At 43.4% G+C, this 137195-nt stretch overlaps 1 protein-coding gene across 1 annotated transcript; it reads left to right on the plus strand.

Annotated features, from left to right (window-relative positions):
• Nucleotides 1–8143: 8143 nt before the first annotated feature.
• MACO1 (macoilin 1) lies at nt 8144–92784 on the plus strand. Its single transcript, XM_036745466.1, has 11 exons — nt 8144–8261; nt 31367–31508; nt 32717–32843; nt 37200–37323; nt 40034–40212; nt 42482–42980; nt 78374–78532; nt 80743–80925; nt 83954–84074; nt 86985–87159; nt 90775–92784. Exons 1-11 carry the CDS (start codon nt 8182–8184, stop codon nt 90975–90977), a joined length of 1992 nt encoding a protein of 663 aa, XP_036601361.1. The 5' UTR covers nt 8144–8181; the 3' UTR covers nt 90978–92784.
• Nucleotides 92785–137195: the final 44411 nt, after the last annotated feature.

Consider the following 137195-nt stretch of genomic DNA (forward strand, 5'->3'; position numbering starts at 1 on the left):
GCCTGTTGTGTTGGGTTGAATCTGAGTGGAAGGGGTTGGGGAATGGAAAAAAGAGGAGGGGCAAAGTGAGAAAGGAGTGTCTTCAGGTTCTACTGGGCTCTTGGCAAGGTGGCCAGTCAATCCAATCAGTAAGATTTTATTAATCACTGTGATAAGCACGGGGGATACAAAGAAAGGCAAAAGACAGTTCCTGCCCTCAAGGAATTTACAATGTCACGAGAGGACATACCTACAAACAAAATATAGACAGGATAAATTGGAGATAATTAAGAGAGGGAAGGCACCAGCATTAAGGAGGTTAGGGAGAGGCCTCTTGCGGAAGCTGGGATTTTAGCTGGGATTTGAAGGAAGCCAGGGAAGTCAGGAGATGAGGGATGAGAGTGTTCCAGGCATTGGGTGATGGCCAGTAAACATTCCCAGAGTCTGGAGATGGAATGTCTTATTCAAGGAATAGCAGTGAGGAGAGTGTCACTAGACTGCAAAGTACATGGCAGGGAGAGGGGGTAATAAGACTAGAGACCAGGTTACAAAAGGCTTTGAATGCCAAACAGAGGAATTTAATGCAGGAGGTCATAGGGAGCCACCAGAGTTTATTGAATGGGGAAGGTTACATGCTCAGATCTGGATTTTAGGAAGATTAATTTGATAGGTGGCTGGAGAACAAACTGGAGTGAAAAAAGATTTAGAGCAGATAGATCCTCACTAGGTATGAGGTGATGAAGATGTGTGGATATGGCGGGTGCTGTGTCAGAGAAGTAGAAATAGGATTTGGAAGCAGATTAGATATGAAGGGTAAGAGAGAGTGAGAAGTCGAGTATGACCCCTAGATTTCAAGCCTGGAGGACTGGGAGGTTGGCAGTGCTCTCCACAGTCTAAGGGAAGGGTGGGGAGAGTCTTGGAGAGGAAAAATGATGAAGTCAGTTTCGAACATGTTGAGTTTGAGATGTCTCTGGAACAGCCAGTTTGAAATGTCTAGTGGGCTGCTGGAGGGGAGAAGGTTGGAGCAGAGCACTTGCTCTGGCCGTCCCCCATGCCTGGAATGCTTTCCCTCTCGGACTCTGCCTCCTGGCCTTCCTGGTTTTCTTTAAATCCCACCTAAAATCCCATCTTTTACTGGAAGCCTCCCCCACACCCTCCTAATTTAGTGCCTTTCCTCTGTTAATTATTTCCTATTTATCCTGTATGTAGCTTGCTTCACATATATTTGTTTCATACTTTCTCCTCCATCAGATTGCAAGCTCCTTTGCCTCTTTTTGTATTGCCAGGGCTTGGAACAGACCGGCACATAGTATGTACTTAATAAATATTGATGAACTGATCAACAGATCTGAGAATCATCAGCTTAGAGATGATCATTGAAACCACGGCAGCTGATGAGATCATCAGGTGAAATAGTATGGCAGACGAAGAAGACTGACGACAAAGTCCTGGGAGACACTTCCCTTTAGTGGCTATGACGCGGATGAAGATCCAACAAAGGAGACTGAGCCATCAGCCAGGCAGGGGAAGAACCAAGACAGAGCAGTGTCATGAAAACCTACAGAAAAGAAGGTACCAAGGAGACAAAGGCGATTGTCACTGAGGTCAAAAAGGATGAAGACTGAAAAAAAAGGTCATCTGATTTGGCAACTGAGTTCATTCATTCATTCATTTACTGGAACGAATAAACTGTGCAAATGTGAGCAAAGTGACTCACAGAACATCTGAGCTGGGAGGTACCTTACAAATCATCTCATCTTACCCACCTCACCTCACTCCCGGTTTGTAGATGAGGCTTGGGGGCGTGGCATAATTTACCAGTGGTTATGCTGCTATTAGTGAAGCTAGGATTCAAGCCAAGTGGAATCTCCTGACCACCTTTACCTATACCGCACTTCCCAGTTGAATGTCTTTTTTTTTCTTGGTAAGGTAATAGGAGTTAAATGACTTGCCCAAGGTCACACAGCTGATAAGCATCAAGCATCTGAGGCCAAATTTGAACTCAGGTCCTCTTGACTCCAGGTCCTTTGTTCTATCCACTTTACCACCTGGCTGCCTCCTTGAATATTATCTCTACTGTTGTTGAGCAGCTTTTCAGTCTGACACTCAGTTGCATCTGACTCTTCATCACCTCATTTAGGGTTTTCTTGGCAAAGATACTGGAGTGGTTTGTCATTTTCTTCCCCAGCTCATTTTATAGATGAGGAAACTGAGGCAAACAGGGTTAAGTGATTTGCCCAGGGTCACACAGCTAGCTGGGAAGTGTCTGAGGCCAGATCAGAACTCACATTGATGAGTGTTCCTGACTCCAGCTGGGCACTCTATCCACCGTGCCACCTAGCTGCCCTGTCATTTCTACTGCCCAGCACACCTCCATCCCAGCACACCTCAGAAAGGGAGTGGAGAGAGTGTCTGATGAGTTCTATCTCTGTTCCCTGCAGGAGACCAACATAGGACAGTGATTAGGGAAATCCCTAGCTCTTAGGGGTGAAGATGATTCTCTTCCTGGGGAAAGATAGGTGGGAACCAAATGGGGATCATCCAAGCCAGCATCCAAGCCAAGTGGAGAACTTGGGACTCTCTAGAGAGATAAAATCCAAGTGACTAGGATCAGCAGAAATCTAGGTACAGGAGTAAATTCAAGCTGGGGAGTCAGTCTTGGATCAGAAGGAAGCATACAGGGAGTGTTAGCAAGCCAGCTCTTGGTCTGACTCAACCTTCCTCCCCAGAGCTTTGGCTTTTAGAGGTTACTGTGTGTTCCCCACCCCCGCCCTGTGCTGATGTGTTAACATAGCCATTGGCCAGCTCTGTGCTTCCCCTCAGGGATTCGGCCCTGTCTAGGAAGGTTCGGAGGCAACCTACTTTGGAGATCTAACAGGTAGTGTTAAGATATACACACAGATCCCAATCTACTTACTGGAGGCCCCACCTTAAAGTTTTTCCACTCTCTGAGAGACTGCCATTTTAACTGGCATTAAAACCCAGTGCATTTTGCTGTGTGGTAGGGGTAGATTTTTTGGCCTAAGAAGTTTTCCTGGTTCACAGAAATCTCATCATTAGCTAGACTGTTTCACCTACAAGACCAGCCTGCCTGGCTAGATTTGATTTGTCTTTTTTGCAATGACCTCTGCTTGCCAGGGCTGACTTTGCTCTAAAATTATCTCCATTTTATCCTGTCTATATTTTGTTTGTACCTGGTTGTTTGTATGTTGTCTCCTCCATTAACTTGTAAGCTTCTTGAGAGTGGGGACTCGGTTAGGTAGGGAGTTTTCCCCTTTTTTTTACTATCTCCAGCACTTAACACAGGGCAGGGTTGGCACACAGTAGGTGCCTGTAGCTAATAAATGCTTGGTGGCACATAGTAGGTGCTAATAAATACTTGGTGTTCCCAACACTTAACACATTGCAGGTAGTAGGTGCTAATAAATGCTTGTTGGCTTGACTTGACAGATTCTGTGTCTGGCTGGTCTGCTTCCTTGTGATAGGAAAGGACAGTGGAATGAAGATGGCATTTTTCCCTGTTCAAATGACTGGGGCCAAGGGATACATAGTTTCTTTTCCTTTTTGCTGGTAAACTCTATAAGGGTAGGAGCTGTGTGACTTTCATCTTTGTATTGTGAGTTCAAGCCTTATACACCCTAGATGTTTAACAAATGTTTGCTGGGTTTGATTTTTAAAGAGTGTGCCATTACTAGGGTATTAAGGAACTTGAGGCCAGTGAAGACAGGGAAGCCTCAACCAACCCATGCTGGAATTTTTACAATTGGCAGGAGAGTAACCAGTCCCCTCCCTTGAGAACTGGCTGGGTGGCCAGAACTTAATTTGTAATTGGAAGGATTTAAGTTGGATTTCCGTACTTCCTACAGAATGGATAATGGACTCTCTGATTTATCCAGGGGTCGGCCAGGTTTGTCTACTTCCCCAAAGCAGGCTATACTGCTCCGACTCCTCCTTCTCTGCTAATCAAAATTTATAATAGGACTGGGAGCTGGGGAGATGAGAGCTCATGTGGTTCTATAACTCATCATTTCTCACCTGGTCCATTATAACAGTTTCCAAAATGCTTTTCTGTCTCCCATATTACCCATCTTCAGTCTATCCTTCACAGGAGATGCCCTAATAATTATTCCTCCTAAAGCACAGTTCAGACCACATAATTCACTCATTCAAGAATCCCCAATAATTCCCTTATTAGCCTCTAGAATAAACTACCCACCCCTGTAGCTTTTTCCAATCCATGATCCTGTGATCTTAGCGTAGTGGCTCCTGCCTACCTTTCCAGACTCACATGACTTCCACTGGCAAAATCCATGGCCATTCCATAGAGACAGATCGCCTTCTATCTCCCACCTCCATGTATTTGCACAGGACATCCCCCACACGTGCCGTGGTTCTCCCACCCCCTTCCACTTCTTAGAATCTCTCTAGCTTCCCTGAAGGCTCAGCTCAGGTGCCACCTCACTAAAGAAGGTTCTCCTTACCCCATTATTTTGGATTTACTTGGCATACATTTTGTAGCTGCTCATTTGTGTACACACTGGGTTTGCTGAATTGTGTATCTACCCAGGAGAGTGCCAGCACCTTGAAGCACGGATTTTCATTACTGTCTTCCTACCACCACTGGTTAGCAGAGTCTTGCCGCAGAGGAGCTCCTTAATCAAAGTTCGTTAAATTGACTTGACTGGAATGAATCTGCCAGGCCCACTGAGTCAACAGTGGTGTGACCTGACAGCTAGAAAAGCTGTTGAGGGTAGATTGGTTGCATTTAGCCAGAGCTAGAAGGGCTCTTAGACACCATCCTTTGGTGGTGGGGGAAAGGGGGTGGGCCGGGACGGGGAGAAGGGTGTGATGGGTTCCTCCTAAGCTCGGTCCTGGTCACATCACAAAGCTGAAGTTTTACATCAAATTCTAGCGTCATATTTTAGGAAAGGCTTCGTTGATGAGAAAAAGAGAGAGAGGAAGGGAGCAGATCTAGAGGGCTGCCAGGATGGTGAGAGAACCGGACACCACGACCCCAAATTGTGGGTGGTGTGCTTGGGGGGAGGGGCATAGTCGAAGGCGGGATCATTCCTGGAGAATGCTGCAGAGTGGCTTCAGAGCGAGTCCGGGACCGAGAAAAAGAGCGCTGCAGATGACTGCAATTAGGCTTTTCCAATCGGATTGGAAGATTTGGGTTCCAGTCCTAATTCGACCAGTGGATAGCTGTGTGACCTTGGACAAGTCCTTCTCTTTTCTGTCTGGTGTCAATGTCCTCTTCTGTAAAATTAGGGAGTTGCATTAGATGCTCTTTCAAGTCCCTTACACTTCTAACATTGTATGAAAATGTTCTTTTTAGGGCGACACGAAAATCTCTGCCTCTCACAGAAGGGTACCTGACTGGGCTGGTGATGATGTCAGTGCAGCTTGAAGGGAGAGGGGAGGGGGGAGAGGAATGGTAGGCTGGTGACTAAGGGAAGCTAGAGCCGGCTTTCCCTCGCCCCAAAATGGGATTGCTAAACCTTGCCCCGCCTCCAGCATCCCTGCAGGCTTTATGGGGCCCGGCCTGCTCTGCTCTTACGGGCCTGAGTGCCGGCAGGGCCCTTGAGCCACTGCCTGAAGCAAGCCTGGAGGTCTTGATGTTGTACCCTCTAGACGAAGGGCCGTGACCAGGCCCTATCACCCTCTCCCGTCAGCCAAAAGACACTTCGGGTCATAGAAATTAATTCGAGCTGCGGAACTCCAGGGAACATGCCAACTCATACCTCGAGACGCAGATGCTCGCTAGCATTCAGAAAGCCAGAACTGGGCGGGCTCTTAGAGATCTTAGAGAGGCCAACCACTTATTTTATGGAGGTGACAGCTAAAGTCCAGAGAGAGGAAGCGATTTGCCAAAGAGTGAGATCACTGGTCTAGGGTTCAGAGTCTCGGACTGCAAGGCGGGAGACCAGTCAGGCTCTAAGCTAGGCACCCAAGTTACAAAGACAAAAAGAAAACCATACTTGCCTTCAAGGAACTTAGGCGGGGAGGGGATGAGAAAGAACAATATGCACATATAATGACCCTTTTTGCCCCAGAGGCCATCCAATCCAACCTCTTTTTACAGTGACTGCCCTAAGGTCATCCCCAGGTTCTCTGACTCTGATGGTCTAACTCCCAAGCTCTATTTCCAATATAAAAACATATAAGAAATGTAAACAAAACAAATCCAAGATTATTCTGGGGACAATAGGAGGGGGGAGGGGGAAGGATTTTTATGTAGCTGTGTGACCATGGGCAAGTTCTTTCCTGTTTCTGGGCCTCAGTTTCCCTATCTGTAAAACAAGAGGGATAGAAGGGAATTCAAATTCAGAAGTTCACACACATACAGACAGTCGCTTTGCATTTATGGAGCGCCTACTATTTATCAGGCTCTGTGCTAAGTGCTGGGAATATATTGTCACAACCCCACGAAGAACAACTCGAATCTATGTAGCCCTTTAAGGTTTGCAAAGCATTTTTTAAATGTGATCTCATTAGATCCATGACAAATCTAGACAGGCCACCCGTCTGCTGGATCTCAAGGTCTCCTGCAAAACGTGTGTGTGTGTGTGTGTGTGTGTGTGTGTGTGTGTGTGTGTGAGCACCGAGGTTCTTTCCATACAGATCACATACATTCAGAGTTGGAAGGGATTTTGGAGATCAAAGGATAAATGCTTATGGAATTTAAAAGGGTACAGCCTCTCATTTTAGGGAAAGAAACCGAGGCTCACCGACTTGTCCAAGGTCACAAGTAGTAAGTGACAAAAATGGGCTTTGAGCCCGGCTTCCAAATGCTCCGGCCCCTCCTCCCACTGTATATGAGGAGGGGTGGGTGTCACACAGGCACCCATATTCAGATAGAGAGGTGAAGCCCTCTGGGCCTCAGTTTCCCCATCTGTAAGACGAAGCGGCTGGACTAGACGCTCTCCCGACACGGATAGCACCGCACTCCCGCGCCCCGCAGGGCTCACGCAGACACACAACCTGCCCGGCAGAGGCGCACACGCCGCAGGTCCCGTCAGCTTCCAACCCCCCACCCCCACCCCAGCTCCCCTGGCCCAACCTGTAGACGTGGAGCCCAGGTCTGGGTCTGGCCCCGCCCCGCCGCGCAAGTACCGCTCCCCGCCTCCTGCCCGGCCCCGCCCCACCCCGCCCCGCCCTCTACCGGCCTGAGGACGCCAGCTCCGAGCAGGGGCGCCCGGTGGCTCCGCCCCCGCCTCCCATTGGCCTACGGGCTGTCACCCTGTCGCGGGAGGCGGGGGCGGGGCGGGTGATTTCGAGGGCAGGCTTTGCTTTGTCATTCGTCCCCGGTACTGACGCTGACGCTGCCGGCGCGGCCTGGCGCTCTGGGGGCTGCGGTCCGGGTGTTCCCCGCGGAGGGGTGGATGGGTGGGGGAAGGAGGGCCAGAATGCGAGCCCCTTATATAATGAGGCGGCTGCGGCGAGCGCGGCGAGTGATCAACATGCATGGGGCCCTTGGCACATGCTGCTCTGTGCGGAATGCTAGATTGCAGAAGCTTCCCAATACGATATACAGTGCAACATGACAAATATAATATGATGATATAGTATAATGTAATAATTTAATATAATAAAGCGTAATACACCATCACAACAAAGCATCATATAAGATGTTATATTTATAGGGCCTATTTATAAGCCCCTATTTAAACTCTGGCTGATTGGCCTAGGCGCTGCTCCAGGCCCCGTTGTGATTGGTGCGTTCTTCCGTCCGTCAAGGAGGCGGGTTTTAGGCTCGGCTGGGCCCCAGCGAGCTCTAGGATTGGCCGGGGTGGCGGTAGCCGTGTCTCCGATTGGTCGGTCATACCGTCGGTCGGGGCGGGGGAGGCGGGGCCGGAGGGCGGCTGGCCGTGGGGCGGGCGGGCCCCGGAATTGTCATTTCTTTGTTTCCGAAGGCGGAGGAGGCTCCGCGGCCCCCCCTCCCCGGCCCCCGCCCCCGGCCCCGTCCCCACCCCCTCCCCCCGGGGGCTGGCTCCGCAGCAGTGACCGGCCCCAGGGTAGAGTCCAGGCCCGGAGCGCCGGGAGCGGCGGCGGAGGAGGCGGCGGCGGCGGCGGCGGCGGCGCGGGGCGGGCGGGCGCCGGGAGCGGCGGCTCGGGCTCGGCTCGGGTGGCAGAGGCGGCGGCGGAGGAGGAGGCGGCGGCGGCGGCGGCGGCTCGGGCTCCCGGCCCCCCAGCGGGAGGAGGATGAAGCGGCGGAACGCGGACTGCAGCAAACTCCGCCGCCCCCTAAAGCGGAACCGGATCACCGAGGGCATCTACGGCAGGTGAGGCCCCGGCCCGCCCCGGCCCCGTTATGTAAGCCCGGCCCCACTAGGCCGCACGCCCGCCGCTCGCCGCCCGCAGGGGGCTTTCCGGACGGCCCAGGGCCGCTCGCCGCCCGGCCTGGTCTGTGGAGGCGGGGCGGGGCCGGCCGGGCCGGGTGGCCAGCGGGGCTAATGCTGCCGCCGCCGCCGCCGCTTCTGCTGCCGCCGCTGACTGCAGCCTAGAGGTGGGGGGGCGCCAGGAGGGGAGCCACGCACAGACCCCCCCCCCCCTTTCCCCGACACACGGGCGGGGAAGCCACGCACAGACACCTCCCCAGACACAGGGGCAGGGAACCCACTCACATATACCCTCCCCAGACACATGTGGGGGACCCACTCCACACAAGCCCCGTAGACACATACACATGGGCAAGGGAGACCACTCACTACTCTCACAGACTTTTACCTCCCAGACACATGGGCGGGGGACCCACTCACAGATACCCTCCCCACACACACACGTGGGGGACCCACTCAGAGGCAAGCCCTCCAGACACACATACACACACACACACACACACACATGAATGGGGGAGATCCACTCACAGATGCCCCGCCCCATACACACATGGGTGGGGGGACCCACTCAGAGACCACCCCATCCCAGATACACAGGGGAGGAGGGACCTACTCACAGACAACCCCCATCCTCCTTCCGGACATATACATATGGTCAAGGGAGACCCATTCACAGACATCTCCCTACACGTACACACAGACCAGGACTCACTCACAGACACATGGACCAGGCACCCCATTCTCACAAGACACCTGTCTCTAAAGGTAGCCCTCACATGCAGATACCACCATCCTCACAACAGACCTCCCCCAAAAGATTCCCTCAACATATGGACACACCTGTCCTAATAAAGAGACCCCCCCCATGATACCCCCTACATACAGACAGCTGCCCACATAGAGATACTCCCATCCTCACAGGAGATACCCCTGCCCCAGAAGACAAACCTCCCCACATAGTAGAAATCCCCATCCTTGCAGGAGATTGCCCAAAGATACTTTCCTCATCACAAGAGATTCCCCCCACCCCACCCCTGCAAAAACAAAACAAAACAAAAAAAAACCTTATACACACATCCCATCGTCCCCCCCTCCCAAAAAAAAAATCACCTATGAGACCACCTTCCAAACACAGATACCCCTTTCATCACAGGATATATACCACACAGAATAGTCCATATACAGTCATCCCCTTGTTCCCTGGAGGTGCCCCCTAAAAACACCCTCATAAAAAGACATCCACTTTTTCACAGGATGCCCCTGAATAAGATAGCTTTACACACTTCCCCTTGCTTACATGAGAGGGCCCCCCACAAGACAACCCCCACAACAACACCACACTTGGATATTTCCTTCCTCACAGGGACACCCACAAAAGACATCCTCTATGCACCTGGATGTCTCCTTCCCCATAGGAGAGGCCCCTCTGCATCAGACAGACTCCACAAATCTGGATACTCCCTTCCTCACAGAGGAATGGACCCACAAGACAACCTCCTCTACCTATAGGCACCCTATCTCTCGCTGGAGGCCTCCCCTATAACCCTCCCTTCTTTCTCACAGGGGGATCCTCCACAAATAACTCCTTCTCCTGGACCTCCCCTTGTGCACTTGGGGTGCCTCCATGGCACAACCTCCCTCTGCACAGATCCCAGCTTTCTCAAAGGAGGCCTCCTACACACAGCTTCCCCAGTACTTGGCCATCCCCTTCCTCATAGGGGAGGACCTACACACCTAGAACTTTCTTCCTTAAAGGTCCACTTCAAGACAGCACCCTTTATATATAAACATCATTATAACAGGAGATTCCTCTGGAAGGCAACCTACCTGGATACCCCCTTCCACAAAGAGAGCCCCCACTCAGATATTTCTTTTTATAATAGGAACTCCTTCCATACTCCCATCCTCTCAGGAGATGCCCCTCACAAGATAATAGCCCTTTTCTCACAGGAGGCCCCACACCTAAAGACACTTCCTTTCTCATAGCTTCCCAGACATTCCCATCCTCTAAGGAAAGCTGCCACCAAGGTAACACCCCTTCTTCATAGGAGGCCTCCATCCAGGGCCACTCGCTTCTACGTAGCCTTCCAGATACTTCCTTACTCAAGATACCTCTACACTTAGGACAACCTAAACACAAGGTACCCCTTTTCTCCCTTTTTCAGGAGGCCCCCAAAAGAGAACTCTCCTCTAGATACCCTTTTTTCCTCCAGATCATCTTCCCCGTAGACTCACCCTTCCTTCCAGGGGAAGTTCCTCCACAAGACATCCCTTTTCTCACAGAGTAGGTCTGCACACAGACACCAGGAAAGAGTCTCCCTGCATCATCTTCCCCCTCCTTTCCCCACAGAGCTCCCCATTCCCCCCATATCCCTTTACAGACAGATACATCCTTTCTTCACTAGGAATCTTCCGCCTCTATACAGAGATAGTGTCTTCCTAATAGAGGGAGTCTTCCCTTCTCACTTGAAATCCCCTTCACACACATCTATACACACACTTTTAGGAGCTGAGGCAGGGAGGGAAAGGAAAGCCTTTTTTGGAAGGGCATTTCTAGATGGTCTAGGATGTCTGATTTCTCAGGAGTATAAGTGGATAAGTTTTTCATTGTGGAGAAAAGATGGTGTGAGCAGTGTGGCAGGCACCTTTAGTCTTTCCTGGCCTAGTTCAGAGGGGCCAAGGCTCCTCAGCCCCTCAGCAGTTCTCTGGGTTGGGCGGGGGGGGGGGGGGGGGGGGGGTGTTACCAGTCCATTTTTTCCTTCTGTTCCACTCAGGTACTGAGGGAAAAACTACAAAAGTCAGGCACCCTGGACCTGATCCAGGCTCTTAGGGGCTACTGTTAGTCTGTGCTTCGCTCACTGTAGACACTTTCTTGTTTGAATTTAATTAGGAAAACGATTTTAACATTACAAAGAAAGTTTTTTTTGAAATCTTGTGCCAGGGAAAAAACCCTTATTGGAGCCATTTGCCCCTAAATCTTGTGTCTTCTTTTGTCCTTCCACCCCTCCTTCCCCCATTCCAAGCAACAGTAGCTTAAAGGTCTTTCTGGGCTCAGAGGAGAGCTACAGGTTCATGTCTGTTTCAGTGTTCATCATTTAAGGCCCTCAGCAGGATTCATACACAATAGTCATTTTTGTTCTTCTCACAGTGTTAGTTCTAAATGGTATTTGTTTTGGTCAAGGAACCTATTGGGAAAGTAACTGGAGAATTTCCAGGGAGTAAAATTTTACTGAAGTCGTCCTCAATGTGTTTTAAATATTTGTTTGTCTAGACAGGGGCCTTATAGGAATATGTGAGGTGAGTAAGATACCTGGGATGTCTTAGCATCACTGTACACCTTTATACATGTTCTCGTTCACACATATGGAATGACTGTTTTCTTAAGTAGCTGACGTTACCTGCATCATTTTTTAAAAACCATATCTATAAGAGCATAATTAAAGCCAGGGGTTCTAGAGTATGTTGTTGGGCGATGACTAACCAAGACCATTTCAACCAAAACCATAAAAAAGAAAAAAAATTTTCTCTTCATCATTTAATGGTTGGTAAAACTAAGTGTATATATTCAACTTAAGTTGAAAACCACAATTCTTGAATAAAAAGCAGATTCCTTTGTTATTGAGAAATATATGAAAAACTTAGCCGGCGGTAAGTGAGTTGAGACTAAAGTGTACTAGAGTAAACAATCCATGAATAACTGTGGAATTTGATTATCTGGTATATACAGTGACGTGACATTGGTCTTCCATTAATAGGAAGAGTCCCAGGTTGTTTCTATGTGCTCAATTGTGTTTCAAGTTGTACATGCATTTTGTTCAAGGTCCATTGTGGTGTTACTATGTTGCTGATGGTCCTTTTGACTTTGAATTCTCTTCCTTGTACAGCTGATGCTAAAGCCCTTAGGGAAACTAATGAGCCTCAACTCATCAATTTTTGAAACTTCCCCAGAAACATTTAATTATATCTGTCATTTATTCCCTTCGTATGTGTTCTGGCACCTTAGTTGGGCCTCATGAGATAGCACATAAAAATGAATTTATATATTTCTTCTAGGAGATATCAAGTGAGATCCTCCAGTTATTCTTTGTGTTTCTGAGTGTATTGAGGAGTAGTAGGATTCAGAGCTTCAGTGAGCCTCTTCTAGATCAATACTAGTTTCTAAAGGGAGATTTATAGTGAAGTCCAAATGCTTCAGTTCTAAGCTGAAGGAGTAAGCTAATTGTAAGTCAAGGGCTCTTAACCTGGGCACTCTGTGAACTTGTTTTTAAAAAATTGTTCGGTAACTTTATTTCAGCATAATTGGTTCCCTTTGCAGTCCTATGCATTTTAAAAACATTCATTCTGACAAGTCCATAGGCTTCACCAGATTGTCCAGTGACTCCACAGGACACACAAAAATGTTAAGAATTGCTATTGTAAATAATGTTCAGAAGTTCGTGAATATCAGTAATAGGCATCAGCATTTCTATTTAATATAAAATTTCATATGAAATGTTTGGCCTCCCCCTTTCCTGTTGCCCATTTGGTTCTCCACCGTTGGTTAACTTTTATTTCATTCACCAGAAAGCTGCTTACATCTGACCCTGACCACTATCCTAACCAACAAGGGGCACACTTCCCAATTACTGTATCCTCTTTCTATCTTACATGGAGTCAGTGAGGGGGTGGTGCAAGGTCCAGATTAGTTGATGTAGGAATTCAGAACTCACAGTGTTGACAGAGGAGCCTCATCTGTTGTCTTAAAAGGGGTTCCTAGCAGAGTGTCAATAATCTCATGATATAACAAGCTGTGGAAACTTTATTTTGTATTATAAACTAACAAATGTAGGCTTCAGTGCCACAGCAACAGGCTAGTAATGTATAGCTTTAACTTTCAGAGCTTCCTACAAGCCTGTTTGGCTTAGTCTTTAAGAAAGGTGGATGCCATTGTAAGCTTTGGCACACCTGTAATCAAAACTTGTAGGTTCTTCTCTCGCTTAACAATCCATTTGGTGGTAAAATGGTCTTTTGAGTAGCTTTTGCCACTGCTCTCCTTTCTAGCAACTGTTAATAAACTGTCTCTTGATTCAGATATAGCTCATAGTCAATTTAGAGAGAATGCTAGGAGTTTGCTTCAAACTCGGAAATATATTTTTTAAAGGAAGCCAATTTTATATGTCAATTTAAAATTGAAGAACTGAGAGAATTGAAAGGAGATAACATGATGTGGAAGAAATCACCAGTTTGGAATCAGTGGGCACCTGTCCTTCCTTCCTAGCTCTTCTGCTTACTATTCATGTGGCTTGCTCTCTCTCAGTTTACTCGTCTGCAAAATGAGGGGGTTAGGATAGATGACTTTGAAGGTCTTTTCCAGTGCTGATCCTGTAATCCATCTATTTTTATTGATATGTTTTGTTCTTGTTTACCAAACCTATGATTTCATCAGTGTAGGGAACTCTACTTACATTGATAATGTAAAGACCTTTCTCTACCAGTGCAGATTGACACGTGTAATTTATAGGGAGGGAGGAGAGGATAGAGGTTAAGCTACTTGCCCAGGGTCACTCTGCTCTTTCCTGGGCCATTTCTCTTTCCCCTCTTCCAGGCTGTTTCTCATAGATTTACATGTTTATCTATCTTATCAATTGTGTGTATGGGTGCGTGTGTGCATGTGTATGTATGTAATGGGTTCAGATCCCTTTTCAGACACTGTTACGTGACCTTGGGCAAGTCACTTAACCAGTCCATCAGTTTCCTTGTATAGGGGTTGGGGGGGGTTGGACTTAATGTCTTGTGAGGTCTTTTCAGCTCTCAATCTGTATAAAGTGAGAAGGATGGAGTAGATCATCTCTGAGGTTTGTGGTAGTACCCAATTTCTTTAATCCAATGATTTTGTTTTTAAAACACGGGAGCATTTGTGCTGGTTAAAGGTCCTCATCACAGAACTTTGGGGTTGGAAGAGATCTTGGAGGCCTCCTAGTTCAGCATGGAGCAGACAAGAATCCCCCCAGCAACACACCTGACAAGTGCTCCTTCCACCTTGGCTTGATGACTTTGACCTAGAAGGAGCCCACTGCTCCATTCCACTTTTGGAGGCCCTGGTGGTCACAAAGCTTTCTATTACATTAAAGCTTAAATTTGCTTATCTTCAGTTTGCACCCATTGCTTCTAGGTTTGCCTCAGGGTGACTGCCCTTCAGATACTTAAGAGGTGGCTGTATTGCCCTTCTTCTCTCTTCCTGTTCTCTGGGCTGAACATTCCTGCTTCCTTCTCCTGAACCTCCTAAGGCATGATCTTGAGATCTTTCCCCAGTTTGGTTACACTTCTTTAGTTAAATGCCCTTTCTGAACTGTTGTGGCATGCAGAACTGAATACAGCACTCTGGACATGTTCTGCCCAGGGCACAATAGAACGTCATCATCACCTGGGCACAACCTGTCTCAAAGTTGCTTAAGGCTACCTGGCCATTCTTGGCTGCCGTCAAGTCACTGTCCCACTGCTGATTCCTTTTGAGTTTGCAGTACTCTTTCTCCACATCTTTTTCAAACAAACTCCCCCCATCTTATACTTGTGTATTGAATTTCTTGGGGAACCCAAGGATAAGAGTTCATCCCCATTAAATTTCATCATCTAGGATTCGGCCTAGCATTCTAGTCTGCCACGATCTTTTTGAATCTCAACTCTCTTATGCAGTGAATTTGTGAGAGAATTTAACATGTTTAGTAGAGAAATTCAGTCAGTGTTCTGGCCTGTGTATGGGTCCATATAACTATGTTAGAGCTAGAAGAAATATGAGTCTAGGCCAGTTCCCCTTCATTTAATGGTTGAGGAAATGGAAGCAGCTTTTTCTCTCCTAAGGAAGGAGGTCACACAGCTACTTGTAGGGACAGAATTGGTTCTTGACTCCAAGTCTTTCTACTCCAAGTCCAGTCTTCTTTCTGTAATTCCACAAAACCTATTTTGCTTTTCTTTCAGACACCCAAGTCTTTCCAGAGACTTAAATGCTACTTCTAGTTCTAAAGCCCAGCTTTAGTCTCCTCTGGGCTTCCATTTTTCGCAACAGCAGGAAGATAGCCTGTTACCATTGGCCTTGATAGTTCATGTGTTCTGTAGCTGAAACCCTAGATGCCAATGTTGCAGCCTCACCACCTAAAAAGAGCAGTACTCTGCTCTCCAACCTCAAAAAATATTCAATTAATGAAGAGAGACTTTAACTACAAGAACACTAACCTAGAGTTGAGTGATGATGTTGGTATTATTGCATTGGTTTATTTGGGAAAGATTGGAATAGAACAGAGAAATTGAAACGTGGCTTCTGGCTTGATCTGTCTCTGGGTTCCCAGTTTGATATGTTTGGAAAAACTGCCAGATACAATTTTGACACTATTTTATCCCCAGTTTTAAAAAGGCTTGCTCTCCCCTGTACTCCTTAGGGGTCCACCTGCCGTTGCTGTTTATAGATTCTTTTAAGCTACTGTTACAGGATTGAGAGAGTATGTCAGTTTTTTAAAAAAAGGATCTGTTCCAAATTGTTTGCTTAAAAGCTTCCTATTTTTTTTTCACAATGTAATATATTATTACCTTTTTTTCCACATTTTCCTAATTTTCCTAATACCTCATTATATCTGGAGATGAATTTTAACACTAAGCTTTATAACTTTCTAAGTATTTCCATTTTCATGCTTGTGATATTATTATGTATCATCGAATGTACTCTGAGTTCCCTAAACCCAGAGAGACTTCCTCCTCCCTCCTTTTTTGCCTGGAACTCCTCTCAGCCCTGAAGATCTTCCTGTTGATATTAACCCCTTGATTTTTGTCACTTTCTAGGCCTACAGCCAAATAAATAATACTTAAGCACACTTTGACATACATCTGCAGGCTTCCGAGAGGGAGAGTAAAAGTTTCACAAACATAGTTAAGAGCCACAAAGTAAAATATTGTATTGAGTTATTTTTCTAGATAAAAGTGCATGCACTTTAGATCAAGTGATTGCTCCGTCCTCTCTTTCCTCACTTTAGCTTACTTATTGTATTTGGCTTGTTTTCAAGGATTAAGTCCAGAAGATCTATGAGTTAGCTTTTCCACAAGCTAGAGAAAGAAAATGGTACATACCAACAGTAGGAAAATATCCTTTTGAAGGTGGTTTTTCCCCATCAAGAGTATCTTAAAATACCTAAGAAATGATCGTTACCTTAAAATCTCAGCTTCAGGTGCCCACCATCTAATTCTGGAACTTTAAAAAAATCCTTAAAGGCTACTATATTTTAATTTGACTTTAACTTAATTAAAATCAACTCAGACTCAATATAGAATCTCTTTATCATCCTCTTTGAAGTCACTGAGCCCGTTTGTGGCTCTGGTGCTTATATCTTCTTCTCCTACCCTATAACCTCATGGATTGGCACTCACTATTGAGTCGTGGGATTGTGACATCAGAGGTAAGTTTTTCCACCCTCATCAGCTCTGTTGTCTTTCCCCATCCCACCCCCACCCCCACCCCCTTTTTAAGGGGTTTGGCATTTAGTTGCCTGAAATGGGGCAGTCCCATCACTGCATCCTGGGATCCATTTCCTGTCCATCGTAGGGGAGGTGGCCAGAAATAATCTTTCGTTATCATTACTGTTACCTTGTTCATCTTCAAAACACTTTCGAACGCCAAATAAACCTCCCAATGCCACTGTAAGTACTTTGCCTATGTCAACAATGAAACAGTTGAAGATTCTCTGGAGAGAATCAGAGATCTGTCCACCGCTGTTGCAGAAACTCTTGTCAGGGCTAAGATGTACACTCTGGCTTGAGTCTTCTGCATGTGACAGATTTTTCAGGAGCAGATTTTTTCTTGTACCTTTCTTGAACTGACCGTCTAGACTTCATGTGTCATCTTATTATCTTTTTTTTTTTGCACTCTCTTTGTTGCCATGTTATATAGTGGAAATAGTTCTGGGTATGGAGCTAGGAGGCTTAGGTTTGAATTCTAGCTCTGCTGTCCAGAAAATTGTGGACAAGTTACTTAATTGCCCCCCCCCCCACATCACTTTCTTCATTTGTAGAAATGAAGGGGCTAGCAAGATCTCTAAAGTATCTTCCAGCTCCAGATCTCATGATGCTATTTTTCATCTGTATGATGTAACTATTTTACAGTAGTTACTCCAGGATGATGTTTATTGTTAGTGGTTTTTTAAGGGTAAACTGGAAACTGACCAAAAATCAGGTGGCTAACCAGTGAGAAGACTTTCAGATGATTAAGGTTGTCTATACTTTTGTTATCTGGTTTTTGGAATTCCTGTCTTCTTAGCCTTGTGTTTGTATCATACAAGTAAAGATACTGAAAAGTATTCTTTCTTGAATTCTTAAAGCCCATTGCTTGTTCGTGGCTTTTTATGTCTTTGGCTTGGAGATGGGATGTATTTATAAGGGGCTCTATATTTTGCAAAGTTGGTTCATGCTTGTTATCTGGTTTGATTCTCACACACTTGTGAAGTCAGTAGACTTCACAAAGTTGGTGAGGAACAAATGTGATAACTTACCTACATTACTTGCAAATCTTAAATTCTATTTAGTATTTTATTTTTCCCCAGTTACATGTAAAAACAATCTTTAACATTCGTTTTTAAAACTTGGAGTTCCAAATTTTTTCCCTTCCTCCCTCCTCACGCTCCTCTCTCTATTGAGAAGGCAAGCAGTTTGATCTAGCTAACCTTAAATTCTATAAAAATGCTAGCTAGCATTAGCTGTTATTATCTCCACTTCCCAGATGAGGAAACTGAGACACCAGGAGGTTGTGACTTGCTCTCGCCTAGGTCGTGGGTCAAGGGGTGACGCTCCTGGTCTCCTCATTCTTAATCTAGTGTATTTTTTCAACTCTGCAAGGAAATGGTTATCATCTCTTCTGCATCCTATGTGCCCAACCCAGCTCGCAGAGTTGTTGAGAATAACTGATATTGGTATAGAGGTTCATAGTTGTTCACAACAGCCCCGTGAGGTGAGTGGCACAAGTGTGAGGAAATGAGGGCCTGGAGGTCTTCAATGATCTCCCACAGGCATGGCAGCAAGCAGCACAGCTGCACCTTCGCACTCAGGTTTTCTAACTCTCAGGCTAGTAGCTTCCTGCACCCCAGTGTTATTATGAGGGGGAAATGAGGTATGAGATGTGAAAATAGCTTTGGAAAATTAACTAACTAGACAGAAGATAAATTTTATTATTATTTTACACATAATAAACAACAGTATTCTTAGCCCTCACGAAGACCCTGCCCTGTCCCCTCATGTCATTATGGTAGCCTGGAGTTTTTGAAGAGAGGCAACATTGCATAGTGGATAGAATGCTGGCCTTGGATTCAGAAAGACTTGGGGTCACATCCTGCTTCTCACACTTAACTGTGGGACCATGGGCAAATCACTTAACCTCTCCAAGCCTCAGTTTTTCCATCTGTAAAATTACTGAAGGCTCTGCCAGTGTAGCATAAGCTGAGACAAATCTTACCAAGCTGGAATGGCATCAAATATAGGTTCAGTGGCAAGTCGTGTATCTCTTGTTGGGGTGGGGGTTTAGCCTAACATTCAGAAAAGGTCATTATGGCTTGACTACCAGTAAGTGATGAGTATTTTTTGACTACAGCAACTCATGAAGCCTTAAAACATAGAGGGATAGAAATTTGCATTGGTGGAGGGAGGAGTACCTTTAGTGATTAAATCACTTGCCCTTTAAATAGCTGTATTGGGTATATCCTCCACCTACCTTCCACTGCCTAGTGCTTCAGGATACAGTAGAGCTCAATCATTCTCAGCAACTATGTGATGTTGGGCTAGTCACATCACGCCTCTGAGACCTCATGCTCTTCATCTGTAAGATGGGAGGGGAAGTGGAGAGTACTATTAAGTGATTTCTAATGCCCTAGCTTTTGTAACTCAGATTCTATAAATTCCTTTTACATAAGAAATGTATGTGGATTTCCTAGCCTTTTAAAATATACTTTATAGTTGCGAGATTGCAATTCTCTGTGTTGTTGGGGTAATGTTTACCACTAAAAGAGTAGTAATGATGATTCTATACTATGTATCTAAAATTCTAAACTTTAAATTTGCCCCACTTGACCAAACCTGAAATTCCTTCTTTTCTTTTTTGTATGAGCTTGTGTAAGAGTACCACACCCAATGTTTTTTTCCTAAAGTCTTCTTACCAAGTTTCTGAGCTAGGCATTTTCCATCAGGGCATTTCACATTATACTGTAAAACAGTAGCTGTTGTTACCTACAGATCTTTGATTCTGGGTAGGCTAATTAAGTGACTAAGACATTATCAAGGAGTATAGTTGAACAAAGTCTTTAATTGCCCTTGTGTCTTTTTTTGGAGGGGGGAAGAAGGGTGATGGGGGTGTTCTGCACATAAAGGTGAGGCTAATCAGAGAAATCCTTGTCGTCTCCAGCCCATTTCAGCAGATAACTTGACAGAGCCTGCATATTGTAGGAATTTAGGTAAGGGAAAGAGAGACAGAGATATGTGCAAGGAGGCAAAGTGTCATGGTGGACTGGTCCCAAAATCCCAGAGTGAATCACTTCAAAAAGGAGAAACATAGTCAATGAGAACAGTTTGGAAATATCTGCAGTATCCTTTTTTTTTTCTGGGTAAACCTAATAATTGTGTGTTTCTGTGTTGGTGTTGCAGCATTCAGCTGCCATCCTTAATTGCCTGGCGAAATTTTGTGGTCATTTAAATATCCCTTTTGGTTATTGCCGAACTCTCTTCTTTTTTGCAAACAGGTTATTTTAAGTGTTTTCGTTTCAGTTGTAATTAGATAATGACTTTGTCCTTGGCTCAGAAAGAATTTTAGAAAATGAAAGTTAGGACCCTGGAACAATCCGAATGTTTCTAATTTGAGGATAGGGCAGCTGACAATGTAGAGATGATTAGTAATGGTATTTATGAGGAGGCGGGGGAGGGGGCATCCTGGAAAGTGCGTTGGATCAGGAATCCAAGAGAGTTGGCTTCTCCTCCCAGCTCTGCCACTCTCACCTGGGCTAAGTCATTTAGCCACAAGACTTGAGGTTTGGCCTCTGTAGAATGTGGAGATTTGACTGGATAACTTCCATGTCCCTTCCAGCCCTGATTCCATGAGCAATCTGTCTAATTTCTGAGGTGCTCATGGAAAAAGTAGATTTTGAGACTGATGAGAGTAGATATCCTGTCTTCACTGGAGATCTGTAAGCAAAGTCTGGATGATCATTTGTCTGGTGTGTTGGAGCTGCGATTCTTGGCCAAGTCTGATTGGACTCTATGGCCCCTGAGGTTCCTTCCAACTCTGACATTCCCTGAGAAAGCCTTGAAAACAGACTCAGTGAATATGAGACTCTCATAGACAACCAATAGTCACTTGTGAGAGACCAGGGCAAGGGCAGCATGACTACCTTGTAAAAGCTGAAGAGGGGAGATACAAGGGAGAAAAAGCAGCTGAACCAAGGGAGTATCAGGAGCCGAAAAGCATAAACGATAAGTTAGAACCAACGTTAAAAGTGCCAAGCAAAGAAAGGAAGGCACATGTTGAGATCTGTGGCTCTTAGACTCAGGCACTGAAGTTTTTCACATGTAGCTTTTTCTGTCATATAAGGACCAGGTAATCTAAATGACCATTAGTCTTCCTGTAGAAAAGGTCAGGTATTGAGGATTAATGGCCATACTGTGGTGATTATGTGGGCTAAAGGCAGTGGAAGCAACACACCTCTCATGATGCAGAAAAGGAAGTGTCCTTTACTTGGAAATGGAATTAAAGTATAGTATTCAATACTTTTCTTCCCATTAATCCAATGTAGAGAATTATTGCCAAACACACAAGGAAAACCAGTCCTGGATGGCAAAGATAGGAATAGTACCATGGGAAAAATCAGCCACATTTGACAAGAGATGGGAAGAGAGCTCCATCAGGAAAGAAGAGCAGGTCAGGGAACCTAGTCCCCAGTCCTTACTTTGAGACGGTTACTTCCCCTTGTTCTTCATTTTGTTCATCCATACAAGAAAAAGGGGAGGAACCAGGTGACCTCTAAGGCCCTTTGAACTAGGTTAGAAGGTCTAGGAAAATTGATTTTGGGTAGCAGGAACATAATGGCAAAAGGGTAGGAAGAGAGTATTTAGGGTGGGGAGACAAAAAAAAAATTACTGCCCTTTTAAAATTAGTGTTCAGCGGAGTTCAATTTAAAATTTAAAATTCCAATTGCATATTTTTTTCTTCATTTCATTGACTCTAAGAATAGTAACCTACAGTAATAGGAGATTTCAGCTTTCTGCCCTTGTTTTTAATGCAGAATGATTAAAAATGCCTTGTAGTAAAACATTTTACTAATCAGGGTTTTCCCCCCTCCAACTTTCTAAAACATTTGAAAGAAAAAACCAAGAATCCTAAACTGTTTTAGCGATTTCCAGTCTTCTCCTCCCTCTTGGATATGGCAGAATCTTGGTTAGTTGATATTTAAAGCATGAGGCAAGATATATTCTTTAGAATTGATGTCTATCCTGAAGTGTTAACTTTCTGATTAATAATCTTAGATTATTTGGTATTTTAGCCTTTGTAGATACACTTCTAAACTTTCGAATATTGATATGTATGTAAGTATGCTGACATGACAAAATGAATTATTATATCTTATAAGGTTATCTTCTTTCATAAAATTTCCCAGACTTTTCAGTTCTGTGAGAGGGCCCCTTTGGCTAAAACAAAGAACAAATATGGGAATAAAAAACAACCTTCCTCCTTAGATTCTGCTCTTGGTTTTTAGAGTAGGGTCAGTCTGAAAGGTGAGCCTTGGGGAACAAGTTGTAGGGCAGAAGTGGCAAACACATGCATGCGACCCGTAATGCTCCCAAGGGCAGTTGAACTAGATCGAAATGTAATTGGAAAATATTTAACAAAATAAATAAAAATACAGTAAAACATAGATAATATTAATGTTACTTTCTGGGTCAATATGTGGCCCACAAGCCTCCTTTTCTATTTGTGTTTAACATCTGTTATAGGTTGTAGGGCACTGCTTTGTTGTAGGGCACTGCTTTGTCAAAGACAGTCTTTCATCCTCATGGTGGCACCGCCATGCTCAGAAATCTCTCTGAGCTGGCATTGCCTCCAGATAAAATCTAAACTCTGTAGACTGTCATTTAAGGCCCTCCACAACCGCATCCTACGGTTCCAGCCTTGTCTCCTACTGGTCCCCTCACAAACTCTGTGCTTCTGTCACATTGGCTTATTTTTCCATTTCCAGGCCTATTCCCCATCCATCTCTCTTTTCCCAATCCCCTAACCCTGGAATGCTCTACTTCCCCAACTCTTGTCTTGTTGAAATCCTATCCATCCTTTGAGACTCTACTGAAAGGCTATCTTCTTCATAAAAACTTTCCTGACACCCACCCTATTTTACACGATTGGCCTTCATAGATCTTTATATTGCAGCCAAACTGGACCGCTCAGCCATTTCCTGGTCCTCTCCACTCCCCCTCATGCCCTACATGCTGGCTTGTACTTCTCATTTTTCTTCAGCTCTTTGAATATTATTCCTTTAAGACCTAGATTAAGTTCCCTTTCTTTAAACAAACCTTTTCTGATTTCCCAAGCTGAAAGTAATGTCTGCCTTTTTAAAAGTTCCTGGGTCCCTGCCTCAAGTGCATTTTGCCTTATGTTACATTTGGTTTTGCACACTTATATCCTCTCTTATGAGACTGTAAAACGAGGGCAGAGACAGTTATTTTTTAATCTTTGCATTCCTAGTACCAAGCACAGGCTCTTGCGTATAGCACCTAGTAAATAAATGCTAACTTGCATGACAACACTTCTTTCCCTGACTAATAAGATCCCTCTTAAGAGGAAGGATCAAGGTCAGGGTCCATTTTTGTATACTCCCCAAGCCAGTCTGGACCCTTATGGATGGTTGGGATACAGTAAATAGCTGTGTAATTCAGTGAAAGAACTGCATTTCTAAACTGTGCCAAAAGAGACTGGTTATCCCTAAGACATTAAAGTTGTGAAGTTAGTTGAAGAAAATATGAAGTAAGTGAATGGTACCCACCAGCAAGTGGTTGAGCCAGGGCAGAAGAATCCATGGTATTTGGCAAATATATGGTCATTTCTTCTTGTTCCTTTCTAAGTGTAACGCTGAATTTTTTCTTATTCCCTTCTAATCCCGACACACTGTCATCATTTCAATGGTTGTCTTTATTTTTTTTTATTAGTTTATTTTTAGTTTTCTTTTGTTTTTTTTTGGGGGGGGGCAGGGCAATTGGAGTTAAGTGACTCGCCCAAGGTCACACAGCTAGTACATGTGTCAAGTGTCTGAGGCTGGATTTGAACTCAGGTCCTCCTGACTCCGGGGTCAGTGCTCTACTCACTGCACCACCTAGCTGCCCCTGTTTTTAGTTTTCAATATTCACTTCCATAAGTTTTAAATTTTCTCCCCCTCCTTCCCCAAGACGGCCTGTAATCTGATATAGGCTCTACATGTACATTCCTATTAAACATATTTTCACATTAGTCATAGAAGAATTATAACGAATTGGAGATACCATGAGAAAGAAAAAACAAAACAACACAAAAGAAGATAGTCTGTTTCGCTCTTTTTTCAGACTCCATAGTTCTTTCTCTGGATGTGGATGGCATTTGCCATCAGGAGTCCTTTGGAATTGTTTTAGGTCCTTGCATTGCTGAGAAGGGCTAAGTCTTTCAAAATCAGTCTTCCTTCGTACACTGTGGCTGTTGCTATGTACAATGTTCTCCTGGTTCTGCTCCCCTCACTCAGCATCAGTTCATATAAGTCTTTCCAGGCTTTTCTGAAGTCGGCCTGCTCAGCATTCCTTATAGCAGTATAACAATATTCCATTTCATTCACATACCACAACTTGTTCAGCCATTCCCCAATTGATGGACATCCCTTCAACTTCCAGTTCTTGGCCACCACAAAGAGAGCTGCTGTAAATATTTTTGTACATGTAAGTCCTTTTCACATTTTTATGGTCTCTTTGGGATACAGCCCTAAAAGTGGTATTGCTGGGTCAAAGGGTATGCACTTTTTTATAGCCCTTTGGGCCTAGTTCCAAATTGCTCCCCAGAATGATTGGATCAGCTCACAGCTCCACCAACAATGAATTAGTGTTTCAACTTTCCCACATATTCTCCAACATTTATCATTTTCCTGTTTTGTCATGTTAGCCAATCTGATAGGTGTGATGTGGTACCTCAGAGTTGTTTTGATTTGCATCTCTCTAATCAGTAGTGATTTAGAGCATTTTTTCATATTAATTTCTTCCTCTGAAAACTTCCTGTTCACATCCTTTGACCATTTATCAATTGGGGAATGATTTCTATTCTTGTAAATTTGACTCGGTTCTCTATATATTTGAAGAAATGAGGCCTTTATTAGAGACACTAGTTGTAAAAATTCTTTCCTAGTTTTCAGCTTCTCTTCTAATCTTGGTTGCATTGACTTAGCGCAGAAGCTTTTCAATTTAATGTAATCAAAATTATCCATTTTGAATTTCATAACATACTCTGTCTCTTGTTTGGTCATAAATTCCTCCATTCTCCATAAATCTGACAGATAAACTATTCCTTGCTCCCCTAATTTGTTTATAGTATCAAACTTTATATCTAAATTATGTACCCATTTGGACTTTTATTTTGGTATGTGGTGTCAGACATTGGTCTATGCCCAGTTTTTGCCATACTGTTTTCCAGTTTTCCCAGCAGTTTTTGTCAAATAGTGAGTTCTTATCCTAGAAGCTAGAGGCTTTGGGTTTATCAAACAGTAGATTGCTATAATCATTGACTACTGTGTCTTATGTACCTTACCTTTTCCAGTGATCTACCCGTCTATTTCTTAGCCAGTACCAAATAGTTTTGATGATAGCTGCTTTATAATACAATTTAAGATCTGGTATGACGAATGATGAAACAAGATGCTGCATGCTACATTGGCATCCTGCCATGCCTCAGAGTGGCTGGGGCAGAAAGCAGGGGGAATTTTTCCTTTCCACCTGGGCAGTGGTAGATAACTAAGGCACACCTATTTATTCATTCCAGAGCTGGTCCCCCCAAATCCTGGAAATAAATACCTTTCCATTCTATTTTTAAAATTTCTTTAGGAATCCTTCAGTAAGGACGTTAATTCCTCTTCAAAACAAACTTCTTGAAATGGAGGAAAAATATTTCAGTGAGAAGTGGTCTTTCAAATCAAGTCCGCATAGGGATCAGTGTTTCCTATCTCAGTTCATGAAGAATCTTGCCTGTTTAACCTGTTAAACTTTTCCTTCCAATGAATTGCATATTGTTTTTCTGCCACCTTGCTAGATTTAATAATGCCCTTTAGTGAGAATGAGGACACAGTATTCATGTGGACAATAAGAAGAGCAAAATGAAACTGAAAGGTGACTAGAGTTTATGAATGTCATTTTCTGGTTGGCATGGATCTCTTGGTTACACGGCATTCCACCCCGTCCCTCCCCATCTCAGCCAACAGAAGCTTATCATGCTGCCAGAATATGTTCTTAGTGAAAGTGTCGCTTAGAAATTAACAGTATTTGACGAGTAACTGATGTACTACTGTGGATGCACTTAAGTGCATTGAATGTGCTTGATTATTTTTCAGGCTCTTCAGCACCTGATCTCTTTCACCTATATAGTCTGAATCTCTATTAAAAATCCTTGTCCATTGCAACATTATGGTCTGGAGGGTGATCTCTGGCTGAGTCAACAGTAGAACCCAAGCTCCAGTGGGTCTTCTTGTGCTGGAAAGGCTTCCATGGAGGCCTGGTGATAATTCAGTACCTCTCATTCAAAGTTCCCTTCATCTTAGGCTTTTTTCTGTGGTGTACCTTTATCTCCTGTCACTCAGAGACAGCTAATTCCCCAGGAGATACTGCAGCCCGACCTGTCCTCTCTAGTATGGCACCTTCCTTCATGCCACGAGGCACTGGACCAAAAGGAGACAGAGGCAGCACACTCCTTGAAGTCCATGGCCACTTTCAGTCTCTCCTTCTGCTGCCTCTCTTCCTTGGACGGTCACTCCAATCATATTGATACTTTGTACAGATCCTGATGGCAGCTATCTACCGGCTCCCAGGACATTCTTCCTCTACTTTCAAAGAATTCAAACCTAGTCTTCCACTTCACTTGACACCTGCTGTTATGCTGGGAAACTTCAGGATACATATTCATGTTCCTAAGATAGCCTCCCCACTCTATGACGTACACCTTTTCTCCACCTCAGCCATCCATAGGGATAATCACTTCATCACTTCCTACAAGAAATTCCATGGAACCATTTGAAATTCCTCCCATTTCCACCTTTCCCTGTGCCTCATTCTTTGCTCTCTCCATGATCTTCAGTCTGGCCTTCTGTGCTCTTCCAAGCTTGTTCATTTCACTTTCTTCCTTTTCTAATCTTACCCTTATCTTTAACCAGTTCAGCTTTCCACTGCCCTCCATTCTTGAATTCCTCGACTTGGGTCCTTTCTCATGCCTTGCCAAGCCCCAGACATAGATTGCCCTCCACCATCTACCTCCTGCACTCTAGTGAGAGGAAGTTGTACCGAGTGGATCATTTATAGATTTGTGATGTAGTTTCAACTGAGCCCTAACTGCCATAAGCCAATCCTTTTACTGTCCCCCAATTGACTCTCTTATATTTCCCACAATAACATTCCAAACCTCCTCTCAAGTCCTTTCCGTGTCTGTTCTCAATAGAAGGACTCACTTCATACATTCTTACATAACTATAGACCATTCACCCTGAGCACTCTTCCTCTCCTCTGCTTTAGGTCCCCAAACCCCTCATCATCTCCATTGCCCCCATTAGTCTCTCACTACAAGTTGACCAGTCTCTTTGCCAGAGCCTTGTCTTGTGCCTAAGACGCTGTCCTCTTCCAACTTGTAAATTTTTCCCTGTAATCATTCTTCCCACTCTCCCCACCCAGCCCACCTTCAGACTCTTCTTATCTACTGATTCCTTCCCTGCTCCCTATGGACATACTCAGGACCTCCTCTTTACCTTCACTTAACAATAACATCCCCTAAAGCTAGTATACTATTTTCCCCTTATGTTGTAGCATTCATAGAAAAAGATGTTTGCTCTTATTGCCTTTGCTGTTTCTCCACTCAACCCCCAACTCTTTGCCGCCAACCTTATTATGCAACTGATACTATTCTCTGATGATATTCTAATTGTCAAATTCGCCAACTTTTTGTCACTCTTCAGTCTTCATGATCTCTTGAAAGCGTTTTACAGTATTGACCACGCTTTTTTTCTCAGACAGTATTCTCTGGGTTTTCATGATGCTTCTCAGTCTTATTACTGATTCAGTTCTTTCTCTACACATGTATATCAAATCTATTTATCCAACCCTAACATCTCAAAGTCTTTGTGTCCTGTAGACATATTAAACTCAACATGTCTAAAATTGAATTCCACATCTTTCACCCAGATCCTTTCCGCTTCTGATGTTGTGGAAGGTACCACCAGCCTCCGAGTTACCCAAGTTCACAACTTGAGTGTCGTCCTAGACTCTTCATTCTCTCTTACTCCTATATCCAATCTGTTGCCATGGTGTGTGCTTCTACCTTTGATATATCATATCTCTCCTATATGCTCCCCTATTTCCTCTGGCACCGTTACCTTCCTGGTGCAGACCCTCATCACCTCATGCCTGGACTATTAAAATAGCCTTGCTAGTTGGCTTCCCTGCCTCAAATCTTTCCCACACTCCAGTTTATCCACTATTCACCTATTAAAGTGATCTTCCTCAAGTGTAGTTCTGACCATGTCACCACCCTTTACCAGCCCCCTCCTCTACAATTCAGTAAGTTCCACTGGTTCCCTATTACCTCCTAGGTCAAATAGAGAATTCTCTGGCTTTAAAAGGCTTCTATAACCTGTTTCCTTCTACCTTCACAGTTTTGTTAACACCTTATTCCCCTTTACAGTGACCCTGGTCTCCTTGCTATTTCTTGAACAAGATACTCTCCTTTTCCCTGACTTTCCCCCATGCTTGGGCTGTTTTCCCTCCTCACCTCTGCTTCCTGGCTTCATGTCTTAACTAAAATCCTACCTCCTGCAAGAAGCTTTCCCTAGTACTCCCTTAATGGGAGTGCCTTCCTTCTGAGATTACCTCCAATTTATCCTGTCTATATTTTGTTTGTTCATAGTTGTTTGCATGTTGTCTCCTCCGTTAGAATGTGACCCTCTTAAGGAGAGGGTCAGTTTTTGCCTTTCTTTGTATCCCTTACAGTGCCTGGCACATGGCAGCTGCTTAATAAATGCTCATTGATTGATGGATGAATGGATCACTCATGTTTTGCTACCTGTCAGTGTACATTAAAGCTCCTTGATCTCATTAGCTCTCATGGGTTCAGTAACCATTTTTATGAAGATAACTCACTGATCTAATATCTGACCCTGGCCTCTTTCCTAAATTCTAGTCCAACATTACCAATTGCCTATTGGATTTTTCAAACTCATTGTACCCCAACCTAAACTCATTATCTAAATCCACCCCTTTTCCAAACTTCTCTGTTTCTTTCAAGAATCATCCTTCTAGTCATTTTACAGCCTTTGTCACTCTTACCCACCATGTCTAATCCCTCGCCAGTCTTGGCAGTTCTGCCTCCATGGCATCTTCTGTACTTCTCAATTTCCTTCCACCCCCAACACCATCACCTGATTCAGGCTTATCACTTCTCACCTGGATCATTATGGGAGTCTCTGTTGGTTTCATGGCATCTCGGCTTTCTCTTTTCTATCATCTGCACAGCTACTAAAGTGATCACTCCCCTCCTCAAGCGACTCTGGTGGCTCCCTATTGGCTCTAGGGTAAAATACAATCTCCTTTGTGTGTCTTCAAGCCCTTTCTCCTTTGGCCCCAGCCTGTCTCTTCAGATTTCGTGCTTAGTACTCACTCCCCTTCAGGCACCTTGCATTGTGACCAAACTGGCCCGTTTGGTGGTGTTGTATACAGCATTCTGTTCCTACCTCTGTGAGCAGCACCCCATGCCAGTAAAGCTTTCCCTGATCACTTACACCTCTTGGAACCCAGAGCTTTGGTCAAGGTGCTCAGGTGTCATCTCCTTCAGAAGACCTTTTCTGATCTTCCTTTCCCATTTTTGGTGCCTACCACCAAATTGCTTGGCTCTTATTTTGTGTTTATCTTATATATTTGCATAATCGTGGATATATTTATATCCCCCAGGTAGAATACTAATTACTTGAAGTCTGGGAGCTTTTATATTTATAATTCTTACACTTAACACAGTATTTGGCACATAGTAGGTGCTTAATAAATACTTGTTGATTTTTTTTTGTGCATATATTCCCCCACAAGGCTATTAGGCACTTTAATAAATGTTTGATGAATGAATAATTTCCTTCAGCTAATTGGATTTATTCTCTATTATTTCAGCATTGAAATGTATATTAAAACTCAAGGCAAAATTATTTTGTACATCTCAGGCACATTTTTAAAAACCTGAATTTCATCTATTACAGAACTGACAGGGGTAGGAAGATAGACTTGGGGGTGTGTTACTGAATACACTCTAAAGGTTTACTTATCGTAGGACTGTGTGAGTGACCAGAGGAATCAACAACACTGGGCTTGCTTGAAAAATACTGTCCTTTCCCTAGTCTTATGCATTTTGAGATAATAAATAAGAAGTATGTATACTAACTTCAGGATCTTAAAAATATTTGAATGAATGAATCTTAGAACTACAAGGAACCTTGGCTTTCTAGCACCTAGTTCACCCTTCTGGAGGAAACAGCTAAGAGACTTGCCAAACTGAACTGCTGATTTTTTTAACAAGCATTCCTTTGCCCATACATACCTGACCTTGGGATCTTTCTAAGTAACAGAGCCAGTCTGAATTGGAACCTAAGTCTCCTGATTCCTAGTTCTGATCCCATGGCACTTTCTCTTACACCTCTCCACCTCTCTTATTTCTGCGTTTATTTAATCTATGCCCTCTTTTTAGTTCTCGGCAAACCACTTCCCAACTCTAGGCTTTCTCTATGTAGTAAAATGAGGGAGTTTGGTCTCTTAAGACTCCTTCCAGTTCTATCCTTCTATTATTCTATTTTATCTCCTAAGAGAATTAGGAGAGAAGAGGATCATAGAGCTGCAAGGAGGAGAATTAGCAAGGAACATGGCCAAATGCTATGTGATTTTTGCAAATGTACCGCATTTTTTTAATAACGTCTTGAATCTCTAGGAAGCTTGTAATTGACATCTGGTCCCTAAGTTACTTTCACTACCCATGGCTATTTTGGAGGGCTGTTTGGTTTTTATTTGCGTGCAGATTAGCATTGAGTGGCCAGAGGAGAAAAGGAAAAACAGACTGAACTCTTGAAGCGTACACGGATATGCATCAAGAACTTCATGGACTCTGCAAACAGATGTAAAAGGGGTGGGGAAACAGCAAATTTGAGGCCTTTCAACCATGACATTTTCCTCTAATGAAGAACAGCTTGCAAGCTATAATTTTGAGAGTGTTGCAGTATTTTGAAGCCAGACAAATAACACGTTTTTAAATAGTGGTGAAATTTAAATGTTTTTGCCACCCTAAATGTAGTTAAGTACTTTTGGTCATTGCCAGACTTGGCACAGAAGTATCTGTCTTGTCTTGATAATAAATGGGACTTTAAGTGAGAAGTAGCTTTTAAAAAACTGAGTTAGGTGGGTTATAATAGCATCTCCTTTTATCCTTTACCTTCTTTATTTTTATGATGTACACCAGAGGTATCAAACATGCAACCCATAGGCCTCATGTGGCCCACAACATTCTCAAGTGTGGCATCCTGAGCCAGTTTAGAATCTAATTGGGACATGTCTAACAAAATAAATAAAAATACAACAGAACATAGAGAATGTTAACGTGTGGTTTTTAAAGTCAGTATGCAGCTTGCAGGGATCCTCATATGGACATCCTGAGTTGTCACCCCTGGTGAGCACGGTTATTTAGATTTTTCTCTTGATCAGGATTTTCTTCTTCCAGCTCTTCACAACTGCCATTGAATTAACACTTGTATTTTTATTTTCTTTTGCAGTACATTTTTATACCTGAAATTCCTGGTAGTGTGGGCGCTTGTGTTGCTGGCGGATTTTGTCCTGGAGTTCAGATTTGAATACCTGTGGCCATTCTGGCTTTTCATCCGAAGTGTTTATGATTCCTTCAGATATCAGGGCTTGGTATGTTTACTAAAAATGATCTCCAACTATAATGTACATAATATATAATAAATTTCATTTCATAGTCATTTCAGGGAAGCCTCTAATGGCTATAATGGAAATGTTTCAGGTAGATTTCGGTAGATGGGCACAAATTGAGTTTCATTACTTTAGTCTTTGGCCCCAACATAGCTCCAAATGGCATTTTGCCTCATTCCATTAGGCAAAACCAAAACTCCTTTAGGAGTTCAGAGAAATGAAGGAACTAGATGATCGTTTCTAAAGGCTTTTCTAGCTCCAAGAATCTTAGGACGCTCTGATAGAAGGAATTTGAGGGGCAGAATTGGGTCTGAGGAGTTGGGTCTAATGATTATCTTGCTAGAGTCTGAAGTATTGATTCAGATCAGATGAGATAATGAATTTGTAAGGTGTACCACTATAAACCTGTTATTATCAGCATTCTCATTATATAATTACATATATGTTGTCATTGCTGTTTTATTTTGTTTTTTGCTATAATACCTATGGCTGTTTAGTTCATTGGATCAAAGTAGAGCCAAGGTCAGAAGTTTGGTTTCTGCTATGGGCCAGTTAATATTGTTCCAGAGCACGCTCACAAGTAGAACCTCCCTGACTTCCTCCTGCCCTCACCTCTCCCCTGGTACCTTAGTTACAAAAGGAGCCTACTGAAAGATTGCAAATGGATCTGTGCAAATCGACGGCTTGAAAAGACCGTCACATCTTAGGTCCTGCTGATGGTGGGACAGTATCATAAAACAACTAGCAACTTTAACCTTATTGTTAACTTGCTGCCTCTGCTCCTCCTTTGGAGACAGACACAAGTCTCCCATGAAACCTTGTAGTAGCAAAGTTGGGTGAAAAGAGATCATCCTTTTTTGTGTTAAAACTCAAAAGTCTTTCAGGGTTAAAACCTGTGGTGTTTGTGTGAAGTCAGTGCTGGCTAATCTTGCTTTGTCCAGACCCCTTTCTCCTTAGTGAATTAAATGTTATAAATAGCAGTAATCTTTGATGTAGAGACATAACCTTATGCTTAATCAACTACCGCTTATTTAAATATTCACATTGAATTTAAGTGTTGTTAACCTACTCTATAGTTACCTGTATTCAGGCCTTTTAGAAATTTACTTCCAGATGTTTAGCAAATATAACAAGCTGTTTGATGGAAAGTAATTCATGTTCTGATATTTTGTTTTGCTTTCTTCCTTCAGGCCTTCTCTGTATTTTTTGTTTGTGTAGCATTCACCTCAAATATCATATGTCTCCTGTTCATCCCTATACAATGGCTGTTCTTTGCTGCCAGCACCTATGTATGGGTACAGTATGTCTGGCACACAGGTGAGTCTTTGGGATTTTTAAATGAACTGGAACTTTTAATAGTTCTGAATTCCAAAACAGGAGAAAAAAACACTTTGGGCATAAAATGTGATAGAGTGAGGATGAATGTGTGCATTTGAAAGCTGTCTTCCACGTTATGATTAGAGTCAGTCTGGGGATCATGGAAGAGCATTGGCCTGGGCATCGGGAGACCTGGATTCTAGACCTGTCTCTGCACTCAACAACTGTGGGTTAAAATCTCCACAGATTTTAACTGTGATCTTGATTAAGTCACCCTCTGCAAGCTTTAGCTTTCTTGTCTGTAAAAAAAAAAATGATAGTCTGGTATTCTGTGACCCACATCTCTATATAGATTGCTTTCATCAAGGGATTGGCCTTCAGCTTGTCTTGTTAGTTATTTGGTTAAAACTTTTTGGTACTTTTTAATCCAGCATCTTGTGTAATTTGCCAGTTAAGTTGCACATACTTTAATGTGTGAAACTTTGTTGCAACAATTCGGCTAGCAGCTGCTGTAGGGGTGAAAAACCAACACAAACCCGACAACAAGAACGCTGAAAGCATTTGATCTTTTGATCTTTTTATCTTTTGATCTTTTGATCTGCTTTACTAAGGAAAGCAACATTAACAATCTTACTTTAATCCAACATACAAATATCATTCACTCAGCTCAGGGGGAAAAACCAGCACCCTGAGCTTCAGAGCAAATACAAACAGAGCAAATAAACACGAATCAACAGACAGATTTCTGTCTGACAAAATCACAATATGCAATTACCAGAGAAGCATCAACATCTGGGTTTTCTCCAAAGTCGGGGAGCTCATAACAACGGCTGGCCCAGAGTCACGTGCTACTCCTGCTATGGCTCAGAGCTCCAAGGGAGAAAGCCAACCTCTGGGTTTATATATCTTGTTAAGGGTCAAAGGTGAGTCACACATGCGACTCACCTACATGACCTAAAAGCGTCACAAAAATGCTACTTAAAACCCACGTGGCCTAAAAGCCTCTGATATCACAAACATGTCACTCAAACCCATGTAAACTAGGCTTTCCTTTGAGGCAAGGAGGTCATCAAGGACTCCTAATTTAATCCAGGAATATAAAGGCCAAACTCTTCAAGGGCACTTGGTTGAATAAATGCTAAGAGCCCATCTTGATTCCTAATACAAACTTCAGTGCAAAACTTTTGATGAAATAATTAGAAATTCATTTTTAATATAGTCTTAAAGTCTACTGCATATGCACAACCACTCATTTTTCATAGCTGGCCATTAGCAAAGGATGTTTGGCTTATTTGTTTAGTGACATAGGAACCAGATACTGTGTGTTTTAAATGAAAAGAGTGGGCTGGTATAATTTTTGTCTTTTCTTCAAAGGCCAAGGAAAACCTGACTCTTGGACCAATTTTGAATCTGTAGGATTTCATCAATGATGAAATACAAACAAATAATGATAAATCTGTCACAGAATGACAAAGCTGAAAATAACTTAGAAATAATCTAGTCCAACCCATCATTCTTTAGATGAGGACATTGAGGCCTTTTTTGTTGTTGTTTTGTTTTGTTTGTTTTGGGGAGGCAGTTGGAATTAAGTGACTTGCCCAAGGTGACACAGCTAGTGTCTGAGGCTGGATTTGAGCTTAAGTCCTCCCGACTTGCGGACTGGTGCTATATTTAGTGCACCACCTCGCTGCTCCAAATTTGAGACCTTATAGAGCAACTTCTATTCATATTCTTATATAGGCCTAACAAAAGTATGATACTTAAATACTTTAAGGAGCCATGATTTTATGACTGTGAGTACTCCTTCCAGTAGTGGAGATTATAGGGCCTAGAGGCTCTGACTAATAAAGTTATCCTACAGAAGCCCACATGGTGATGAGCTTCTCAAACTTGTGGGATCTTAGCATCAGCATCTGAGAGCTGGACGGGACCTCAGAGGCTGGCTAGTCACATATGGCCTGACCAGTAAGCCTTCCTGCAACCCTCCTAGCAAGCAGGCCTTAGCCTTTTCTGGGAGACCTCTGCTTAGCTAGGCTGGTCCTGAGATGGCAGACCAAGGCCATTGCCTGCTAGTACCCAATGAGAAACCTGTGATCAGTACAGCTTGTCTGGACTTGGACTCCGCCAGAATAATCCACCATCAACATACGTTTATTGAGAACCTGCTCTGCTCTGTACTGTGATATCATGCTAGTCACTGGGGTACAAAGAAAAAACAAAATTGTGTATTGTCGTCCCCCGCACCTGACACACACACAGAGTGTGCTTGTTTTATGAGGTGACCCAAGGTTTCTTCCATTAAACAGAGAGGCATCATGACAGTCACCCATAAGTGAGTCCTTGCTCTCTTAAGGTCTCTGTTGTCAGTGTTTTCTCAGTGTTTACCGGATAGCGATACCTGCTTTGCATTATCCCTCAGGATGAAGCTTGCATGGTCACTCTCCCATCTTGTGATGCTTTCCATACGCTTCTCTTTACTCACTCTTCCTGTTCACTTGGAGATAGGTACCATCTGTAAAGCACCACCAGCCTGCTCTAGTCCTCATATCAGCACATAGAGCAGGATGAACCACCATTTATGGGTATCGTTCTTAATAATGAGGCAGAATTCCTCTTCCTAGCTCTTCTACCGGGTCATCGTAGGGTCTTAGGCAAGTCACCTCACCTTTTCAGTCCTCAGTCTTCTCATTTCTCAAATAGAGTGCTGATCTGGGGCTTGGCACGTAGCAAGTGTTTCTTGACCTGACTCTACTGGAAGGACTTGAAGGTTGAATGAGTTGGTCTCTAAGGCCCCTTCCGGCTGTCATGTGCTGAGTCTGACTGTTTTAGCACCCATTTTTATTAGAGTTGTTTGGAAATGGCTTTCTGGTATTATTCACAGGGTCTGAGCAATGTGAGTGTCGCAAATGATGCCTCTGTTTGTGATAGCACATTCTGGAGTTCTGTACTCCAAAATGGTATTTGGAATAAGCTAACAGGTTAATATGGTTTTCATTCATGATGCCAAATGCTTCTTAACCTTTGAGCTCACAGCTTGCTGTGCTGCACAAAATCGAATGTGATTTAATACATCTGGGATTTGTTTATCTTTCTGTTGCTCATGAGAAGTTTTCTTTGGTGGGAAAATTACAGTGGAAGGGGAGGGGCATCATAAAAGGTGTTTCCAGAAGGTACTGGGGAAATGGGGAAGGTTAATTTGGTCACTTAGAAAATGGAAAAGTTCTCTGAGAGAGAGAAGGGCTTAGAACTGAATTATGAAAGGCCACTATCCTGAGAATGGCTTGGTTTGGGTATGTTTTTACACACATACACATGAAGCATTCCTGCTTTTTTGGTCTGGGGGAAGCCAATTTCTACAGTTGTGTGCTGGATCTCCAATAATGCTGTCAGTAGTGATCCCTGTCTTCAGATAACTGACTGTGTCATTACAGCACTGTGGTGTGAGGGGAAAGCATTGCAGTCGATGGGTAGGAGACCTGGGTGGTAGAGGTGGGCCCAGCTCCACCACAAACCTCCTTAGTGACTGATCTTGGGCAAAGCATTCCACTTCTGGGCCTCCTCTGTGAAATGAGAGGCTTAGAACTGATGGCACAGAATATCCTTTCCAAATCCTGTGGTTCTAGGCTTATCCCAGTTACCCTTAGGTAAAGGATCTCGAGTATTTGCGAGTTACTGATACCACTTTTTCTGTCTTTTCTTACGTACTCTTCTGTAGTTACTATTTTTTCCCATCTGAGTAATCCCTCAGGCCTTCTCTAACAAAGTTAGTGCATATGTTCTCCCTCCCCTCACTATCTTCTCTTTCCTCTCTCCATTTCCTCCCCTCTCTCCCTTTCCCTCTACTTCCCCTCCCCTTCTCCCTCTCCCTTTCCCTTCCTCTCTTCATCTCCTTCTCCCTTTCCTTCTCTCTTTTTCCTTGTCCCTTCCCTCTCTCTCCCTCTCCCTCTTTCTCTTTAATCTCTAGAGAGCACCTATGTTGAATCAGAAGTATTCATCCTTGTCTTTTTTGCCTGCATACACCTTCCACTCTAGTTCTTACCTTCCTCTCTGTGAAATAGAGCAGGCTGGACTAGATGGTCTCAAAAGTCCTTTCCAGCTCTAAATTCTATGATGCTATGAGTCAGGTCTGTAATATGTTTCCATAGTTTAGGCTTTTAGAAAACTGACATAAATCCTCCTTTTATCTGGAAGACGTTTTACTTGGTTCTTTGGAAGGGTGAATGGCTTTTTAATTCTCAGCAAGTTGAAAGTTTTAATGAAAATCATGGGAATTGAGTCAAGAGCTGCCTCAGGGTTGTTTCAGTTAATGTATTGCTGATATCTGTTTCTGTGGTGCTTTTTTTTTCTTTTTTGCAGAAAGGGGAGTGTGTTTGCCCACAGTGTCCCTATGGATACTCTTTGTTTATATTGAAGCAGCAATTAGATTTAAAGATCTCAAAAACTTTCATGTAGACCTCTGTCGTCCATTTGCTGCTCACTGGTGAGTATTGTGTGTGTTATTAAGCTGTCTTTAAATGCCTTTTTAGCTTTTTTATTACATATTTTAAGCATTGCCAGTGTTATAAATTCCTCATTTTGCCTACATCAGGTGTTTGTACCGAAGAATATCTTGATGAGAGAATCATTTTCATAAAGAGTTAACTTGACATTTCCACGATACTTTGTATTTATTTCTCTCTGGACAGACTGTCAGCTGTTTGAGGGCAAACCTGTTTCATTTTTATTTTTGTCAGTACCTAAAACAGGGCTTGGCCCAGAGAGTATCCTCAGCAAATCCTTGTTGGCTCAAATCAGATCGTAGTGTAGAGAAGGGAGCCCTGAATTGAGAGTCAGCCTCTGGGCTCTTGTTCCTCTTCTCCCAGAACTGTCTATTTGTGAAACTCTGAATGAGTGGTTTACCCTCTTGGAACCTCCATTTCTTTAGCTGTGCGGTAGAGACAATAGGAGTCATGCTGCCTACTTCACAGGACTGTTAGGAGATGAGATGAAAGAGGGCCTAAAATCCTTTATTAGCCTTAAAGTGCTGAGTAAACATAAGGTTTCATTATTATTCACAGTTCAGCGGGGGAGTGTCATTCCATCCAATGAAATAAAGCTCATTGTAAACCTTACACGCCATCTCCCTTCCCTCGTCATTGAAGTTTGGAGACTGGCTGTGGAACACTGCCAAGAGAACCAGCCTTTGGCAGTGTATGAGTTAATTTCGCTGAACTGTTTTCTCTTTTTTATTCTTTGCTATAAGGCACAGCTTTTTGAGAGGGAAGGCTATATTGAGAAATTTTGTAATGATAAATTTATTTTAAAATTATAGTTGATACTCAGAGTGTGACAAGTGTTTCTGAGGAGAAACTAATAAATACTTGTATTTTAGGCAAAAAAAAGCTTTAAAATATTGGTATTTAGATGTGTACACAAATTACCAATTATCAAGAAAATAGTTTTTCTTCCTTTGAAACGTGCAAATAATGATCTTTTAAAATCAGGCTAATTGCCATTTGTTCCCATTGCTAAAAACTATTTACCTAATGTAATTTCTCCCAAACATATCAATGTTTGCTAATATTTAATGCATAGATTAAAATTAACTTCTATCTTAAGCCAAAAATGTAGATCCATTCTTTTGTACTTTTAGCACAGTTGTATGAGTAAAATAAACCCAATATAACCTATTACTTTAATTTTTATAATATACCCACATTTGGACTCATTGATAGAGTTTAGATGCCAACAAAGTTTATTCCCAGGTTATGAAAGTGTTTGTTTTCTCAGGCTGTGAAATGAGATCAAGTTGGCTGATGAGTTGCCTGAAAACATTTCAACTTGTCATCTTCCCAAAGGCTGGGACAGTTAATTCTAGCCCGCTTCCTAATGTGATACCAACTAGGTGTTGGTGTTGATACCATTATATGTTTATCTGGATCAGTGGTGTCAAACCCAGATAGAAACAGGAGCCACTGAATTGTACATAAGGATCTCTGTGGGTGCATATTGACGTAGAAAACCACATAGTAACGTTATGTTTTATTGAATTTTTATTTACTTTGTTAAGTATTTCCCAATTACATTTTAGTATGGTTGGGACCTCGCTCTCAAGAGTGTATTTTGCTGGGCTACGTGTTTGACATCTCTGATCTAGATGAAGATTCTATTGAGGTTATGGTATTGTGTTTGCAGAACAGTTTTCCAGAAATAGGTGATGGTGGTACCCTTCTGGCAACAAGAAGATTAAAAAGCTAAAGCATTCGCCTGAATTTGAACCCTGCCTTCTGGTACTCAGGAGTCTCCGATGATGGCCTATTGGATTTGTTTTTCTAACTTTGAGATCAGTTTTTATTCACACAAAGGAAGGAGGTCCAGTACTTTTCACACAATATTTATAAAAGACAATCTTTGTACAGAACCAATACTGAATAGTTGATGAATGAATGAATGAATGAATGAAAGTATAAAGACCCATCTTGCCAAATATTAAGGGAAGCAGTACCCTAGGACCTAGTCACTTCCACTCTTGCAATGGCAGTTGACCAAATAGTGTTACAGTGAGATTCTGGGACATAGGCAGTAGCATATAGTTATAATAGCTAATGACATTAATGTGGCATTGTTATTCAGAGTATGCCTGTGCTCTCGAAGTGCTTATAAGAAAGCTGAATATTCCTTTTTTAATGCATGTTCTAGTGCAAGGCTATTTGATTACTTTTATAAGAAAATCAAGTTTCTCTAAAGGTGATAAAGACCATGTCAGGTCATTGGTGATTGAAGTCACAGAGAGCTTCAGACACCTGCCTGAGGCTCAGTCTCGTTGGTCTATTATGAAGAAGCTTCTTTAGCACGTTGACAGTGTTTCATTTCCCTTTCTGTGTTCTCATAGCACTCTGTACTCATCATATTATGATCTATATTTATTCAGATGTAAATGATGTAATTCATATTACATTTCTTTTTCATTTCTATTAGTGATCTGTTTGAGGCCAAGGACCTCATCATATGTACCTTTGTATCTTCTCTGAACCCCAGCACAGTGCTTTGCCTTGAATGAATGAATGATTTCCTATAGTAGATGTCATCATCACAATCAACTAGAATTTCTTCATAGTTCTAGTTGTAGGTACACTTACAGGTACATGAAACACATGGTCTCTCTGTTGTATCTTAACTTACTTTTATTGACTGACCTGTCTTCTTTCTAGTATTGGGTACCCTGTGGTGACCTTGGGCTTTGGCTTCAAAAGTTACGTAAGCTATAAGATGCGGTTAAGAAAACAAAAAGAGGTGCAGAAAGAGAATGAATTTTACATGCAGCTTCTTCAACAGGCTCTCCCTCCAGAGCAACAGATGCTGCAGAGGCAAGAGAGGGAGGCGGAGGAAGGTAGGTCTGAAAGCTCTGTGTCTGCTGCCTTCCCCTTTAGTGTACCTGAATGCGATGGATGCTGAACCTGGCCTCCAGAGACCTGGTTCAGATGTGGGCTGCCCCACCCACTGGCCATATGACCACACACAAGTGGCTGTGGAAATATTTGTCCTCCCAGCGTCGGCAGGGTTTGTGAGGAAAGTGCTTTCTGAACTCTCAAGTGGTCTAGAAATGGGAGTCATTGTGTGAGGAACGTTCTTAGCCATCCTTAGTAGAGTGTGTACCAGAAGGGTTGTTCAGCTATTTATTCTGAGTATCAAAACAGGCACTTCGAACGAACAATTATTAGTTCAGTTCAAGAACCAAAGTATTACTGAGGTTGGGATGCTGAGATGTGTATGTGTATGGAGATGCATTTTTATACACACACATCCACATACATACATATATGTGTGCATATATGCATTTACCCAGCATGAAGATGAGAGGGAAATATATAGTAGGGCCCAATTCAGATTGGTCTTACTCAGTATACTTGAAATGAGGCTTTGAAGTGGGGCTTTTCCTAATGAGACCCAGCCACTGGGAACCCTTAGCTAACAAATGGAAGAACCAACAGTGGCCTCTGGTGTCTCTGGTTCAGGAACAAGATGATAATGTGTATTCCATGAACCTGGCTACATTCTGGCTGCCTGGCTCATATGACTATAGGAAAGAGTGTAAGAAAAGTAACTTAAGCCACTCCCCAAATTAAATTCAGTTCATTAAACATTCATTAAGCACCTACTTGTACTGAGCGAGTATTGTGCTAGTTAGTCTCTGGAGAAAGGACAGAACTTAGATAAGTCAGAGTCCCTACCCTCATGGAGCTTCATACTAGCTATGGACACACATAGCTACATACTCAAATAATTCTAACACACAGTGATGCTCTGTGAATTACTGGGGAAGGTTTCTTTTGCTAGGCGTGGGAAGAGTCAGGAAGGGCTTCATGAGGTGGTGGTTGTAGTCAAGCTGTAAAGGAAGAATAGGGACTTGGGGCCGGAAGATAGGGAGGAGGGAGGAGGAACATCATGGACGAGGGCATGGAGGTAGAAAATATACAATTTGAGAGCAGTGTATGTATGTGTGGCAGAGAATAGTTTGAATCTATTTCCTTCCCTGGCAGATATAATTAGAATTTCTGTATGAAGGCAAATAAGGAAATTCCTTCTGAGTCTCCCAATAAAGTGATACTGACTACCTGTGTAAATTCTAGAGTCTTCCATTTCACTAGCAATCACATTTTAGAATTTGTTTATAATTAGAATAATAGTTCACATGAATACAGTTCTTTATTGCTTTTAAGCAGAGCTGTAGTGGCTAGAGAGCTGCCCTTGGAACCAAAAGGACCTTGGTTCAAATCTTGCCTCTGATACATATTGTGACCCCGGACAAGTAACTGAATCACCCAGTACCCCGTCACTTGTCTTGTGGAACAGTCGCCCAGTTGTCTTAGTAGAGGAAGTTTCTTTACTGTGGGTTCTCAACACTGATGAAATCATAAGCCTGGACAAAAAAAGAATTTTTAAGTATTTTTCTTGGAGAAGCAGTGTGCTCAGTTGGAAAAAAAAAACAAAAAACCAAAACCTCAAAACTGGAAGTCAGGAGACCTGGGTGCTGGATCCAGTTGTGCTGCTTATCTTGCGTTACCTTGCAAATCACTTAACGTCGTTGGACCTTAGTTTCTTCATCTATAAAATGGGGATACAATATTTGAGGTGCCTGTTTCACAACGTGCTCATGAATATTCGCTCACATTTTTATAGCACTCTATGGTTACAAAGCATTTTCCTCAACAGTCCTATGGAACAAGTTTATTATAATACTCTATTTTTCAGATGAGGAAACTGAGATTCTGAATGAGGGTAAAGGTGAATGCCACGCCTGGGTCTTCTGACAACAGGTCTGGTGTTTTTCCCACTATGCTGTGCTGTTGCTTACCTTTCAGTAAATGTCTTCCTGGAGCTATTTGTTTAACCAGGATATCATCTTAAGGACAGCTTCCTAATCCTGATCTTGACACTTCCTAAGAACCTATCACACTTTTCATGAAAGTGGTTTTTCCAAGTGTTCAGCTCCTCAAGCCTACTTAGATTTGCTTTTCAAAGCTGTATAATGTACTGTAGTTATTGCTTCCAAACGAGGATGCAAATTGTGTAGGGAGTGTCCCAGTCATTGATAATGTAATCTGTTCTTTGTTTGTAGAAAGCTAAGCCCTGCTATGTGTTTGTTTTTGATCTTCTAGCAGCCAAAGGATTGTCTGATGTGGATTCCTCAATGCTGTTACACCACAACGGAGGCATTCCAACCAGCAAAAAGTTATCCACAACTTTGCCAGAGCTAGAATACAGAGAAAAGGGGAAAGAAAAGGAAAAAGATGCCAAGAAACACAATCTTGGAATAAATAACAATATTTTACAGCCTGTAGACTCTAAAATACAAGAAATTGAATATATGGAAAACCATATTAATAGTAAAAGATTGAATAATGACCTGGTGGGAAGTACAGAAAACCTCTTAAAGGAGGACTCATGCACTGCCTCGTCCAAAAATTACAAAAATGCCAGTGGTGTTGTGAACTCCTCCCCTCGAAGTCACAGTACCACGAATGGGAGCATCCCTTCCTCATCCAGTAAAAATGAGAAAAAGCAGAAGTGCACCAGCAAAAGTCCGAGTGTGCACAAGGACTTAATGGAAAACTGTATTCCTAACAACCAGCTCAGCAAACCAGATGCCCTGGTAAGGTAAGTGTGCGGCATGCTGCCTGGGCAATGATTGGTGCGTTCAGTCAGCTCAGTGTTTGCCTTGGATGATAGGCATTCCCATGTGAGCTTGCTGAGGAGCTGTTTATTGAACAGATATTAACAGTTCTCAGTGTCTAGGATCCTCTCAGCCTGTGGACAAGACACAGCAGCCCCGAATCTTGCAGTGGTTGAGACTTTTTCATTTTACAGAGTTCTGTGTAGCACTAGGTCAGGGAACTGTTTGTTTGTTCTTTTTTCCAGGAGTGTGCCATTGTAGCAAAGACTGGCCTGGGAACATGGGCTGCGGAAATTTGGGGGGTTTGTGGTCATGAATTAAAGAAGAAGGAATAGTTATTCCCTTGCCCATTGGATCAGCATTCAAAGAATAGGATTCTTTTATAGGTATCCTATTTATTATAGGATGTTCTTTACTCTTGGCCATTTTCATTTGTTTGTCCAAAGTTCCCTTGGCACACTTTCCCCAAAAGAAGAGCTCAGGTTCTGTTCTTTCAGATGATGGTGTTTGTCAGACAGCTTCTAAGAGGAAAAATAGTTGTTGTCATTTCCCTTTGGGGCTTGTTTCTACCTTTAGCTTGTGTTCTCTGTCACTTCATTGTCTTGGGGTTACCTTCTAAGTAGAGTATTGGGTTGGGAGATTTAAGAGAGAAGCTGTCCATAGGCAAGTCCAATGTTAGAAGAATGTTGGTCCTGAGGTTTTGATTTGATGGTCACATTTCTAAGAAAAGAGGCTTGGTAATTTTGTTGTGTTGTCCTGCCTGAATTAAGACCACATTATGTTTGAAGACACATTTACATATTCCTAGTTCGGGGTCACAGAATGTTAGAGCTTGCACAGGCCTTAGAGATCATCTCATCGTCGGAGGTTCTTAACCTGGAGTCTGTAAGCTTGTTTCTTTTAATATTTTGATAACTATGTTTCAATATAATTGATTTCCTTTGTAATCTTATGTACTTTATGCATTTAAAAACATTCTTCTGGAAAGGAAAGGCATAATGGAGAAAATTATTTCTCATGAAGAGGTGAGAAAGACCTATTACAGTGAAAGGGAAGATGGGAGGGTGGGTGATGGGCATTGCTTGAACCTTACTCTCATCAATTGGCTCAAAGAGGGAATAATATACACAGTCAGTTGAATGTAAAACATTCTTCTGAGAAGAGGTCTTCACAGACTACTGAAGGGGACCTATCACACAGAAAAGATTAAGACCTCCTGTTCTAATCCAACCCTTCCTTTTTACAGAAGAAGAAATTGAGGGTCAGAGATGAGAAGAGACTCGACCACTGTCACACAAGCAGTCTGTTCCAGAGTCAGGACTCATCCACAGCTTTGTTGACTACCAGACCAGTGTTTTTTTCTGTTGCAATGTAATAGTTCATAATTCTGAAGCTTTGATTTATTGGTATACGTGACAAACTGAAGTTGGTCTATTTTTACGTCCCTCAAAACGAAGGTATAGGAGAGGTCAATCTCAGAGTATGTAGTTGGACAAGTATTGGATTGGTAGTCAGGTGGTTTGGGTGCCAGCTCTGCCATTTCTTAGGGCCTTGGGGTCCTTATATATAAAAGCAAGTTTTTGCATTAGATGAGTCATAAGTTCTTTGGATATTAGGGCTAACATTCTAGCCGATCTAGATGGGAACTTTTCTCTTTATTTTTATTTTTTAAAATTGTAAAGAAAAATATTGTTTATGCTTCCATTTTTTTTTTGGTTTTAGTAAAAAATGGAAATTCTAGAGGGAATTTTATTTTTCCTCTCATAAGCTGTAACATCCAAGTGATTGATTTGTTTGATTTTTTATTTTGTTTTGTTCTCATCTGAGAGAATATTGTTCTGAGTCTTCTCCTTATACCTATTACTGTGTGTTTATTAGGTGTATCCATTGAAAAATATGTCCAATGGTAATGACTAAACTGTCTCTATGGGTGCCATAGCTAAAGACTCAGCAGATTCTGTATCCCCCAAATCGTTACTGGATTGTACCTGTTGCTGTTGATACCAGTTACATAACCATGGCCATTCTTTTATGGTGGATCCTCCATCTCCATGTCACAGGGAGAACTGAAAGGTACCATGTTTGTCAGGGTTGTGAAGGACCTGTTCGCCACCCTTTCACTTTTGATATGATATGATAGGACCCAAACTAACCAGACTTGCAATAAACAAAGTGCCACCCTGCCCCAAGTTATTGAGCTTTTAGTGTGTAGGAGTTGGCTTTTACAGTAGCCTTACAGACACAACAGACCGAGTTCTGTCCTGTAAAAGGCGAGAACAGTGTATCTTGTTGGAGTGCTTGACATGATGTTCTGAAGTAAAGGATTTGCCTCACCTGACTTGTTTTTTTTTTGTTACTAAAGCTTAAGGACAATCAAAACAGCTTCAGGGGCTTGATCCTAGGCCATCCTAGAAGTCCTTTGTCCAGTAGAAGCGATGGGACAGTCCTGCTGCCTTCTGTGCTGGAGTGTAGCACTTCTGAGCACCACTGAAAAGCTGGTGAGGGGGACTTAGAATTGGCATCTAAGGATCAGGTTGGCCACACTCAGCAGAAATGTTTCACTTGGAAGAAGAAGGCTTTGAGGTGGGGCAGGTCTTCATAATGATGCTTTGTATATTTGAGAGACCTGTCATGTCGAAGGAGTAGCTTTATTGTCGTTGGTACTGGACAGCATAACTCCCAATGGACCAGAGTGTCAGAAAGGTATATAGATAGTTTGGCTCATCGTGAGGCATGATTTCCTAACAATTAGAACTAATTGAAAGTGCATTTAATGTTTTCCCCACTGGGGATGATCCTCAAGTAGAGTTTGGATGAGTGATTGTCCGGGGTGGTGTAGAGGGGCCCTCGTGCTTCAAGGTGGGGTACACTTAGATGTGTCCTTTGGGGTGCCCTCTTGGTGAGAAGATTTGATGATTGTAGCCCAGGTGGCTCAGGGGTCTGGTCCCCCAGGGAGGACATTCTCCAGCTAGGCTGTGTTTGCTAGTGCTTTCATGGCCAGCTCCATGAGAAGATTAGCTTAGGGAGATCGTGTTGTGGGATCCAGGAAGAGTCCCCAGTGCCACTGACTGAACTGAGAATGTTATGTTTTAAGCAGTTATCCATATAATTGCTGGAGGCTATAGCATTCAATTTAATTGTAATAGAAAATGGGCTTCCATCTGTAGCTCACCTCCTCAGGCTCATTTCCTCTTGCTCTGACCTTTCTCCCTCCTCATATTGACTGTGTTAGGGAGTTGTACTGAATGACCTCATATAGCACTTTGTTTTGTAACTCTGTAATGCACTTACTGTGCCATGTTGTGTGGTATAGCTGTGTTTCTGTCCCAGTCCATTTCTGTGGGACTTAAAGGAGGCTTTCACAAGAGTCAGACAGGCCAGTAATGCTTAAAAAGCAGTAGGCCTTTTATTATAGCGCGTCTCTTAATTCATACTAGAGAAAGCTTGAGGTGTAACATGAGACATCCTTGGGTGGAGGCATAAGCCAGGGGGCAACAAAAGAAAGCTGCAGCCCAGCAGGTCATCAGAGCCTTTGGCCCAGGGCTCTTCAGACTGTGGGAGGAGGCATAAAGGGCATCAGTGGTGGTTCAGCAGAGGGACTGCCCTAGGCCTTTCAGGACAACCCACTCTGCCTAGTCAGCGTGGCAGACGCCTTTTTCCTCCTGCCACAGCTCTCTTCCAGCACAGCTCCATGATGTAGAGGCAAGGACCACAGAGTGCTGTCCTTTTTGCAGGGTATGGGGGTGGCTGGAGCATGTCTGATTGGTTTCTCATCCTTGATGTGATAAGCAGAGAGATGCTAGGGATTAGCTAGAGGAGGACCCTGGCTCTATAGGCATAAGGCACCAGAGTTTCCAGCTTAGATTAAGGAGGCTTGCAGAAAGGGAAGGAAGGAGTTGTCCCATTGTAAATAAGCTCAGAGAGGCCTAAAAAATGAGGCTTTTTGGATGATCATATTTCTCTAGAAGGGGAGAAGCCGTGTCTCAAGGGGCAGGTGGAGTGGGATAGTATGGAGCATTGGCCTCTGAATCAGAGACCTGGCTTCACATCCTGGCTTCTCATTGTTTTAAGCTGTGGTACCATGGGTACCACATGTTATAGTAAATGCTGCTGGTGAGACCCTGACTTGTCTATGCCTGACAAATCTGATACTGACTTGGGAGATGAGGTTTACTTTTTTCCAGATCAGATTTTAGAGGAATCAGTTAAATGACTTTAGAAAAAACCCAAAATATACCCTTCTGACCACTTCCAACTTAATCCTTTTTGGCCAATTACTAGAAATTAAATTTGTTGGCCCTGGGATTAACATGAAAACTTTCAAGGCTTAGAAACTCTGTAGGCAGTAGAGAAGTTAAAGAAGAGTTAGAGGAGTAGAAGAATAAGCATTTATTAAGTACCTGCTGTGTGCCATACATTGTGCTAAGTGTTTTATGTTTATTATTTCATTTGATTTCCTCCATTTGAAAATTGTAGGCACAGGATCTGGTGCTGCTTAGGGAGGAAGGAGAGAAGAGGGGGTCTTATATAAGTATTGTAAAGGTAAAGATAGACTGTTTAGAGGCCACGCAGGGATCTATAAGAAAAATTTGACAACTCTTGAAAAGAACATTGTAAACCTTATCAGCACAATAGAAATGTAAGTTATTGTCATCTAATCTGAACTATATCCAACAGCCAAATGAACCCCCTATTTTGTTCTTCCAAAATACATGCCATAAAAGTGTGTGTGATATAGTGGCCCCTGGGCTTGAGTCAGTCGATTTGAATGTAAGTTCTAGCCTTCTCACCTCACGGTGTGACTGTGGGGACTTCTAACCCTGGGCCTGCTTCCTCATCTGTGAAATGGAGAGAAGAATCTCTGTTGCCTACCTGGAGACCAAAGAAGAAGATGCTTTGTAACCAGAAAGTGGTCTGCCGTTATTGCGTGGCTCATCACTGATTTTGTTGCGGTCCTTTTCAGCTCTCTTTTTATCTCTGTTTGAAGTAGTGTGGGTCATTGAATATGCCTTAATTTTTTTATTTGGGAAGATATTCTAGCTAAGAATAGAATGATCCTGAGAAGTCAGGTGCTTCAACTGACCACTGAGGGAAGGTGGGAAGAAAACAGTGGAAAGGGCTCCATGTAGGTTTTTTTCTGGAGTGTTCGTTCACTTGTTAGCACGAGAATTGATTAAGGTTGTGATTGAAACTCAACAAACATTTGTTAAAAATAGCTTCTGTGTGCAGACCACACTGTGCTAAATACTGGGGAGTACAGAGTCCAGACAAGACAGTCCTTGCCTTTCTGGGGCCTAAAGTTGAATGGAGAATAAGACACACATGCAGAGAGCGTGAAAGAGACCTTCCTCAGTTCAGTTCCACATTCATGAAGCACCACCACGGGCTAGGGCAAGGCCCTGGGCTGAGACGAAAAGAAACATTCAGAAGAAGCTCCCGCTTTGTTGCTGGGCTCTCTGCTGGGAGCTAGGAGAGGTGCAAATGAGAGACATAGGCATGGTTCGAGGCCTCAGGGTGTTGGCAGAATAGTGGGGAAAAGGCACATTTCCACAGAATAGAAAATGAAATTAGAATGTGTAAAATTCAAAAGAGGATGCCAAGCAAAGTGCTAGTGAAAAATTCAAGGGGAGAGAGAGAGTAGAGGAAGACTTGGTGAAGAATTTAGCAGTTGGTCTTGTCTTTAGTGAATGGGATGGGTTTCAACAGGCAGATGAGAATCAGAGAGGAGTCCATTTCAGGCGGGAGGTGGTGAAGGGAAAGGGAGGAAGGAGTGAGGGAAGGAAGTAGACACCTATGGAGCACTTAGTGCGTGTCAGGCACTATGATAAGCCCTGGGGATACAAAGACAAGCAAAAATAAAGACTGTCCCTGCCCTCAAGGAGCTTACATTCTAATAGGAGAAGGCACCATACACAAGAAAGATGGAAACATGAGGGAGGGTACCCAGCCCAAGAGCATGATTGAAGTGCCGAGAGTCAGGAACCAAGAGGAATGCCGGCAAGCCAGCCTCTGCCCTTTCACCAAATGAAGGCTCCAGGAGGAATTCACCAATGGGAGAAAGGGGGCAGGCTTTTCAGAAGGATGTTTCATGGTGAGTTCTTTACAGGGGTGATAGGAAGTTCCAGGCTCCAGGAGCTAAGGGAAGTTCCCGGATGAGACTGCGCTTGAGGCATGATTTTGAAGTCCAGATTAGAAGTCCATGAATTAGGGTATGATGATGAGAGAAGAACCAGAATTATGGAGAACTAGAGACTAGAATATATGAGAATAAGTTGGGGTAGGCTTTGATGTGGAAGACGGATTAAATCTGTCCTTCGTGGCCTTAGAGAACAGAACCAGGAACAATGAAGGAAATGTACAGAGGCAGATTTTGGCAAGACAGAAGGAAACACTTCCTACCAATTAGAGTTGCCCCAGAGTGCAGTGGGATGCCCAAGGAGGTAGGTAATGAGCTTCCCATCAGTGGAGGTCTTCAGGCAGACCTGGAGGGACAACCGCTTATTGAAAATATTGCAGAGGAAATTCCTTTTTGGATTTTTGGACCTGGGTAAGAAATAGCATGTTAGGGTTACATAACACTTTAGAGGTCATCTAGTGCCAGTACCTCGTTTTGCTGATGGTTAAACTGAGGGTCCAGGGAGGTATGAAATACCAAAGCTCCACAGTTTTGAGTTAGATCTTATAGCTTCAAGTACAATCCTCTTTCCAGTATACCATGCTGATGAAAACCAAGCAGAGACTAGATTGTGGAAGACTGGAATGGGCCTCTGCAGGTTCTCCAGTGGGCTTGTTGACGCCATCGGATCAGAGATTTAAGAAGTTTGATGTCGAGCATGTGTAGAATGACTTGGATAAGTGAGAAGACCAGCTGGGAGCTTACTGAAGTGGTATAGCCCAGAGGTGAGAAAGGTGTTAGTAGCCTTAGGTATGAAATTTTTCCATTGCAGAACTGCTGAAGGAAAATTGCACTCTCTTTCTTGCGGTTACTTCTGTCTGTGCTGTCTTCCTGCAAAAGCGAAAAGGTTCATCTCTTTAGGTTGTGGTACTGATTCTTTGCACCTATTAGGTTCAGCTAGGAGTGTCTTTAGTGCTTTTGGAAATAGGTCACATTTTTGATCGTAGAACTTAGACCTTCGATCGTCTAGTTCAACCCACCTTCACATAGGGGAACAAGAATGTAGTTTATAATTGCATTTAACAAAATTCTGAGCAAAATTTAGAATCAGAGCAGGTGGTAAATTCTATTTAAAAGAGAGTGTCATAGCGCTGGAAGCAACCTTAGAACACAGCGTCAGAGCTGCAAAAGCCCTTAGAACACAGGATGTCAGAGCTAGGATGATCCCTATATAATAATGTCAGAACTGGGAAGGCCCTTAGGAAATTGGATGTGAGAGCCAGAAGAAATTTTAGAGATCATCAACTCCAAGTGTTTCATTTTCAGAGAAGCAGTATAGGCCCACAGTAGTCAGCTGACTTCCCACAGTCACACGGCGCGTTGGTGGTGGGTCTACAAGTAGCACCCAGGTCTCCAGACCCCCAGTCCAGTGTTATTTCCCCTACCCTTCTCTGCTTAAGCAAGTCTCGTAACTGGCTTCCTTTTTAGGTATTTGTATTTGTTAATGCATAGTAATTAGATATAAGCAGAATCCTATGTGTGAAATTTTTGTTGACAAAAAAAAACAAACAAAACTGGGTCCCCGCAATAAATATCTTATCAGTTACTTATCAGGGCCTAACTTTATGCCTTAGCACCAAAAACTGTAGCAGAGTGTATTTTTTAGAATTGCTATATTAATTTCTTTTACAACCTGCCACCTACTAGCTAATTAGTATGAATATGAGCCTTTCTGGCCTCACTTTCTTCCAGGGGGATAATGAAGGGATCAGGCTTGATGAGCTCTGAACTACCCTCCAGCTTTAAAAGTCTGTGATTTGAAAGTATTTGACTTCTTACTCCTAACAAAGCCATGAACTTTTTGCTTTACTCTCTATTATGGGGGAGGGGATGCCAGGGTGGAGGGAGGAGTTCAGTCATGATTACAAATAGCTTTCAGTGAAGGAGGTGCTGGGAAAGTAAGGTGAGTTCTTGGCTCTCCCCTACAGGACTCAGTACTATTCAATGTCCTGAATGTAGTCACAGGATCTGGATTGGAAAAGAACCTCAGAGATCCTTGAATTCTGCAAGGCCCACAGAGGTTAAACCAATTACCCCAAATCACATGGGTGGTTAGTAGCAAAGCTAGGATTTGACACCTGGTGTTTTGATTCCAAATCCATTACTCTTTGTATGATACCAGGACTGACTTAATCAGGTGTAGATCCAGTCTTAAAAGGCAACATTTGGTTGGGGTTGAAAGGGGAGGGAGGAGGTGAGATTAAGATTATACCAGAGTTCTGATCCCAGCTTCATGTGACCATGAGCACATCATACATCTCAGGACTTTGGTTTTCTCATCTGTAAAATGATTGGATTGTTCATGAGCTATCTCCTGTGCCCAAATCATTTTGTGGGGAGAAGCGATGTATCCTTTCCCTGAAATCTCAACATCACATCAGGGGGAAAGATCCCTTCCCCTTTCCCTGCCCACATGGATGAGCTCTTTCACCTTGAACCCTCTCCTAGCACTTTGCTTGGACCTTTCTTATGCTGTTTATTCAAACACAAAGACTCGCATGATTTCAACTCTGGAGGGGCTCTTAAGTGCCATCTAGCCCAGCACATAGCAGAAAAAGAGCCCCCTATGTGGAATACCTGATGAATGATCTGCCTACACTTAGAGGTCTCAGAGAGAGAAAAGAACCCATTTCCTTCTGAAGCATCCCATTCTACCCTTGGATGGCTCCAGGTGTTAGGTTTGTCCTTGTACAGCCAGCCTCAGTTTGTCTTGGAATGTCTGCATTTGCTCCTAGTTTTGACCCTGGGGGCAAGCAGAACAAGTCTAATTCCTCTTCTCAGATACTTGAAGACAGCTCTCACATCCTGTTATTCATTCAGGTTAAATATCCTGAGGTTCTTCAATTGGTCCTCATATCCATGACCCTTCACTTCATCTGCTTTTCTGGATGCTGTCCAGCCCAACAGTATCCTTCCTAAATTGAGGTGCCCAGAATCGCACATAATCATAACAGGACCATCATTTCTTTATTCTTGGCAGCTATTAAGGAAACCCAGGATTGCATTAGTCTGTCTGACTGCCATATCATAGTATAGGGGTGACTCATTCTAGTCTGCTTTAAGCCCCAGATCTTTTTTAAACAAACCGTTGCCTACCCAGGCCTCTCTTATCTTATACTGTGAAGTCAAATTTTCAAATCCAAATGTTTGTCCGTATTAAATTTCACCTTATTAGATTCAACCCAACATTCTAGCCTGTCAGAAAGCATTTTGGCTCCTGACTCTGTTATCTAATGTATTAGCTATTTTTCCCAATTTTGTGTCATCTGCAAATTTGATAAGCTTACTATCTCTCTATGTCTTTATCTGAGTCATTAGCTAAAACATAGATTCCTGGGGCATTTGTTCCAAGTTGACATGGAACCATTTATGACTGCTCTTTGGGTCCAGGCATTTGACTAAGTTCCTAAGCCTTCTAATGGTACATTGTCAAGCCTATATCTCTCCATCTTTTCTATAGAAATAGCTTGAGACACTTTGTCAAATGCTTTGTGGAATTCTAAATGAAGTAGTGCTTGGTCTAGCAGTTTAGAAACCATGTCAAAAAAGGAAAAAGTACAAATAAGGAATAAGAAATATATACCTGTTCTCGATGAAGCATACTGGCTCTTTGTCATCACTGTTTCCTGTCCCAAGTGTTCAAAGGCTGTCTCTTTAATAGTACATTTTAGCATTTTTGCCAAGAACCCAAATCAGACTCACTGACCTATAGTTTGCAGGTTGCATTCTCTTCCCTTTTTTGGAAACTTGGGTAATTTTCCTTTCTCCAGTATTGTATCTTTCTCATTCCTCACGATTGTTCAGATTATCACTTCACTAGCAACTCACATTTGTATCTCTCAGTTCTTTCAAGACTGGAGCTTCCCTAGGCTGAATGACTTGAATTCATCAAAGGTAGCTCTCCCTATCTCCCTAATTATCTTGGGCATCAGTTTCCTATTAGCCATTTTTTATTCTCTCCTTTCTAGTCCAAAGCTCATTCTCTTTAGTAGAAAAATCAGAAGCAAAGTGAGAGTGGGAATCTCTGCCAACTCTCCCAGGCAAGTAGCCTGCCTGCCTGCCTGCATGAATGAATGAATAATTGAATGAATTGATCATTGTTTTAGTTTTTCTCACCAGCCCTTAGTTCACGCTGAAATTTATCAGTCTTGATATTGATCTTACAGTACTGTGCCTTCCTTTTGTATTCATCCTATTACCTACCCTTGCTTCCATCTTCTTAAAAGTATATAATTAAAAGAAATATTTTAGAATGTTGGTAAATTCTAATTCCATGTGGAACCACATTAGTCTTTTAAGACAAGTCAGAACTGCTTATTTTTTTGTCTTCTGAATTCCATTCCACCAGCAATGTACCAGTGTGCCTGCCTTCCCACCCCTCTCACAATTGTAATGTTCCTTGTTTCTCGTTTTTGCCAATCTGATGATTGTGAGGGGGATCTCAGAATTGATTTAATTTGCTTTTCTCTAATTATTAGTGATCTGAAGCACTTTTTTTTCCACATAGCTGACAACTTGCATTTCTTCATTTGAAAATTGTACATTTTCTTTGATACAGCTAATAGGGAATGGCATTTGTTCTTACATATTTGTATTACTTCCTTGCATACCTGGAATATCAGATCTTTATTACAGAAATTTGGTGCAAAGATTGTTTTCCCCCACCAGGTAATGTTATTTTCTAATTCTAACTGCATTTGTTTTTGTTTGTGGAAAAACTTGTCAATTTTATATGATAAAAGGTGTTTATTTCCTGTTTTCCTCTCTTAGCTTGTTTAGACAAGAAATGTGTATCCTTCTTTAATCTCTCTAATATGACCTTTTAAATCTAGGCTGTGTATCCCTTTGGAGCTTATTGTGGTATATAGTGTGATGTACTATCTAAACCTGGTTTCTTCCAAACTCCTTTATGGTTTTCCCAGAAGTTTTATTGACTAGTGAGACCTTCCCCCAGTAGTTGGAGTTTTGGGGTCTGTTGAACACTGTGCTGTTGTAGTGAGTACATCTTAGAATTTTTGCTGTTTCTGGGCTTTGCGTATCTAATTTGTTCTCTTGAGCAAGTGTTATCTTAACCTGCATCTAATCATTGACAGTTACTGATTTGTAGTCTTAATGGAGGACTGGAACTGCTATATTCCTTTCTTTGTCACGTTTTTCTTTATTTTCCTTGATATTATTGATTTTTTTTCTCTAGATGAATCTTGTTTTTATTTTTTCTAGTTCTTTAAAGTAATCCTTTAGTAGTTTGGTATGGCATTGATTCTGTAAATTAGTTTAGTAAGTACTGTCTTTTTTTATTATATTGGCAGGACCCAATGACGAGAAGTTAATATTTCTCCCTTATTTAAATCTGTCTTTATTTCTGTAAAGAATGTTTTATATTTATACTTACATAACTCCAGTTTGTGTCTTCGTAGGTAGACTCCCAGGTATTTTATACATTCTGTAGTTGTTTTGAAATTAATTTTTTTTCTTTCTCCTCTAGCTGAATTTTGTTGATTATATATGGAAAGAATGATTTTTGGGGGGGTTTATTCTGTATTCTGCAACTTTCCCAGTTATTGTTTTGAATAATTTTTATTCAGTCTTTACAGTTTTCTAAAACAAACCGTCATCCCATAAAAAATGCAAAAAGTGATAACTTTATTTTGTCATTACCTCTGTGCACCAATTTCTTTTTATTGTTTTATGGCTTTAGATAGAATTTCTAGAACTGTATCAAATAATAGTTATGATAGGGTACATCTTTGCTTATGACTCTGGCCTTTTTGGAAAGGCACCTAATGTTTTTTTCAAACTGATGGTGCAAATTCCTGATTTTAAATGGGTAGTATTATTTGTCATATAAGGAAGGGTCCAGTTTTTTCTCTATCCTCCGACAGTTTTTAAAATTTTCTTTCGCTGCTTTATCTGTCCTTGGTTTAGATATCAGGACAATATTTATCTTGAAGAAGTTTTGTAGGAGTCTTCTTTCTGTATTTTTGCAACTTACATAATATTGGAATTGTTCTTTGAATGTTTGATAGAATTCACTTGTATATCTGGTACTGAGCCTTCCTTTTTCTTTCAGAGTCTAATATGACTTGTTGAGTTTTTTTTTAAACTGAATTTTTGTGTTATTTTAGGTATTCAGTATTTTTCTAAATTTTTATCTGTTTCATAGATTATCAATTTTTTCATATAATTGTACAAAATAATTTATATTTTTTTCCCTTTTCATTTGTTGAAGGAACTTTTGTTTCCTTCATTTTTGATGTTGATAATTTGGTTATTATATTTTTTGAGAGTTTTGATCATATGACCTCAAAGCACTTTTTTTTGGGGGGGGAGCTTTTTTTTTTGGCAGGGCAATTGCCCAAGGTCACACAGCTAGTACATGTGTCAAGTGTCTGAGGCTGGATTTGAGCTCAGGTCCTCCTACTCCAGGGCCAGTGCTCTACTCACTGTGCCACCTAGCTGCACCCCCAAAGCACTTTTTCAATGCCAGATCTGGGATTCTATGATCTTTTTATTTTTTAAAATTGTTCTATTATTTAACATTTTTTTTTAGTTTTCAACATTGATTTCCACAAAATTTTGAGTTACAAATTTTCTCTCCATTTCTACCCTCCCCCCATCCCAAAATGGCATATATTCTGATTGTCCCTTTCCCCAGTCTGCCCTTCTTCCTGTCACCCCATTCTCCACCCCCCCATCCCTTTCCCATTACTTTCTTGTAGGGCAAGATAGATTTCTATATCCCATTGCTTGTATATCCTATTTCCCAGTTGCATATAAAAACAACTTTTTTTGAGCATTTTTTTTTAGAACTTTGAGGTCCAAATTCTCTCCCTTCTTCCCTCCTTACCCACCCACCTTGAGAAGGCAAGCAATTCAACATAGGCCACACATGTATCATTATGCAAAACACTTCCATAACAGTCATGTTGTAAAAGACTAACTGTATTTCTCTCCAATCTATACTGTCCCCCTTTATCCAATTTTCTCCCTTGCCCCTGTCCCTTTTCAAAAGTGTTTGCTTTTGATTACCTCCTCCCCTGATCTGCCCTCCCTTCTGTCATTCCCCCTTCTTATCCCCTTCCCCTTACTTTCCTGTAGGGTAAGGTACACAATTGAGTGTGTATGTTATTTCCTCCTTAAGTCAAATCTGATAAGAGCAAGATTCACTCATTCCCTTTCACCTGCCCCCTCTTCCCTTCCAATAGAACTGCTTTTTCTTGACACTTTTATGTGAGATAATTTACCCCATTCTATCTCTTTCTTTCTCCTCCCAATATATTCCTCTCGCCCCTTAATTTTATTAATTAATTAATTTATTTTTAGATATCATCCATTCATATTCAACTTACCATATGCCCTTTGTCTATATGCATGTATATTCCTTTCAACTACCCTAATACTGAGAAAGGTTTCATGAGTTACAAATATCATCTTTCCATGTAGGAATGTAAACAAAACAGTTCAACTTTAATAAGTCTTTCATGATTTATCTTTCCTGTTTACCTTTTCATGCTTCTCTTGATTCTTGTATTTGAAAGTCTACTTTTCTATTTAGCTGTGATCTTTTCATTGAGAAAGCTTGAAATTCCTCTATTTTATTGAAAGTCCATATTTTGCCCTGGAGTATTATACTCAGTTTTGCTGGGTAGGTGATTCTTGGTTTTAATCCTAGCTCCTTTCACCTCCGGAATATCATATTCCAAGCCCTTCAGTCCCTTAATGTAGAAGCTGCTAGATCTTGTACTCAGTACTCAAATTGTTTCTATCTGGCTGCTTGCAATATTTTTTCCTTAACCTGGGAACTCCAGAATTTGGCTAAAGTTTTCTTTTTGGGATCTTTTTCAAGAGGTGATTGGTAGATTCTTTCAATTTCTGTTTTACCCTCTGGTTCCAGAGTATCAGGGCAGTTTTCCTTGACAATTTCTTGAAAGATGATGTATCGGCTCTTCTTTTGATCATGGCTTTCAGGTAGTCCAATAATTTTTAAATTATCTCTCTTGGATCTATTCTCCAGGTCAGTGGTTTTTCCAGTGAGATATTTCACATTCTCTTCCATTTTTTCATTCTTTTGGTTCTGTTTTATAATTTCCTGATTTCTTATAAAGTCACTAGCTTCCACTTAACTCCATTCTAATTTTTAAGGTAGTGTTTTCTTCAGTGGTCTTTTGGACCTCCTTTTCCATTTGGCTAATTCCGCCTTTTAAGGCATTCTTCTCCTCATTGTCTTTTTGGAGCTCTTTTGCCATTTGGGTTAGTCTGCTCTTTAAGGTGTTATTTTCTTCAGTATTTTTTTGGGTCTTCTTTAGCAAGTCATTGACTTGTTTTTCATGATTTTCTTGTATCACTCATTTCTCTTCTGATTTTTCCTCTACTTCTCTTACTTGCTTTTCCAAATCCTTTTTGAGCTCTTCCATGGCCTGAGACCAATTCTTATTTTTCTTGGAAGCTTTTGATGTAGGCTCTTTGAGTTTGTTGACTTCTTCTGGCTATATGTTTTGATCTTCTTTGTCACAAAAAAAAGATTCTGTAGTTTGAGTCCTTTTGCACTGCTTGTTCATGTTCCCAGCCAACTACTTGACCCTTGAGCTTTTTGTCAGGTTATGACTGCCTTCAGAGTGGTGAGTGCTTTCTCCCAAGCTTCAGGGGTCTTGCACTGCTGTTTTCAGAGCTACTTCTACCTAGCAAGCTCTACCACACCAGCACTCCTCCTCCCCCAAGAACCGCCAGCCAGGACTCCAACCCAGATCCAAGCAGGGCAAAGGAAGAGAACCCTGCCTCCATGCCAGCAAAGCAATTCCTGCACTCCTGCTCTGATCTGCCACTTGATTCCTCCCATCGGGTGGGCCTGGGGCCGGAAGCAGCTGCAGTTGGAGCTCTGGAAGCAGCTGCAGGAGCTTCCTGCTGCTGCCACCGCACCACCTCCACAGTCCTGGGGCCAGACTGCGCACTTCTGTCATCCAGATCCAGCAGTTTTCTCACTAACCTGCTCCGTTGTCTTTGGCATTTGTGAGTTGAGAAGTCTGGTAACTGCTACAGCTCAGTGAATCATGGCCCTAAGGCTTGTTCCACCCAATCTGTTCCCCGCCTGGTCGTTCTTGGTGTGGTCCATGCTGGGCTGCACTCTTCTCCCAGCATGGTGCAGTAGACCCTTCCCAGCGACCATCCAGGCAGTCCTGGGCTGGAGACCTGCTTCCCTCTGTTATTTCGTGGGTTCTGTAACTCTAGAATTTGTTCAGAGCCATTTTTTACAGGTGTTTGGAGGAATTGGGGGGAGAACTTAAGCAAGTCCTTGTTTTCCAGCCGCCATCTTGGCTGTGCCTCCCTGCCCCCCCATTATTTTTCTTTAAACTCAGATTTATTGACAATTTATAGGCTCAGAAACTCACAGATGTAGAAATGGAAGAAACCTTAAAGGCCATCTCATCCAACCCCTTGATTTTGCAGATGAAGAAGTAGAGATCAGCAAAGTTAAGTGGCCAGGGTCACACATCATCGTAAACATTAGAGGTACAATTTTAATCCAGGTCCTCAGACTTCGGAACTAGTGTTTTTGTTTATTTTAATGTGTAACATATTGAATACACCTCTTTTAATAGGTTTCTTTTAAAGCCTAGTTTTATTTATCATTTCAGTGGGACTTTTGTTGTTTTTAATTTTATTTATCTCTTTTTTGGTTTTCAGAATGTCTACTTTTATGTTTAGTTTGGAAAAGGTTGATTTGTTGTTCTTTTAGGTTTTTTTAGTTTAGGGTTCTGGTTTTTTTTAATTACTTGCCCAATTCATTGGTATATTTTCTTTTTCTTTTATTGGTAAAAGACTTTGAAGATATACATTTCGCCCAAAACATTGTTTTGGGTACATCCTTAAAGTTTTGGTTGTTGTTTCATTGCTGCAATTGTTTTTGATGAAATTATTTATGCTTCTAAGTTTGTTCTGTGACCTACCATTTCTTTAGGATTTAGCATTCAAGTTTGAATCCTTTTCTTCACATGCCCTTTATTGGTTATAATTTTAGTAAAAGATATATTTAATATTTCTGCTTTTCTGCATTCATTTGAGGTTTTTAATGCCCCAGCATTTTGTAAAGATGACATTTATTGCTGAGAGTATGTATATTCCTTTCTGTTCCTATGCATTAATCACTAGAAATCCATCGTATTTAACTTTTAAGCTATTTAACTTTTCTAAAATTCTGTTTAATGCGTTGGATTTCTTCTGCTTTCTAATCCATTCTGCTGTACTCCTTTGTATTAGAGGTGAGTTAATTCAATTTACATTTATGACTGTGATTGTTAATTGTGTATCACCCTCCATCATATCATGTAATATTTTTCTCTTTTCCTCCTGTCCCTCCTTTGAAAAGAACAAAGAAATAGAGAAAGAGAATCTGACCACTAGTAATCTATAATTGAAGTGGTTTGTTTCTGTTCCTTTGCCTTTGTCCCTCCTCTCTTCACCAAGTCCAGACCTCAAACTCTAGTTCTTATGTTTTTTCTTTTTTTTAATCCCCCCTTTATGACCCTCCTTCCAGAACTGATATTTGTTTTGCTTATGGTCATTGTTTCTTGGACTCTACCCTCCCTCTTAGACCCACATCTGCCTTCTCCTTGTCCCCATCTGTTTCCTTGATGAATTTAATGCATTTCTACACCAAAGCGTGTGTGAGTGTGTGTGTGTGTGTGTGTGTGTGTGTGTGTGTGTGTGTGTTTTCAGTCTTTCTTTATTTGGTTAAGAGTTGGGTTTATGAGATATTCAAATCCCCCCATGTTTGTATATTCTCTCATGTACCCCAATTTTGTGGCATAGTAATTTTCTTCTCCCTTCTTCCTCATTTCTTCCCTAATATATTCCTTTTTCTCTCCCTTTTCTTTCCTCTCTTAAACCAGCAAAGCAGAACAATACCATGCCCAGTTCCTGTGTTTGTATGTTACTAAATTCCTTCCGTGACCCTTGAAGACAGTGAGATTCTGAAGGGATATATGTATCTTCTCCACCTATTGGAATGTAAGCACTTCATCATCATTTAATCCCTTTGCCTAGATGTAATTACCTTCCTAGGTTTCTCTTGGCTTCTGTGTCCCATATTTCACAATTCCTATTCAGTTATAGTCTTTTCATTAGGAATGCTTGAAAGGTCTATATTTTATCAAAGATTAATTTTTCCCTACTCAGATAGTACTTAGTTTTGTAGGATATGTAATTCTTGGTTGTAACCCATTATCTTTTGCTTTTTAACATCATATTCCAATATTTTCTTTCCTTTATAGTTGTTACACCATAGTCTTATGTGATCTTGTCTGATTCCTTGGTCCTTGAACTCTTTCTTTCTGCTTGCTCATGATGTTTTTTTCTTTGGTATTGAAGCTCTGAATTTTGGCAATGACAATCTTGCCTACTTTCAGTTTGGAGTTTCTTTCAGGAGGTAATGGGAGGATTCTTTTATTCACTTTGCCCTTTGTTTCTATTAGATCAGGGCAGTTTTCTTTTGTTATTTCTTGAAATGTGGAATTCAGGTTTTTTGTTTGATCATAACTTTCAGGAATTATGAGTCTTAAATTATCATCTCTTGACCTGTTCACTTGCTTTTGAGAGTAAATATCTGATATTTCCTTCTATTTTTTTAGTCTTTTGACTTTGTTTTGAAATTTTTGACTCATGGAGTCACTGAGTTCTAATTGTTCTACTCTACTTTTCAAGGAGTCCACCACTTGGGAAAGGTTTTCTGCTTTCTTTTCCAAACTATTTATTCTCCTAATTTTTTCTTCAGATCTCTTATTTCACATTTAATTTCATTCTTTTATCTCTTTAATTTCTTATAGCTCTTGTGAATTAAGTAGTTTATTTTTGCTTCTCTTACATTTTATTTATTGTTGCTCTGTCCATTGTCTTCTTCAGATATTTTCTGGGGTTCGTATTAAGCGATGGGTTCCCCTGACCTTTTATGTAGCTAGTTTAGTCAGAAATGTGAGATACATGTGAGGCCTTGGTCACCCAACTGTTCTACCAGACTGGCAGGGGAGGGGAGGGTGAGGAATTGAAGAAGAAGAAGGCCCACTGGGCCTTGGTCATTATTCTTCCCCTCTAGGATGAGTGGGGGTCAAGGAGCATAGGAGGGTGCACTGAATCTGGGTCATCGTATTGTGTTCCCTGCTTCTTTAAGCCAGGTGAGAGGAGGACAGTGGGAGGAAGAGCATGCACTGGTCTTGGGGGTCAGCCTTTCAGGCTCAGTCTGGGACATGGATAAGGAGAAGATCCTTTGGGTCTGTCACCCCCATCCTTGAGTCATTCTTATTTAATTTTTCTCGAGTCCTTCCATATATCTCCAAATTCAGTATCAGACTTTCTTCACAATTTCAACATCCTCCTAGTTACCTTCATGATTTCCTTATCCTTATCCTTACTTCTATTCCAGCCTGTTCTGCCATGCAAACTTCTTTGTAAGCTCTAGGTAGAATACTTCTTACATCTTGTAGTTACTACATAGTGTATTTTGATTATTTGTGTTACTGTTTTAGCATGCACACTGTAGGTGTGAGAAGATTGTATCAATTTACCAAGTACACAAGAAATGCATAAAAACATCGTCAAGGACATACGTGAATGGAAAAGGGAATGGGCTAGTGATGCAGCAAGAACGAGGGATCCCCTAAGACAACCTGAGTCTTGTACTGATATCCACAAAATGTCAAAAGAACCATAGAAGTCTTCTACTATCTTGGGTAAATCCTCAGTGGAGGATTTATGGGAAGGCTTGGACAAGAGTTGAGAGGATGACGAGGTGGAGATGTTATGACCTGACAGGTGTAGCCCATCCTGATTAGATCATGGATCTGTTGGAAGTGTCACCACTCCAGATTGTAAGTTTATTAAAGGCAGGGACTGTGCTGTTTTATCTTTTTCTTTATTCCTGTCTTTGAACTTCCATTTAAAAGCTTCTGTGACTACTTATATTTACCAAGTAATACAGAAGATACATTAAATAAGAGAATATTCATTATCAAGGAACTTATAACTTAGTAGGGAGATGTAAGTCATAAAAACAAATAAATATAGGCACAGTGCCTGGCAAAGAATTGGTGGTTAATAGATCTTTGTTGACTGATAAGGGGAGGAAAGATAAGGAAAAGGTAACTGGAAGGGATAAGCACGTAGCACCTACTATGTACCAGGCACCTGCTAAGAGCTTTACAAAGATTATCTCATTTGGTGCTAACAACAACCCTGTCACTATGCTCATTTAACAAATGAAGAAACTGAGGCAGATAGAGGTTAAATGACTTGCCCAGGGCCACACAGCTGGGAAGTGTCTGAGACTGAATTAAAGACCTGAAAAGTCTTATAAGATAAATGAAGAAGTTATTCTGAATTATGGTTATCTAGGAAGGCTTCTTGGAAAAGGATCTCTTCTAGGCCTCATCTCAAGAAGCTTTGGGAAAGTCATTTCTAAGACTGAGAATACCCTGTGTTCCTTAGGGAGAAGCATTCATTTATCTAAAAAGAGTTCTATGGAACTGGAGAATTCTTTTGGTACTTTGCTAAACATTGCTTGCCCAAGTAGATTAAAGGTAACTAGCCCTTCCAAAGTCTCTAGCTCATTTCCAGGACTCAACTTAGGTAAGAGGTTTTGATTCATAGAAAGGAAAATGGTTTACAAATGATTGTGTAAATCTGCATGCATGCTATAAAATATGTTCTATCCCATGAATAAGAGGGCACTGCACTGTCATGTCAGAGCACCATACCCAAGGCACTTTACGTCCTCAGCTGGAAAATGAGGATGACAATATTTGACTGCCTTACATGAGGTTCAAATGCGATAATATTTGTAAAACACTTTGCAAAATGTAGGCGCTATTATCTCTGTTGGCTCTTTTTACTATTATATGTTACAAGGATCTATACAGAATATATTTATGTTAAAATAATCTGTAAAGTGAATTAAGCTGTATAAACGGTCATTTTCTGATCCTGTCATTCCTCTTTCAATGACAATCTCATGTTTGTTTTGTAATTTTAAATTCCTTTTGAAAAAAGGTGATACTGAACTAAAGGGACAGATACTAAGAACATTCTCCCGGCTGTCTTCCCCTTGTGAACTGGTAATGCTGTTGGCACAGATTCACCAAGTTGCTTTTGTACTCTCAAGTGATTTCAGGCAGCGTTAAGGCAACACTCCTTGGTTCACCTAAGGGATGTGGGAGTCCCTGCTGGTTGATCACTTTTTCCTCAAAGGGGGATGTATTGTAACTTTAGATGTAAAGGAGGCAAAAACAGTTTCTGTCTTACAAAAAACAAGAAGCTATGGTTTCTAGAACCACAAGTCTTTCACTCCCCACCATTATTAGAAATTACCTTTCCCCTTTGGGAGCTCAGCCCCTTTTAAAAAGGCATTTGTTGAGTACTACTGTGTATTAGGGTTATTTGTGGTATATTCCTCTTTCAGACTATAAACTCCATCAACAAGAGCCAGGAATACATAATCTGCCTCTTAGTATATCTCCGGGTTCTAAACTTGAGGTTCTGCCCATGAATGAGGTGCAGTGTGGCATGGTGCAAAGAGCTCTGGGTATCTAGCTAGCGTCAGAAAGCCTGGGTGTCCACCCTGGCTCTGATGCTTAGGGTCTGGGCTACCAAAGGAGAGATCCTGCACCTCTCTGTTTCCTCATTGATAAAATGGGGACCTTGGTCCTTCTCTTCCTATTTCACTGGGTGGTTGTGAGGACACTGTTTTGTAAACTATAAACATATTATGGACATAATCGGGAGCTATAGTCATTAAATGACGATGTGTCTAATTGAAAAGGGAAGGCCATGTGCTGATTTTAATATTATATTAAAAAAGCTTATTAAATCATCAAGGGACATTAGGTTCTCATGTTCCTTACTAAGTGGAAGTAAGAAAATCCCAATTCTTTCTGTGATCAAGTTCTTCCTGTTCTTAGATCAAGGTAAGAAACAACAGCAGGTATAGTAAGAGAGAATATAAAATATTCTGTTAAAATACAAGGCCCTAAGTCTCTCTGAGTGATTCAGAAACCTCTGGAGTTAGAAATGCTCTGTGTTAACCAATGAAAAAGCACCCTGGTCCAGTTTGTAAAGGATTTACTCATTCAGAAAATCTTTATTGATACTTCCAAGGCTGGCTACAAGCTTAGTGCTTTTAATGTTGGAGCAATGCAGAGATACCTAACAACTAGTACCCCCGAGAACTGTGTAGGGTATTGAGGCTGATGGGACATGTACACCGACACATAGAACCAGAAGGGACTCTAGTATGGCCACTTTAAAGATCATGAGCAAAGGTGAAGAAAGAGCCTTTCTGACTTCAGGGGTCAGGGAGAGAACCATGGGAACATTTGACCTGAGCCTTCCTTGAATGAGGGTCACATGTCAACAGGTGGAGATAGAATGAGTGTATGTGTGTCTGGGATAAAGAATAGAGTGAGTAAATCCATGGAGTCAGATTGTGAAGAGTTTTGAATACAAGCATGGGGTGATTTATTCTTCATAAGAAAAGCTGTGTAAGGGGACCATTGAAAGGTTTTACATAGTGTATTAGGAAGCGTAATCTGGCAGAGTGTGCAGACTTTGAGACCTCTGGGGGAAGTGGTTGAAGGGGGCCAGACAAGATCTGGGAGTTAACCTAAAATTGTGGTTATGGGAATGGTAAGAATGGGACATATTTGAAAGAGTTAAACCATGTCTTGGCTCTTGGATCCTGCTATAGAATGTTCCCTAGAAATAAAGAATATCTTACTATTCTGTTAGGAGGTAGCTTTCTCCAGTATTTCCTGAGATGTTTGGAAATTGAATATGAAAGTCTTGGACTTCCCCTTTTTTGGACTACTTTATAAGACAGACAAGTGGAAAAATTTCATGTTTAATTGTGCTGCTTGATGGCTGTTCATCATCTGGCAGCTGGCACAAGGAAAACCATTAGAAATCTTAGGGAGTCTTCAGTCCCACTTCCCTTCCTTTCCCTCCCGTTTCCTTACTGCACATGGAAAGGGTTTGCCGGCATTGTCATCTGAAATGAACAGGGTATCAGACTACACATGTGGGGTTATGTGTATCCACCATTCTTCCTCCATCATGGCAGAATAAAAGGGCTTGTGAGTCCATCTATTCCAACCTTTTCTTCACAAGGAATTGTACATAGATTTCTTTGTCCTCAGTGGAATTTGGAAGCATTTTGAAGCTGTGTTGGAAGGTTTCACCTCTAAATTTGATCTCTTATATTTGGTGATTATAAAGTCATCTTTTCAACTTTCCTGATGAATTTCCCTCTGTGCTATACTAAGATATCAGCTGTCTGCAATAAATTAGTTATCTGTCTTTGCCATGATTTATAGCTGACAAAATGACTGTTTTAAAGAACCATACCTTATGGACTTAGGAAAATTGTTTTCCTTAGAGGCTACTGTCTAAGTGAGATAAAATATGTTCTCTTGGGCACAGGTACTTTCAAATTATTTGGAAATGTGGACTGACATACAGATTTCTTTATTTTTTGCAGTCCCCAAAACCCTTTTTAAAAAAATGTTTGTCTAGCAGTGCATCTATACACATGCTCTGTGTGTTTGTGTGTGTGAGGGTGTGTGCACAATGTAATTCACTTCCTTCAAGGATCCATGACTTCGTTCATGTGGGTATTACCTCCATCTGTATAGATCCTAGTACACTTTTCATGAATTCTTGTGGCAAAAAAAAGCCTGGTTGCCAATGTGTTGGTGAAGGCCTCTGTGAAATTGGACTGATCGTCAGTCTAACAAGTTAGACCAAGGCTTGTGCTCTACCAGCATAGCCTTTGGGTGCTCTTCCAGGCCATGATCAGTTTTCAGAATAAGACTTTCTGTTGGGCACTGGAAAGAATGCTTCTGTGTTGGAGTCAGAGAGCCTTGGCTTCATTCCTAATTGTGCTCTTATTACCTTTATGATCCTGGGCAAGTCCTTCAACCTCTCCGTGCCTCAGTCTTCTCACCTGTATAATGAGGCAGTAGAACTAGATGCTTTTCAAGTCGCCTTAATATCCTAGCCACCTACAGGTTTCACCTGTTGTACCTTACTTGTAGCTTCTAATATGTACGAGTGAAATCTCTGTTTATTCCTGCTCTAGTTGGGCACCGTAACACAACATCCTCAAGTGAGATATTAAATAGAAGTAGAACGTTTTAATAACTAGCATGGCTGCTTCATTCTGTCATCTTAAATGTGTTGCTATTTTGAAGCTCTAGCCTTAATGGGTTTTCACCAAGCCCCTTGAAAACCTGTCTTTGTCCAGATAGGAAGGAGGGGTGGGTGATAGTAGTGTTTAAATGCAATGTAGTTGAATAGGCCTACTAGACTTACAGTCAGGAAACACGAGTGCTTGTCCTGGCCTTGCCCCTGACCAACTTTGTGACCAGGGCTAGTCCCCACCTTTTGGAGGCCTCTCGTTTCATATTCATGAAGTGCTGTTTGGACACAGGTCAAGAGCAACTCTGTCCTGAGTACATAATGACTCAGTCTTACAGATCAAGCTTTTGCAATAGTAAGAAGTTGTCTTGAGAAGGCAATTGTAGTGAAATTTAAATGTTCTTAGTACGAAGCTTGGTGTGGTGAGCCATGAGTCAGCTCAGCTTCTGAGGCAGAAGGGATAGAGATTTATGACTAATGAATGTGAGGGAGTGCCTGTGAAGGGAAGTGCCCTAAGGAAGAGGGATCTGGATCTTTCGTTGTTACTGACGCTGCCAGTTCAAGGAGGGCAGTGGCTGAATACTCTGCCTGGCAGCACAAACATGTTTCAGCTTTTGTATATCACCCAGGGGCCTTCCTGGCCATTCTTCCCACCAGTTCAAGCTTGGAGCAAGCTTTGGTTCCTCTTTCAAGTAAAGGTCCCTAAATAAGACCTCCCTCCAAAACTAGATGTTTGATTTACCTTGAAAGTGTTGAAATAGATTATATGCCTGGCAACATAGTATAATGGAAAGGCCACTTCATTTGGAAGAATAAAAACTGGACTCTAGGCCCAGCTCTGCTAGCCACTAACTAGTTATCTAAGTATTGCTCATCTAATTTCTTTGAGATTCTTTTACTCAACTGTAAAGGGAAGTGATTTACCTGGTTCTGAGATCCTTCCAGCTCTGATATCCTGTGGTCTCAAGTTCCTTCCAGCTCTGACAATCTGACCCGATTATTTAGAATTTTGGAGGCCTTGTAGAAAGCTTGCCATCTGTCGGACCAAATGATTATCCAGTAGGAAAAATTGGGAAATACATACAATTTGTCCTTAACTTCTCATCTCCCTCTCAGAATATTCTCCAGGAATTGAGTGCTTTTACCCAGCCCTCTAGCCCTGTCACTTTGCAGATACTCTTCCTTCCCTCTTGGTTTAAATTTACTCACTTTATGTCCCATCTGACCAACAACTGTATCCACTACATGATAGCTAGCAATCTAACAAGCTATACTATATTAATGGGGAAGGACTGGACCTAGACCCATCATTGCTCTCTTCTCTCTCTTTCTCTTCTTCCAGACAAATGTGCAAAATGTGCATGTGGTTTTTTTATAAAGCTTTTTTTTTTCCTTTTTGGAGGTGGCGGGGAGACTTTGGGGAGTTTTTTTTTGTTTTTGGTTTTTTTTTCTTGAGAGGTAACTTTGTATAGTAGAAAGACCATTTTGACTTAGACTCTGAAGAGCAGAATTTGAGTGCTGACTCTGCCATCATCTTTGGGACCCTTTGCATTTCATGGAATCACAGAATTAGAGACCTGTAATATTAGGAAGGATCTTGAAGCCCATCTCGTTCAATCTTTGGTCTAAAGCATGAATCTCTTCTACAGCATAGACTGTTAGAACTGGAGGGGACCCTAGAAGGTACCTAATGCAGCTGCCTGGTTTTATAGATGAGGAGGCTGAAGTCCAAGTCACTAAGCCCAGGTACTCACACAGCTAGAAAGGGGCTCGTCAGGATTTGAGTGGAAGTCTTGTGACATCAAATCCAGTGCTCTTTCTCCTATAATACATGGTATAGCCTCACTTAATGAATTTTTGTAGACTTAAATTGATTGCCTGCTCTCTGCAAGGGGCTGAGGATGCAAAGACAGAAATGAAAAGTCTTGGATCAAAAAAGCAGTGTGATCTTAAGAAGCAGGCTCCACTAACAACTGGGAAGGTCAGGAAAGGCCTCATCTGGAGCACATGTGGCCTCTGGCTTTGCTGTGATAGAAGCTAGGGATTGGCTGAGGTAAGGGGAGGAGGGAGTTCATTCCAGATGCCAAGGATTGATAGCCTGTGCAAAGTGACCAAGGTGGCAGATGGATGCATGGGGAAAAACCTCATCTCACAAGGTTGTTATGAAGAAAATGTTTTTGGAAATAGCAAAGAAATGGAAGCTGCTATTTTTCTGTCTTTGTCAAACCACTTGAGAGTCAGGCTCAGAACTGTGGCGGGTGGATGGAAATAATAGTGGGGGATAGCTTGGGCCACGTGGGATCCTTCCCTTGAACTGGCCGTGCCTACCCAAGGCCTTTCCCCGTTGAATTGCTGGCCCAAAGACTTGGCTACTCCTAATCTGGGACAAAACTGCTAAGACTATTGGTTGGTAGGAGGGAGATTAGAGTCTCCGAATTTCTCTCCCACTTCCCTGTGTTGTCCCCTGCATAGTTTTATTGCTAAGCTAGTCAGCATCCCTAGAGCAAGGGTGATGGCCAAGCGATGGTTTCCAAAGAGAGACAGCAACAGATGTCACAGGTTCTAGGCTTCGATCTCAAGAAACTGATGAATGGCAGCTACTTTGCTGCTGAAGGTTAAAGACCTGATGTTTTCCACAGCCACCTCAAAAGTTAAATTTCTCTTTTCTAGAGCGACTAATGCCCCTGAGAATTTAGCTGAAAGTTGGATTTTCCCTGAGGTTTTTAGATATCATCTGAAACTTCCTCCATAGACAAAGGGCAAACCAAGGAGCTGATTCAGAGTGCCAAGGAAGCAGGCAAGTGGGCTTCTCTTAGGGTATTTATGGAGTGCAGATTGCTTCGTGATGGTGTAACCATCAAGAAGAGCTCACGTTTCTATAGCACTTTAACAGATTACTTAGTGCTTCTCCCGTAACGCCCCTTACAGGCTGCCCAAGTATCCTTCCCATTCTACAGATGGAGATGCAGGCTCACAGACATTGGTCTTGTAACTAACTAGTAAATGTCAGAAGTGGGTCTGGCAGCTGAGTCTTCTGTCTCCAAGACCTTTGCCCTTCCCATTGTGCCACATAGCTTCTCTGGCTCTCATGCTCAGCCTCACACGGCTGAATAAGGGAAATGAGGCCTATCCACAGATAATTGTGATCCTGGATACAAGCTGCAAAGTACCTTCTAATCCGAAGTGGCCTTGGTACTCACCGCATGGAAGCACAGATTCCCCAGAGCTGGAGCTCCCTGCACTGAGGAGCCTACTCCATTCTGATTGTTACTGAGCTCTTTCTAGTCAGTGAGCTAGTGTTATTGAGCGCCTGCTCACTACATGCCAGAACTTTGTGCTAAGCGCTGGGGATACACAGAAGGTAAGGCGGAGACAGCCCCTGCCCTCAAGGAGCTCCTGAAGGAGAGATGACAGGCCCACAGCTGTGTGCAAACAGAAGCCGTACAGGATAGATTGGGAGAAGGCAAGATGGTTACAGAAAACTGGGCAAGGCTTCCTCTAGAAGGAGCTATTTTGGCTGAGACTCCACGGATGCCAGGAAAGCAGAAATGCTCAGCCAGGAGGGCCAGTCACTGAATTGTTTAAGAGGGAAGTCAAACATAAGAAGACTAGAAAGGTAGGAGGGGGCCAGGTTATGGAGGGTTCTAAAAGCTCTCTCTGTAAAAGGGGGTTTCCTGTTTGATCCTGGAAGCAATAGGAAGCCAATGGAGTTTAATTGAGTGGGGGTGGGGTTGGAGGTATGACTCCATCAGACCTGCACTTTAGGGAGATCCATCTGACAGCTGAGTGGAGGGTGGTTTGGAGTGGGGAGAGACTTGAAGCTGGTAGGCCCACCAGCAGGCTATTATAACAGAACAGGTTTGAAGAGATGAAGGCCTGCACCAGGCTGGAGGTGGTACCAGAGGAGAGAAGGGGCCATCTGCAGCAAATGTTACAAAGGTAGAGTCCATAGGGCTTATCAGTAGATTGGATGTGGGGGTTGGGGGAGAACACGGGAGTGAAGAGTCAAGGACGGCAGTGAGTTTTTGATCCTGGGGACTGGGAAGGTGGTGGTACCCTTGGCAGGAACGAGGAGGTTAGGAAGAGCAGAGTAGGAAAAAGAGAATATGTTCAGTTTGGGACATGTTCAGTTTAAGGCATCTGAGAGATGTCCAGTTCAGGGTGTTTAGTAGGCAGTTCGAGATGCAAAACTGGAGATGATGGCTGGGCAGAAATAGATCTGGGAGTCATCTGCATCGAGATAATCATTGAAACCACGGGAGCTGAGGAGACCACCAGGTGAAATACCCAGGGCCGAGTCTTAGGGGAACTCCTACTGTTATGAGACATGATGTGAATGAAGATCCAGCGAAGGAAACAGAGGTGTGGTCAGACAGGAAGGAGGAGAACCAGAAGAGAGCAGTGTCATGAAAACCTAGAGAGAAGAAGGTGTCCAGAAAAGGGTAATTGACATTGTCAGAGCAGCAAAGAGGTCAGGAAGGATGATGACCGAGAAAAGGCCATTAGATTTGGCAATTAAGAGATCATTGGTAACTTTGGAGGGGAGCAATGGAATGATCAGGTCAGAGGGTTGTAAATAGTTAAGGAGGCAAGTAGAGGCACCTGTTGTAGACAACCTTTTGAAGGCGGTCAGAGAAAGGGAAAAGAAATTCCATGGAGCTGAAAACTCTCCCTGAAGCTTTAACCCTGTTGCTTCTGGTACTGCCCCGGGGATCAGAGCAAAATAAATGTTTCCTCCTTCACATGATAATCCTTTAAATGTCTTAAGATAGCTATTTCAATCTTTTCTCCCCACTCCCCTCCCCTCCAAAAAGTCCTTTCCTGTCTAACCTAAACATCTTCCCCACTTCACCTGATCCCCATATGTAATGGTTTCAGTTCCCCTCATCATCTCCTCAGCCTCCAGGTGGTCAGCATCCCTCCTCAATGCCGCCCAGAACTGAGCACGCAGCACTCCAGGAGTATCCAACCAGCCTAGAGTCCATGGGACTGTCCTCTCCCTCATTTGAACACTAGACTATTAATGTGGCATAAGGACTCATTAGTTTTTCTAACTGTTCAGATGCGTCTACTAAAAGGAAGTCAGGTTAAGACTAAAGATCCTTGGCTTCCAGGCATTACTTCCAGCACCCACACAAGTACTGCTTTTTTCACCCTGTACAGAGCTGGAGCCGGCAGGGCTTTGTTGGCAGCTGTTATAAGGTGTTGTAGCTTGGCCATTAATGTCACTCATGAAGGGCTAAAATGTAGATTTCATTTCTACACCAAAAGACCAGTTGGGTAGAAACAGACTGAAGGTCCCATGACACCTTTTTCCTTCTCCTCTGCTTTTCCTCGATTAAGACTTAATTTGTTAGCTTTTGTATTTAGCAGATTGTAAAGCAGAGACCTGAGTCCCTTTGTAATACAGCTTTATTTTGTAATTAGGCCAGCAGGGTGTTTATTTTTGGACACTTGTGCCTTGTAAGCAAATTGAGTAAATTCATACTTTAGGCAACTTGATTTAGGTATTTCTGGAACAGTTTTCAGGCAGCAAAGTAAGTTCTCTGGGACATGACTGATTTGAAGCCTGGTTTTATGAACAACACATCTGGTGAATACTTAGTTGTTAGGGTGTTTTTTCCTATGAATCTTGTAAGTTTCAGCATGTCTCCAGTATAAATTACCTAAAAGGGAGCAAAGCCATGTTTCACATGGAAACAGAATTCCTTAGATAGTCATGATTTATGGCCCAGAGCTTTCTGCAAAAACAGCTGTTGAGTCCCCTAACAAGTCTTGTCTTGCATGATTAATTCAGACTTAAGCACCATAGTGGAATTAGGTACTAAGACAAAGCAGTTGCTTCCCCTTTCCATGTGGATTTGCTTTCTGAGGATGCAAATGCTCTTATACGTGGGTCTTCTATCATAGCTGCCATTCAGAGCCAAAAAACTTTGACAGATCATTCCAGGTCCTTATATTCCATGAATGTTGATACTTTTTTGCATAGAGTTATGAGATTCATAGAATATCAGAGCTGGAAAGAAATTTAGAAGTCATCTTGGAGGCATCATGGATTTGGAGGCAGAGGATCCGAGTTACATTTTGCCATTATCCAACTTTACTACTACCTATGTGACTTTGGACATGCCACTTAAACCTTTCTGGGGCCTCAGGTTCCTCACTTGTACATGATCTAAGATCTCTTCTAGCTCTAAGTCAAGGAAAGGTGCCTTCATTTTACCGTGCGGTTTAATGGGAGCCTGAGACATCCACACAGAACAGCCCCGCAGTCCAGAGCAGCATATTGTAAATGCCACTGAATAGCAGAGACGGATGTGCTGTGATGCCGAAGAAGAAATGTTAGTCTGGAGTAGTCAGGGAAGCTGGGCTTTACATGGAATAGATGCTCAGGCACTCCATGAACATTCATATTGCATGGAGGTCAGATTTTAGCTGGGCCTTGAAAGATGGATACAGACAAGCAAATAGTGGCATGGCCGGGGGCTAAGTCAGTCCGCAAATATTAAGCACTTACTGAAGACAAGAAAGAACAAAGTTGCGTTTGGGTAAAAATTAGATTGGGGCAGAGGATTTCCTTAGAGGCAGTATTGAGGAGAAGAGCCTGAGAAGGCTGGTTAGAACTAGATTGTTGGAAGGCTTCATATGCCAGGCTAAAAATACTAGGTTATTCAGGGGTGGGGAATCTATAGGACTGCACTTGAGGACCTAGAGGGCCACATGTGGCCTCAAGGCCGTAGGTTCCTTTTCACAATTATTGTTCAGCCCTGTGTCTACATCCATCTTAATTACCCTATTTATGAACCGAGCTGTTTTGCAATGCAAACTTATAGCTGCTGCTTTCCAGACTCTCTGTGAGCAGGTGGTTGTGGTACTTTTTTGTAAATGCTGCCTCTCTAGAGCTGAAGTTATCTCTGGTAACTTAGCTAGTGTGGCTTATTTAACTAGTAGAACCAAAAAGCAGAAGTGTCTGTAGCTTCCAGACCATTTACTTGGGCTCCCATAAGACTCCCACAATGTAAAAATGAGTTGTTTTTGCCAATGTTTAGAGAATACACCTAAAAGCAATGGTGGGTGGGTACCAGATATAAATAGAACAGTTTTTTTACTGTTGTTTGTTTTGTGTTGAAACCTTGAAAGTACCTGCTAGCTTCTTAGAATCATCTAGTGTGGAAACCCAAATGACTTTCCAGCGCGCCTCTGTTTCCTGGAGGGCTTGCTTCCCAGGGAAGCCCCTGCTAGAAGCTCAAGACTCATTCTGCGCATACTCTGAGGTGCACAAATCACCAGTTTTCTAAAGTTGACATGGGTGAGTCTTTGCTTCTGATAGTTCAGCTAAGGAGAATGGTCACTAGAGCCCTATTGGTTAAAGACAGTGTGTGGTGTAGTGAAGGATTCTGGGCTTGGCCCTGAACCTGAGCCTGTGTCTAGTCGAGTGACCGCGTAAAACTCATTTAAACTGCCCAGGTCTCAGCTTCTTCATCTGCAAGGGTGGGGAAAATGATATTTGCACTATTTAGCCCACAGGTTGTTGTAAAAAAAAAAAAAAAGGCCCCCAAACCTTAAAGCACACACGTGTGCGTGCGCATATATGCATAGACACACACACGCCTACTTCTGTGCTCCCATACACACATGGGGGGAGGGACAGAGGTAGGGCAGTGTGGTGTAGTGGATAGGTATCTGATTGGCCTCGAAGCCAAGAAGACCTGGGTTTGAGTCCTGCCTATGACACACGCTAACACTGTGACTGTTGGTGACTCCTTTTTCCTCTCAGTGTTCCGGGAGCTCAGACTTAAATTTCAGAGAAGGTGCCAACCTACACGGAGAGAGTTTCTTAACCTGATAATTCCTTCTTCCTGTTAAATCCCAAGACCATAGGCACAGGGTGTGGACTTGGAAAGACCTTAGAGATTATTTTACAGAAGAAGATCCTGTGGTCCAGAGAGAAGCGATCTGCTTGAGGCCACAGAGCTGAGGTTCAGGCTCCCCTCCTTTGGCTCTAAGCCCTGTGCTCTTTCCAGCACCATGTTGTGCTGTGTCAGTATCCATGTGCATATCTATAACCAGGACGTGTAGGTATGGCATATGCGTAGGACGGTGGAGAGAACTGCCCTCTGGGAGTCGCTGGGTATCCCTGGCAAGGCCTTTCCTCTCTCTTGGCTTCACTCTGCTCCTTTTTAAGATGGGGCATAAACAGCTGGCTTCTAAGGCCCCTTCCAGCTCTAACATATTTTGAGAAACTTCTACAGAAACATTGCCCATATCAGCTAAAATATTTTCACTTGCTTAAGTTAGTAAAGGAGGTGCCCACTTCAGATTTTTATACCCACATGATGTCAGTCCATAGTACTTTTTGGGTAGGGCAGTGTGATGGCATACTTCCACCTCCCATTCAAACTTAATGATGGCTAAAAATTTCACCATTAGAGCTTCATATCTTTATGTTAAGGAATGAAAATTGTATGAAAATTCTAATAATCATAAGCTATGTATACCTTCACATGAATCTTCTTGCCAGATTCTTTTGAATTTGTGATAGACAATTTAGAGCAAGTGTTGACACTACATCGATGGGCAGAAGTGTGGGACAGAGCACTAATGAGTGGGTGGGGGTGGCTGACGGAAGAAGGGAGCTGGAAGCAGAGCTGGGAAGGCTTTGCCTGGGAGTGGGGCCATAACTGGCCCACACATACGGCTTGCTTCATGCTGCTTGGTTGACTAATTTTCTGCACTTCAGTGGTGGTTTCACCATGCCTTCTTGGGAGACAAATACTGTCTTTTAAACGTTTCCTGGCAAAGGGACCAAGAATGATCACCTCAGCAGCCCACTGTCCTGTGGAAGGCAGCCCATGGTTTTAGGATGGACACTACCAGACTCTAAGATGGAGATGACATCCTTTACAGTTGTTTGTCAGGAAAACTGGTTCCACAAGAACCAGGGCAAGAAGGAAATTTGTTTGGTTCCAAGACTAACTAAACCTTTGCAAAGTGTCCAGGAAAGTAGAGGCTGTGTACCTCTGGAAGGATCGTAGCTTTCTCAGCAAAGCTCCGTGCCTCAACCCAGCCAGATGTCTAGGAGTTCTGGACAAACAGCTTGTCAGCCCAGGTGGATGGGCAATGGAGCCTTTGCTTGATTTACTGAAATTAGTCGTAAGGGTTTTCAGACTTAGTTTTAAGGATCTTCAGACTTCCTTGTTTGATTCACTTTCACCCCCAGCACTTGCATCCAACTTGGGCTATAACTATAGACATTTTAATGAAATTCCAGGAATACGTTTGAAGATTCTTGTTAACCTCTGTGATAGTCTTTAATCAGAATGGGTCCCGTTGCTCTCCACCTAAATTACCTCTTAACATTTTACCTAGAAAAACCCTGACCCTCCTTCACCAGAGGGTTAAAGCACAACCTCAGGAAGACAAGTGGCTTTTACCTGGGTGAAAAATGTCCATAATGAGCCTGAGTGGGTGGATTCACTGCCCTTTACTAATTGAAATAACTCATCTAAAACTCAGTGTGTAAATATTTCCACCTGCTAGCACAATGAAAGCCGTGGAGCTGCGGCACAATAAAGCAACAGCCATAAAAATGATAAAGCCCAACCCTCATCTCCCAGGAGACTTTTAAAATGACTGGGATCACTCGGGATTCTGCCCTGCCCTCTAGGGGCCGCCACTTCCCAGTTACACTTTGTGCTGCTGCTGTTGGAAGTTTGTTAGTCTTTTTTTTTTTTCAAAAGGTCAAATATATTTTATTTGAAATTAATAACTTGTTATGCTGTCTTTTCATAGGAAATAAAAATTGGGTTTAAAATGTAGTTTATGTAAAAATAATGGTAGATGTGCTCATAATATCAAATGTCTGCAGATTTAATTTTCTCATTCTCAGTGGCTGCCTTCAAAAACATGACGTACGTAGGATCTGTTTCCTGGGCGAATGCATGCACCTAAGATGCAAATTAATGTGCTGTTCTAGACCCATTTCAGGGTCTTTGTGTACTTCACTGAGTCAGATTATTTAGATCCTAGACTGTTAGAGGAGTGTAGATTTAGAGCTAAAACAAATCCAGCCTCCTCACTTTACTGATGAGGAAAATGAGACTGGGGCCTGGAGTGATTAGGTAATTTCCTCAAGTCACACAGGTAATGAGAGGGCCTGGATTTGAAACCAGGTCCTCTCTCTCCAAATCCAGCTTTCTTCTGTGCTGTGCCATCTGCACACCGTCAGGGCCCTTAGCTAGAAGGGCGGAGGAGTCTTGATTTCCCTTTCCCTATTCTGGTCTTAAAAGGCATTGTTTCAAACAAGGACTTAAAGCATGTAAAGGTGTTAAATTCTAACAGTGATAGGTAGGTAGATAAATCGACAACGTAACATCCAGTATTTAGCACAGGGCTTTGCTTATAGTAGACTTTTAATACATATTTATTGAACTAAATGAATATATTTGGTAACTGAATTTCCTTCTCTCTCTCCCTCTCTCTCCTTCCTTCCCTCTCTCCCCCCCCCCTTCTCTCAGTCTTTCTTTCTCTCTCTTTCATAACTATACATTCTATTCTAAAGAGCATCCTTTATGCTATTAAACCCTGGTCCTTCTTCCTCTTCTCTGCCATGCAGACTCCTCTCTTCTAACTAGACTGGTCTCCATTCTGTTGCCCTCAGTGGACTCTGGGTAGCCCTGCCTCAGCCTTTGATAGTGTTTTTCCCTTTTCCTAGTTTGTCCTTCCCCCTCTCTTTCCCACCTTTCCTAAATCCCACCCGTCTTTTACATGTGAGCTCAGGGACACCCTCTCCTTGCTGCTCTTGACCTCATTACACATTGCGTTCTTGTCCTTCCAAACTAATTTCTACAGTATTTGTTGTCCTTACCATTACATTTATCGCGCAATCATGCACTTCCTTGACTGCTTATTTAAGGCATTGCATTCATATCTCTATCAGATCCTGACAAGTTTGTAAATCCCTTGAGGGCAGGACCTGTAATGTACATTATTTTTGTGTCCCACACAGTATTACACAAGGTAAACATTTGTTGAATTGAAATCTTTGTTATACAAAAGAATTGGAATGTTGGATGGGTGGCATGGCCTACCCTTAAGGAGCCTTACCATTTAAGAAATAAGTAGAGGCAAGTATCTTATTTTGCACTTATGGTTTTTTATTATTAATTTTTAAAACTGACTTAAATGAGGTTTTCTGCTACAGTCATAAATACCAGCATAAACATTATTTACCCTGGTTCTATCAACCTTAGGAGATTGTCTCAAGGAATTTTTATAATCTTTTAGGTGGCTTTCTTTATTGACATGAACCAGTAGGTCATGACATATTGGTGGATCTCAAAGCCTTACCTGGTAGTCCTACAAAGTGTTGACATTTCTACAGCCCCTTCCTCAAGGTCCATGGGGAGTCCTACTATAGAGGTACCTTCCCAACTTATACTCTCGCAGCAACTCCTATCTTTTCCCTCAACCCATCCCCTTCTATGATCATAAGACTTTGAGGGAAAACAGAAGCAGCCCTCGTAGAGTAGTGAAAAGAGACTCGGATTTGGAGTCGGGGCTTAGGTTCGAATCCTGGCTCTGCACTTTAAAATCCATATGTCCTGAACAAGACCCTTAATCTCTTTTAGGGTCATAGGATTTAGAAGAGGCCTTGGAGAAGCCCCAAAAAATTAATTAAGTGACTTGTCTAAGACCCAGAAGCTCTTAGATAAAGGAGCTGGAATTTGAACCCAGCAATTCTGATTCTAAACCTGGGATACCACTAGGCCTTAGTTTACTTTTCCCTAAAGTGAACTATAAGATTAAGTGAGCTCTAAGCTTCTTCCGGTTCTAAAGACCAAAATCCTTCCACAGAAAATGGCTGAGACCCATCTTTTAAAGATGTGATTGTGGACTGAGGTCCTAACCACTGCCCAAGTTCAGTGCCCGACTCACTCCAGCAGGAGCCCGTAGAGTTTCCCAAGAGCCCAGCGTATACACCACAGCAAAAGCCCCATCTCTCTCACCTGTTTTTTCTTCTCTTAGGTTGGAACAAGATATTAAAAAGTTAAAGGCTGACCTGCAGGCCAGCAGGCAGGTGGAACAGGAGCTCCGCAGTCAGATCAGCTCCCTGACGAGCACAGAGCGAGGGATTCGCTCGGAAATCGGCCAGCTCCGACAAGAGAATGAACTGCTCCAGAACAAGTAGGCTCTCACTGCAGACTAGCGCCAGGCCTGGCCAAACGCACTTGTCCTCCAAGGCCGGCAGCCAAGATGTTTGTGGTCCAAGGAACCAAGTGGAGGAAAGATAGAGTCATTAGTAAAGTGTTTTCTTTAAAAGGTTTTGGGTATTTCTTTCATTCATTTTAATACTGATGGAGATTGTCGCATGTATAACATGTGTAGAATCTGCCAATTTTTTCCCCCAAAGCCAAACAAATTCTTTTCTTAAGACATTTTATTTTGCCCATAATGTCATGTGTGATTTGTGGGGTTATTTTACCTTGGTTGAAAATAAGTTGAGCTAATAGTTCTGAAAGTGATCATACCCTTTGATCTACCAATTGCATCAAGATGACTGAAAAATGTTATTAAAAATAGAAAAATAACCCCTCTCTATAAATGTATGTGCAACATCTTTATTTGTAATAGCAAAAAGTTTGAAACGATCTATCCAACATTTGGGGAATGGCTAGACAAATTATGTTATAGCAATGTCAAGAAATATTTTGGGGGCTTTTAAAAATAACAAACATTAGAAATGTAAATGGATCTTAAAAGATATAGATGAAGTGATTCAAGGTAGAAAAAACAAGCAGGATTAGAACAGCCTGTGATCCTGTCAGACAAGAATAAAACTCAGTAAGTGCAGACAGAAGGGGTTAGAAAGGGCTACGAAGCAGTTGTTCGGCTTCACATTCTTTTCCTGTAAACGAAGTATGGCTCAAGTTGTCTAGTTTAGAAAGGAAGGAAGGAAGAAGAGGTTGAGCTTTTGAACTTTTGAATTACAACTGTCAAGAAATCACCCTAGTTACTGTCAACCTTGAAAATCCTATTTGGCATTTATCTTACTTTCTTTTGTAGAACTCATTTGACTGCTGATTTTCCATTTCTAGAACTCAGAAAAAATGACAAACTTTTCACTGGTTTCACTTATCGAGATGAGCAGTAATGGATGAATCTTTTTAAGGCCTGAGTAATTTTTTTCCAGAACCCTAAGTTTCATTTTGGTCAATTTGGTTTTTAAAAATCTCTAGCTGGAGGGCAATTTTTACACTTAAGAGGATCCATGGTCTTCTCCCACAGAAAGAATTTATGCAATTTGTAAACCATTTGAAAACATGGAACTTTAGAAATTGGGAGTGGTGGTGAAGTGTTAGGCATCAGCATGACCACATGTTAGGCTTTTAGGTGGCCTTCATCACAGCAGCCATGTGAGCAGACTGGCCTCCTCAGCCTCCCTCTGGCTGTCTTGGTACTTTGGGTACCAAGGGGTTGGCATGAGCCAAGGCTGGAGCTTTTCATCGAAATTAGAATAACTCTGAATGAAGCACTTGCCCAAAGGGATCCACAGAGAGTCTGCAGAGTAGGCGACAGAATGTCTGTCTGGAGGAAGGTATTTGTCTCCAGCATGACCTTTTTTTTTAAAAATTAAGTTTTGTTTATGCCTTTACATATCACATAATTTCTCATCCAGTTTACCCCAGATTCTGTTTGAGGGAACATTCTGTGCAGTGCCGTGTTGAGGGTGCTCTGAAAAACTGGGATTGCTTCTGGGACTCTTCATCGGTTCCTTTCCCTGGATGCCTGTCTAGCTTTTCCCCAAATTTGTATCCTCTGTATCCCAAGGGAGTGTTTAGATTATTTCTCCACCTCTCTCATCAGTCCCAGAGCTGGTGCCTTCGTTCCTGTATCCTCTAATGCATCTCATTCAGTGAGTCTGAAACAATAATGTAGGTTCCACGGGAGCCGTGGATATTGATCTGTAAACAGCTGAGAATCCTAGTGTTCTGCAGGTCTGAAGACAGCTGCTCCTTTACTTTCACAAATTCCCATCTGTTCTTTCTCTGTATTGAATGAATGAATGAAAAAGCCTTTTTAAGTACTCACTACATGAAAAGCATTGTGCTATTATCAAAATTACTCCTGTAACCTTGGCCCTAATGCATCTCCCAACCCCTACCCTGAGTGGCCTGTTGGCTTTAACTGGAGATGTTTGATTTATGGATCTCATAAATGTATTTCATGCCCCCAAATGTTTCATGGTTATGTTAGTCCAGGAAACACAGATTGGGGTATTGATTATAGGAGCTCCCTGTTGACTTGGCCTGGATCTGATAGAGATTGTATATCTGCAGGTTTTATAGTGGGTACCTCCAATCCTAAAGCTTTCCATAAAACTCATTTCCCCACAGATTACATAACGCTGTCCAAATGAAACAAAAGGATAAGCAGACCATCAGCCAGTTGGAGAAAAAACTGAAAGCAGAGCAGGAGGCCCGAAGCTTTGTAGAAAAGCAATTAATGGAGGAGAAAAAAAGGAAGAAGTTAGAAGAAGCAACTGCTGCCCGAGCTGTTGCCTTTGCTGCTGCTACCAGGTACTCAATGCCAGCTCTGCCATCTTGGATCTGAGCCTGGCTTTCCCAAAGTGAAGATAGGACTTGTAACTTGAGGTGCTGGGAGCCTGTTGGGGGCACAGCTAGGCCTGCATAAATACCTTTGGGGTCGACTGATGGCACTAGGTGATCAGATGAACGTTAATCCTTTCATGAGTCTGTGGTTCACTAGCCTCATGAGGCTCTAAGGTGGGTTTTTTTTTTTTGACCTAGAGTTCCATCAAGGTAGGAAACCTCCAGGGTGGACGATCCACCAATGGAAACTGCTGACAACTCCTCTAACTGTGTAACCATAGAGAATTGCCACCTGGGGTCCCAAGAAGTCAAGTGACTTGCTCATGGTCATAAAACCAATATGTGTCAGCTCTATCCATTACACTATGCTGCCTCTGACACAGGAATGGTGGTGCTAATGTTTGGATCAGAGGCTTCTGGATTTAGCGCTGAAAGGGCATGTAGAGACCATCAGGTCCCACCCCTTCATTTGACAGATGAAGCTACCCCCTTCACAATACACAAGTAACTTGCCCAAAGTCCCCCAGGTGCTAATGACCCCCAGGGCCTCTGACTCCAAGTCTAGCATCCCTTCCACTGCTGCCCTGTACATGTCGATAGCAAATTTATGGTTTACAGAGTACTTTCCTCAGAAAAGCCCAGTAAAGTAAGTGGCACTTGATGCAGTATCATCCCCATTTCACACATAAAGAAACTGAACCTCCCATATCTAAAGTCACTTGCCTCACTGGGGGCACAGATATACTCAGAGCCAAGACTCAAATCTAAGTCCAGGGCCCTTTTCCTCTGTACTGTGCCATCCTCTTTGCTTCAGAATCGGTGGTCCAAGTGATGACCTTCCTGAAAGATTGTCTAAGAATTTTACTCCAGGTCTTATCCACATATATGTTAAACCTGCTTCTTAAGAATTCGATTTGAGAAGCGCCTTGTTTCATTTTAGGATCTCCCCAATTGCCCTTTTAAGTTACTCTAGGTAGAGGCCACTTTTAGACACAGCAAATGGCCGGAGGCCCTACAATAAAGTAGGCACCCAACCCACCCACGGCCTGGTCAGACTCCTCACCTGCTACTACCTTCATCTGCTTGGACATGAGTGGAGAGGGGCAGGGAAAATCGAATACAGGTCTTTATTAAGGCCAAATTAGCCAAGCAGCAAAAAAAGAGAGTTATCTATACAACAAAAACCTGACCTCTTATGTTTGAGGATCCCCTATCTGAAGTCTCACTGGTCTGCATTCCACCAAGGAGGTATGAAGATTAAAAGGCAAATTTCTTCATCTCCAGCTCACTGTACAAACTTCTCACTGAGTTTTCTGGGCCTCACTTACCCCATCTGCAAGGTGGGACTATTTATACTTGTTGACAAAATACATGAAAATCTGCAGATGTAAGTGTGAGTGTAAATTATTATTTATTCTATTTTTAATTTCTACCCTAACTTGCATCTGTGTGGTATAATTCTACGGTAATTCCTCCTTGAGTTTTGCTTTGTTTTATTAAACAAGCAATTTACTTGTCAACCTTTGGCATATTAATAGCCTTCTTTTAGGTTTTTGCATATGCATAATAATTGGTGAATAATCATTTCCCCTTCAAAAGGAGATGAATGCTTTAGAATTCCTGATCTTGTATAGCCTTTCCTTGCTACCCACAATCTGACTCTGTTTTTTCAGCTTCATCAATCCTTTGTTGTGCTTCAGGTGTTCACTCCTGTCCTACTTTTCGTGACTCTATGGACCATACTGTCCATGGGGTTTCTTGGCAAACATACTGGAGCGGTTTGCCATTTCCTTCTCCCATGGATTAAGGCAAACAGAGGTTAAGTGACTTGCCCAAGATCACAAAGCTAGTAAGTGTCTGAGGCTGGATTTGAACTCAGGTCTTCCTGACTCCAGGCCCAGCCCTCTATCCACTGAGCCATCTAGCTGCCTTAATAAAGGTACAATCGGTCCCCAGCCAGCCCCTCTAAATTCTTGGACTTTGGAGAAAATGTTCATGGTATTATAACAGGCTATCTTTGGCTGGCCTCCAAGCAGGACTGCACTGAAGCCACCACCCAAATCCCACCTATCCTTTTCTTAAGAACTCTGTTAAGAGAACCCGCTGCCCTCTTAACGTTACTTTTCAGTGTTCCTTTGACAAAGAATGGTACAATCCTTTGAGGTGTGTGACACATCTTCCTCCATAGCAATTGAAGCCTGTCTTTTTGGTCTTGTCCTTGTTGAAAAATTGCTCACCAATACATTTATGGAATATCTTTTGTAATATTCAAGATCTCCTTCTGGGTAAAAGTAGGTAGATGGAAGTCATGCCAGTTCTGAAGTCTGCCTCTTTGGCAGATGTCGGAGGGGAATGCTTAATTAATTTTATTTCTGTCCTACATCTTAGTAACTTATTTGAATTTAATAGTTCTCATTTGTTTAACGTTTTAAGATTTATTAAATGCAAGGTAGTACAAGAAATATCGCCCCCATTCTACAGAGAAAAGAGAGGAGGTGACTTGCCAGGGTCACCTAGCTGGTCGGTGAGAAGAGCTGTGATTGGAGCTTTCTTTTCACTCCCATGCTGCTATCATAATGGGGCATGGGGAATGGGCCGGCAATGGGCCATCCATCACCATAATCAGGGAGGTAGATGATCCTGCCCTCCTTGCTTCTTAAATGAAGAACCAAAGGCTCAGAAAAAGATAGATCACACAGCACCTTCTTGGAAGATTAAGCTAGGAGACTCAGGCCCTCCCACAAAGGGGCTTCTCTTGCCCTCTGTGTTCTATTGGAAAGGCCTGGTGTTCGCAGAATGTTGCATATCTGACACTCTAGGAATGATCTCTTGTGTTTAATGTCCTGGGGAGCTGGAGGGTAGAGGTCAGGGGAGGAGTAAATGGGGCTAAAAGGGCATGCCTAGCTTCGGGATGAATGGGAGCTTGGGATCCTGTGCTGGCACGCATCTAGGAATCTTTGTGAATCCTTTCCTTCCCTGCTTCTCTGTTCCAAAGGGGAGAATGCACCGAAACCTTACGGAATCGCATCCGAGAGCTTGAGACAGAATGCAAGAAGCTAACGATTGACATGAAATTGAAAGAAGACCAAATCAGAGAGTTAGAAATTAAAGTTCAGGTAAGGAGACCATCCCTTCCTTGATGGAGGCCCTCAGGAATGAAAAGCGGCAGGGGTAGGCGGGGCCCCTCCACCCAGGGGAGACATAGTGGGGGACCGACAGGTCTCTTTTTCCCCTGAGTCTGCTTCCTTGGAAAATGTTGATCAGTCAGTCTACAAACATTTATTTTGTCTGTTGCCTGCCAGACACCATAACATACTTGTGTCTGAAGGAGGAGAGCTTTCAAATGAATCTAATACCACAGTTTTTATGCCCACTACAAGGAATCTGAATCTTAGACTTTGTTGGCACCTGAAAAGGCCTTAGAGGCTCTCTAAACTAGTAGCTCATTTACACGCTAGAAAACACGTGACATCTGTCATCTCACTGGAACTGCACAATGACCCTGGAGAAGGACAAGTCCTTTTTATCCCTCTTTTGTGGATGGGGGATCTGAGGCCCACGAAGGCAAAGTGAGTTGGTCGATTCCTCGTAGAGAGTAACCATGGGAGTTGGGATCCATCCAGGCCTGACCCCAGTTCCTGGTCTTCCTGTTCCCCTGGCTCCTGAGCAGGAGGCCTTCACAGCGGCTTGTGATGTGCTCCCCCCACCCCAAGCCTGCCTCCTCCCAGGTCAGTGCAGGCTAATAGAGAGGAGCTGAGGTTCTAGCATAGGACATGCCAGGTCTGTGCACAGCCTTTGTGATGTCTATACTGGTGACACAACAGCCTCAGCTACGGGCCCTCCCTTCACCAGGGAACCTATGTGCCTTTCTAAAGTGCTAATTCCATGACTTTTTTTGTGGATGTTTTTAAAAGGTGAGGTTTCTGCTATAAAATACCTGCTCTAAACAATCAGAATCCTAGACTGTTGGGGTTTGGGAGGACCTTAGAGGCCATAGAGTGTGACCCCCCTTCCTTGGGTTCTTGCACACAACTGTCAGTGGGAGAACCGTGGCAGAACTGGGTCTCCCATTCTGTGTTGGGAATTGTTAGGAAATTCCTTCTTGTGTTGAGGCCATGTCTGTTTCCCTGTGGCTCCCAGCCATAGGCCACTGTTTCACCCTCTGGTGCAAAGAGAAAAGGGCCGTCCTGGCAGTTTCCCGGGCAGTCTGAGCCCATCTGTTCAGCTGCAGTTCCCTGAAATAGCAGCAGGCAAGGAATGCAGCCTTTGTTGCTCTCCACAATGGCAACAAGGAAGCCTTCTCTGGGGAAGGGCCGAATGCTTTGTTGCCTTGTCAGAGGCCCATTGCAAATGCAGATCGTTTTCACCAAATGCCTGCTCTGTGTGCCCTAATATAACAATGCTCCCAACGGCAGGGCTCCAGCCCCCCAAACTCCGAGGCTTGTGCTTCATCTGCTAAACTCACACGGGTGGAATTTGAATTGAGAATTCAGACTCTTTATTTAGTTCCAACTGAAACCCAAACTACTTCTTAACGGTTCTTGTTAATTCCTTGCCTTGTTCCCTTCCCTCCAGAAAACCCTCTAAGGTCAGTCCCAGCACCTAGTGTCTGCTCAAGTGAGTGCTCTCTTTCTGCTGATGGCGCTGCCATCTTCCCAGCCGCCTAAACTGGAAAACCTCCGTCATCTTCAGGTCCTTCCTTGTCTCTCATAATGAGTGTCTCACCCTTAGCCCCCCAGCCCACATCCAGGCATGACTACTGCTAGCTCAGCCCCTGAGGTATCAGGTGCCTCGCTCACCTCCTGCTGCCCCACCCCAGTGCAGGCAGGCCCCCCTCACTTCCTGCTGCCCCACCCCAGTGCAGGCAGGCCCCCCTCACCTCCTGCTGCCCCACCCCAGTGCAGGCAGGCCCCCCTCACCTCCTGCTGCCCCACCCCAGTGCAAACAGTCCCCCCTCACCTCCTGCTGCCCCACCCCAGTGCAGGCAGGCCCCCCTCACCTCCTGCTTGGACACTTGGAACAGTGGCATTGCTGCTGGTTCCCCTGCCTGAGGTCCTTATCCTCACACAGCTCATGAAACTTCCCTAAGCCAGCCCTCTCCTCAGAACTTCTCAATGTGTCTCATTGTCTCCAAACGAAGCCTCCATCCCTTAGCCAAGCAGTCAGGGCAGGGCTTCCCTCTTGCAGCTTTCCTCCCACTTCTTTTAGGAAACTCTGTAGTCCGTCCAAATCAGACGGCTCCTACTGCTCTATTCTCACCTTGTGCACACCTTCCCTTTGCTCCTCACCAAGTTCATGTTTGTACCATGGGATAGTGGAATGAGTGCTGAATTTAGAGTCACAGGATCTGAATTCAAATTCTGACCCGACCACTTATGTCCTGTGGGATCTTTGGCAAGTATCTCAACCTCTCTGGGCCTCAGTTTCCTCACCTGTAAAATGAGGGGCCTAGACTTGAGTAGCAGTGTCAAACTGAAATAGAATCCTATCCCTGGAGCCCCATATTGACTTAGAATCCCACGGGGTAACATTGTTTATGTGGTATTGCATTTTTATTTTGTTAGATATTTCCCACTTACATTTTAATCTGGTTCAGCTTGGAGTCTGACACTTGTGCCTCTAACTCTGTGACCCTGGGATCCACCTCTCATGTTTGGAATGGAACTTCTGTCTCCTTCCCTTTGCCATCCCCCATGTTTCTGCCTGTAAAAACGGGTCTCTCATTTCATATCCTCCCTTCTCTGTGTCTCTTTCCTGTGATGCTTCTCACTGGAGCTGACCTCACCTTCATCAAACCTCTAATCCCTACATTGTTTGGAGCCCTCCTTTGCATTAGCTATGGTTCTGCCTTGTATTAGAGTTACTTAAATGGCTATTTTAGCTCTACTGCCAAAGTAGAAATTTCTTCCTGATGAGGTTATCTGCCTTCTCCATCTTCATGCGTCCCGCAGAATCAGCCATCCCAGAATCTGTATTCAGCACATGCGTGTCTTTGTGGAATTGACTGGTCTCCTTGCCCTTCTCAGGAGCTCCGGAAATACAAAGAGAATGAAAAGGATACAGAGGTGTTAATGTCAGCACTGTCAGCCATGCAGGACAAAACCCAGCACTTAGAAAACAGCCTGAGTGCCGAGACGAGAATCAAGCTGGATCTTTTCTCTGCTCTAGGAGACGCTAAACGGCAGCTCGAGATTGCCCAAGGTACAGCTCGATTGGGTCACGGGTCAGTCAGGCAGCAAGCATTTATTAAGCTCTTACTGTGTGCTAGGAAACACTGGGGAGAGGCAAAATGGTTTAAAAAAAGAACCCATGGTCCTTGATCTCAAGGAGCTTACATTCTAACAAGAAAGACAGCATGCAGATAACTGTGTACATACAAGATCTGCATATACAGTGGAAAGGAATCTCAGAGGGAAGGGAGGAGAGGGAGCATAGGGTGGGGGAGAAAGGACCAGGAGAAGCTGCTGCCAAAGGTGGTATTTGAGCTCAGTATTGAAGGATCCCAGGGAAACTGCAAGTCCATGGGGAGAGAAGGGAGCATTCTGGAAATGAGGGGTGCCAGGGAAGAGGCACAGAGTCCATAGGTGGAAGGGTGTGGGCTGGGGACCACAGGGAGGCCGGTGCAGCTCAGTCTGAAGGGCAATGGGGTGTGGGAAGAGCCCTGAGTGTCCCACGGAGGAGCTGATGATTGGAGCTCCTGGAGTTTGCTGACTAATTCAGGAGGGACGTGGTCGGACATGGCAGCTGAAGGGAAATGGGCCGGACTGGATGGGGGAGAAGCTTGAGGCAGACACACTAATCAGAAGCCTTTCTCAATAGTTCAGGCAGAAGGTGGGCAAGAAAAGGTGTAAATATCCATAGAGACAGAAGGTCTCATCCAGTCCTCAAAAATCCAATTTTACAGTCAGACAGTATAGATTTTACAGTGACCAAAGTCATGAAGAACAGTTCCAAACATTGAAAGTCAAGTAGTGTGTTAACAAATATATGTAAATTGGGCCATTGTTCCAGCACCTTTTCATATATATATATATATTTATATTTATATATAAGAATTAACCTTTCTATATATAAGAATTTATATAATAAGAAGATTAGCATGCAGGCTAGTTAAGTCCTCCTGCAAGGCCGTTAGGTTATTTTTTAAAATGTTAAAATGTTCCCTACTGTGGCTGCTCTGCTGTCCTCCAAAGGCTCCTCTTTTTCCTCCCTTGACCCCTCCCACACCACCAGAAATTGTAGGCCCTGATGGAAACAACCAGCTGGCTGGAGATCAGCTTCCTGCAGGCCACCCCATGTCATGCCATGTGTCAGAGATCACAGCAGTGCTGTGAAGTACAAATCTGAGGATTCCAACAACGTCCACTCTGTGTCTTCCAAGGGTCATACAGTTCCAATTCTCCAGGCAGTCTGGGGCAGGCTTCCTGCCAGAGGCCAGGCTGTTGAACTTGAGAAAGAGCAGCTCCATTTGACATGACTACCCAGTCTCAACAAGCCTTTCTAAAAGATAGTGGCTACCCAGCTCCCTTGGGCAGGGGCTCAGGGAAGCCTCCAGAGTAACCATTCATGGGCAGGTACTTCAGCAAAGCTGGCTATCATGTCTAGTGCATGCTGTGTGTTGGAGAGCTGTCTGAAGTCACCACATGAGAGGCTATGGCCTTCACAGAGATCTGTAGGTTGGATAACCTAGTCACAACCTCAACCAACTGGGCTACCCTGAGTTACTATTACCCCAGGTAGATGTGAATGAGCCACAGGTGGTGTGAGTCCTTTGGGCAGAATGTCTTTGTGCTAGATAGACACAGCTTGTGGGAGCTCTGCGGGGCCTTCATCCAGGCCAAGCATCAACCAGTGGCCAGCATAGGAGTCGTAGGCACAAAAGAGAAGGAATCTTAGCATGGAAGCCTCTTCCCAAAAACATAGTAGAGCAGATCATCCAAAGCAAGAAAGTCCTGGCAGATCTCCCCAAAGAGGATTCCTCCATGCCTACCCCACAGTGTCATCTCCCCTGGAGATGAGCTGGTGGCCAAAAGCTGTCAGAATGCTTCTGACACTGGCATTGCCTTTTTCAAGAAGTTTCATTGATTCCGCGTTGCCTCCAGGGTTTAAAAATAAAAAACCATTTAGCTGATAAAGACCTTCCCATCATTTCTTCTCTTAAGCTTTTGCCCAGGCTGGCTGTCCACCCAGCGTGCCTGAAACGCACACCTTCCTCTCTGCTGCCCCAGCTCTTTGGCTGTGTTCCTGATCACCTACATTAGCTAGCCACACCCAGTTACCTTGTGTTTACTGTGTGTGTAAAGTAGGTCTTATATCTTTATATGTATGTTGTTTCTCCCCAGTAAATGTAAACTCCTTAGGAGCGGGTACTGTTTGATTTGTCTTTGTATCCCAGTTGTATGTTGTGTGATTAGTTGGCTGTTGTCCTGTCTGTAGCACCATATGATCTCATTCGTTGGCAACCCCACCCCTGGAAAGGAGGGAATTTGTGTAGTTCCCATCTCCCTCTCACCCTGTCGCTGTTCAGAGACATGATGTGAGGTGCCCATGGTCACACAGCTAGCCAAGTGACAGAGAAAGGCCTTTCACAGAGGTCTGCAGATTCCAGGGACCATGCCCCTCGTGCCACACAGCCACCTCTACCGTTGTCTGGTGGAGGCACGCAGAGGAATGGAAACCACATGTGCCTAAGGCTGTGCCGTAGAAAGATCCCTTTAGATTGGAAGAGGAGCCTGGCAGCAGGGTAAAAAGCAGTTAGGAAGCTGTTAGATTAGGCCAGTAGTCCAAGCAAGAAGTGATGAGGGCCTGAACCAGTGCTGTGTGAATGGGAATAAGTCAACCTGCCAGACCGGGTGTGGAGGTCAGGCAGTGAGCCTTCAAAACTAGCTGGAGATGAGAAGCAAGGGAGGGGAGTCAGGTGTCCCAGGCTGGCAGACCCAGTCGCACCCTCACTGTGCCAGGAGGGGTCAGGTTTTGTGAGTGACTTGTACGAATCAGCCTTCCCACTTTAGAACCATACTTGGTGAAGGAGAAGGCCCTTTCGTTAGTGATGCCAGACATCTCGGTGGCCCCTGTCTCTGTGTTAAATGACAAAAGAACTGTCTGAAGTGAGGATTGCCTGGTACATCTTTTGTTCTATCAGAGCGTACAATGTGAGTCCTCAACTTACTCACCATGTCTGACTCGGGATCATAGACTCTCAGAGTTCGAAGAAGCCTCGGACCCACACAGTATCAGGTGATGGGCGCCTAAGATGTAGAACTCAGATTGTCCCAGCTAGCAAGGACCTTAGCGCATGAACGCCATCTCAGAGACCCTTCCTCACCGCGTTCTCCTGCTCCATCAGTCTATAGGAGCACATTGAGACTCTAACAAGTCAAATGACCTAACGAAAGTCACACAGCAAATTATTGCCAGAGCTGGGCCTCGAGCCCAAGCCTCTGGACACCTCGTGCAGTGCTTGGTGTGCCTTTGTACTAGGCTGTCTCTCTTGATGGGGCGACACTCTCAGACATGGCGGCATCACCACTAAATTCAGTGGTGACCATCCAGGAGCTGGGATGCAGTCATCTGTATATGGAACAGGTGTCCACCACCTCAGACATGAATCACTAAAGCATCTAAAAACCTGCCCTCTGGACGTACAAAAGTGGTACAGTTGTGGTTTTTAGTAGACATGTTGCCCAAATTCTTGGCTCTGTTTCCTCCTCAAAGTTCGCCTCTAAACACCCATCCCCTGAATCCAGATGCCTCAGAGGCTGTCAGAGAGGGGGGAGAGGACTGATCCTGTCTAATGCCGTATCTTTATTCTTCCAGGGCAAATCATTCAGAAAGATCAGGAAATCAAGGACCTCAAACAGAAGATCGCAGAAGTCATGGCGGTCATGCCCAGCATAACGTACACTGCAGCCACCAGCCCCCTGAGTCCTGTTTCCCCCCATTATTCTTCCAAATTTGTGGAGACCAGCCCATCTGGACTTGATCCCAATGCCTCTGTTTATCAGCCCCTGAAGAAATGAATGCCAACTTTGTATTTGCCCAACATTCTGGTCACATAGAAGGCATCGCAAAGGAGCATCTCTTGCAGTCAAGATAAAAAAAATTGTATTGTGTGGGACTGTATATGTTGTCATTTGAAAAAAAGAAAGGGGGTGGGGGGTGGGAAGAACATCCAAGTCTGATTAGAACTGCCCATCAGTTTTTCTTGTAAATTTTTAGAAAACCTCACAGAACTTTGCAATTTATTTTTCTCGGCCAATGCATTAAAACAACTCTTGGATTTCACATAGCCAATTTTGCCTTTTATGTCCTCTTCATGGTTTCCTCTTGAAAAAAAAATGCAGGGCTTTGCTTGACTCTCAACCCTTTCTTTTGGTTTGTTTTCTTTTTTTTTGTTTTTGTTTTTAATTTTTTGTTTGAAATAATCAAGCTAAACCTGCAGATTGGATCCACATGGGATAATGATGAAAATTCTTTTAGTTTTATAGGTGGAAAGGGCTCAATAATCTGACAAAGCTTTGATTTTTATAGCTGGTATTAAAGAAGAGGATGTCGATGTCACAGGGAAAAAAGTGGGTTCCCACCCCCACCCCCACAAAGGGCCAAACAAATTTAAGAGGCGTTGTGGAAGCACACAGGGAAAAAACCAATAGCATGAATGGCCGGTAATATGATGAGAGCTATTGCTTCGTCTTTCTGTTCCCCTCGGTGTTTTTAGTCCATAAGCATCGCTAGCAGTCCTACTCACAGTGCCTTGGGAAAGAGATGTTTCAAGAGGAGACTTGGTAGTTTTCAAACCATTCCCCCTTCACTGTCATTTAGCTTCAACATCGAGCTTATTACCGATCATCCTGCAAAAAGTGGACGTGGTGGTAGCTGGACTGTTGATGGTGGCGACCGAGGTGTCGGGCCTCCTCTGGGTCTTGAGCAGCATTCTGTCCCTTGCCTCAGTCACACCACACCACACCCTTGAAAGAGCTCAGGTAGCGAAGCAGAGAATTCTTGGGAAGGGAGAGCTGGGCTGTGCAGTGTACCGTATGCCGGAGACTAAAGGTGGCCAATAAAAGGAACACTTCCGGGTTTGTGTTTTTTTTTTAAACTTCTTTTATTTAACTTTGATTTCCACTCCACACCATCTTGTGTTTGACTGCTAAGCACGACCAACTCTTTCTCAGCTATTGTGCCAAGGAGTTTTCTTTTAAAGTTCATTCTTTTAAAGATACTCATAAATCGCACCAAGACTTCAGCTTCAGATGTATATTACACATGGGTAGAAAACTGCACTGGCGACTCTGGGGAGCGTTTCAGGATGGGGTAGGGGTGGGCAGGCAAGGCAAAATTCTGTTTGGACGCTAGGAAAATTCAGAAACCAAATGGACTAATTTGGTTTTCTCGCTGGGGGTTCTAGAAGAACGCAGCTCTTTTCAAAAGTTTCATGTAATTGGCATGTAATGTCTCATTTAAAACAAATTACATAGAGTAAGCAAGTCAGTAAAAATAGAAATGTTAAAAGATTCATCACTTTAATCACAGGCCTTCTTTTGGTATTAAAACAAAAAGCAAACAACTTTTAGCTTCAGCCAGATGTGCATGTCGCTATCATTTTGCATTTTTGAATCATCTTGTGTAATTGTCACCATAAAAGTGTTACTCAGAAATGTCACAGATTTTTCATCTTTGTGCAAAACATGAAAAATTGTCACTCTTTGTGTTGAGGGTTTCCCCCATTTTGCTCCCCTTTGGGATATCATTTTCGTTCACTACTTGGTCTTGGCTGCATTCTTTTATTCTGTGGGGTTTAAAAGAATAAACAATTTCTTGCAGATACGACTACCTTTCTGCCGTTTTAACTTTTAAAATGAAACCAGCAACGTAGTGTGTCCTCAGCGGGGTTGGGGTATGGCACCAATTTTCCCCCCTGCCCCCTCCACCTTTCCAGGTGGTAGTTGACCAACACAGCCCAAGTCCGCTCAAGAGAGAGCGGAAGGCAGCAGGTTGGGGGAGGAATCTGCCTCAGTTCTCTGGGAGGCCAAGAGTTCAGAGATATATGGCTATATATATCTATATATATCTATATGTAATATACATATATGTGTGCATGTGTGTATATATAATATAATTTTTATGTGTTCCTTATATAAAACATGTCCCTTTTTTTTTCCCTAGGCATCTATCTGATTGAGGGTGTTGCTGACTGATGTCTTGTATTTCTGTTGTTCCTCTTCCCTAAAAAAAATATAGTGGATGATAGAGTATCACAGAAGCAGAGCATGCCAGAGCTAGGCAGAACCTTAGAGATCATTTGGGCCAGCCTCCTCACTTTACAGATGAGGAAACTGAGTCTGAGAGTGATTAAAGGGGCTTGTCCAAGGTGCCACGTGGAATCGATGGCAGAGCCAGAGCTAGAATCCTAAGATGACGGTCGTTTTCAGCCTGATGGAGGATTGAGTGGAGAAGCCCCAACTCCTTTATCCACCACCATTTTCCTTTTCTCTCTGTCCCTCTGAACCCCCAATCTGGTTTAACTTCATTTTTAATATGGTAAAAAGAAGGGGGGGGTGGGGGAAGCCATTGGGTTTTCATTTTGTTCTAGCCCTTGGGCTGACCTACAAAGTGACCACTCCTATCCTCCCCTGGCCCCCTGTTGTTGTTTTCAGTAGCTTCAACTGTTTTCTTCTTCAGAGAAGCCAGATGCCTCTCTTGGCATGGGCCTCCTCTCTTGGCCACTCTTCCCAACCGGTCTTGGCTCCAATTTAGGAAAATTCTGCTCTTGGCGCTCCGGCCTCCATCCTCACTCCCATCCCCTTTCGGATTCCTGCCCGTCATCGAGTTTCTTGCACAAGTACAGTCCTTAATGTCATAAGCAGCACTGACTCGTCCTTCCATGTCCCCAGGGAAAGTGCGTGACTTGGCCTTTGGCTCCCTGGAAGAATGTTTCTGCCTTCACAATTCCCATTGGCTTGTTCGGTTTCCCTTGGGACGTCTTCAGGATTGTCTCCATAAAGTAACTGTACCTTATAATTCTGTCCTCTGCCAGAAAGCAATGTTTACCGCCCTAAGATGTTTAAATATTTACCAGGTGAGATAGCTAGGTTTGTTTGGACTGTCTGAGGAGACATATTAACATCCCTTCACATTTATGTAAGGGAGTTGCTGTTGGATGTCTTCACGCCCCACTGTAATCTTCCCAAGTTACTTCTTGAGGCAGCTAGTGTTGCGGTGGACAGAGTCAGGAAGACCTGAGTTCAATCCAGCCTCGGACACTTACTGTGTGACCCTGGGCAGGTGGTCATTTTACCTTTGTTTAGTTTCCTCAGCTGTAGAGTGGAGATGATGATAACAGCCACCTCACAGGGTTGTTAATGGAGATCAAAGGAGGTAATATTGTTTTCAAAGGGCTCAGCACAGTTGCCTGCTTGTTCCCAAGCACCCTCACCTCCCCCTCACTTCTTTAAGATGAGCTCTGGGAGCACTGGATTTGGGTTTGAAGGACCATCTCTATGATTTACAACTTGTGTGACTTTAGACACTTTTCATCTCTGGGCCTTAATTTTCCTCCTCCGTGGAATGGGGAGCCTGGACTCAGGGGCCTCTGGGTCCTGTAATCCTGTGGAATGGGCCATCCCCAGGCCTTCCAGCCAAGCACAGAGGGCTGGAAATGATTAGGCAGTCCCTATTCTGCACACACACCCCGGCCCCAGGTGAACTAAAAGCATCTGACATTTCCCATCTGGCCGCCTCATCAAAAATTCACACTAGAGGGAGCTAATGAAGTTCATTGTACATCCTTAAAAGTCAATCCGCTTAATTAAACCAAAATAGTGGGCCGTTATCAGGTGTTTAGTGCATAGATTGCTTTGGGATTAGCCTGACCAAGCCCTATGAATGCATTGTAAACCCAGCTTATTAGAGGTCGCAGGGACCTGAGGATTCACCTGGTCCACTTTATGTGGCAAGTTGGCTTCAGGCCTAGAAACACCCAGTAGATGACCGCAGTCCAGTTGAAGGGGTGGGGGTGCAGGGAAGGAAAGACTTTTACTCTCTCTATCCCAGCATCCCACCAAGAGTCCCTAGGGTCGAGCTTAAACTAACTTCTGATATGTCCTCCCGAGTCCCTGATTCAACGAAGACTGAGTAAGGGTGGGAACATGGGTACCATTCCCCTCTTGCAACATCCTGTCCTTGGCTTCTTGGCTCTTGGGCCAGCTTCCCTGAAATGCGGACTCATAAGCTTGTCACCCTTTCATTTCCAAAAGGAAGCCCCTGGAGCTTGAGTAGAATTAACAGCTTAATTCCTGCAGAGAAGAGCCCCCTTACCTTCTGAGCTTTGCAATAACAGCTGAGAAAATCTGGAACACTAAATCTCACAAGAATTATCTATTGCATTAGGGTGGGAGGTTGGGACGCAGTCAGAGCTGTGGGTGAAGAACTCAATCCAAAGCTAATTAATAGCGAATGGAGATTAGACCTGAAATTGGAGAGGTCATGTCTTAATTGAATCGGCATTTCTGTAATGGAATCGGAATGATGGTAGAGATAGGCAATAGAATTGTTTCCAGCAGGGGGAGAGAAAGCCCTTGGCCTGGCATCTCCTCCCTACCTATCACTCGGGGCAGGTTGTGCCCATCCTCCCAGGGTCTGCCTTCTGGTATTAGTTTGTCTTATCAGTGAATTCTTTCCAAGATCTTGCAGGATTTCACCAAGCGCAAGAGACTTCCCCAAGAGCAGAGGCAATTGTTAATCATCTTAGCTCCTATTTCTAGAGCATTTAGAAGCCCCAGTGGGGAGCCTGTGAGGTAAGTGGTGCAAAGATTGTTACCAATGGAGATAATGGGGGTGTCAGTATAGGTGGGGTGAGGAAAGCACTAGCCTTGGAGTCAGGAGACCTGAATTTGAATATTGACTCTGGCACTTACGTTCTGGGCCTGAGCAAGTTATTAAATCTCTGTGAAGCCTGTTTCTTCACCTGCAAAATGGGAGTGATCCTTCCATCACCAGCTGCCAAGGATTGCGGGGAAGGGTTTTGTAAGCCTTCAAGTGCCTTGGGAATTTGAACTTGCACGTTTAAGTGTCTTCCCCAAGATCCCACAGCAGCAGATCCAGAGTCTAAGGCCAGGCTTTGACACCAAGTCCAGAGCTATTTCCACTGTGCATCCCTAGAAATGTGCCGCTCTGTCTAGGAGAAATCCCCCTCTGTACCCAGAAGCATGCCAGGCAGGGACTTCTTACTCTTTGGTGGTAGAATAGATAGAGTGCTGGGCCTGGATTCAGACACTATATAGCTGTGTGACTCTGGGCAAGTCACTTCACCCTTTTGCCTCAATTTCTTCATCAAAATGAGGTGGAGAAGGAAATGGCAAACCACTCCAATATCTGCCAAGAAAACCCCAAATGGGGTCACAAAGAGTCGTCGAGTACCACTGAAAGACGACTGAACGACAAATACTTGGTGCTGCTATAGAAAATCTCTGGGGCTCTGTAAAGGAAGGAAAGAGGAAGGCTGGGTCTCAAGGATGACAGATGGTTTGGGGGTAGGAGAGACGACTCTCAGCTTTACCAGACGAGCCCCTTACCGGCATATCTCCAAGACCAGAGAGGAACTGGGAGCAGGTCTTAGAGGGGACTATGGGAAGAGCAAGCACCCTCTACCAGTGATAGCGTGGTACTGTCTAACAGAGATGAAGTGATGTAACCGGGGACACACAGAGGTCTCTGGTCAGGGAACAGCAGGGGCTGGGAGAGTTTGAGATTCATAGCAGCCACTCTCAACATGGCTTTGTGGCCTTCTGGTCAGGGCAGAACAGAGCCTGCTCTGTGACGATTGTCCTTTTCGTTGTGGCGGTGGTATCATTTTTCAGTCATGTTCAATTCTCTTGTGACCCCATTTGGAGTTTTCTTGGCGAAGACACTGGAGTGGTTTGCCATTTCTTTCTCTGACTCATTTTACAGATGAGGGAACTGAGGCAAACAGGGTGAAGTGACTTGCCCAGGATCACACAGCTAGTAAGTGTCTGAGACTAGATTTTAACTGAGGGAGATGAGTCTTCCTGACTCCAGACCCAGCGTTTTATTCACTGTGGCACCCCCAAGCTTCCTTAAGCACCAAGTAAGGGAAAATAAAAATCCCTACATAATGCATCGAACAGGGCATCATGAGGCTTCAGAACTAATCCCAGCTCTGTCGTGTTGACCTAGGAAGGCAAGCCAGTCCCCTGTCTGGGCCTAATTTCCTTCGCTGTCAAATGAAAGGGTTGCCTGAAACTCCTTCTAATTCCCCAAACTTGTGATCCTAGAACCCTTAAGACTGAATGAATGCTCTAGGGTTTGGGGGTAGGAGGAACCCTGCTATTGTGTTCCCTGTGAAGACCCCAGGCCATACTATACACTGGGGCCTATCTTTGGCATTTCCAACCAAATCATGGGCTAGGATTTTGTACAAATTCTCAGTGGAATCTATTTCTACTCGAAGAGCCTACCCTTTTCCTCCTATGACAACCTCAGTATGTTAGAATAGCACATGACCCTGGTGACCTTGATATTCGTATTCTCTGTGTCTCTGTCTCCACCCCCCACCATTCTTTCTCTGTCTCTCCCTTCCTTCCCTCCATCTTTATCTCTGTCTCTCTCTGTCTCTGTCTGTCTCTCTGTCTCTGTCCATCTGTCTCTCTCTCTGTGTCTCTCCCCTACCTTTCTTTCTCTGTCTCTCTTCCCTCCATCTTTGTCTCTGTCTCTCCCCTCCTTCCCTCCATCTTTATCTCTGTGTCTGTCTGCCCCTCTCTCTCTCTCTCTCTCTCTCTCTCTCTCTCTCTCTCTCTCTCTCTCTCTCTCTTTCTCTCTCTCACACTCCCCTACCTTTCTTTCTCTGTCTCTCCTCTCCTTCCCTCCATCTTTGTCTCTGTCTCTCCCTCTTCCCATGGCATTGTCTCCTACCTATCTCTTCTTCAGACTTCAGCTTTCTTTTACCAGTATAAATATCCCTCAAAGCTCCATCCTTATTTCTCTTCTCTCTAGATGCTCTTTTGTGGTTTGTTATCCTATGGAAACCCCTCTTAGGGTTTCCGTGGGATGTTACAGTATCATCCATATGCAAATGCATCCACATCTGTCCATGTCTACATCTGGAGAATCTCAGTCTCTCCCTTCACCGTTCTGCATGCCTGACACCGCCTTGGTGTCCCCCAAATGAGTCAAACTCAGCATGCACAAAAGCGGGCTTGCGATAATTCATAACAAATGTCTGTGGAAGGTTTAAAGTTGGCAGAGTTCTTTACCTATAATCTTGTTTGGTCTTGACGATCACCCTGGGAGGTAAGTGCTGTTATCCCATTTTACAGAAATGCCAAGCTGTCACTGATAGAGGTGTATGCTCCTCCAGGAGCCCCCTAAAAGACACAGGGCTGTTCTGATTCCTCTCGGGTCCTGGAGGTATACCCATTAGGGACTCGTCTGGTGAAGAGAGAAGGTTCCTGAAGGTCAAATGTCTTGCCCAGGGGCACACAACTGGTAAGTGTCTGATGCAGGATTCAGACTCGGGTTTTCCTGATTGCAAGTCGGGAATATGCTGTACTATCTAGCTGCCTCATCCTCCTTCTTCCTGAATCTGTCTCCTCACAATTTCCCTATCACCCAGGCTAGAAACCTTAGAATCGTACTGGGCCCTCTCTCATCCCCCTCCCGGTATTCAAGGTCAAGGTTTAGAGATCACCTGGTCTCACCTCGTTTTAGAGATGAGGAAATTGAGGCCCAGAGAAGGGCCTTGTGGGTCTTCTGATTCACTGTCCCCCAACTCCTATCCCTTCCCCCAATGTACTCTTGTATCCATTGCCTTCTCTCCACTCAGCCAGGCTGGGGTGGCTCTCATTTCTACTGTAGCTCCTTCTGGGTCACCGCAGCCTCCTACCTGGCCTCCTTGCCTCTACCTCCCTCTCCAGTCCACCATTCACGTAGCTGCCTCCTTACTGCACCGATCTGACATTGGTCAAATGTCACCTCAGGATAAGAGCCAGACCCCTCAGCCTGGCAGTTCAGTTGGCCTTACTCCCCATCCCTCCCTTCACCCCGTCCTCTCCTGCCTCTGTGCAGGGCAGTCCTCCCTCCTGGAAGCAAACTCCCTCCGCATCTCTGCCTACTGACGTCCCGCTCCGAGGAGACGCAGCTCGAGGGCCCGCTTCTCTGCCAGCAGTTAGACCGGCCTTGAAGGTTCCCAGAGCCGAGCATTATGGATTTTGGCTCATTTCAGCCTCCCAGCAGCCCCGGGGAAGATTCCTGCCAGCCCAGGGAAGGAGGGACCACTCCTCCCAGGCTGAGCGAGAGAGCTGAGAGCTTTGCCTGGGGCCATGCCGCTGGTAAGTCAGAGGCAAGATTTGAACTCAGGCCTTCCTCAAGGCAGCTAGGTGATGCAGGGAATCGCATTGGGCTTGGAGTAAAGAAGACTCGAGTTCAAATGTGGCCTCAGATCCTTAGGAGGTGTGTAGCTCTTAACCTCTGTCTTTCTCATCTGTAAGACGGGACTCACCGTACCTCTCAGAGTTGTTGAGGATTGGATGACGTATAGAGAACTTTGCAAACCTTAAAGTGCTATGGTATGTATAAATGCTAGCTATCATTACTACGGTTACTGCTGTCAGTACTGCTAAGTGGTGCCGTGGGTGGAGCACTTGGCTGGGAGGCAGGGAGACCTGAGTTCAACTCCAGCCTCGGATGCATACTAGTTGTATGACTCTGGGAAAGTCACTTCACCTCCATTTGCCTCAGTTTCCACATCTTCAGAATCTGTCAAGGATAATGGTTGGCCGGGCTGGGGCCTGCAGTGCTCTGGTTACAGGACTGACCCACACCTACCTCTCAGGTGAAGCTCAAATGAGATAGTAAGTCTAAAGTGTTTAGCGTAGTGCTTGGCACATAGTAGGTGCTTAATAAATGCCCCTTTATTCCCTTTCTCTTCCCCGTCTAACACTTGTTCCACCCTGTTACATTGCTGCCCCACACAACCTCTCCCTCCTCAAACTTTCCTGGATTGTCTGGTGCTTTGCTTGGTCGCCATGACACTCACTCTGCCTTGTATTAACATTTATATTTGTAATATCATGTTACATGTATATGATGTAAAATTGTATGTGTAATTTTGTATATATAATTATATATATACACACATATACGTGTGTGTGTGTGTGTGTGTGTGTGTGTGTGTGGCAGCTAGGTGGCACAGTGCAGTCAGGAAGACCTGAGTTCAAATCCAGCCTGAGACATACTAGCCGTGTGACCCTGGGCAAGTCACTTAACCTCTTAATCCACTGGAGAAGAAAATAGCAAACCACTCCACTATCTTTGCCTAGAGAAGAGGTCACAAAGTCAGATATATACATATGTATATGTGTGTGTGTGTGTGTGTGTTGTGTGTATAAAATAAAATCACATTATGTTTAAGACGATCCCTTCCTGCTCCCTTTCCCCACTGCTCACTGAGAGTGAGGACCTGGCCAGTTTTTCATTTTCGCACACCTACCAGGAAGCACGGGACCTCGCTTGTGGTAGGCACGGATTCATTTTTTTTTCTTAACTGAATAGAGATTATAAATCACAGTGAGGTGAGATGGAACCAAGCGTGTTGCTGAAGTTTGAACTGGCTCTCAAGCAGATTGTTAAATTTTCAGCACGAGCACTTATGCAGAGGACATAAGCTAATGCTTCGAAAAAACAGGATGTTTTATTATCTGGACTTAAGAAAGCGATGGGGGAAATATTAACGTTTCCTATTAAACTGAAAAGTGTGTCATGATAACATTCTTTTAGAGAGTTTGTTGTTAAACATTTGCCCCCCCCCCACCCTGGATAGAATACTTGGCAAAAACACTGTCAGAAACAGACCTTTGGTCAAAATCTTTTCTAGGAACCATGCCCAGGGAAGGAGCAAGCGACCCTTCCTGTGGGCTGCTTGTGTTATTTTTTTGACGACCACGTTTCCCACAGTTGAATGCAAAGCCGGTGTTGGGGCCGGCATACACAGGTCAAGAGAAATCCAATCCTATTTCCGAAGCACCCCTTCAGCTGCCACAAGAGGGCACATTCAGCTTTCGAAAGCCCCAGACTCCCCAATTCCAACCCTCTTGGGAGGAATGCCTCTTTGCTAAGAATCAGAATTGTACAATTTGAAGTCTGAGAGGGACCTTCAAACATAGGATGTTGGAGCTGGAAGGGAATTTGGAATTTAGACTGTTGGAAGTGAAAAGGCTTTAGAACACAATGGCAGAACACACAGGGTTGGAGATGGAAAGGATCTTGTTGCTGTTCAGTTGTGGGACTCTTTGTGACTCCATGAACCACAGTCTACCAGGCCCTTCTATCTCTCCAAGACTGCCCAAGTTCATCTCCATTGTCTCAATGACACTACCCATCCATCTCATCCTCTGACATGCCCTTTGGCCTTCAATCTTTCCCAACATCAGGGTCTTTCCCAATAAGTCCCATCTTCTCATTATGTGGCCAAAGTATTTAAGCTTCAGCTTTGGTATTTGACCTTGCAGTGAATAGTCTGAATTAATTTAAGTATCAACTGATTCGACCTCCTAGCTGAACAAGTGACTCTCAAAGTCTTCCCCAGCACCACAGTTCTAAAGCATGAATTCTGCAGCTCTCAACTTTCCTTACAATCCAACTCTCACAGCCATACGCTGCTATTGGAAGGATCTTAGGGCTTGTCTAATCCAACTCTCATTTTACAGAGAGGCAGAATTAAGACCTAGAGAGAAGAAATTACTTATCTGAAGTCATAAGCTGGTTTTGAACTTGATGCTTGAAAATATTATTTGGGGGTGTAGGTTCACTAAAGAAGTGGATTCTTTACCTCTTTAGCATAGTGCCTGGCACCTGGGCACTTAATAAATACTTAATGACTACATATTGACTATTTATGATTTGACCTCAAAGGCAACAAGTTCTGGAACTCATTTTTTTTTAATTGTCATTCTCTAAGGATCTTCAGGAAATGGAATAGTTCCCACCAGCCTTTTCCTCATAAGGATGTGTATAGAAGCATGAGGTTACTTTTTTATCTGAATCTTAGCTCAGAGATGAAAGAGATGTCTGAGGGTCAGCTTTGCCTACGTCTTTCCCTTCTGGTATTTATCTAGTCTCTCCTTGGACATCTCCAATGATGGAGAGCACACTAACCCTTACGCTACCTCTGGAGCCCCTTCCGATGTCCGACTGCCCTGGTAGTTCAGCGTTCCTTCCTGACATCTACTAAAATCTTTTCATGTTAGGAGTGAGGGAGGTAAATCTCTTACCACAACAGATCAGTCTTTGCATACTCTCGGCTCCCCTCTTCAGTTCTCCATTTTCCCATTTAATTAATGAGAGGGTTAGACCCACTAGACAATCTCTGAGGCCTGTAGCCTTCTACCTTCTAATATTTTGTCCCAAGATCCTTTTTGGTTGGAACATTGTGTTCTAAGGTCCCTTCCAGCTCTAACGTTCCAAAGCCATCCAGCTCTAAATTCTTTGATAGTGTGTGGTCCTTGGTGCTTGGCATGCAGTGTTTCCAAATGGTGTGGGATTCTTTGGGGTAACAGGGACTCCTTCACTGAGATGGACTTGTGTTGTCAAGGACAGTAGCAAGACCAGTGAAAACAGCTTGCTGCTCTCTCTGGTCATTTGTCTCATCCCCCTTGTCCCTGTTACTTTCTGTGGCCCCAGGCCGGGTGTATTTGGCTATGTTGAAGGTAGAGTGGTTCAGTGGGCTAAGTCACTCTTCCTTCAGGCTGAGATCCAGTCATGAGAGTCTGTTACTCCGGGTCCCAGCCTTATTCTATTCCCCCAGGAAGCTGAGAGTTGATAGGGGTGAGCTGAGGCTGGGGGAATAATTACAGAACTGAGGCTGTGTTAGGGCTAGAAGTGGCCTTCGAGATCCCCTTCTTACTTTATAAAGGAGAAAACACCAGTCTTCAGAGCGGGAGTGATTTGCCCAGGGTCACTCAGTGTCAGAGACAGTACTTGAACCCAGGTCTCCTATATCCTAGCCCTAGACTCTATTATTCCAGGCTGCTTCTCAAACCCTGATCTTGCTCTCTAGTGAGGGAAGGGAGTTAAGCTGCTCAAAGGGATAAGGCGGGGAAGGTGACATCTTCAGAATCTGTCAAGGATAATGGTTGGCCGGGCTGGGGCCTGCAGTGCTCTGGTTACAGGACTGACCCATTAGCAAAATTGTGACGTTGGTCTTCACTCCTCTTTCCTGCTGGGCCCCAGTATAGTACAACTGGCTGTTCTGTGTCCCCCTGATAGCCTCCCACTTTCCTGCCTCTGTTTCTTGGCTTGGGCTCTTCCTGAAGCCAGGGGTGTCCAGCAGATTCCTCTCCACCTGTTGAATTCTTATCCACCTCCAAAGCACAGCTCAGATTCCGTCTCCTCCAGGAAGCCTCCCCCGCCTTACCTGATCAGTCACATTGCCCCTCTGTCCCACAACCCCCTCCCAGCTCACCTCCCTTTATCTGCAGCCTCTTCAGTGCCTGTGCTAGGTGATGGTACATACTCTGGTCACCTGTGTATGTGATGTATGCCTCTACTGGGCTATGAGCTCCATGATCACAGGATTTTAAACTGAAAGAGACCTTAGACATCAGCGGATCAGCCCGTTCCCTTTACAGTGACAAAGCCCAGACCCACAAGAAGTGACAAGGTTATACAGGTAAGACATGTTGGAGCCACCATTGAAGCCCAGCTCCTCTGCCTTTATTGGATGTCAAAGGGTCCCGCAAACTCAGCCAACATTAGTGCCTACTGTGTGCAGAAGGTGGGAGGAGGGGGAGGAAGTTTGGATAAGATGTGGTTCCTGCCCTCCAGAATGGGGTGGCCAGGGAAGAGTGGGACGGAGAGAAGACGTGTGGCTAGGATGTTTGGTTCTATGATGCAGTCAGTGACATATGCAGAGAGATGCAAAGTAAAATGCCATGGAGACTGTCTGGCATCGTGGATAGAATGCTGGCCAGCCTCCGAGCCACCAAGGCTACGTGATACAAGATAGCGATCTTGTGTCTGATGCTGGTTTCCTGACCATGGGCAAGTCAGTGACTTGGTGGAAAAAGCCTCCAGAGTCAGGGGATCTGGGTTCAAATCCTCTGCTGCTGATTACTACGAGGGCAAATCTCTTCCCCTGTCTCTGCCTGAGTCCCAGCCTTTGTGCGAAAGGTTGGACCTGCTGTCCTTCCCCAGCTCTAGATGTTGTGAGCCTACAGGAAATCAGTTCACTCCCTGAACTTTTCCTTTCCTTATCTATAAAATGGAGGAGACAGACAGTCATCCTTTCCAGCTCCAAATCTATGGTTCTGTGTGAGTTCCAAGAGGGGAAGGCCATTACAGACCTTTCTGTATAAATAAAGGCAAGCTGAATTTCTAGAGCCAAACGGATAACTCTGATGGTGGTAGCTGGGCATGGGGACTGGCCTGTCTGTGGTTCCAGTGAGTCGGTGGGCTTATAGCTGCTGCCTGGGTAATTAGGCTCGAAGGACCAAAGCCTTGGGGGTCCTAGAGAAGTCCTCTGTTCATGGCCTCTTCTCCTCTCCCATTTCCAGGATTCAAACCTCACTACTTTCTAACCTGCCCCCATGCACAGTTGAGTCTTTGCTCTTTCTTTCTGTGTGCTCTTGGTATGGCCTGGTCTCTGTCCAGAACATAGAGAAGGGCCAGGCCACTAGGAAAGCCCTCCCCTTACTCAGCCCTCCCTTCCCAGCACCCAGCCTGTTCCTCAGCCCTATGACGGGCTCTGAAGGGCAAGGCACAAACTTAGAGCCTGCATGGGGACATAGGGCTCATCAGGGAAACTGTGAATGTAGAGGGAGACCCAAGCTTAGAGGTCATTTAGTCCAGCCGCTTCATCTGACAAGCGGAGACATTTAGGTCCATAAAGGGGGTTGGACTTATCTGAGGTTGGTGGCAAAGCCAGAACTGGAACCGAGGTGTTCTGACAGCCTGTCTCGTATTTTTTCCATCACAGTGAGCCACTGTCTTTGACTCTTGCCTGGTATATAATAGGGACTTAAATGTCTATCGATTCACCTTGGTGCAGTCAGCCTATTCCCAAGTCACCAAGGCAGGGCTCAGGCTGGAGTGGAGCAGTTTCTTTAAGAGAGGGAAGGCTCCAAAACCCAGGTCTCACCACAGATTCCCCCAAAGGCATCAGCATGATCTGGAGGCAGCAAGTACTGGATGGGTTATAGAGAGGAGAGCTAGGAGGCAACGAAGGCTTCATTAGTCCAGGTGAGAGGTGATTGGTGGAAGAGGATGGAAGAGATGGAAACGAGGCTGTTCTAGGCTCCAAGGGTCTCCCCAGCTCCAGCATAGAAGTAAGCAAGACCAGAGAGAGTCACAGGATCTCAGAGTCCAAAGGGACCTTAGAGGCCACCACCTTGTCCAGGCTACACCTGAGCAGGAATCTGGCCCCACTGCATCTGAGACGTGGTTACTCAGCCTGTGCTTGAAGGCCTCCAGTGAAGGCCTTCTGAAGCACTTTGGCACAGCTCTGTGGTTAGAAAGTCTTTTCCCTCTATCAGGCCCAAATCTCTTTCCCCACCACTCCCACCCATCACTCCTTGGAATGAGGAAGTTGTTGTTCAGCCGTTTTTCCGTTGTATCTGACTCTTCGTGACCCCATTTGGGGTATTCTTGGCAACGACACTCGAGTAGTTTGCCATTTCATTCTCCAGCTCATTTTACAGAGGAGGAAACTGAGGCAAACAGGGTGAAGTGACTTGCCCAGGGTCACACAGCTAGTAAGTGTCTGAGGCCAGATTTGAACTCAAAGAGAGGAGTCTTCCTGCCTCCAGGCCCAGCATCCTACCCACTATGGTGCCACCCAGCTGCAGGAATGAGGAAGATGTGAGTTCAAATCCTGCTTCAAGATACTAGCTGTGGGACCCCGGGAAAATGGCTTAACCTTTCTCAGCCTCAATTTCTTCATGCCAGTAACAAGTTGCCTTAAGAATCAAATGAGATAATAAATGTAAAGTACTTTGCAAACCTTAAACCTAAAGGGGCTCCATTAATAATATTTACCCTCTAGGACTGGAGAGAACAGGTCTACGTCTTCTTCTGTGCCATAATATTTCAAATACATGAAATGACACTCCTGCCCTGCTTAATTCTTCTCCAAGCTAAGCTTCTCCAGTTCCCACACGTGATGGTCACGTTCCAGGGTCCCCCGTCCCCCACAACATCCCCGTCATCCTCCTTCTGACCATCTCTAGCTTATCAACGTCCTTCCTAAAACACAGCGCTCTCCCTGTGCTGCGAGCAGGGCAGAAGACAGTGGAACTGTCGATGACCTGCCCAGTCCTGGGCTCCTCGGATGTGGCCTGACATCACCTTGTCCAAGTGTCCCAGGCGGCCCGTGGGGCCGTGCTGATTTCCCCTCTCATCCTGGGCAGCAGGGGCTCCCTTCCCATCAGCGATGGGCAGCCTGGCTCTAAGTGGCGTGTTAATTACTATGAACTCCCCCTGGGGAGAGAAAATTCAAACTGGGGTCACCATGGTAACCCAGACGGTTGCAATGTGACCAGATTTTTAAGGGGCTCCCAGTGTGCTCAGCAAATTACCTCTCTGCGGAAGTGAAGAAGCTGTGCTCGTCAGGACCAGGAAGGAGGGGAGAAGGGAGTGGGGACGCGGGAGCGGATGGCTTCCTTCTTTTAAGATGAGTGGGTACTTCACCCAGGCAGAGATGGGTAGGGGAACCAGACTGGTAGGGAAGACTAGAAATTCTTTTCCCCTGTGCTCGGTCCTCATCCCCACTTTCCAGATGAGAAAAACCTTGACTTGGACAAGGTCACACATACACAGAGTGCCTGAGCTGAGACGAGAGCCTGGGTCCTCTGAATACCAGTCTGGACCTCTACCAAGACCACAGCAAAGCCCCCAAAGTCAAGAGAAATCTGGATGGAAGACGGGATGCCTGGCGATCCTTCCCGCACCTAAAATTCTCTTCCAGGCCTCCTAACCTCCACATCTCCTCCCAATCAGTTGACTTCCTATCAGTTGTAGCTTGCCAACCCTGGAGATCCTCCTTGCACCTAAAATTCTCTTCCAGGCCTCCTAACCTCCACATCTCCTCCCAATCAGTTGACTTCCTATCAGTTGTATCTTGCCAATCACTTCTATTCCTTACATTCTATCTCCATTGCTATTACCCCAGCCCGGGTTCTCATCACCTCTCACTCCCAACTCTGGTTCTAGGTTCCTCATTGGCCTTCCTTATTCCAGTTCACCCCTTTCCTTCCATTCACCATATAGCTAGCCATCAAAAGTCTCCTTCTCAAGGCCCGTGTCTGGCCATGGGCCTCCCTGCTCCAAAGCCTTTAGTACCCACCCCGTGGCCTCGAGATGAGATGTGAGCAGCTGAGCCTGGAACTCTGAGGCCCTCCAGAATCTGGCTCTAGCCTGACTTTTCATCCTTATTTCACATTACTCCCCATCACTAACTTTATGTTTCAGCCACGTTGAATTTTGTGCCACTCTCTCCCTGGCTTGGCAACGTCGTGTGATTGTGAATCTCGGAACACTATGATCTTCAAAGAAACAACATTTTGGGTGTCCCAAAGAGCAGTGGAGGGAGCCCTGGTGGGCACAAGTAGGCTGCAATCTGTTTCTGTTAGTGACCCATGTGTGTAAAGTGGTATAAGGACCATCATCAAGGAAATATACAATGTAAGTGGAAAGCACTGGATTCTAAGGACCTGGGTTCAAATCCTGCCTCTGACCCGTAATAACTGGTATTTATATAGCATGGCAGCTAGGTGGTACATTGGATAGAGTCAGGAAGACCTGAGTTTAAATCTGGTCTCAGATACTCACTAGCTGTATGACCCTGGGCAAGTCACTTCACCCTGTTTGCCTCAGTTTCCTCATCTGTAAAATGAGCTGGAGAAGGAAATGGCAAACCACTCCAGTATCTTTGCCAAGAAAACCCCAAATGGGGTCACGAAGAGTCGGAAACAACTGAAAAATTGACCAACTGCAAACATTTAGACAGAGCTTTAAAGCTTACGGGGCATTTTCCATATGCCATCTCATTTAATCTTCTCAACAATCCTGCTATGGTTATCTCCATTTTATAGATGAGCCCTGGTAGAGCGGCCAGGCCCAGGACGACAGCTCTAAGTGTCTAAGTTGAGATTGGAACTCGGCTCTTTCTGTGTTCAAGTCCGCTGCTATCCGCTACACCACCTACCTGCCACCTGTCACGTGGATGACTTTAGACGACTCAGTCTGGTTGGGCCTCAGTTTTCTCCTATGTCGAATGAGTTTTTAAAGTCCTCCCTAGCTGTAAATCTCCGATCCTGTGAGCTCTGCCCACAGCCAAGGCCTTGCCCCGCAATGGAGGCTCTGTTAGGTGGGGAATAACTGATTGGTGAATGAAATTGGGGGGAAGGGAAAGGAGGGGGAGTCATGGTGCCAGGGCTTGGCTGAGTCTGTAGCTTAGGGGCAAGGAAAAGGGTGCTCCAGAAATGCCTCAATTCACCTCTGCCCATCCCAGAGTGACTGAGGGTAGGGAGCAGTGAGAGGGAGGGGGACCTGGGCCCCATTCCTGGCCTTTATCCCCTTAGAACTCAGACAAGAGAGAAAAAGGGGAAAAAGTCCCAGGACTGACGGAGGGTGGGTGCATGAGAGCTGAAACATCCCAAAAAAGATACGAGGATGCCAGATCACTCCTCGCCAGTGCTGCCTGTCAAGACCCTCTTTGCCTTTCTTATTCTGACACTAGCCAGGCCTAAGTTTGGGCCTGGGACAGAGAAAAAGAGGGCCATGGGATTGAAAATTGGAAGGAACCTTAGAGAAAATCTAGTTCAACCCCCTTTGTTTTACAGATGAGGAAACCGAGTCTGAGACCAGGTAAATGACCTGCCCAAGGTCACGCAGGTGGTAAGTGACAAAGCTATGACCCATAGTAGGTCTTTAAATCCATCATTGCTTCCACTGGACCCCTCTGGCTCCCCAGGGCACTTGGAGGGTTAAGCAGGCCTGGTGCAGGAGCTTCGTGGTTATTAAACCCATCCATCAGCAGACCCGGCTAACCTCATTCTGTCCTGGCAGGCGAGAGCACTAGGTAGGGCAGTGGATGGACAGCCAGGAGGAGGGAAAGGGGGAAGAGGCGCCGGTAGTAACTATCAGTTAAGCCCCACTGCCCTGGTGTAGGTTTCAGGTAGAATCTTGGGCTAGAGTCAGCCCACTTTACAGATGGGGGAACTGAGGCCCTCAAAAACCAATGAGAGTTGCTCACATGTTGAGGGTTGCAAAGAAAGTAGCATCCTGGTAATAACTCAGCTTGGTATTCTCTTGGCACTGTTAGCAAGGTGCCCAGCCTTTCCCCCACTTACAAAAAGCCCCCAGGAGGTGCTCCCCTTAAGTCCCTATCTCTCTGAGCTGATCTCAGCCACTCGGTCTTCCCCGGATGCCCACCAGTTGAGACCCTGGAACTCTGCAGTTTGGAATTATGGGACCACGGGGTTCTTCTCTTGAGTGTGCTGGAAAAGAAAAGGGACCTCTGCGTCAAATGAGATAACCTTTGTAAAGCACATAAAAGGTGCGGTATAAATGCTGATGTGGACACATGTCAGGGATACACGGACAAGATGTCTCTTGACTCTGGACTAGACTCTCTGGTCCCAGCTTTGGTTTGGTGCTTACTGGGCAAATCGCATTCTTCAGTAAGAACATTGGAATGTCCTGTCTTATCAAGACACAGCCTGCTATGGGTTTGCTGTCTATGACCTGACCTTTGCCACCCTGAGCCACAGAAAGAGCTGGCAAAAACCTTAGGACATAGTGTGACTTAAATGAGAGGGCTTTTAAAACAAAAAAATGTTAGGAAATGGAATGTCAGCACTGGGAGGGCCCTTAGAACATAGGATGTCAGAGCCGGGAGGGCCCTTAGAACCCAGGATGTCAGAGCCGGGAGGGCCTTAGAACCCAGGATGTCAGAGCTGGGAGGGCCCTTAGAACCCAGGATGTCAGAGCTGGGAGGGCCCTTAGAACCCAGGATGTCAGAGCTGGGAGGGCCCTTAGAACATAGGATGTCAGAGCTGGGAGGGGCCCGGAGGGGCCTTAGAACACCAGATGTCAGAACTGGGAGGGCCCTTAGAACCCAGGATGTCAGAGCTGGGAGGGGCCTTAGAACCCAGGATGTCAGAGCTGGGAGGGCCCTTAGAACCCAGGGTGTCAGAGCTGGGAGGTGCCTTAGAGATCATCTTGTCAATTTACAGATGAGAACATAATAGAGGGGGAGTGACTTAGACTCAGTCAGGCTGCAGATTATTGGAAGGCCTGGGACTGGAACTCAGGTCCCCAGACTCACAGGCCCTCTCTGCCTGGCCGGCCTCACCTTCCCCAAGCTTACTTTCAAGGTAAGCACAGAGGACTCCTCGGCCAGAAGTCAACAGTCCCCTTCTTCCTTTCCTGGCCCTTGTCTCCCCTGGTCCCGAATGGCCCCATCAGTGGCTGGGGATGAGGAGGGCCCCGCTCTGTCTGGATCAGAAGGACGTGACCTGTCCTGGTCTGAGGCTCAGCCCTTGGAACATTGTGACCTGGGGAGGCAGCCAGGTCTGAACAGGTTAGAGTGTCTCTGTGGCAGCTGGTGGCCTGGGGAGGGAGGGGAAAGGGAAAGGAATACATTGGCCCCAGGGACCAGGATTCTAGGCTGACGCTGATCAGTGATGACAGCATCAGCGGGCAGTCAGTTAAGTAGGGCATTGGGAGGAGGGACAAACAGGCAAAGTGGGGGAGGAGGAGGGACAGGTCAGGCAGAGCCAGCTCCGCTGTCCCTCACCCTTCCCCCATCCGGACCCCTACGAGGGGGGCCAAGGTCAACTGTACTTACCATAACATGGAGCCTGTAAATGTGTGCCTAGGAGGTAGAAAGACTGGAGTTAGATCTCTCTGACCTCTCCCTCTGCCCCTCAATGCCCACCCTTCACTCAGACTGGGACGGCCACCTCCAGGTCCCCAAACACACCCGGGGCACTACTCACCTTTGCTCCTGCTATCTGGCCTCCTCTCACACACACCCCTTGCCATTTAAACCAGAATCTCCACACACCCTCCCACTTCAAGGGCAAGCTTCAAGCAGCCTCCTCCAGGAAGCCCTCCCCCATACTGCCCAAGAACCACCAAGGCAGTAACTGCCTGGGCTCCTCATAACCCCATCAACTCAGCAACTCTGCACAAGGCTCATGTCTCCACTAGACTGAACTCCCCCAAGGCAGGGAGCAGGCTCTTCCATTCCTTTATTCCTCACAGAGCCTGGCACAAGGCAGGGCAGGTAGACAGCAGGTGTTCAGTAGATGCCTGGTGAACTGAGCTGGAAAGATGTGTGAGCTGGACCAGACCTTCCAAGGCTCCATCTAACCCGGCATCCTGGGTCCACAGGTTCCCTCCTGAGCTGGGGCAGCTTACTGCTTTTTGGTTTTTCTATTGAGGTCCTTCCAAATCTAACACAGAGGTCTAAGGTCTTTTTTGCCTCTGACATTCTAGGTTCTGAGGACCCTCCCAGCTCTGACACTTTGTATTCTAAGGTCCCTTCTGTTTCTGACATTTTGTATTCTAAGGCCCCTCCCAGCTCTAACATCCTGTGTTCTAAGGGCCCTCCCAACTCTGACACTCTGTGTTCTAAGATCTCTTCCATTTCTGACATTTATGCATTCTAAAGACTCTCCCAGCTCTGACGTGTTCTAAGGTCCTTCTCAGCTCTGACATTCTGTGTTCTGAGGTCCCTTCCATTTCTGACATTCTGTGTTCTAAGGACCCTCCCAGCTCTGACATTCTGTGTTCTAAGGGCGCTCCAAGCTCTGACATTCTGTGTTCTAAGGTCCCTTCCATTTCTGACATTCTGTGTTCTAAGGTCCCTTCCATTTCTGACATTCTGTGTTCTAAGGACCCTCCCAGCTCTGACATTCTGTGTTCTAAGGTCCCTCCCATTTCTGACATTTGGCATTCTAAAGACTCTTCCAGCTCTGACATTCTAGGTTCTAGGGGCCCTCCCAACTTTCATAATCTGTGGTTTTATGAATGGATAGAAGGTGAATTTTGGCTTCCCTTCCCCCAGCACCTGATTTAAGTGGCCAGGCCACTTGGGCTCTGGCCAGGTGGGAAGGTGCAGGCCACATAGCCCTGTATCAATAAATACGTGTTGAGAGGTTTGTGGATGAATTGCTCTCTGTGATTGTGAGAGGTCTCTGGAGCCAGCCTTGGATTGGGGGTGGGGAGAGGGGTGAGGAGAGTGACAAACACAACGGGAGAGAATTATAGATGCAAAATTACAGCCATTCCACATGCCGACTTTTTTTCATGTTGATTGTCATGAAAATCATTTCCCAAACGGTACGCGCCAGTCCCTTGGCAACTCAATCAGCACAGTGCGATCTCGCTTTCCTTCCAATTTGGCTGGTAATTAATTGTTTTTAAAAATACACCCTGGCTCTGTCTGTACATGTAGGCCCTAGGCCCTAGGCGTGTGTTGTCCCCGACAAAGGGCAGCCTTGTTACCCCGCCCCCACCCTCAGGGCTGCTGAAGCCTAATTGGACTTAGGCCCTTTTGCGGGGCTTCTGTGATTCCAAAGAACAAACATTTAAGGGGCCTGCTCCATTGGGATGAGGGTGGGGGGAAATCAAGGCTGGGATGCTAAGGCCTTATTTGGCTCGAGGCCCTTTTCCAGGCTTCCATATTCCAATGAACAAATACATAGTGAGCCTATTGCATGAGGGGTGTCGATCAAGGCTGGGCAGCTGAGTTTCCAGCCTTCTCTTCATGCTACAAAACCCATGGCCCAAAGGAGTGGGTCACACTCTCTCACAAATACTAGAAACCCAAGTGTCAGACAAAACCCCCTACCCTCTCATTACCCCACCCCTTATATCCAATTTATTGTCAAGTCCTGTCTATCCCCTCCACCCCTGCCCTTCTATTACTTTCAAGTGTATTACTATTCTCCTGCTATCCCCTAGGCTTTCAGCCTAGGTGTCATCTTCACTCTCTCTCACCTCCATATGGGACAATCTGTTGGCCAGTCTTGTTAATTCTACCTTCAGAATCCCTCCAGCCCCCTTTCCTCCTCTGACACTACCCTCCTTACTGCTGGTGGGTCTGGATGCCTCAAGTCTTTCCCCACAACAGTCCACACACTACTCACCCATCAAAGTGCTCTCACCATGGCAGCCCTCTCCCCCATTCAACAATCCCCAGCAGCCCCTTATCATCTCCAGGATGAAATATAAAATCTTTTGTTGTTTCAAAGCTCTCCATCACCCACCCTCCTCCCACTTTTCCAGTCCCCTTAGATTTAATCTCTCTCTTGTCATCTGAGATCTAGTGACACTAGCTTCTTTGCAGTTTTCCAAACAAGTTATTCCATCTCCAGATTCCTTGCCTTTTCACTGGCACAGTCCCATCCCTCCTTATCTCCACCTCCTGGCTCCACTGGTTTCTTCCAAGTCTCCGCTAAAATTCCACCTTCTTTAAGAAACCTTTTCCAATCTCTTTTAAAACTAGTGCCTTCTCTTTGAGACTACCCTTGATTTATCCTGCCTATATTTTATTTGTACATAGCTGCACATTGTCTCACCCATTAGACAGGGAGCTCCTTGGGAGTAGGAACTAACCGGTATTTGCTTTTCTTTGTATCCACAGCTCTTAGTACAGTGCCGGGCACCAAGTAGGTTCATTAAAGTCAGCTAAGAGGCAAAGTGACGGAGCCCAAGACTTGGAACCAAGAAGATCTGAGTAAGTCATTTAACATCTGTTTGACTCAATTTTCTCATCTGTAAAATAAGCTAGGTCCCCAAGGTTGTTGTGAGGATAAAATGAGATCTATTTATAAAGTGCTTAGCACAATGTCTCAAACATAATAAATGCCTAATAGTGTTTAATAAAAAGCTTGTTATCTATCTAGGTGCTAATTAATACATGTTATCTCAATCTAGGAGTTTAAGAAATGCTTATTGGCTTGACTAAAGGAGTCCTGCTCGGGACTACAGGATTTGGGCTCAGTCCTGGAGAAATCTGACCTTGAAAGGAGAGGGGAGGGATAAGGTTTTTTGGCTTTCCCCCTCACACTCTGGCTCATTATTCCTCCAAATCTCTTTGAAAAAGCTTGAGTATGGCCCATGTTTAGGATATCCTCAAAAGACACTGACAGGATCATTCTAGAAAAGTACTCGATGGGGGCAGAGCCAAGATGGTGGAAGAAAGTGAGCATTTTTGCCGAGCTCTCCCTAGATATCCCTTTAAACAATTTTTTAAAAGTTCATCAAACAGAATACTGAGTAGACTATCCAACAAGAAGTCACAGTGAATCATTTCTCCAGCCCAACACTGGGGCGGGGGCTGGGCATGAGTGAGGCAGTGCTGATGGTGGTGGCAGCCCAGTGTATACCTGGTCAGAAAGAGGTTCCACAGGAACTCTGCACCACCACTGGACACAGGATTGGGCACCATTGGGAAGCTCTGCTGTCTATCATCCAGCTCAGGGTCTCAGTTGCAGGGCAGAGAAGAATGGTCGTGGTCATGAGGGATCAGAGGTTCTACCTGTGTAAGGACCAGAACTCGGATCAGGAGGGCAATGACCAGACCTCTTCCTGGATCATACTACTTTGGAAACACCAAAAAGTTACAGGACCCCAGAAGAAGCAGCAGAGGGACATAAAAGACTGAAGCTGAAGTTTGTTATCCCCCTCAGAGGTAGAGCCCAACTCTAATGTAAAGTCCAAAGGCAAGAAATAGGCTGGAAAAATGAGCAAACAACAACAACAAAAAGAACCTGACCATTAAAAACTATGATGGTGACAGGGAAATTCAAGACACACTTAGAAGACAATGACTTGGAAATGTCTGCCAGCAAAACCTCAGAGAAAAAAAATGCAGATTGGAGACAAGGCCAATAAGAATTTCTAGAAAAGCTAAAGAATGACATTGTTAAAACAGAAAAAAAATTTTATTTTAGAAGTCAGAATGGTAGAGGAAAAGATGGAAAATGAGAGCAATGCAAGAAATTTTGAAAAAATTAACAGCTTGATAAAAATACTGAACAACACAAAAAATACTTCTTAAGAAGAAAATAACTTCTTAAAAATTAGAATGGACCAGATGATAAAAGAGGCACAAAATCTCACTGAAGAAAATAATTCCTTAAACATTAGAATTAGTCAAGTGAAAGCTAATGATTCCATGAGACACCAAGAAGCAATAAAATAAAAGACTAAAAAAAGAAGAAAATGTGAAATACTGCATAAGAAAAACAACTGACCTGGAAAATAGATCAAGGAGAGACAATTTAAGAATTATTGTACTACCTGAAAGCCATGGTCAAAAAAGGAGCCTTGACACTATATTTTAAGAAATTATAAAAGAAAAGAGCCAGAGAACAAGGTAGAAATGGAAAGAATCCACTGATCACCTCCTGAAAGAGATCCGAAAATGAAAACTCCCAGAATATTATAGCCAAATTCCAAAGCTCTCAGGTCAAGGAGAAAATATTATAAGCAGCCAGAAAGAAATTATTCAAATACTGTGAAGACATAGTCATGATCACACAAGATTAACAGCTACCTCTATAAAGAACAGAAGATCTAGATATAATATTCCAGAAGGCAAAGAAGCTAAGATCACAACCAAGAATAGCCTACCCAGAAAAACTGAGTATAATCCTACAGGAAAATCCTACAGGGGCATTTAATGAAATGGCGGACTTTCAAGCATTCCTAATGAAAAGACCAGAACTGAATAGAAAATCTGATGTTCAAACACAAGAGTCAAGGGAAGCATAAAAAGGTAAATATGAATGAGAAATCGTAAGGGATTAAATAAGGTTAAAATGGTTACCTTCCTATATGGGAAGATGATACATGTAATCCCTAAGACCTTTATCATCATTAGAGCAATTAGAAGGAGTCTGCCTTAAACAGATGGAATGGGTATGAGTCTCTCATGTTAAAATTATCTCAAAAGACAAATTGAAGGATGAAAAACAGGGATTCACTGGGAGAAAGGGGAAGGGTGGGGAAGAATGAGGGAATCCATCTCACATAAAAAGAGATGTACAAGGAACATTTTTTTATTTAAAGTTTTGAGTTCCATCTTCCTTCCTCCCTCCCTGAGATAGTAAGCAATCAGATAGAGGTTATACATGTGCAATTATGTAAAACATTTCCTTATTAGTCATTTTGCAGAAGAATACTTGAATAAAAGAAAAAAATGAAAGAAAGTGAAAATAGCATGCTTCAGTATATTTTTTTCTTTTTAAATTTTGAGTTCCACATTCTTTTCCTCTCTCCCCCATCTACTGAGAAGGCAAACAATATATATCAATCATACATGTGAAATAATGCAATGCATTTCTATATTAACCGTATCACAAAAAAGCAGAAAAAAATGGAAGGAAGGAAGGCAGAAAAGAAGGAAGAAAGAAAAAGAGAGAGAAAGAAGGAAAGAAAGAAAGGAAGAAGGAAGGAAAGAAGGAAGAAAAAGAAAGAAAGAAAGAGAGAGAGAGAGAGACAGAGAGAGAGATACAGAGAGAGAGAGAGAGAGAGAGAGAGAGACAGAGAGAAAGAAAGAAAAAAAATTATGACAGTTTGCACTCAGAGTTCATCAGTTCTCTCTGGAGGTGGATAGCTTTTTTTCATCTTGAGTCCTTTGGACTTGTCTTGGATCACTGTTTTGATCAGAGTTATCAAGTCTTTCATGGCTGATCATCATTACAACATTGCTGTTACTGTGTATGATGATCTCCCCGTTCTTCTCACTTCACTTTGTGCCAGTTCTTGTAAGTCTTCAAGGAAGAGTTTTTGCAATGGAAGGAAAAATGGGAGGTGGGGAGTGTGGGCAACATTTGAACCTCACTCTTGTCTGAACTGATTCAAAGAGGGAAGAATATATACACACACAACTGGGTTTAGCATTCATCTTACCCAACAGGGAAGTAGGAGGGGAAGGACTAAGAAAAAAAGGGAGGAGGTGATAAGAGGAAGGGTAGATTAAGGGAAGCAGTGGAGATAAATCAAACAGACTTTTGAGGAAGGGACAGGGTATAAAAAGAAAGGATAGATAGAAGAGAATAGGATGGAAGGAAATACACAGTTATCATTCATAGCTCTGAATGTGAATGGGATGAACTCATGCTTAAACACAAGAGGATAGTAGAATTCAACAATACGTGGTTTACAAGAGAGACACTTGAAACAGAGACACAGAATTAAAATAGGGGGTTAGAGCAGACTCTATTATGCTTCAGCTGAAGTAAAAAAAAAAAGGCAAAGGTAGGAATTGTGATCTCAGATAAAGCAAAAACAAAATAGACTTAATCAAAAAGGATATTCAGGTAGCTAGGTGGCACTATAGTGCATGGAATTCTGGGCATGGAGTTAGGAAGATTCATCTTCCTGAGTTCAAATCTGTCCTTAGATACTTACTAGTTCTGTGACCCTAGCCTCAGTTTCTTCATCTGTAAAATGAGCTGGAGAAGGAAATGGCAAACCACTCCAGTATCTTTACCAAGAAAAAACCAAAAGGTGTCATGAAAAATTGGACATGACTAAAAAATTACCGAACAACTGAAAGCTGTTGGAGGGAAGTTGATGGGATGGGGCCGAATGCCATTTATTATTAAGTATCTGCTATGTGCAAAGCATAGATACAGAAAAAGCTTTCTACAAAATATGACACCCATTCCTATTAAAAAACATTAGAAGGCATAGAAATAAATGGAGTTTTTCTTAAAATGGTAAACAGTATCTATTAAAACGAAGAGCAAGCACCATTTGTAATTGTAATAAACTAGAAGACTTTCCCAATAAGACCAGGAGTGAAGCAAGAGTGTCCATTATCACCATTATTATTTTGTATTGTTAGAAATGTAAGCTATAACACTAAGAGATAAAAAATAAATTGAAGGAATAAAAATAGGCAATGAGGAGACAAAACTATCACTTTTTGTAGGTGATATGATGGTTACTAAGGAACCCTAGAGAGTCAACCAAAAAACTAGTTGAAACAATTAACAACTTTAGCAAAGTTGCAGGATATAAAATAAACCCATGAAAATCATCAGCATTTCTATATCCAACAAGAAGAGATAACTGCAGACAGTATAAAAATATTTGCACGTCTGCTTTTGAAGACACACAAGAACTACATGAACATGATTACAGAAACACTCCATAAGAACAATTTGGAACTAAGCCCAAAAGCAATCAAACTGTGCATACCCTTTGACCCTGCAATAGCACTACTAGGTCTGTATCCCAGTGAGATCATAAAAAAGGACCCACATGTACAAAAATATTTATTGTAGCTCTTTTTTGCAGTGGCAAAGAATTAGCAATTGAGAGGATGTCCATCAATTGGGAAATGATTGAATAAGTTGTGGTATATGATTGTGATGGAATCCTATTGTACTATAAGAAATGGTGAGCAGGATGGCTTCAGAAAAACCTGGAAAGACTTATATGAACGGATTCAAAATAAAATGAGCAGAACCAGGAGAACGTTATACACAGTAACATTTTGTGATGGTCAGCTATAATTTACTTAGCTCTTCTCAGCAATACAATTATCCAAGATGAGTCCAACCTCATGATGAAAAATGCTATCCCCATCCAAAGAAAGAACTGATGGAGTCTGACTGCAGGTGAAGCATATTATTTTCAATTTCTTTATTTTTCCTTTTGTTCTATTTCTTCTTTCACAATATGACTAATATGGAAATATGTTTTACATGATTGTACATATATAACCTATATCAAATTGCTAAATATCTTAGGGAGATAGGAGGGAGAAAATTTGGAACTCAAAATTTTACATAAAAAATGAATGCTAAAAATTGTCTTTACGTGTAATTGGAAAAAATAAAATACGATTTGAATTGAAAAAACAAAACCAAACCAAAAACACTCCAAATAAGGGCATTTAAATAATTGAAGGAATATTAATTGCTCATGGCTAGGTCAAGCCAATATCATAAAAATGACAATGCTACCTAAGTTAATTTACTTATTCAGTGCTATACCAATCAAACTTGTAATCCCCAGTTGATAAATTATCAAAGGATATGAACAGGCAACTTTCAGGGAAGAAATCAAAGCTATCAATAGTCATATAAAAATACCCTAAATCACTAATAATTAGAAAAATGCAAATTAAAACAACTCTGAGGTACCACTTTCTATCCATTAGACTGGCTGATATGACAGAAAAAGAAAATGACAAAAGGTAGAGGTAGAGGGGCTGTGGGAAAACAGGTACACTAATGCATTGTTGTAAACTAGTCCAACCATTCTATAGAATGTCACAATTGAAATTAAAGTAAACTGAGGCACAAAGTTCTGAGCACATTTAATTTATTGGTAAGGCTTCTTCTTGTTGTTTGGTCATTTCAGTCATGTTTGACTCTTTGTGACCCCATTCAGGGTTTTCTTGGCAGAGATACTGGAGTGGTTTGCCATCTCCTGCTCCAGCTCATTTACAGATGAAGAAACTGAGGCAAATAGGGTTAAGTGACTTGCCCAGGATTAAGTGACTTAAATCACACAGCTGGGAAGTACCTGAAGCTGGATTTGAACTCCAGACCCAAGGCTCTATCCACTACACCACCTAACTGTTCCCACTGGTATAGCTAGCAATGACCAATAAAAGGGTTCTTTAGCTCCAGACCTCAAATGAGGGCAGACTGATCATTTTTATAGCCAAAAGAAAGAGCATCCAAATGCTAGAAGGCAGCATCATAGATGGGGAAAACAATATGATTGGCCAGAAGTTTGGAATGCAGGGCTATCCCTTCTTGTCATTAAGGAATGCTGATTGATTTATGGACCCCCTCTGCATCCTGCAGGGCTTGTTAGCAATATTACAGTTCTCTCTTAATTGTACATGGGTATGCAAGGCTCCTTAGTAAGATAATGGGTCTCCCTTAATTGTGCATGAGATTTCTAGAGATAATATATTGCTTTAAATTAAGGTGATTTATGGGACAGCTTAGCTCAGAGAGGAAGGCTGAACTTCTGAACCTATGAACTTCTTAACTCAAAGACAAAGAACAGGACTTAGGTAGTTATACAAGATACAGAATAAAGTCAATTACAAAATAGGATCGATTGACATGGAAGCAATATGATTTTCTCAAGAACTATTTGGAACTATATCCTAAGGGCTATAAAGCTGATACTCTTTGACCTAGCAACACCACCACTAGGTCTGTATCTCAAAGAGATCAAATAAGAAGGAAAAGGACCCACACGTACAAAAATATTTATAGAAGTTCCATTTGTGATGGAAAGAATTGGAAATTGAGGGGATGCCCATCAACTGGGGAATGGATGAACAAATTGTGGTATGTGACTGTGATGGTATACTGTTATGCTGTAAGAAATGACAAGCAGGATGCTTTTAGAAAAACCTGGGAAGACTTGTATGAATTGATGCAAAGTGAAACGAGCAGAACCAGGAGAACATTATACATAGTAACAGCAATTTTGTAAAGGCAATCCACTGTTAAAGATTTAGTAACGCTGATCAATGCAATGATCCACCACAACTCCAAAAGACTTACAATATGTAATCCTATCCACTTCCAGAGGGAGAACTGATGGACTCGTAGTACAGGGTGAAGAATTTTTTCCTTTATTTTTCTGGTTGTTTTTTTTTAAGAATTTGCTTAATATAGAAATGTTTTGCATGCCTTCATATATGTAATGGGTATCCTATTTCTTGCCTTCTCAATGCGTGGGGGAGAGGTAGAGGGAAGGAGAAAATTTTGAACTGAAAATAGAAATAAGATTTTTTTTAAGGTATTCAATATATGGGGTAGAACAGGTATAAGGCAATCACTTATTTTCTTTACACACACTCCACACAAAAAATATTAAAACCACAAAAGACTCATTGGTAGATACTTAGAACAGGATTGCATCCAGGGGTGTGTTGGAGTTGATTGTTAAATTTTAATTGCGAACATTTGTACCCCCCAAATCAGCAAACACTGAATCAGGACTTGATTTATTGTTTGGTTGACTGTCTAGACTTAAGAAAGTGATGAAAAAATATTAATAATTCAGATTCAATTTGCAAGCTTGCCATGAGCACTCTTTTTTGGAGAGCTGATTGTTAAACATTTGCTAGTACCTCGCTGCCAGTAACCTATTCTTCCTCTATACTCTCCCTGCAAGTTCGTAGGATCTTAGCTCTAGAGCTGGAAGAGACTTCAGAAACTATCTAATCCGAACGTCTCATTTTACAGATGAGGAAACTGAGGCACATCTCGTTTCAGTCACCCAAGATCACACAGCCTCAGGTCCTATGGCTCATAAGTTCAGCCCTTTTAAACCCTTTATGGAACGGCTGAAGAGATACTTCCCTTTCACCTCTGGCATGCTCTTTCTGCATCACATATAATCCATGATCTTTTGCTAAGCCTTGTCTTGCCTGGTTCTTTGAGTCCTTCTATCTGTAGTATCCTGCTGCTGTTGCCGCCGCCGCCCCTGCTCTTGTCCTGCGCCTGCCCCCACCCCTACTCCCACCCCTACCCCTACCCCTACCCCTACCCCTGCCCCTACCCCTGCCCCTGCCCCTGAGAAGCAGCAGTAGAGATCACCTGCCTCCTATGAAACCTATCAGCTCTTCCCTTGCCTTCCAGGGGAACCTCGCCCCGGTCTCTCAGCCGCCTTGCCTTGCAAATAGGAGTTTAATAACAATAATTCGTTGAGTCGAGTTGACTGCTACGACAATATACACTGAGGTGGAAGTGACTGATGACAGCTTACGAATATACTCAAATAGGTCTTCCATCTCCTTGTGTGGATATTCCCTCCGACCATGCAGATTGCAACCCATCCATGCACGCCCTTTCTGTTCCACTCTCGCGTCAATCAATCAACATGGTTAAACACATACTGGGAATACAAAGACAAAATTGAACCAACTCTGCCCTCAAGGAACTTACATTCTGCCAGGGAGATGTGTGTTATTACTAGCAGTAATGATGGTGATGATGATGATGATGTTGCTTTAAGGGCTTTATGAATATTATCTCATTTTATCCTCACCACAAACCTAGGAGGTAAGGGCTATTATTACCCCCATTTTACAGATGAGGAAATTGAGGCAGAAAAAGATTAAGGGACTTGACTAGGGTTTTACAGCTAGCGAGTTTCTGGGAACAGCTTTGGGGCAGCTAGGTGGGGCCGTGGATAAGGTATCAGACCTGGAGTGAGGAAGACCTGAGTTCAAATCCAGTCTCAGACATTTACTAGCTGTGTGAACCTGGGCAAGTCACTTCACCCTGTTTGCCTCAGTTTCCTCATCTGTCAAATGAGCTGGAGAAGGAAATGGCAAACCACTCCAGTATCTCTGCCAAGAAAACCCCACGTGGGGTCACAAAGAGTCAGAAACAGCCAAACAAGAATCTGACACTAAATGTGAACTCTGCTATCTGCATCTCTATATATCCATTTTTATATCTATGTACAATATAGATACACTAGCCAACATTTGCAGAGCACTTCCTCTATCTTACTATATACTATATATAGCATCTTACTATGTTTTAGATCTATTTCTATATCTATACATCTACATAACAACTAATATTTATATAGTGCTTCCTATGTATATGTGTGATACCTGTATCTACTGCTGTTTCTATATCTATCCACATATCTATATCTATATCTATACCCATGTTTATGAAAAGGTGAATACATACCCATGTATGTAAATACAGAATATATACAACTCCCTGCTCTCCTTTCTGCTGCTCTGCTTTAACACTGAAAAAAAAAAGGATAGAGGGCCTTTTTATATTTTTCTTGGTTTTCATAGGCTGCTGTGACCAGAGAATCTACCACCAAGTTACCAACCTATTGGTGATGAGTTATTATTTTAAACTAATAATAGTAAAAGGAACTGGCATTTTTCTAGTATTTTCAGTTTTATAAAGCTTTTTCTTTACAATAAAACTTTGAGATCAGTAGTACAGGTGCTATTTATTCCCATTCTATGGATGGGGAAAGTGAGGACCAGGGATGTGAAATAAAGGCAGTGAAATAAAGAACACTAGACTTGAGTCAGGAGACCTGGGTTCCAGTCCTGGCTTTATGACTTATATTGCCTGTGTTCGATTGGTCAAGGCACTTCTCCAGGTCTCAATTACCTTCTCTGTAAAACAAGAGGGAAGTTTTCTAAGGTTATGTGACTTGTGCAAGGTGATGCAGCAAGCAAGCATTGGGCCTTGAAATTCAAACTCAGGTCTCCTGACCCAAGGTCGGGTGTTGTCTGCTCTCCAGTTCATCGCCTCCCAGGGCTGGTACAGGTTTAGAAGAAGAAGCTAGAAAGGGCACATACTGAAGTGCTAACTGTGTGTACCGTTTCAGGCATTACACCAGGAGAGTGAGAGCATGGAGGGCTTTAGAGACCCAGGTGCTTTCTGGGAGCTCTCGATCTCCCCCCCAGGTAGGTGTCTGCTTCCTCTTCCTCTGGGCAAGGCTGAACAGGCCAAAGGCGTTCTGGTATTCATAAACATCAAACTTTCATTAGTTGATTACTACTGTGTACCAGGCCCCATGTCCGAAATACCCAGATAAGCATCTGCCCTCAAGGAGCTTGTGTTTATTGAGGGAAACAACACATAACCTCTAAGTATAAAGCATGTACAAGGTAAATGAGGTAATGTTGGGGGGTGGTGGCGCACAGCAGTGGGAGAGGTCAGGAAAGATGTCATGTCAGAGGCACGATCTGAGGTGAGTTTTGAAGGAGGCTGGGGGTTCTGGCAGGTGGAGGTAAAGAGGGAGGGCATTTCAGCCATGAGGGACAGCCAGGGCAAAGGCATGTCATGAGAGTGGGATAGGGAAAAGGCAGTTTGCCTGGATCATTGATTCTATGAAGGGAAGTAGAAAGGCCAGAAAGGGTGGTTGGAGGTGAGGGGCTTTAAATACCAAACTGAGGGGTTTCCATTTGATCCCAGAGACAATAGGGAGCCATTGGATCTTCTTGAGAGCTTTGCCTTGGGAATATCACTCAGGCAGCCAGTTGTGGAGGATAAATGGGTGAGCAGAGACTAGAAGCAGGAGACCAAATAGGAGAGCATTATAAGTGCTGAGAGGGCTGAGGGCCTGAGCCTGGGTAGGGACCTCCAGAATTTACAGGGATGAACCCACAAAACTTGGCAACTGATTGAATATGGGGGTAAGGGAGAGTGAGGGGTCTAGGATGATTGCAAGAGGCAAATGGCTTCAGAGGACCCTGTGCCAGGCGTGGCTTGGGGGGAAGCCCCCAGTCTTTGCTGGTTTCAACACTTCCTGTTTTTGCCTTTCCCCAAAGGGTGGTGTGCCTGAGACAGTTGTCACCACAAGCCCACAGTACTGACTTTCTCCCTCCCCACTTTCTTGTCCTGAAGGCTCCTCTTCGACCTTTCATGGCCCTCTCTCCATCCTTTTCAAGTCCTACCCCTTTGGGGAAACCTTCTTTCCCAACCTCCCCCACCATCACTGATTTGTCTGGGGGCTAAGGAACCGTAGAAGTTAGCAGTGGTCAAGCTCATGGACCACTTACTCCTGTGTGTTATGTCTGTTGCTTATGGGATTAAATCCTTTCCTTATTGATGGGCTTCTCCATTCTAGCCTGAGATAGACAGGGGTGTGCTGGTCAATGTTTAACAACTGCATCTCTGTCGGGGAAGAATTTTTTCCCTCCTTGACACACTTTTAAGTTAAATTGGCATTATCAACATTTTTTTCCTATCACTTTTTGAAGTCTAGACTAGGGATGGGGAATCTAAGGCTTTGAGGCCACATGTGGCCTTCTAGGTCCTCAGGTGCAGCCTTTTGACTGAGTCCAAGTTTTACAGAACAAATCCTTATATTAAGTGGATTTGTTCTGTGAAGTTTGGATTCACAGAGTTTTAGAGCAAGGAGGGGTCCTCAAACAAAGACTGTCAGAGCTGGGAGAGACCTGAATGTCCGCTAGTTTCACTCCCTCATTTTATAGGTGAAGAAGCTGTGACTCAAGAGAGAAAGGTGGCCTGGCCAAGGTCACCTAAGTAACAAATGGCAGAACTGGGACTTTGTCAAACCTAAGCCTCGCTCTGCATCCCAGAAGGTCCTGTTTTATTCTCTGATTGGTTCCTGTGCCAGTCTCATCTTCGTTTGCAGCAGTGACAGGGAGGGCTTTCTCCTCCTCTCCATCTCTCAGCACCTTCCCAGATCTGGAGTCAGCGCAGGACCAGGCTGGGGACTTGTTGATTGACTGCTTCCTGGTCATCATTATCTCAGCAGTAGATCCCTGGTAAGATAGTTAATGGGGGTTGACGACTTCCCACATGTGGAGGTACCTGTGGGATAAGGAGGATATTATTATTGGGACAAGAGATGATTATGATGTCAATGGCTAAAGGCCATCATGATGTATTGAAAGCATCCTGGGAATGAAGAAAAATCTGACCCAAACACGCAGCTGGGGTGGGTATCAAGCAATGCCCAGGCTGTTCCTTTGGGAGTCTGTTTGTTGGGACCCCTGGCATTCCTGGCCAGTGTGAAGGGTCTGGCTGAAGCATGTCCATTTTATTTTCTGATGGGAACATTGAAGCCCAGAGAGCCCATGAAAATGGAGACATGAAAGAGCATTAAAGAATGGTTCCCCACCCCGGTCTAGACTTAAAAAAGTGACAGGAAAAAAATGCTGATAAAGCCAATTTAACTTAAAAGTGTGTCAGGGTGGGGGGAAATTCTTCCCCCACAGAGATCCAGTTGTTAAACATTTACCAACACACCCCTGTCTATCTCAGGCTAGAATGGAGAAGCCCATCAATAAGGAAAGGATTTAACCCCAACAAGGGGCAGACATAACATATAGGAGGAAGTGGTCCATAAACTTGACCACTGCTGGTTAAAGAAATGAAACATATAGTTTATTTTGCCTACAGAAGATATGTTTTCTTATTTATTATCCTGAGTCAAATGAATATGTTGTTTGGAGTTAAATAAAGATAAAGATGGCAATGCTGGGTGTTTATATGGATTTGTGGGCTCCTTGTAAGTCCAAGGCCTCTCAATGGTTTACAGGTTTGGAAGTACTATTCTAAGGGCCCTCTCAGCTCCAACACCCTGTTTTCTAAGAGCCCTCCCAGCCCTGACATTCTGTACTCTAAGATCCCTCCCTGCTCTGATATTCTATATTCTGAGGCCCCTTCAGAACTCCTGGTAAAGCTCACAAAGGATTTAAAAAATCAAATAAGAGAGGGAGAAGAAATGAGAGTGATGCAAAAGAATAAAAAAAAGTCAACAGCTTGGTAAAGAAAGCACAAAAAATTGAAAAAATATACAAAAATTCACTGAAGAAAACAACTACTTAAAATGTAGAATTGGCCAAATGGAAAGGAGGTACAAAAAGCTCACTGAAGAAAATGATTCCTTGAAAATTAGAATTGGACAAGTAGAAGCTAATGACTCCATAAGACATCAAGAAACAATAAAAGAATCAAAAAAAATGAAAAAATAGAAAAATGTGAAATGCCTCATTAGAAAAAACTGACCTGGAAAATAAATCCAAGAGAGATGATTTAAGAATTATTGGACTACCTGAAAGCTATGATCAAAAAAAGATGCTAGACATCATATTTTAAGAAATTATCAAGGAAAATGGTCCTAATATCCTAGAACTAGTGGGTAAAATGGAAATCAAAAGAATCCTCCAATCACCTCTAGCAACAGATCCTAAAATGAAACTCCCAGAATATTATAGCCAAGTTTCATAGCTCCCAGGTCAAAGAGAAAATACTACAAGCAGCTAGAAAGAAACAATTCATATTATCATGGAAACACAGGATTTAGCAGCTTCTACATTAAAGGATTGGAGGATGGGAAAATTGGAATGCTAATGCATTGTTGGTGGAGTTGTGAACTGATCCAACCCTTCTGGAGAGCAATTTGGAACTATGCTGTAAAATTGTGCATGCCCTTTGATCCAGCAATACCACTACTAGGTCTGTATCTCAAAGAGACCATAAAAAAGGGAAAAGCACCCACATGTACAAAAATATTTATAGCAGTTCTCTTTGTGGTGGCAAAGAGGGGATGCCCATCAATGGAGGAATGGCTGAACAAGTTGTGGTTTATGAATGTAATGGAATACTGTTGTGCTATAAGAAATGATGAGCAGACAGATTTCAGAAAAACATGGAAAGACTTACATAAACTGATGCTGAGCCAAGTGAGCAGAACCAGAAGAACATAGTACACAGTAACAGCAACACTGTGTGATGATCAACTTTGATAGACTTAGCTCTTCTCAGCAATACAATGATCAAAGACAGTTCCAAAAGACTCATGATGGAAAATGTTATCCACATCCAGAGAAAGAATTATGGCACCTGAATACGAATCAAAGAATACTATTTTCACTATTTTTTGTTTCTTATGACTTTTCCCTTTTGTTCTGTTTCTTCTTTTGCAACATGACTAATGTGGAAATAAGTTTAATATGACTGTACATGTATAACATATCATATTGTTTGTCATCTTAGGAGGGAGAGGAGAAGAAGGGAGTGAGAACAAAAATTTGGAACTCAAAATCTTATAAAAGTGAATGTTGAAAATTATCTTTACATGTAATTGGAAAAATTACTATTAAGTGGGGGGTGGAGAGGATAGGAGGGGTTGGAATATGATATTCCAGAAGGCAAAGGAACTAGAATTACAATCAAGAATCTCCTACCCAGCAAAACTGAGTATAATCCTCCAGAGGGAAGAATGCATATTCAATGAAATAGAGGACTTTTAAGCATTCCTGATGAAAAGACCAGAGCTGAACAGAAGATTTGATTTTGCAATACAAGACTCAAGAGAAGTATAGAAAGGTAAACAGGGAGGAGAAAACATAAGGGATTCAATAAGGTTAAACTGTTCACATTCTTACATGGGAAGATAATACTTATAACTCTTTTCTTTTTGGGTTTTTTGGAGTGGGGAGGGCAGGGCAATTGGGATTAAGTGACTTTCCCAAGGTTATACATCTAGTAAGTGTGTCAAGTGGTCTGAGGCTGGATTTGAACTCAAGTGCTCCTGACTCCAGGGCTGGTGCTCTACTCATTGCTCCACCTAGCTGCCCCAATACTTGTAACTCTTAAGAACTATTAGGGCAGTTAAAAGGAGTATACATAGACAGAGGGTGTGGGTATAAGTTGACTATGATGTGATGATATCTGGAAAAAAAACACAATAAAGGGAATTGTACTGGGAGGAGAGGGAAGGGAGAAGTAGAATGGGCTAAATTGTCTCACATGAAAAGGCATGAAAGACCTATTATAGTAGATGGAAAGATGGGATTGGTGGTGAGCAATGCTTGAATCTTACTCTCACTGGAATTGTCTCAGAAAGGGAATAATATACACATTTAGTTGGATATAGAAATCTATCTTATCCTATATGGAAGTGGGAGGGGGAAAGGAAAGAGAAATGGGAGGGGGCTGATAGAAGGGAGGGTAGATTGGGGGAGGCAGTGGTCAGAAGCAAAACACTTGTGAGGCAGGACAGGGTGAAAGGAGAGAGAGAGAAATGGTTAAATGTGGTAAATAGGATGAAGGGAAACATACAGTTAGTAATCATAACTGTGAATGTGAATGGGATGAAATCACCCATAAAATGGAAGAGGACAGCATAATGCATTAAAAACTAGAATCCTACAATATGTTGTTTACAAGAAACACATTTGAAGCACAGAGACACACACAGAGTAAAGGTAAGGGGCTGGAGCAGAATCTTTCAACTGAAGTGAAAAAAATTAGGAGTAGCAATCATGATCTCAGACAAAGCAAAAGCAAAAATAGATCTAATTGAAAGAGATAAGGAAGGAAGCCTAAACCTAAACTGTAAACATAAACTAAACATATATGCATCAAATAGTATAGCATCTAAATTTTTCAAGAAGTTAAATGAGTTACAGGAGGAAATAGACAGTAAAAGTATACTGGTGGGGGACCTCAAGTGTCCCCTTTCAGAACTAGACACATCTAACCCAAAAGTAAACAAGAAAGAAGTTAAGGAAATGAATACAATTTTGTAAAAGTTAGACATGATAGACCTCTGGAGAAAACTGAGTAGGAATGGAAAGAAATATATTGTTTTCTCAGCAGTATTGGGCAAGTAGGTGGAATGCTGAGCCTGGAGTCAAGAAGATTCATCTTTCCAAGTTCAAATTTAGCCTCTGACACTTACCAGCTATGTGACCTTGAACAAGTCACTTAACCCTGTTTGTCTCAGTTTCCTCATCTATGAAATGAACTGGAGAAGGAAATGTCAAACCACTCCAGTATCTTTGCCAAGAAAACCCCAGATGGGATCAGGAAAAGTCAGATACAATGGAAAAATGACTGAACAATAACATAGAACTTCCACAAAAATTGACCATGTATTAAAACCTCACAACTAAATGCAGAAAAGCAGAAATATTAAATGCATTCTTTCCAGATTCAACAAAGGGCCATGAAAAAAAAGATGAAAAATTTATTGGAACTAAGTATTCTAATCCTAAAGAATGAGTTGGTCAAAGAACAAACCATAGAAACAATCAATAATTTCATTAAAGAGAATGATAACAATTTGACAATATGCCAAAATTTATGAGATGCAGTCAAAGCAATACTTAGGGAAAAATTTATATCTCTAAATGCTTTACATCAATAAAATAGAGAAAGAGCAGATCAGTGAATTGGACATGCAACTAAAAAAAAAAACCTAGAAAAAGAACAAATTAAAAATCCTTAATTAAACACCAAATTGGAAAGCCTTAAAATCAAAGAAGAGATTAATAAAATTGAAAGTCAGAAAACCATTGAGAGACCAAGTAAGAGCTGGTTTTATAAAAAACAAACAAACAGATTAAGCAACTGGGTAATTTGATTAAAAAAAGAAAAGAAAACCAAATTACCAGTATAAAAAATAAAAATAAAAAATAAAAGGGTGAATTCACCCCCAAATAAAAAGGCAATTAATTATTAGGCACTATTTTGCCCAATTATATGTCAATAAATCTGACAATCTCAGCAAAATGAATGAATATTTACAAAAACACAAATTGCCCAGATTAACAGAAGAGGAAATAGAATACTCAAATGACCTCATCCTAGAAATTAAATTAAATAAGTCATCAATGAACTCCCTAAGAAAAAATCATGAGGGCCAGATGGATTCACAAGTGAATTCTACCAAACTTTTAAAAAACAATCAATTCTAATATTACATAAACTATTTGGAAAAATAGGCAAAGAAGGAGTCCTACCAAATTCTTTTTATGATACAAATATGGTGCTGATACCCACACCAGGAAGAGCAAAAACAGAGAAAGAAAATTATAGATCAATTTCCCTAATGAATATTGATGCAAAAATTTTAAATAAAATACTAGCAAGGAGATTACAGCAACATCTCACATGGATCATATACTATGACCAGGCAGAGTTTATACCAAAAATGCTGGGCTGGTCAATATTAGGAAACCTATCAGCATAATTAACCATATCAATAACAAGACCAACAGAAATCATATGATTATCTCAACAGATACAGAAAATGCTTTTGACAAAATACAACATTGATTTCTATTTAAAACATTGGAGAGCATAGGAGTAAATGGAGCTTTCCCTAAAATGATAAGTAGTATCTATTTGAAAGCATCAGCAAGCATTATCTGTTAGGGGGATAAGCTAGAAGCCTTCCCAGTAAGATCAGGGGTGAAGCAAGGATGCCTATTATTACTGCTATTATTCAATAATTATGAACAGATCCAACCATTCTGGAAAGCAATTTGGAACTATGCCTAAAGGGCTATGAATCTGTGCATACCCTTTGATCTAGCAATACCACTACTAGGTCTGTACACCAAAGACATCCAAAAAAAAAAAAAAGGAAAAGGACCTGTTTGCACAAAAATATTTACAGCAGCTCTTTCTGTAGTGGCTAAGAATTGGAAATCAAAGGGATGTCCTTCAATTGGGGAATGGCTAAACAAGCTGTGGTATATGATTGTAATGAAATACTATTGTACTTTAAGAAATGATGAGCAGGCAGATTTCAGAAAAACTTGGAAAGACTTCCACAAACCGAGGATGAGTGATGTCAATAGAACCAGGAGATCACTGTACACAGTACCAGAAACATTGTGAGAAGACTAACTTTGACAGATTTAGTTCTTCTCAGCAATGCAATGATCCAAGACAAGTCCAAAAGATTCATGATGGGAAATGCTATCCACAACTAGAGAAAGAACTGATGGAGTCTTAATACAGATTGAAGCATACAGTTTTTGTTTTTTTTTTTATTTTTGTGATTTTTTTCCTTTTTGTTCTATTTTTTATTTCATAACACAACTGAAGTGGAAATAGTGTTTTACATGATTGCACATGTATAACCTATAACAGATTGCTTGCTGTCTTGGGGAGGCGGGAGGGGAGGGAAAAAATTTGGAACTCAAAATCTTTCAAAAAATGAATGTTGAAAATTGTCTTTACATGTAATTGGAAAAAAATACTGTTGGAGGGGAAAAAAAGAACTCTGAGGTACCACCTTATATATATCAGATTGGCTAATATTACAGAAATGATAACTGTTGGAGGGGATGTGGGAAAATTGGCACACTAATGCACTGTTGGTGAAGTTGTGAACTGATCCAACCATTCTGAAGAGCAATTTGGAACTATGCCCAAAGGGCTATAAATCTGTGCATACCCTTTGCTCGGCAATACCACAACTAGGTCTGTATCCCAAAGAGACTTTAAAAAGGAGAGGGGGAAGGACCTTTTTGTATAAAATATTTATAGCAGTTCTTTCTGCGGTGGCTAAGAATTGGAAATTGAAGGGATGTCCATCAATTGGGGGAATCGCTGAACCGTTGTGGTGTATAATTGTAATGGAAGACTATTGTGCTATAAGAAATGATGACCAGGCAGATATCAGAAAAACTTGGAAAGACTTACAGGAACTGGTGCAAAGCAAAAAGAAATCAGGAGAACAGTGTACTTAGTAAGAGTAATACTGTACCATGACCAACTATGAATGACTTAGTTATAATTATTGTTATCAATACAATAATACAAGATAATTCTGAAGGATTTAATGATGAAACTTGCTATCCACCTCCAGAGAAAGAACTGATGGAGTCTGAATGCAGCTCGAAGCATGCTATTTTTTACTTCCTTTATTTTTTGTGGGTTTTTTTTATCTGTTTTCCTTCACAACATGACTAATATGGAAATATGTTTTGCATGTTTGAACATGTATAACTTATCAAATCGCTTACGTCTCAGGGAGAGGGGAGGAAAGGGAGGGAGAGAATTTAGAACTCAAAATTTAAAAAAAAGTGATAAAAATTATTTTTACATGTAATTGAGGAAAAAATAAAATATTCTAAGGCCCCTTTAGCTCTGATATTGTGTGTTTTGATGGCCCTCCCAACTCTGACAGTCCATATACTAAGTCCTTTCCAGCAATGACTTTTTAATGTTTTTGAAGTCATCATACAAGCAGCTGCTTACTCCACCTCTTCATGAGGTCATCCTTTCCCAAATGCAGAGCACAGGGTTATGTAATTCTGGAGGACAAAGACAATTTCCTTTTTCTTTGTATCCCTGGCACGTAGCAAGTGCAAGGCTCACACATGGCGACTAATAAATATTTGTTCAATGGATTGTAAAGGGCAGGATTTGAAATGGGTTTTAAAGACGGACCAAAGAGGAGGGCAGGAATGAGTCTGGGAATATACAGGGGCAGTGAGGAGATTGGAGGGGCTGCATAAGACCCCATGAACAGTGTTGGTATGATTTGGCTATGGAGTCATGAAGAGTCAGACATGACTGAACAACATGAGAACTGAGTTGAAGCCTTAACCTCCTTTGCCCGGGCTCTGAGCCCCTGACCTAACCAGCCTGCAGAATGTAGTAAGACTGCTCTGTGATTCTGTGGCCCCATCCTGACCAGGGTGTCCTTCCTTGCAAAGGAGAAGATGAATGGTCTCAGCAGGCCTTTTCCTAACAATAGGGCCCTTATGCAAATGCAGGCAAGTCAGGGGCAGGATTGGAGTAACCTTGGCACCTTTCCCTTGGGTGGGCCTTATCTGCCACCCTGGGGAGTACAAAGTACTAAAACTGCCTAAACCGCCTTCGTGCCACACAAGGAGCCCAAGGGCCCAGGCTGATATACAGGGCAGGCAGCATGGCCCAATGGAGATGTGTCCTGGCCTTGGATTCCTGTAGACCTGGCCTCTGATCTTGTTTTTTACTCTGGCTATATGACTCTTTCTGAGCCTCATTTTTCCTGATCTGCAAAACTGGTACAATATTAGTGGCACCTCCCTCATATGGTGGGGAGCAAATGGGGTAATGGGGGAAAGCTCAACTCAAGCACCACCTCCTATAGGAAGCCTTTCCTGATTCCTCCTTCTCTCTCCCCAAATTATCTTGTACATGTTTTAAATAGTTTGCTCTGTGTATGTAGTTTCTCCAAGAGAATGTCAGCTCCTTGAGGGCAGAGATGGCTTCTTTTTTGTCCGTCTCCCCAGCAGCTGGCACACAGTAGGTGCTTTAGGAATACTTGATTCATAGTTTGAGTACTTGACAAATCTTAAACACTCTTCACAGCAGTAATTAGTGTTGTGACACATAGGATATGGGTCCTGTACAGCGGAGGTATGAAATACATGGTCCCCAACACTCCTGAGTGTAGCCTAAGCCAGATTAAAAGGCAGCTGGGAGATATTTAACAAAATAAATGAAAGTACAATAGAATATAGACAATGTTAATAGGTGGTTTTCTCAGTCACTATGGAGACAGAAATCCTTCTGTATGGTTTACTGGTCCCTGTTTCTAGCTGAGTCTGACACCATTGCTGTGCAGAGTATGTCCTATATGTGATCCTACTATAGATTTAGGGAATTTATTAGGGCATTTATATAGCACCTACTATGTGTAAATCCCTACATGATGTGCTTTACATATATTATCTTATCTGTTTCTTCCAACAATCCTGGGAGGTAGGGGTTATTATGGATCCCCATTAACAGCTGAGGAAACTGACACAGAAATGACTTGACTTGTCCAGGGTCACACAGCTAGTAAGTATCTGAGGTCACATTTGAACTCAGGTCTTCCTGACTCCAGGCCAAACCGCTCTATCCCCTGTGCCACCTAGCTGCCTCTGGGGCTGGAAGGAGTCTGAGAGGCCATCCGAGCCAACACTTTTCTTTCACAGATGAGGAAACTGAGGCACAGAGTTTTGTTTTGGTGTGTGTGTGTGTGTGTGTGTGTGTGTGTGTGTGAGACTTGTCCAGGATTATGCAACTAATAAGTATCTGAGGATTCAAACTCAGGTTTTTCTAATTCCAAACCCAATTCTCCATCTATTACATCATCTTGGGATCCATCCAGAGGGAGAGGGGGAAGCCACATTCTAAGCCATTTGAAACAGGGATTCATGGGGAACCATGGAAGGTGGTTTTGTGTTTAAAAGTTCCAGGGAGGTGGAGGCTGCAGGCTGCAAATGAGAGTTAATGAAAAATTCCTTGGGTGGAGGCCAACCCTCCTCACGCTGACTCAGCCTCTTGAATCAAGGGAGTCCTTCCTTGTGCCTGGGGTTGCAGGGCCTGGCCCAGCTCTAGGGAGGCCCCAGGGACAGGAGACTCCCATGTAGAAAGATGGGAAGAAACGCAGAATCACTGGCCCCAACAAAACTGCCCCTTCTATATCCTAGCAAGAGGTCCTTTGGCCCTGGCTGGCACCACCCAGGTCACATAAACAGCTGTTGGGTCTTATCCTTCAAGTACCTGCCTCAGCTCTCACAGAGGCAAGGAGCTGGAATAGGCCTAAGCAGGTATGATCAAGAGTGAATCGGAGTTGGAAGGAAAGAGCACAGAACATGTAATAATAACTAATATTCAGCTAGGGCTTTCAGGTTTGAAAACTTCTGTAAATATGTTATCTTATGTGATCCTCAGTACAAATCTGTGAGGTAGGTGCTATTATGATCCCCATCGCACAGATGGGGAAAACTGAGGTAAGGGAGATTAAGTGACTTCCTCAGGGTCTTACAACTAGTAGTTGAAAGGAACCAACAATGTAGAACACTGGATTGTAGAACACAGGATGTCAGAGCTGGGAGGGCCCTTAGAACACAGGATGTCAGAGCTGGGAGGGCCCTTAGAATGTTGGGGGTGGGGCTTTAGAACATAGAATGTCAGAGATGGGAGGGGCCTTGGGGATTATCTAATCCAAATGCCTCATTTTAGAGATGAAGAAAGTAGTATTGAGTGGAATCCACCCTTGCCCTAACTTGCACAGTATTTAGAAGTAGGAGGGGCAGTAGACCCTAGTCTCTTGTCTCTTAGTATATTTCTCTAACCATTAGACCACATTCTCTCCACCAGAGCAATCCAGAAATCCTAATATTGTTGGATTCTACTAATTGATTAAGATGTGTTTACAAAATGTATCAGAGACCTTGGAAGTCCTTTGGAACACTGAATTGACAGCCTAAATCCATTCCCCTAAGCCAGTTTAGCTTGGAGTCTCTTTACTAAGAACAACTTTTTTCTTTTCTAAAGAATTTTTTCCCTCAATTACATGTAAAACCAATTTCTAACATTTGTTTTCTGTAATTTTTGAGTTCCAAATTCTTTCCCTCCCTCTTCTTCCCCCTCCTCGAGGAGGTGAGCACTTTGCTATACATTAGACACCTGCAGTCATACAAAACATATTTCCAAGAATAACTTTTCCCAAAAGGATTCTGGGACCAGCTCTGACTTGAGCTGTGCGACCTTCAGTGAGTGTTTCCCCCTCTCTGGGCCTCAGTTTTCCCAACTAAAAAATGACAGAGTTAATTTGATGCAGGGTAAAGGCCCCTTCCAGCTCTGACCCTCTCTGTTCTAAGGTTCCTCTGGCTAAGGTGTGCGTTGCAGGGTATGTGAGGAATCCCTTAAAAAACCTTCCAGAAGTAGCAAGCCAGCCTCCACAGCCTGGGAAGAGCCTGGGTGGAAAGGAGTCCAGGAAGAAGATAGAGCTGGGTGGCTGAGGAAGAGTGGGACCTTTTCAGGACAGCAGTCAGCTGGGGAAAGGGCAGAGGAGTTATTCAGGGTCAGGCAGAGTGAAAGAAACAGCTGGGGAAAGGAGGAGTGTGTGGTTGAGCCAATGGAAGGAGAGGCCCCAGGCCAGGGCATGAGGTGAAAGGTTAAATCGAAGTCTGAGCCTGTGGGCATTCACCTGAGTCACCTGGAAACCCGGTCACCTCCCCGACTTCCTAGGGGAAACTCATCTCTTATCTGTAGGGAGGGGCAGGGTTGGGCTCCAAAAAAAGGATAAGGAAGAAGACTGAGCTGTTTCTTGTTTTTTTGGGAAGTGGTCTCCGTGCTAAAGGGCAGGTGCAGATTCTAACACCCTTGTCCCGGCCTGGCTGGGGCAGCTCATTTCTCACTCACACCTCCCCCAACTTCTCCATCTAGCCCTCTGCCAGAGTTCTGCTCCTTTACCATTTGGGTTCCAAGCCTGACTCCTTCAGGAAGCCTGTTCAGAGATAAGAACGCCAGCTGTCACCTCCCAAGCCTGCTGTGGTGGCCAGTCTTGGGTTAAGACCGAGCCCAGGCTTCTTCATTTCATGGGATCTCACCCTTAGAACAGACCTTTCCATTTGATTCTATTCCTGGGCCACGGCCCCGGACTGAGCCCTCACCAAAGAGGGCTGGATTTTGAATCAAGAAAACCTCGACTGAAATTCGGACTCAGCCTCAGTTTCCTCGTCTTTAAGAATGAGAGGGGCTGGACCCCTTTGGCAGCCTGGTGGAAGTTCTGGACACCTCAGAATAATAGTTTCAAATCACTAAAGGAAATGCTAGATTTCATGTAGACGTTAGCGAAAATAAAAACTTATTTTCCCGGCTACCCAAGTTCCTGGACCCCCTGAAAGTGACCCAGGGTCCAAGATTCCAGGTCAAGAGTCCCCGGCCTTAGATGATGTCGCAGGTCCCTTCCAGATCTATTAGCCTGGGCCCCGGCTCTAGGGTCCTGTAAGCCCAGAGCAGTCCCTCCTCACTGCAGAGAGAAGGCAGGTGGGTCTGGAGGGGGACCCTGTCCCGACCTCCATTCATGCGTGGCTCAGCTCCCACGTGGTTGGAGCTTGGGGCCCCGGCGTGGGCGGGCGGGAACCTCGAGGCACAATAAAGGGGGCTAGGAGTGGGTGGTGAGCTCAG

Source organism: Trichosurus vulpecula, chromosome 2 (genome assembly GCF_011100635.1).
Source record: "Trichosurus vulpecula isolate mTriVul1 chromosome 2, mTriVul1.pri, whole genome shotgun sequence".
Taxonomy (NCBI): Eukaryota; Metazoa; Chordata; class Mammalia; order Diprotodontia; family Phalangeridae; genus Trichosurus; species Trichosurus vulpecula.

Coding starts and splice junctions, on each gene's coding strand:
- MACO1 (XM_036745466.1), top strand. CDS start 8,182: ATGAAGCGGCGGAACGCGGACTGCAGCAAACTCCGCCGCCCCCTAAAG. Junction 37,324..40,033: donor CGTCCATTTGCTGCTCACTG/GTGAGTATTGTG, acceptor TCTTCTTTCTAG/TATTGGGTACCCTGTGGTGA. Junction 78,533..80,742: donor AATGAACTGCTCCAGAACAA/GTAGGCTCTCAC, acceptor ATTTCCCCACAG/ATTACATAACGCTGTCCAAA.